The sequence below is a fragment of the Hyperoodon ampullatus genome (assembly GCF_949752795.1).
Source record: "Hyperoodon ampullatus genome assembly, chromosome: 1".
NCBI classification, from domain to species: Eukaryota; Metazoa; Chordata; class Mammalia; order Artiodactyla; family Ziphiidae; genus Hyperoodon; species Hyperoodon ampullatus.
In genome coordinates, this window is record NC_136914.1 from 200,792,112 (window position 1) to 200,897,603 (window position 105,492).

A 105,492-nucleotide genomic window follows, 5' to 3' on the forward strand; every position below is an offset into this window, starting at 1 on the left:
TTTCACATTCATCCTTTTGTTCTTTCACACAACATAACTGACCAACTCATATGGGCCAGGCACTGTGCAAGGCATGAGCAACAGATACCATCCCAGGGAAGAGCATGGTCACAGCCCCTGCCTCCCCAGGGAGCTAAACATTTGTGAGAACAGACATTAAGCAGGTAATGTGAGGCGTGTGGAGTGTTACAAACAGGGAAACGTGGGGTGCTGACCTGAGCAAGCAGTTCCGGAAGACCTCTCTGAAGAAGTGAAGACTCTTTAGGAGTTAGCAAAGTTGGAACTATAAGGGAGAAAAAGTACGCCAGGTGGATGGAATAATACATGCAAAGGGACAGAGAGAAGGTACGTTCAAGGACCTGGGCTGGAGAGGTCAGTGTGTACACACTTGGGACTTAATCCTAAAGCAATCAGAAGCCACAACGTCTAATTCACAGAAGTCCTTCCCCACAGCAAGAGGCAGAAATCACTTAATTCTAAATCACTTCATTTTAAGATGTACCAAAAGCCTACAGGATAATTAGTTTGAATTAAATTTCCCTGGTTTGTAGCCACAGATGCAGGATACTATGGGTTGGATCCCACAGGAACCCGAGTAAAAGGGCTGCTTTCCCCAGAACTCCCAATTATCAAGCCCTGATGCCCCAACAGCACTGTGAAATTGTCCCCAGGAGGGAATGTTGAGAGCTTGAGCAGAACAGGTCCAACCCTGGCTCCTGGGTTAACATCTGAATTAGTGAGGTTAATTATATTAGACCATTGCCAGTTATAATTTATACAGTTTGTCTTTTCTCCACCTCAGGATAATGTCCCCTCCCCTCCTCAGTGTAAGTACTTCAGCTCTCAGGCAGCCTCCGAGGGGCACGATGCTCCACCCTCCCTCTTCCCTCCTCTGCTGCTGGCTGCATCCCACAAGGAATCAAAACACCCTTTGTTAAATTCCATGAGTCAGGAAAGAATGGAAACCTTGCTTTCAAAATGCTTACACGAGGCTTCTGGGAAAAGTGTAAGGAGAGCGTCTATAGCTAAGTTAAAGTAGTAAATAAACTGGCTCCCAAGCTGAAATGGGCAGGACAGCCTGAGGAGCAGGTTAAGCAACAGAGAAAGGAGACATATGGGAAAAACACAAATCACTGATAGTAAAATAATTTTATTTCGTTTCTTTTTTAAAAAAGGTAGCATTTCACATATAAATTTAGACTTCAAGATTACCAAAAGGAACATCCCTGAAGGGGGGGCGGGGGGGCAGACTTTGAGCCCCAGTGAGCACAGGGAAGCACATTCCTTGGAGAGTTTAAGCAGAAGTCCTTTCTTGAGAACTTCACAGTGCTACTTCCCTGTTCCTCAACTCTGCCACCAGAGCCTGTGGTTTGTAAGAAAACCCATATTCATCACTTTGGGGCAACAGTTTTTAGCTCATGGGAATAGGAAACATCTCTAGGAATGAAAGCACAAAGGTCAATGATCCAGATTTCCCACAACAATCATTATTTATATGCAGCAACAATACATGACAGGTAAAGAGTTTATTATATAGTTCCAAAAATCTTTTAGAAAGGGCTAGAGAACACAAAATTCATTCATAAAGAGAATGTATATAATTAAATGAGCAAAAACAAAAAAATTATTCTTTCCATATTACAAATGCCTTTATAGGATAAGGCCCTGGGAAAAGACCTCAAATCTGGGACTCCTTTCCCGTATTAAGTGTCTGGCACAACCCAGAAGCTGTCATGAGACTGACAGTTAGCTTAACGGTTTCTGGAAGTGGTCCCATGACTTTTCTGTCTGGCTTGAACACAGTGTACACAAATGGTGTCTTAAACTGCGTAAACTCAGGCCTAACTACAGGGCACACTCATTCAAGAAAGTTAATCTTAAGATAAAAAAAAACGTCCAGATGAAACAGATCTCCCATAGCCACAGGCTAACTGTCATCCTCTCATGTAAGTTTACATCCACTGGCTGCCTAGGAAGTCAGTGGAATAATCCTGATCTCCTAGTTGAGGTGAAAGCTGCGGAACTTAGATTTCAGCATCTCAGGGCCAGGAGGGAAGGAGGCAAAGATGACCAGGGGTGCTTTCTAGGTTACTCCTTGATCCACCCGGTGGGCTCCTGATCAGTGTTGAGAAGGAGAACCCGTGGGCCAGTAACCATGGCAGCCCCAGGATCTGACCTTTAGGCAGAGGTACTGGGGCAAATGAATGTACCCCAAATCCAGTTTTAAAAATAAAAACTTCCTGCAGTTATGGTACAATACTGTGCAGTGAACAGCTAGGAACTGGATGCTGCTTCTATTTCTGGTTAAAGTCCTGTTCCACTCTTGGCCAGAGCTGAGAGGTGACATAGAAAGAGTTGTCTGAGCCTAAAAACCAGGCACCTTAGTCACACATGGCCTGGGCAGTGACATAGACAGCCATCACCCAGTGGAGGGGTATGTATGGCCCCCAGAGCTTTGGTTCAAAGCAAAGGTTTCATCTCACCCAAAACTTCAAACTAAGCTCTATCTCTGAGCCTACGAATGCAATAAACTAATGATTAGGAATCTCTATGAAGAATCTCTGATTGGGTGGCAAGGTGCATGTCCCAGCAGGCCACCATCTTGACTCTAGGAAAACAAAAAGGTGCAAATCGTATCAAGTAAATTGTTGCTCAAGTGGAAGATCATTTCCTGGGGAACTTCAGCAGACTAGATGCTAATCACATGGATGAATGCTGGGACTGGACCCCAAAGAGAAAGCCTGGGTCCTGGCATAATCAGTCTTCTTTACACTTACCACATCCTGGCCGCCTTCTCTCTGACCTCCTATCTCTTGAATGACTGAGCACACATTTCCCCGGGGACCAATGTAAACATTATCCAATAGATCTCAGCTTAGAAAAACACATCTTGTTAAATATTTAGTGTTTAACATTCCAGTGCAGGCAGTATGTTAGCATCAGACTTTCCCTCATTCATGAGTACCAGTTTAGAAAGGAACACACACGGGATATTTGATAAAACTGCACCTGAAAAGACCATCTGGGTGCCAGACAGCCAGCTCTATCCTGCAATCAGCTGATAAGCCAGGACTACCACAGGAAAGGCAGAACAGACGAGCATGAGTTCTCTGTAAATCTGAAGAGTCGTATAACCATCGTTCCCACTTAACCCCTTGGGCCATATCTTGATATGGGAGAACATTTCCACCTGTTGCATCAACCTGTGCTCTCCTTGTTTTGGATGGGGCTCTCTCCAGAGGGCTCAAGAGCCTCCTTAGAGGGGAGAGAGCTTTTTCTTCCAGTCCTAACCTCTGAATATTTCAAAGCACAAGAGGAGTCCACGAACATGCTAGGGATGTTGCTGCCAAAGTAGATCTTACTGTTAGAAGCAATGGCCTGGTACCTTTTGAGCTCCAGATATTCCGGGGTCAATTTGTGCTGTGAGAGGCAAACAAGAGCAAAGGCATCAGAACACTTTGGTGCAAGAGTCACTGCTCTCTTTCCTTACACAGATTTTCCCTATTGTTCTCCTGAATATCATTCCTCAACTGTGAATTGCTACCAATGACCCTCTCTCACTTTGAAGTGTGGCTATCACATTGACAGCATTTTTCAGAATGGCATAAAACTACTGCCCCTTTCAGCGTAAGGCTCACCTCAATGACAAAGTCTTGACACTTGTGCCTGGCCAGCTTTTCCCATGACAGATTTGGATCACTGGTTTGGAAACTGAAATTTCTCATCTTGCCTTCATCTTGACCAAATTCCGTTCTGCTTCTATAGAGTTGTGTCCTCCAATATGTTAAGTTTATTTCTAAATTTACACTGGATTTCAAAGTACTGACAACTCTCATTCTGACAACCTACCGTATGTTCAGACTTATGAATATAGATTATGTTGTTCCTTCCTAAGTGGAAAAAGTTTAAGCCCTGTCTATACCTTAAATCTTGACTCTAACCTTTCAGACTGCATCATAGAACTTAGCAACCTCCTTCTCAACTTTTCCTCTGTTCCACTCTACTGTATAATTAATAACCTTATAAACCTTGGTCATATCCTTCCCTATATCCTTCCCTTCTCAGACTACTAGGGGTTCTAGCTGACTTTTAATTAAATAATTCCTACTAACTAGGTCTGTACTCTCTAGACCTAAACTTACCCCAGTCCCTACACAAAAATTGTTCACCCACACATCACCCAACTTCCTTTCTCAAATTACCACATATGAAATTCCTCATGACTAGAGTATTTTTTAAATCCAACAAACAAGCAGTACTCAACTGGGGGCATTCGGAAACGTGTATGTGTGGTGGGGGGTGTGGACTGTTAAAATAATTGGTGAGCACTACTGACAGTTTAGCAGGCAAGGGCCAGAATGCATGAGAGTCTTCAACAATGAAAAAGTATCTCACCCCAAGATGCTAAGAATGTCTGATGAGAAACTCTGCTCTAAACAAGCTTAGCATCTACCCCAAAGGTCTACCTGATCTGGGAAGCAATTTTAAATGAACTTTACTCCTCTCCTGTCACTCTTGTCATTTCAGGAGAAGACCTTTAACTTTCCTGATTATTGAGCCCTTATACAGCAGTACAAATGTATGAATTTATGGCATTTGACCTGGGTTTATATATCTGCTTGCCTTTGTCCTAGCTCCCCACTTTTATGAAGAACTATACAAAGTTCTCTACCCATAGAATGTGCAACATATGTCTTTCCAAGTGACTGGCCGATTCTAGAGGGTGTGATGGTAACTACCCTTCCTTGACACTGGATAAAATCGCCTCCATTGTGTTAGAAGCCCCACAGGGGAAAGCAAAAACTTAACCTATATTACTAGGAGAGTGACACAGAGAGCCAGTCACCTTGTTTGAAGTGGCATATTTGTGTGCTGCATAATACTCAGCATCTGCTTTCGCCTTCTCTCGGGCCAGGAACGCAGCATCTAGTAAGCAAAACAGTCAGGGTGTTTAAAACAGAGCAAAGTTGCAATCCATTTCCTCAGCTGGGTAAGAGTTCAGACTCTACCTTAAGTAGAAGCCCCTTTATCCACTGCTTGATATTCCAATCATTCACTTTACTTTAAAGGCATAAAACAACATTAGCAGTTTTCAAATCCCAGTCCCCAGACAACTCCTTCTCAAAGGGGAATACTCTTGTCGATATCAAGTTAACTCTCAGCTCGTCTGAACCCACTTCATTTTCCACCTTAAGCTGCTCCCTCTTTCCTCCACCCCTCATCACCTAAAGCCTCACGCCCCACCCAGGCTCTAGGCTTTAAGTATTAATAATTAAGTCCAGACATGAGAGCTCTGCTCTATTTACCGCACTGTCTCCATCCCCTTCAAATCTGATTCAGAATCAGTTAATGTAGAATGATAGGAAGCATCATCATATAAGCAAAAGAGGTTGAATATTTGGTCTTCAAGACTATGAGCTAAGAACATCGACATCCTGCTATGTGTAATCAAGAGTTTGGGAGCCTCTATGAAAATTAGGGCTTCTTTTTCCCCCAGCTAATTGTTTGGTTATTTTTTTGGTTGACAGGTAGAAAAGAAGCTGGTGGTGGTGGGGTTTCTTATCTTGTACATTCTTTAAAACTGATTACTTTACCTGAGAACAAATAAGCCCCACCTTAAGGATGGAAAATGAAAGGCTGGGTTTCCCATAGTCACAAATCAAACAAAAGAGCTAGATATGCAATGGCAATTTAAAAAAAATTTGTCTAGAATATCAGGCCAGCTACTTCCTCCAGACCACCCACCATAACCCAGACCCAGTCCCTGAGACAGAGAAGCAGTTCAGGATGGTCAGAGCCTCTTTTCTCCCTGAGGTACCTTCAATTTCAGAAATGCGCTTTTCAGTTTCTTTCTCCATCACCTTCTGCTGAAACCGAATTTTTGCCACTTGTGCAATCTTCTCTGCTTCTAAAATTATATACAAAACAAGACCTTCAAAAACACTTCTCTAGTTCCAGAGGTACTTAGAAACATGAGCACATAGTCTAACAATTATATAAGGTTTTATGGGCTCATTGTTTCATTGTTTTATCTATTCAGACTGTAAACAACTCAACAGAAAAAAGGGAATTTATTTCCTACTTCACTGTTCTATTTTGACAGTGCTTGTTTTGTGGGAAGGAAGGGTACAAAAGGTGACAGTTCCAGTCCTTCATGGGATTAAATGGCAATGGTCCACAAGCTAATGGGGAAAAAAAAAGATACTTCATGAACGTTCTCAGAACAAAAACAGAGCAACACAAATGTATGGCAACATAGGACAATTATATAATGTGGCAGGAGAAAGAAAGAATAAGGAAAATAAAACAAGGAAGACCTTCTGGAAGAAATCTTAAAGAAAATAATAGACATGACCTAAGAGGACCTGGCAGAAAGTGTAAACAAAAACAAGATATACGAATTAGCATAGCAAGTCACAGTTGAAGAGGTGATAAAGAGCCAGCTTATAAAAGAAGACAACAAAAAAATTACAGAGAGGGCTGGAAGACCCCTGTTTTGAGTGACAGGCTAAAGAATTTAACTTTAATATATACTCAGGATCAACTGTTATGTAATCATCAGGGAAATGATGTGATGAAGGGTTACCAGAGGAGGCGTATTCTGACTACCGTAGAAGATAAAAAAAAGAGAAAGCAGGGTAATTCACCTGAGAATGTGAAAACAAGTGTTGGGAGTGAACAAGGTAGCTGCAGCAGGCAATTACAGGCAGGGAAAACAAAACATCCTTAGGAAATCTCTGGCCTAACCAAAGGATTCAGGACCAGGGAAGAAAGACTCTAACTATATTTTCAATACAATCACTGCAATTCTTGAAGAACATTCTCAATTCTCCTTTTCAGCCAAAGAAGTTGAATATTTTAACATATCTTCTCCTTGGCCTCTGGAGGAAGTGTATGATGGAAAGAACATTTCCAGGTGGTTTCTTCTTTCCATAAGGCAGGATCCTTTACCAGCTACTCCAGGGCATACTTCCCTATCTCCCCATCAGCATAAAATCAATCTATCACCATACCGTCCTAAAAATAGGCTGTGTTCAGCTGGGCTAAAAATTTAGCTATAAGCAGAAACTCAAGATAAAATTTGAATAGAAAGTCAGGAATCTGGAGCCTGCAGCTAGAACCCAGAGAATGGTGTCTCAACATGGGGAACTGATGCAGTAATCCTATTTCACACTGTTCTCTGATGTGTGGGCATCAACCAATAAAGAGCATGACCAAACCTCTAGTTCTAGAAAAATGGTGGAGTAGGCTAATGAGAAACCCTTCCAACACCTTAAAATGCTAGATAAAATATAACAAAATTGTTTTCTAATGTATAATTGAGATCATAAGAAAGAATGAGAGATCCTCAAGAGAGACAAGTAAAGAGAGAGCTGACAGGCTGTATGGTGGCAGCCCTGGGAGTGGTTATTAGACTAGTAAGAGAAAGGGCCTTGGGCTATTGCCCATGCAGGGCCAGGAGATGAGGCCTTGAGATGTTAAAACTGAAATTCCCCTATAAAACCCGAGGACCTGCTAAAGGGCTGCAACTCTACCCACCAGCCCAGTGGCATATTATAGTGAAACTAGAGAATACACAAAGATACAGAAAATTCTTTTATTTTTTTTTAACAGAGAAAATTCTTAAAAGTAAAAAGTGGAGCAGAAGCCAAACAAAAACAAAATAATACTGCCAAAGTGACAAAGAAAAGTTTAGTTGGGCTTAGAACTGTAGGCTAAACTACCATTCAAGAATGAAATAAAAGTATTTCAGACTAAGGAAGACTGAATAAATTTTCCAGTCCGTAGCCTTTACTGAAAAAAAGCTAGCAGAAAAAAAGAATGAATTGTCAGAAGAAATGGAGAGGAAAAAATTACACAACATATTTAAATCAAAATAAAATATTTACTGTAAGAATCAATGATGATAATAATCAATGGGGGAATAAAACCAACATGAAACTACAATACTAGGCAACAATAATATGTAAAACTGGAGGACAGTGATATGAGTTAAAGCATCCTAAGATATTGTTCAGGAAGAGGATGGAAAGAATGATTAACTTTAGATTCTGTCAAGTCAGGTATGCTTGTTAACATTTTACAGGCAACAACTAGTTACAAATTCTAGAAATAGAATGTAAAACTTCCAATCAAGTAAAAGGAAGAAAATAATAAAGAAAATACAATCAATTCAATACCAATCAGAAAAGAAGGGAAAAAGAAGCATGGTAAATGGCACAAAATTAAATGATACAAACAAGTCCAAATATAGCAGTAACCACAATAAATATAAAAAGACTAAACTCACCAGTTAAAAGACAGATTCTCACATTGGATAAGATAACAAAATCCAGCTATATGCTGTTTACAAGAGACACACCTAAAACATAATGACATAGAAAAGTTGAAAGTAAAAGGATGTGAAAACACACATCAAGAAAATAACTAACCAAGAGAAATCTGTCATAGCTATATTATCATCAGACAAAATAGACCTTAAGCCAACAAGCATGTCTGTCTATAAAAGAGGGTTATTACATAACTGGACCAATTCTCCACAGAGATGTAACAATCCAGTTCTGAAACTAAACATTCTTAATGATATAGCCCCAGAATACATAAAGAAAAAAAGTTATAAGTCAAAAAATTCATGGTCATAGTGGGGGATTTTAACACACCTCTCTCAGTAATTGATAGCTCAAGAAGGCAAAAATTAGAAGAATACAGAAGATGTGAACAATACAATTCATAATCCTGACATAACGAATATGCAGAGAAACCTGCATCCAACAAATAGAGAATATACATTCAATCTTTTCAAGCACACATAGAACATTTACCAAAAAAGGACCACGTACTGATAATCCACAAAACAAACTTCAACAAATATTTAAGAATCCATATAACAGATCATATTTTCTGACTACAATGCAATAACATTGGAAATCAACAATAAAAAGGTAGCCCCCTGAGAACCAATTAAATTAGAAATTGAAAAATATACTTTTAATAATTCATGAGTCAAAGAAGAAATAATGGACATTTTTTTTAAATGAAAACCAAACACCAATAAATAAACCTCATTCAAAACTTGTGGATGTACCTAAAAGCAGAACTTAGAAGAAAATGTATAATCTTACATGTTTCCGTTAGAAAAGACTAAAAACTAAAGAATTTAGTAACTCAAAAAGTTAGAAAAGAACCAGTGAGTAAAATAAATAAATAATAAAAAATAAGTGTAAATAATAATTGAAAAGAAAGTGACTAAAGAATCAACCAAATCAAAATTTAGTTCTCTGAAAAGATGCATAAAACAGACCTCTGATCCAGCAAAACAGAAGGCACAAATAAACAATATCAGGAATGAAAAGGGGCATACAGACTTGGTAGAGAGTTTAAAAATCATAAGAGAACTTTACAAATTTATGCCCCCAAATTTGAAATAACAGATAAAATGGAGAATTTTCTAGAAAGTATAACTACCAAAACTGACTTAAAAAAGAAACAAATACCTTACACAATATAGAAATTAAATCAGTAGGTTAAGTGTTGCCATAAAAATCAAATGAGCATACAAAAAAGCACAAACCCCACTAGACCAAGATGGTTTTTATAACTGAGTTCCACCATACCTACAAAGAGGAAGTAAAACATATTTTATACAAAATGCTCCAGAACACAGAAAAAGAAGAAATGTTCTCCAACTCACTTTGAGGCTAGTATAACCATGATATAAAAAACAAACAAGGGGGACTCCCTGGTGGCGCAGTGGTTGAGAGTCCGCCTGCCGATGCAGGGGATACGGGTTCGTGCCCCGGTCTTGGAGGATCCCATATGCCGCGGAGCGGCTGGGCCCGTGAGCCATGGCTGCTGAGCCTGCGCATCCGGAGCCTGTGCTCCGCAACGGGAGAGGCCACAACAGTGAGAGGCCCGCGTACCACAAAAAAAAAAAACAAAAAACAAAAAACAAACAAACAAAAAAAAAACAAGGGCTTCTCTGGTGGCGCAGTGGTTGAGAGTCCGCCTGCCGTTGCAGGGGACACGGGTTCGTGCCCCGGTTTGGGGGGATCCCACATGCCACGGAGCGGCTGGGTCCGTGCGCCATGGCCGCTGAGCCTGCGCGTCCGGAGCCTGTGCTCCGCAACGGGAGAGGCCACAGCAGTGAGAAGCCCGCGTACCACAAAAAAACAAAACAAAACAAAACAAAAAACAAAAAAAAACAACCCCCCCCCCAAAACCTTAGAGTAAGAATGTAAGAAAAAAAAAAGCTGACCATTTATGAAAATAAAAGTAAAAAATTAAAAGAAATTATTAGGGTAAAACTCCTACTTCATGGTCAAGTGAATTTATCCCAGGAAGACAAAATAATTCAGTAAGAGAAAATCTATTAATATAATTCACCATATTAATTGCTTTAAAAAGAAAAATTATATGGTCATCTCGACAGATTTTGAAAAAAACTCTAAAAGTTTTAGCAGTCATTCATGATAAAAACACTTGGCAAGCAAGAAACAGAAGGAAATGTCATTAACCCGATAAAAGTTAAGTATAGCAAACATCACTGGAACTGTGTATTTAAAGTTAGGAACAAGACAAGAATGCCTGTCACCATCTTTCTTTTCAACACTTCACTGGAAGTCATAGCCTAAAGCAGTAAGGTAAGAACTAAAAGGTGTGGGAGTACAGAAAAAAAAACAGAACTGTCCTGATCTGAAGACAGATTATTTGGGAAATCCAAGAGACTATTAGAAACAACAGCATTTTCGGCAAGACTGCTAAATGAAAAAATTAATAGCATACCTATACAAAAGTAAAAACCAGTTTGAAAATGTGCCTTGAAAAAAGAGCCTATTTATAATAGCAAAAAATTTGAGGAATATATAGGAATAAATCTCTAACAAAGAGTGTGTAAGAACTTTGAGAACTTTGAGGAGAAAATTATGATACTTTTTTGAAAGACCATTCTTTCATTTTTCATTCTCATAAATGGAGAAATATAACAGATTTATAAAACTCAATATCATAAATATTGTAATTCTCTCCAAACTGATGTACTATATACAAGTAATGTGATTACAATCAAAACCCTAACAGTATTTTATAGAATTGAGGAGCTGGTTCTAAAATTTATTTGGAGGAATAAAGGGCCTGGAATAGTCCAATACAATTTTAGAAATAGGAACAGTTTCGAGGAATAGTTAAGAAGGAACTTGCTCTCCCAGATAGCAAGACTTAAAATGAAAGCTACAGTAATTAAAGCAAGGTATTACTGTAAAAGGATAGACCAAGAAATTGAAAGAAAACAGAAACCCTAACAACAGAACAAATTATATATAGGATCTTATTATATGACATATGTGGCATTAGAAATAAGTACAGGAAATAAGGAACTACTCAATAAATAGTCTAAGACAATTGGCTTGTCATTTGGAAAAAATTAAACTGAATTTCTATGTCACACTAAACATGAAAATAAATTCCAGATGGACTCAAGACCTACATATGAGAAGAAAAACTTTAAAACTTTTAGAATAAAATTATTACTTTGGGGTTGGGGAAGAATTCTTAAAACAAGATAGGAAAAGCACAAACGGGAAAGGAAAAGACTGATAAATTTGATTACATGAAAATGAAATATATATGTATGTCAAAGACATCATAAAGTTCAAAGACAAGCCACAAATTGAGAGATGATATTTGCAATGCATAAACCTGGGAAGGGATTAATATCCAGAAGATACAAGAACTTCTACAAATCAGTTTAAAAAAGGAATCAAATAATGGGCTAAAGATATTAACAGGCAATTCACATACCAAAAAAAGGGAAACCCGAATGACCCATAAACGATACTCAACTTTACTAGTAACTGTGAAAACTCGTATCAAAATTATGTGATACCATGCCCATCATCAAACTGGTATAAATTTTTAGAAATCTGGTAACTCCAAGGGTAGAGGACGATGTGTGGAAATGGGAATTGAATACGGCAGCACAGAAATTGAAACTCAAACACTGCTGAGGAGAGGGTAAAATGGAGAAAGCACTTTGGAGAGCAATTTGGCAGCGTGTTGTAACTTGAAGATGCGTGTACCCTATGACCCAGCAATTCTACTTCAAGATATGCATTCTAGAGCAGTGCTTCTCAAACTACCTGTGGGAAAGCATTTTTTTTTGTATTTCAATATTTTATAAATTATAATGAGTTACTAGAAAAATATTAAAAAAGAAAAACATAAGCTCCAGTTTTTTATTAGATTCAACAGACAATAAAATTACTGTGTTAAAATGTTTTAAGAACTTCTAAACACTCATTCTCAATTTCCATACTCATCTCATTGTGGATCCAAAACAAAAAGCCGGTGACAGGGCACCGACCCACATCACATGTGGAGTAACACTTCTCTAGGAAAACTCTTGCATATGCGCACAGAGAGACATGGATAAGGGTATTACTGCAGAACTGTCTGTAATAAGGAAAAACCAGAAACTAACTCATTAGTAATCCATCAGAATCAAATGAGGCTCACTCATAAAATGAGATACATACAGAGCAGTTAAAAATAAACTAGATCTACATGTATCAATATGAATAAAACTCAAACAATGTTAGTAAAAAAAAGGAAGTTGTGAAATAAAAGGTGGAGTTTGATACCACTTTTGTAGTAAAACAATTCTATGAATTGTTTATTGTTACATATTTAGAGTAGAAGTATAAAAATATGGACAGAAAATATACATCAACTTCAGAATAGAATGTACTCTGAGAAGACAGGTCAAGAAATAAGACCAGGGATGGGTACAAAGGAGGCTTCAAATAGATATATAAACTTTTTCCTAAAAGAAAATATGATCTGAAGGAATATGGCAAAATGTTAAGCCTTCATATATTGTTCTCTGTATGTTCCTGTATATTTGAAATATTTAATATAAAACTCAAACTTTCAGCAAACCAAGGAACAAACAATTGAGAACCTAAGATGGCAGTTGAATACACAATATGCTGGAGTGTTAGGGAAGTCACTGGGACTCAAAATGAGCCGTGAGCAATCCTGCTGTACTTCTAAAGGCGGTAACATCTATCTATCCAGATAAAACTAGGTGCACGTCAACAGCAAGGATGCATACTATAATCCTGAGCTTTGGCCAAAAAACCTCCCTGTTCTGAATCTGTATAAACAAAACCCCTACTCCACCAGAGGCTAGAGCTGCCTCCAAACCCTATCCACATTTCGGGTCCTCAAAAGACAACAGTGGGGGCCAACACCATGGTGAAGAGCCAAAGCACTTCATCAACTACTGGCCTCATCTACTTTTAAAGGTTTTAGGACATCTGAATACACAAAGGAATTTCCAGAATTCTCCACTATGTATGATGCAATCTTATTTGAGTCCCATCAATATCCAACATGAGATGGACAAAGAACAGGACAAACTCATAGCACATGTACTTAGAGGCATCCATTTCAGAAAGAAATCCAAGTACCTATAACAGCCTTTTTCCTCTCTGTCTCAGCTTCTTTCTCCACAACCTTTTGCTTTTGTGCAGCTATAAGAAGTTTTGTCTTCTCAGCTTCCCTGTGGAGTAAAATATTACAAAAAATTAGAAATGGTGTACAGTCACAGGTAGTAATTCTGACTCTACAGTGGGTCAGAGAACCATTTTCAACAAGAACTTTCTGACTCGGTAAGGTAGGCAAGAGAGGTGTTATCCTATTTTACTAATAATGAATTTGAGGTTGAAAGGTTAAATGATTTGCCCAAAGTCACCCAGAAATAGGAGTCAAATTTAGTATATTTGAATTTTAGTCAGACCCTTTCCTCTAATCGTGTCATGGAAAGGCCTGTGATCTGGAAGTGTCTGGAGTATATGAATGCTTCCTCTGTTGTTAGGCCTCCAGCTAACCTGCACCAATTAGCAAAAGGCACTAACTTCTGGGCAGATGTAGCCAGCCCCTTGGATGCATGGTTTGGCAAGCAGAAGGGGGCTGGATTTCAGCCCCTCTTCAGGCAGACACCCCTGTGTAGCAGCCTGATTTGTTATACAGAAGATATAACTAGGTGGCAGTTACTAATTATGTGGTGAACTGGGGCTCAATGCAAAGAAGAACTTTCTAAGAATCTGAGCTTTCTAACAATGGAAATAGGTGGCCAATCACTAAGCATGTACAAGTGGCAACTGGGTGACAACATAGAAGAAAGGGTATAAAAAAAGATCACTACTAGGTGGGAAGTTAGACTGGATTATCCCAAGGTAGCCTTTAATTCTAGAATTCCAAAAGTGTTTAAAATTAGGAAAGATCCAGAATTACCTGAAAAGTAACTCCAATAGTTTCCCCAAACATCACCCCCCCCCCACCTCTCTCCTTTCCTCCTGCCAACATTGATAAAATGACATTCTGGATACTGTGAGTTATTTGAGGGCAGATAACACATAGTATTCATCTTTCCATCACCAGAAGCTATTATATTTAAAGCCTAAGACATGCTGAGCCTTCAAGAAATTTATTTTTCTTCTATAAATGGATCAGACCCATGATCTACTCAGCCTAGCACTCTGTGCTTTATAGTTTTAAAAGAAGAAATCCTTTTCTACAATGAAAAAGGGAAGATTAAACTCTGCATAATAAAAGATATAGACTTGGGAACAATAACAACTCAGAAGTATAACACTCTACGAAGAAGTAGTATTATTACTTTTTGGACCCCCTGCATTTATACGTCTTTTGTATTCTTGACTTTTGCAAAGTTAGTTTTCTAATATTTCATATTTTGCCTCTTAACATATCTGTCAAGTTTCCTAAAGACTTCTGTTTCTTCTTTTCAGTACCTGTCATATGAGAATAATACTGACATTTCAACTGCAATAGGTAGTCCCGAAAGGAATCTTCTAAAACACTTCAAAACTAATTTCATGTCAAGCAAGTAACTTCTCATTCCCAGTCAGCCCTGGACACACAGAAGAGAAGACTACCAGGAGTCAACCCAGGCAAAGCTTCCCCAAAGGCAAATTATAAAGATCAGGTCTAATTTTAGACACATAATCACATACAATGGAAAAGCAAACTTGATACCAATGTGTTTATTCTTACCATTTATAACACAGTAACAAAATATAGGCACTCTCTTCAACCTTAGCAGCTAGGACTCTTTCTCTCCTCTATTAATATTTAATTCAAGGTATTATTCACATCCAAATTATAGCTCCTTAGGCTTCCAACAACAGTTCTACAGCAAACTGCATCCTTAGCCACTGAAGCTGCTCCTGAAATGTCCATATATAAAGAGAAAGCTAATAAGAGTCTAGTGGGAATTAAGACACCAGAATAGGTAATATTACTAGAATTAAAGAATGGAAGATAGACATATAGCCCTCCCCAGTGTAATATCTGAAACATAATTTTCCTCTAGACTGGTAAATTAATGTAAACAGCCCTAAATAAATATATTGGGATCCCATGCATATTACTCACATTAACTCAAAATTTCTTCTTATGGCTTCTGGGATTTTGGGTTTTGTAACACGCACAGCCTAAAAAATAAAAGTGAAAAAGCCAAAGTGTATTTGAAAAATAAATCGTCAAACTAAATCTTCTACAAAACAGCTCCTCAAATGAAACTAATAAAACAGCTATGACATAGCTGCCTACTGACACACATAGGGATCCCATCAGAAAATCTACTGTTCCTGCCATCACCCCAAAAAATCAAAATAAGCTGCTTCTTGTTTCCTTTAAAAAATGCCTGGCTGTTGAGGAAATAAATTTTTAGGGAAAAGGTTCTCTCTTAAAAGACCTTTCACAAAGCTCTTAAGTTGGATACCTGTGTTTCCTTTTCAGACCTGCAAACCAAAGAAACAGAAGGAAGGCAAAACTTCAAGATTTAAATTATAAAGTAGGAAACAGTCAAAAACAAAAGTATAAACAAGCAAAAACCCAGGTCAGTATATGCAACTTAATACAGTGGACAAGTAAATGAATTTACCACTTCCTCAACCTGCAATCACTCAGTACTGGCTACAAATAAACAGCCCAACACTGAGGGAAAACAAACACCAATTAACAAATACCAATTAGCAGCTTGTATTCTTTCTTCCTAGAACCTCACTTAGAACAAAGTCTACTTATCTCTGTAAACATTGTTTACTAGACCCTGTTTCCCTAACCATAGTGTACTTTGGCATAATTATCTATGAAACAGGATAATTTTGGTGTGCAAGAGCCACGTACAAAAGCTCCTCTGTGTTCCCTGTTTCTTGTTTGTAGAAAAAGGCTTTAGTCTCCTAGGCCTTCCCTGGAAAAAGGCTTTAGTCTCCTAGGCCTTTCCTGAGTTCCAAAGAACAAACTCAAGCAGTTACTGATTCAGGAGGGAGGAAATGCAGAAACAAAGGAAAAGCAGTCAAGAAACAGTAATTTATAAAACAGAGCCCTGGTTCCTCCTCAAGGGATATACATAACAACCTAATGCATATCTGTGAGTTGTTCTGAAGTAACCAAGGCCCTCACCCAGGTGGAGGATGCTGACTACATGAGCACAAGCACAGAGACCCCAGACTGGCTGGAACCAGAAGACTGATGATTAAGATTTCTGGAACATCACCATGAAGAAAGTCATGCCCCCTGCAAACCTCACCCCAAATGCTGCCTTTAAAAACTCTTCCCTGAAAGCCACTGGGGAGTTTGAGCCCTTTGAGCATGAGCTGCCCATTCTCCTTGCTGGACCCCGCGAAAAAACCCTTACTTTGCTGTAAACACCCACTATCAGAGTTTGGCTTTCTGTGCTGTGGGCACATAGCACTTACAGGGTTACATCTGCTTGGGAAATACAGATTCCGAAGGCTGACTTTTCTGTATCACGGACTTGATCTCTCAGAAATGTTTGATTTTACCAGTTAAACATCCTACACCACCCCTCCACCCTACTACACACACACACAAAGCACTTTACTGATCTGTAGATACTTTTAATTTCCCTCTGAAAACTGGCTGAACTTTTTAAGCAACAAGGCCTTTAAGCACATAGCCTTTTTTTAGGGCTTATGAAAGAAGGCTTTTAAAACTTTTAAGCAACATAGCCTCCCCTACATAAAAGAGACAAGTCAGATCTGTACACAATTTTGAGGATTATAATAACTAAATACAAGAATTAGAGTGAAATGGAATAAGAAGCTGGGGACCATGATGAAAAAAAGTCATTTCATGCTAATGGTAAGGCATGTGAGGCCATAAAGAACAACTCATGGACATACCCAGAAGACAAAGAAAAATTCAGAACCAGAATTTATAAGAGATGCCAGATTTCCCAAGTGACTACCAGAAATACAGATGACTTCCAATATGATTCAGGGGGAAGCACTGTCATATTGCATTTAATTATGAAACTGGCCATGTATCTTTATAGTCTTATAAAAAGAGCATGAAATAGGACTTCTTCTGAAGACTTCTGTCTTGCTGTGTGAGGCTGAAGAACACACTACATGCTTGCCAATCTTGGGAAATCTCATAATTTTCAAATATGTGAAATATAAGCACCTACTGTAACAGATATCATGAGTAATTTGCTTCATAAGAGATTTAAGAAATAAAATGGCAACGTATTCAAAAACAATGGTCAAAATACACACACACACAGACACACACACAGTGAGTGAAGAAAGGGAAAAAAAAGCTGATGGAATGAATATGTCTGTTGAAACTGACCCGTGGATTATAAGCATATATTTTAAACCAAAAGCCAGCATTTAATATATACAGTCACTGCCTTAAATAACACAGGAAAAAATATCAAGAATGCCTATTTTCACCACTTTAATTTGCCATAGTAGTTATTCAAGAAGGAAAAATGGGGTACAAATACAGAGAAGGGAAAAATGAAAATACTGATTGTTACAGAGAAGGTTCACTCAACAACAAATACTAATTGGGTGCCTAGTCTGTACCAAGTACTGTTTATTCCAACCACTGTGGACACAGCAATGAATAAAGCAAGACTGCTCTCATGGACTTTAACATTTTAAAGGCAGAAAAGAACAATAAAAAGCAAATAAATGAACAAGAGAATTTCAGATAGTTATTAGTGTTATGTGAAGAATTAAAATACTAGGTTGGGGGGAATCAAGATTTTTATTTTGGCATAATTATATAACTAAAAAAAATCTAGGGAAATTCATAAAGTTTTAGTCAAGCAAGATAAATAGCTCTAGAGATCTGCTGTACAACATTGTACCTACAGTCAATAAAAATGTATTGTACACTTGAAATTTTAAGAGGGTAAATCTCATGTTAAGTATTTTTTACCACACACACTCACAAATCTAAGGAAATTAATCAAAAGAATTACTAGAGACAGTTAATTCAGCAAACTTGCAGATATTCCATAAAGTCACCAAGAATCATTTACAATCCTCAATGCTTAAAAAAAAGACTACATATTTAATAGCATTAAAGCTCATTAAATTCATGGATATTAATTTAACTTGGGATATGGGTTTCTCACCTAGGTCAGAAATTCTAAAAGAGGGGCTTCCCTGGTGGCGCGGTGACTGAAAATCCACCTGCCGGTGCAGGGGACACGGGTTTGAGCCCTGGTCCAGGAAGATCCCACATGCCGTGGAGCAACTAAGCCCATGCACCACAACTACTGAGCCTGCGCTCTACAGCCCGCAAGCCACAACTACTGAGCCTGAGCACCACAATTACGGAAGCCTGCATGCCCTAGAGCCCACGCGCCACAACTACTGAGCCCGCGTGCTGCAACTACTGAAGCCCATGCGCCTAGAGCCCACGCTCTGCAATGAGAGAAGCCACTGCAATGAGAAGCCCGCGCACCATGATGAAGAGTAGTCCCGCAAATGCTACAACTAGAGAAAGCCTGCGTGCAGCAACGAAGACCCAACACAGCCAAAAAATAAATTTAAAAATTTTAAAAATAGGGTTTCCCTGGTGGCGCAGTGGTTGAGAGTCCGCCTGCCGATGCAGGGGACACGGGTTCGTGCCCCGGTCTGGGAAGATCCCACATGCCGCAGAGCGGCTAGGCCCGTGAGCCATGGCCGCTGAGCCTGTGCATCCGAAGCCTGTGCTCTGCAATGGGAGAGGCCACAACAGTGAGAGGCCCGTGTACCGCAAAAAAAAAAAAAAAAAATTTAAAAATAGTAAAAAAAAAAAAAAAAAAAAAAAAAAGAAATTCTAAAAGAAACAAAAATAATAATACAATTATAAGTAAAGTCATAGACTATGTTCCTAATTTTTAAATGTATAAGCTAATTTAGGTACCTGATATGACTTGAAAATACTAATAATGAAAACTCATCTTGTAGAATAAACTGGCAGAAATATCAAAGGCCATTATTATTATTATTATTATTATTATTATTTTTGGCCACACCATGCAGCAAGTAGTATCTTACCAATAGTTCCCCGACCAGGGATCAAACCTGTGCCCCGCGCAGTGGAAGCGCAGAGTCTTAACCACTGTACTGCCAAAGGCCATTATTTTTTTAAAAGATAATATATCTTATCAAATTTTAAAAGTGAATGAAAAGTTGAATTATCATGACCATACGGTAGTATGTTAAAAATAGGAATGCTGGAAAATAGCCTTTAAGTTCTAAAAATGCATTCCAACTATCATAAGAAACTATTTTATAACAAGAATAAAGCAACCAAAAAAATGGAGATCTTGATCTATCAGTTTAAAAACAATAAAGTGACATTTTTTCATTCAATAACATTTATAAAAACAAATAAATATAGATAAGTTTAAAAGATCCTTCTTTCTGCCATGCAGAAAATGATGTGGACAAGTGAAAGTGAGAAAACAGGATAGAAGACTACTGCAGAAGTCTAGGCAAGAAACAGTACTTGGTCTAAGGAGGTGGCAGTGAAGATGTTTTAGATGGTTTTGGTAGAATCAGCAAGATATGGGGACTGATTAGATGTTAAGGGCCAGAGAGTTCTCAAAGACGCCTCCCATACCTCTAGACTGGCCTGAGGGTAAGAAGGAGCCATTTACTAACAAGAGGGAAAAAACAGGAGAGAAGTAGATTGGATGGGAAAAGACCAAGGGCTCAATAACTAATTAAAGAATAGGAAATAGAAAAATCAATGCAACAGAACAAAGTTCAGAAAGGACTTTACTATATAACGGAAGTTAGCAAATAATATGATGGCATTTCAAACAAAGAGGAGAGAGGGGCATAAATTATTCAGTAATTGCTGTTGCTAGTAAATTGGGGGAGGGGCAGATTGGAGCCCAACCTCACAAATGAAATCAAAATGGATTCCAGATGAATTAAAAATTTAAATCTAAAAATAAAACTGTGAAAGTAAAGAAAATGTTGTAATTTCTGATTTAAATTTCTATATTTTAAAGTTGGTGAAAGGCTCTTAAAAGCATAGTAGCACAGCAAAATGCCATAAAGAAATAAATACTAAAATTACTGCTAAAAATACTAAAATTAAACTTCAGAATTGTCAAGGGGAAAAGAAATGTTAAATGACAAAGAAAAAAACTAGGAGAAAATGTTTACTATGCATTTAAAGAAGGGTTGCAATAATTAACATATCAAAAACAGTTTATTTAAGTTAATGAGAAAAACAAATAAAAACAACCGAAAAATGAGCAAACACAATTCACAAATCAAATATAGAGGGCCAATAAACATCCTAGGGCATTCAACCTCACTAATTAATACACAATGGCAGATTCATTTTTTCCAAACGGATGTAGAGAGCAGGTATGCATCTGTTAATTATTTGAGTATGATCACACAATCAAATGTATAGAAAACAACAGCTCATCAACACTGCTGATGAGAGAGTATAAGCTACTAAAATTTTTCTGAAAGGCAATTTGGCAATATATATCAAAAAGCCCCCAAACAAGGCATCAATCCTACGTTTAAGAACTTATCTTAAGGGAAGGATTTTAAAAGATGTATGTATAAGCTTGGTCATTATAACATGCACATAACAGCAAAAACTGGAAGCCAACAGGGATTAAATAAAAACATTAAAAGTGATGATGCAGCAAATCTTACTTTTGACTTGAAAAGATGCTTACATATATTGCTGGTGAAAAAAGCTATGGTATGATTCCATTTTAGTTCAACATTATTTATAACTATAAACATATGCTCTTCTGTATTAAGAAGAGTCTGGAAAGATACAACGAACTATGTTATCTCTGCATAGTAAGATTACTGTTGAATTTCACTTTGTTATTCATCTTTTTCCTAATATCTGATTATTTTTACAACACATATAATATGCGTGTGTATAAAAATATCGATAATATACAAGGTACTACTATAAATCAGTAAGAAAAAAAACATTTCAATAGAAAAATGGGCAAAGAATATGAATAGGCAATTGACAGATGAGTACAAATGGACAAAAAAATAAACAAAAAGATGCTCAACCTCATTAACAACTAAGGAAATGCAAATCAAGGAGAGAGATAACTTCACATCTATCCATACAGCAAAAATCAGCATGTCTGATTGCTTCAAATGCTGATGAGGTCGTGGAGAAACAAGTATTCACATATACTGCTGGTAAGAATGTAGATTTAGGGACCTCCCTGGTGGCGCAGTGGATAAGACTCCACGCTCCCAGTGCAGGGGGCCTGGGTTCGTACCTGGTCAGGGAACTAGATCCCACATGCATGCCGCAACTAAGGAGCCCACGTGCCGCAACTAAGGAGCCCACGTGCTGCAACTAAGAACTGGTGCAACCAAATAAATAAATATTAAAAAAAAGAATGTAGATTTACACAGCCACTTTGAAAGATAAAGTGTACATACAAGGAGATGTGTCAGGAATATTCAATACACTATTGTTTATTAATAGCAAAAAATTGGAAACAGTAGGGAAATGGTTATGTAATATAAGGCAAGGAACTCTAGGGGGCTGTTTAGAAGAATGAGCTAGATCTCCAAGTAATGACCTGAGCAGAATCTAGGAATCCGTGGCATTCACATTATCTTTAAAATTGAAAAGCTACTCCAGGACAACCAAGAGAGTTTTACAAAGTTAGCTCTGGGACATTTCAAAAGAACCCTTAACTTTGGCAGTTCCCCCTCAGGCACCTGGCAGAGATAATGGCAAGATGGAGGACAGGGAAAACCTTCAGAAGTTTTCCAGACTCATGAGATCGCATACGATCACCCACAGTGAATGCACATTTCTCAGAAGCAGTGCAATCTAGAAACTAAGAAAGTACGTTAGAGAAGCCACATTACCACTTCCCAGGTAATCCAGATCCAAAGCCACTGCGTTCTAATGTTACTGACCATGACCACAGTAGAAAAGGCATATTACAGTGACACCCAATATTAACACCTACCCCACACACTTATGTAAAACAAACAAAAGCCTCACAGACTGATACTTTAACTTACTACATGCCATGTGCTCGGGTTTCCTTTCCTATTCAATTCCATCTTTTTTAAAATGCTGGTCATGACCCACTAAAATTGATTTTAGAACCTACTAGTGGATTTCAACCCAATCTGAAAAAATACCCAAAAAAAGCAGTTATTCTCACCATTCTATCTCCCAATGCCACTGCCACCACCACACCACCACTAAATTCTCCTGCTACCTTGCTTTTACTCAGGTCTTTCCACCCACCTGAAATACCTTCCTTACTCTTTTCCACCTTATAAATCCTATTAATTCTTCCAGACCTACCTATCAATAAAAACTCAGTCATTTCCAGGCAGACTCTCTTGAAATGTTCTTTAAACTCTTAGAGCAATAATCATCCAATCAATTCATCTGTCAATTAATACTTTGTCTAGAATTATTATTCAAATTTTATACGTGAAATTCTTTTTCATAATCTTACTGAGGGCAAGGATTAGTCTTAAACTGATTTATAACTATTACTGTATCTTAATAATGCCACACACATACACAGCTGTATACGGATTTTATTTCCTTGCAAGAGCCTCAGCTTATCTGTTCCCTCTAAGAGTTCAGAAAAAAATGCCACCCATAACGGAGAAAGATATTCTGTAAATCACCCTAGCACTACAATTAAATAACTGCTGAATAAACAGTCTGATGAAAGGACAATTAAATACAAAGCTCTCAAAATTCCCAAAGAATTTCCCTAGGAGAAGGGCTTACCTGTATGGTGAGGCCTGGGGCCATGACATTTAAATCTTTCTGCAGAGCTTGCTTGAGGTTTTCGTCTATTTGATCTGTTTTTGAAGCCAAGAACAACAGCTCTCATTATACTCAAAAAAATTTCGTTACATTGTATTAACATTTAAACAAAACCAATCATAATTAGACCTGAAGTTTCCATGGTACTATTCTTTTATAGAGCTTAAGCCATTTCACACACATATGAAAAAATATATATATTTTATATATAGTTCTCTTTTTGTGTGAGGAAAAATTGTGAGGAATTACCGAACAAAGAAATTAAGAAGGAAAGATGACAAGCAGCTACTTGAAGTTTATCAAATAAATGGAGAATCTAGGTTTCTAATATCTTAATTCAGTGTCACTACTTAATATGTGTCCTGATTCTCTAAAAAAAACCAAATTTTCATCTTCAATCTTTATCCAAATTCCCAAATAACTAAATTTCATTTCCATGGACCTCTGCCAATTATTTTGGATTTAAAAACAGAGAGGGTGGGGGAAAGGCTCATAGGAAGGTCCTTGAAGCACACAAGAATGGACAATGAAGATGTCACTTCACCTGGCTTTGTAACTCATGAATTTTCTATCCACCTCAACAGTACTTTCCCCATTATTAAATAACCAGTGATGTGACAATTAAGGACAGACCAGTTTTCTCAAACACCACCCCAATAGTTCTCAATTGTCAATGAGGAATCAACTGGTAGATTTCTAAATTGATTAACCATCCCTATGCCTGCCTCTAAGAAATTCACTAAGAATTCCAGAAGGGAGAAGTGAGCAGCCAATAGCAGCAGCCCAATCCCTGGCCAGAGCTTTCCCTACCACAAATGAAAAGTAACTTGTACAGAAGAGAGTCAACATCGCAAGCCTGAAACTACTATCCTTAGAAAGGCCTGTTTGCAATTTGGCCTCTGGCTGTCACCTGGGGTCATGGATTTGGAGAGCATTCCCTCTATCCCCAGAACTGATAACAATGACTCACCGTGCCTAAATTGTTTATTCAAACAATGTGTTTTATGCTGAACATCTACTTTCCTTCTGGGAATCTGGAATATTGGTATATGCTAGGCAGAAGGTACCTACACGACCAGCCCACAGTAAAAATCCTGCATGGAGAGGCTCTAATGAGCTTCTTCAGCAGGCAACATCTCACATGTGTTGTTACAATTCAATGCTGGAGTAATTAAGCGTATCCTGCATTTCCTTCAGACTTCACCCAAGTGCCTTTTCCTTCTGCTTTGTATCCTTTTGCTGTAGTACATCTTAGCTGTATGATTATATTGAGTTCTATCAGTCCTCCTAGCAAATCATCAAACGTGGGGGTGGGCTTGGGAAACTCCAAGACACAGGTTCTTAACTTCTCCAAATTATCTATTAAACTAGCAACAAAGCTAATTTTCAGTAAATTATCATAGTAAAAACAGAATATAGTCTGAGACTTCCCTGGTGGCACGGTGGTTAAGAATCCACCTGCCAATGCAGGGGACACGGGTTTGATCCCTGGTCCGGGAAGATTCCACATGCCATGGAGCAACTAAGCCCGTGCGCCACAACTACTGAGCTCACATGCCACAACTACTGAAGCCCACGTGCTCCAGGGCCCGCGGGCTACAACTACTGAACCTGGGTGCTGCAACTACTGAAGCCTGCATGCCTAGAGCCTGTGCTCCATAACAAGAGAAGCCACCGCAATGAGAAGTCCGCGCACCGCAATGAAGAGTAGCTCCTGCTCGCTGCAACTAGAGAAAGCCCACGTGCAGCAACGAAGACCCAGTGCAACCAAAAATAAAATTAATTAATTAATTAATTTTTAAAAAAGAACATAGTTTGTAACAAATGATCTTTTTCCAATCTCTACCAAGTTACATACTTTGTATTTCAGAAGATGGTTATCATTCTTAAAATATCTTGTTTGAGAAACTATTTGCTTAATTTAAGCAATTTTAAGCAAATTTAAGTAATTTTAAACTTAAGATAAAGAATATTTTAAAGACAATTGCTCTATTATAAATTCAGAGGAAATGCTCAAATAGCATAATGTTTACTAATATTATTATAGCATTCACAGACAAGTTGAACAAGATTTCTAATTGGTTATTTATATATTTAAAACAAATGAGACACTTACCAAACAATTCAATGTAAACTTCTTGAAGCGTGTGGGCACTGCAAAACTGGTTCAGTTCATGGTGGATTTTATTGAAGATTAAGGTCTTGTCATAATCTGCAGTGTAGTTCCTCACTATATCAAACACTGAAAGAGAGGTACTATCCATGTTCACCCGTGTATCCTCTAATTCAGCCAAGGTAAAAGTTACAGTGATAAACTATACATGAGGAAAAGTGCCAATGAAATAGTGAAAACATGAAACACAACTCCAAGCCTTGATGTGTTCCTTGTGCCTTATTCTCCAGATATTACTGCATTTGCAATTCTAATGGGCAAACTTCAAATTCCATACTAAGGAGAGTATATGTTATCTTGGAGGTAATAAGGAACCGTCAAAGATTGAGCAAGGGCATGACACAATCAGATCTGTGCTTCGGCAGCAGAGTGAAAATGAATTGTGAGGCATATAAATCAAGAGGCAGGGGAAGTGTAAAGCAATTACTGCAAGGTAAAAGTTTAGCTAAGAGGTAAAGAGGGCCTGAACTAATTGAGGAACAGTGGGAATGAAAGAAGGAGACAGCTCCAAAAGACCATTTTCAAAAAGGCAGTTTTTAAAGGCTGTTAAAAAAAAAAAAAAAAAAAAGAAATGACAGGCTAGAAAGGAAAGAAGCTAACATTTCTGGGCCAGACTTTATATCAGGCAATTTATATACATTAACACTTAATTCTCACAAAAAATCTCCTTATTTTGCATAATATGAAACTGAGAAACAGAGAATTTCAGAAATGTGCCTAAGGGTACATACTAGAACATGCCAGAACCTGTGCCCTACTTATTAAAACATGCTTTCTCCCTTCAAATCCAAGACTTGCTCTACTCGCCTTCCCATGGAGGATACTAGATGTAACCAGATTCCAGATCACAACAGATGAACAGGCCATCAATAAATACTTGCTGACTAACTCATCCTCTTGGTCATTTCCAAATGAGTTGGTGATACAATAGTTTCCTCTTTATCTCTGGCCAGAAAACAAGCACTATCTCCCCTTCTTCTATTTTTTCAATCATAGTCCATTCCATTGATTTGTGACCAGGGAAAGTAGATGATAAAAGACAGGAAAATACTTAATTGCTGAAAAATATAATCCAAATCCACTTGATAGTAATACAGGTTACTCTCTCTTCTGAAATTCTTTTGCTATTTGTGCCTGTACCAGTGACATGAAACTTAGCATGACCTTACATTCCTATATATATACATATATATGTGTATATATATACATATATATACACATATATATATACACATATATATGTATATATATATATATTTTTTTTTTAGGTCAGTATCATGTCTTCTCAAGTAAAATAAAAAGCCCTTAAGGCAAACGCTCTAACTTCACCTTTTAAAATTGCTTTTGCCAACACAGTATCCTGACATAGTAAGCATGCAAATTTTAGTAGTAAGGATAAAAATAAAATGGCAGATCTTTTTAAAAACTTTATTATAGTTGATTTACAATGTTGTGTGAATTTCTACTGTATAGCAAAGCGATTCAGTTATACATATGTACACATTCTTTTTCATGTTCTTTTCCATTATGGTTTATCACAGGATACTGAATGGAGTTCCCTGTGCTATACAGTAGGACCTTGTTGTTTATCCATTCTCTATATAATAGTTTGCATCTGCTAATCCCAAACTCCCAATCCACCCCTCCCCCACAGCAACCATAAGTCTGTCCTGTTTCTGTTTCATAGATAAGTTCATTTGTGTCACATTTTAGACTCCACATATAAATGGTATCATATGGTATTTGTCTTTCTGACTTACTTTACTTAGTATGACAATCTCTAGGTCCATCCATGTCGCTGCAAAATGACATTATTTCATTCTTTTTTATGGCTGAGTAGTATTCCACTGCATGTATGTACCACATCTTCTTTATCCATTCATCTGTCAATGGACACTTAGGTTGTTTCCATCTCTTGGGTATTGTGAATAGTGCTGCAATGAACACTGGGGTGCATGTAACTTTTCAAATTATAGTTTTATCTGGGTACATGCCCAGGAGTAGGATTGCTGGATCATATTACAGCTCTATTTTTAGTCTTTTGAGGAACCTCCATACTGTTTTCTGTAGTGGCTGCACCAATTTACGTTCCCACCAACAGTGTAGGAGGGTTCCCTTTTCTCCACACCCTCTCCAGCATTTGTTATTTGTAGACTTTTAAATGACGGCCATTCTGACTGGTGTGAGGTGATATCTCATTGTAGTGCTGATTTGCATTTCTCTAATAATTAGTGATGTTGAGCAGCTTTTCATGTGCCTATTGGCCATCTTTATGTCTTCTTTGGAGAAATGTCCATTTAGGTCTTCTGAAAACGGCAGATCTTTTGATTGAAGGCAGGGTCTCGAAGAAACCCAAGTACACCCTTGTTCATAGTAGTATTATTCACAATAGCTAAAACGTGGAAGTAATCCAAGTGTCCATCAATGGATGAGTAGATAAACAAAATGTGGTATATACATACAATGGAATATTATTCAGCCTTAAAAAGGAAGGACATTCTGACACATGCTACTACAACATGGATGAACCCTGAGGACATTATGCTTAGTGAAATAAGATAGTCACAAAAAGACAAATACTATATGATTCCATTTAGGAGGTTCCTGCAGTAGTCAAATTCATAGAGAAAGAAAGTACAGACAGAAATGTCAGAAAGACAGAAATGGTGGTTGCCAGGGCTGGGAGAGGGGGTGCATGAGGAGTTCTTGTTTCATGGGTAGGGAGTTTCAGTTTTGCAAGATGAAAAGAGTTATGGAGATGGATGCTGGTGATGGCTGCATAACAATGTGAATGTATGTAATGTCCAATGAATACTTAAAAGTGGTTAAGAAGGTAAATTTTATGTGACATGTATTTTATCACAATAAAAAAATTACCAAAAAAATCAAACACTAAAAAGGTTGATCTTACTTCAGAACTCCTAATTAAGTTTTTGATTTGAACAGTACTCCATCTCTGTGAGTTTTCATCTTTTACCAACACAATGTTCTCCCCACACTGAGGACTTTCAGATTGCTTTGCAAGTTGTAGCAAATCTCAACTAGAGGGCTTCCCTGGTGGCGCAGTGGTTGAGAGTCTGCCTGCCGATGCAGGGGACATGGGTTCATGCCCCAGTCCGGGAAGATCCCACATGCTGCAGAGCCGCTGGGCCCGTGAGCCATGGCCGCTGAGCCTGCGCATCTGGAGCCTGTGCTTCGTAACGGGAGAGGCCACAACAGTGAGAGGCCCGTGAACCACAAAAAAAAAAAAAAAAAAATCTCAACTAGAAAAGATTTTTCTATGGTCACAAATCAATGTAGCCAAGGAGCTGATCAGTTATAGACTTTTAACATGTAAGGATATTATTTCTCATCCTGACTGGATAAAATGCTACTTTCTAGAAATTCTAGAAATAATCAATGACTGTCTTGTTCTTAGATACACTCAGCTCAGCTCAGAGTAACCCATACAGTTGCAGAAAGTCAACTCTGTCCAGGATTTGTGACCTATTTCTGTCTCCATTCCCTAGGAATGGAAAATATTCCAGTGATTATTTTTTTTAATATATATATCAGAAATGAATGAGGTCATAAAACTTTCCTTAGGGAATCTATTCCTATTCCTTAGAGAAGCTCTCAGTTACAGATACTCTGATTATAACTATAACAGAATAGATGGGTACCATACCTGCACAAGGGGCCAACATATTAACCACTTCTATTCGGTCAATATAGATCATGACCCCACCACTAAAAACAGAGAAATGGAAAAATGTGAGCCAAATACAAACCTATTATGTTCCTAGATTAATTCTACATCATCAAACAAATCCCACATGATAGAAATTTAGGAGGAAAATCTAAAGACATATACTACTGATTGATTAAACTGACCTCACTGATCACTACTCAAATGACCCTGCACACACTCACCTGGCTCTCTCATAACCAAAAGCTCACCTCTGTAAATGCTGTGATCAAAATCAGCTCACAGGAAGACTAGACCTATAACCTAGAGCTGCTTAGCACTTTGCCCTTATTAAATGAAGCCAACAGCTAAGGCAGTGCACTTCTCAAACTTCTCCATCAAGGAATCAGGTAAAGTGGTTCCCCAGAGGTATGGAGGCCAGCCACAGGCTGAAATTCTTTTGATTCCCTGCTTTATCTTGATCTACTTTTCATCTGTATTTATTCTAATATGAAAAGAAGAATTTTCCCCCAAACCTTGAAGTAAAACTGACACTCCAGAAAGATAGGTCTTGTTAATTGATGGCCTCCTATACTTCCTGGCCTACCAGCACAGACCCTGAGGAACATGTGAACCTCAATTTAAGATACATGAAGTTAAGAGATTTTGAAACTATACAACTAAGCCTTCCTACCAACTTACAACGACATTTTTTTTCTGATAAAAAAGCATAATACCTACTCACTGAAAAAAATCTGACAAATACAGGAGAGCATGAAGATAAAAATAAAATTTACCCAACATCTCATCAGCTGCCAATTTTGAGTCATCTCTAAAGGGAATCCATAAAAAAGTTACAGATAGACCTAGGGACAACTTGTATCAAATAAGTTAACTTAAAACAGAGAGAATTTGCTCCCTCTTTAAGAACATTTCTGTGATATTCTGGTCATTTAAAATACAGAATTTAAAACATACACTGAACTTTATACTCTTCTTCTGATACAATTCAATGTACTGATTATACTCTAAAAATAATTTGGGCCTTGCTTGTCTTTCTTGCCCCAAAACTTTACAGCAGTGATTTTTCAAAGTAAGGTCCTCAGACCAGCTCAGGATCACGTGGGACTTCTGCTAGAAATGCAAGTTCTCGGGTCTCATCCCAGACCTACTGAATCAGAAACTCTAAATTAGATGGCATTTAATACTACAGATGACAAGGTGAGCTGATTTCATTTTAAACTATCTACTGTTAGTTTCAAATGGCTCCTAAGATGGAAAGGTCCTATTTGGAGACAGGGCTTTTCTCAAATAATGCTCTGAAGAGAAATCCCCCTGGGTTACTATGATACCTATTTGAAAGGTGTTTAAGTGATCACAGCTTATGAACAGAAAATACATCTGAACCAAAGGGAGGGTGGTAAGCAAGGGGAACGTTTACCTTGTTCCACAAGGCACATTTTTAACTTCATCAGTTTGCAGTGTTGTCTGGGGAGGAAAAAATATCTCATCAATACTCAGCACACATAACATCAAAGAACCACTGGTCCCAAAGGCAAATCTCTAGAGAACTGCTGAAAGGTAAGTACAGGAGAGCTCCATTACAATTTTAGTCCCCAAAGATTAGCTATCAGAGCAATCTCTTTTCATATCCTGGCAAACATGAAAGACTAGAGACAGAATATTTTACAGTTGATGTCTAAGTCAAGATGCACCAGGAAAGCTTCAATGCTCTATCTGAAAGTTTCAATGTTCAATCTCTCAGTCAGTCCCTGATTTGCGTGGAGCTGGCCTGGGACTGCAAACTACATGGATTACCCACAAGGATACTACTGCTAGGATTTGTACTCTGAACTCTGATTCCACTGCTAATATTAATGGTTACAATGAAGGCAAGAGATAACTATTATATGCATACAAGCAGTCTTCAACTCAGAGGGGCCCTTGAGCTCAACACCAACCTTTTCCTCTAAAGCTATAGTCAATATTTTAGTTCAGGTCCTACAGATTTCTCAGACAGCCTCTCAATTTCCTTTTTAACAGAAATGCCACCATCAGCACTGCTTCCTCCTTGTGAACCAACCATCTGGTACTTAATTACTCTGCCCCTGTCACAACTTGGTTCGGATCCAGAATGACTCCCTATTGCACTTGAAGGCTTCCAACAGGCGAGCACATAATGAGTGTATTCTGGACACACTGCACCATATTAAGCCCACAGCAACATAGTACTTTATGGAATACAATGGAAAAAAGAAGCATGGTCCTTGTTTCCAAAGAGCTCACAATCCAACACAGGAGATAAAATCCTTACAAAGCAATCCATAACAGGTACAAATAACAGAGTATAAACTGAATTGTTAGGTATTAAGTGATAGAGTAAAATAATCATTTGAAAAGCTCTCTGAGGTGAAATATTTATAAGCCCAGTCTAGAGAAGGAGAAATAAGAACAGATAAGGCAGAGAAGCATCTTAAATTCAAATACACAAAGTTGAGGACAAACTGTGTGTATAGGTGTCAGGAAGCAGTTGGCTTGCCTGGAGCAGAAGGGACAATATAGATGAGAGGTGAAACTCTGGGAAGAGAACATAACATGATGATGTTAGGTAGAGGGCCCTGAATGTTTGCTGGGGGGCTTGTGCTCTCCCTAGTCCATCTTATACAGAGCCACAAACAAACCTTTCAAAAACAGGACTTTTCCTTCATTCCTTTGCTTATGTGTGTTGTGGTTCTCATTATCTATCATATCTGGAGGCAAGAAAACCAGCTGGGAAGCTAAAGTAGTAATTTATTTAGGTTAATGAAGAAAAGGCCATGGAAATTTAAAGCTTTCAACCCAGGAAATACAATAGAGAAGGGATTTGATAACTAGTTTCATATAAAATTCCAGGAGGAAAAAGAATAGAATATTAAGTCTGGGGTTAAAAGGGTGATAGTAAACATTAGTGACAGGATCTAGGTAGAGTAAGGGAAGTTGATAGAGGTGAGCTCAATTTATTTTATTTCCTTCAAAACATTCACCAAATTCAACTTCCAAATCAACTTTAAATATACATTCTTACTTAAACCTAAAGGATATTCTCTAGTCAATTTTCAAACCAAGTAGAACTAGGAAAGAGTTCAAATGTTAAATCTTCAATTTAACATCCTATCTTCATGTACTTTTATACTTCTTTTATATTACCTCAAAAATTATTTCCCCAGTATGAATGTTTATTTTTAAAGTCTTTGGTTTTGTTATATAAATATATATTTTAAAGGCTGAAGGTTTTTATATTTTTCTAAACATAGTTTTTTTTTCTTACATCATATATGGGATCTCACATTTCCCCAAGATGCTTCTTAAATATTCCTTTCAAATGCTAAGTCTGTTAAGCCATTTGTTTATATAAGCTATGTCTTCTAATGTGATCCAAAAATTCCTAAAGTTTCTTTATCTCATTCTTATGAAAACAACTTAAAAGGGTTTTATTAATATAATTCTTTCCTAGAACATTACAGTTTCGCATATAAAGACAGACCATTTCTATTTAGTCACACTGACTCCAGCAGTAAATCTTTTTACTAATTTCATTTTCATTTCTTTTTTTTAATAAGATTATTTATTTATCTATCTATCTATCTATCTATCTACTTATTTATTTATTTATGGCTGAGTTGGGTCTTCGCTGTGCACGGGCTTTCTCTAGTTGTGGCAAGCGGGGGCTACTCTTCATTGCGGTGCGTGGGCTTCTCATTGCAGTGGCTTCTCTTGTTGCGGAGCATGGGCTCTAGATGCGTGGGCTTCAGTAGTTGTGGCACGCGGGCTCAGTAGTTGTGGCTCGTGGGCTCTAGAGCGCAGGCTCTGTAGTTGCGGTGCATGGGCTTAGCTGCTCCGCGGCACGTGGGATCTTCCCAGACCAGGGCTTGAACCCGTGTCCCCTGCATTGGCAGGCGGACTCTTAACCGCTGCGCCACCAGGGAAGTCCCTCATTTTCATTTCTTATGACAGTTCATCACTCTATGTGTGTGTGTGTGTATATGTATGAATACACACACACATAAATATATAAACACACACACTGTGTATTTGTTATATATGTAATTAAACTCTAAAATCTATTTGTTTATTGTCTGTATCTCTTTTATATATCTCTGCATCAGTATGACTCAACATACTAAGCTCCAAGAAGGCAGAGACAAATCTGCCTGGCTTTGAACAAGATGTAAAAAAGCCCCGGGGGCTTCCCTGGTGGTGCAGTGGTTAAGAGTCCGCCTGCCGATGCAGGGGACACGGGTTCGTGCCCCGGTCCGGGAAGATCTCACATGCCATGTAGCGGTTAGGCCCGTGAGCCATGGCCGCTGAGCCTGCGCATCCGGAGCCTGTGCTCCGCAACGGGAGAGGCCACAACAGTGAGAGGCCCGTGTACCGCAAAAAAAAAAAAAAAAAAAAAAGCCCCTGATCTCTAAGGTCTGATGATGCCATTGATAACATTAATATAGACTACTTAAGCTGTTGATGGGTTCATGCAAATAAAACCCCTTGTTTCACAGAGGAGTAACTGAAGTCTAGAATGGTTAAGTGATTTCTGCAAAGTCATATAAACAATTAGTGGCAGAGCCAGAGCCAGAACCTAGTTTACGGGTTTCTGGCCCCATGTTCACTACACCATACCACTTCCAGAGAAATCAGCTCAATTTAACAACTTTCACCACAAGTAGAAAGGTCAGAAATATAAATGTGTTATGACCCCTGCCTTCAAGAAGCTTGGAGACTTTCTGGAAAAAAAAATTCACACAAAAACTTAAGAGAACAATACAACATTATTAAAGGAAATAAGATCAAGGGCCAAAATTTACAATACAGACTTTAAGGGCTATGGAAGAGGAGGAGAAGGATTTGTGATGAGCCTTAAAAAGGCTGGCAAGATTTAGACAGGAAATAAGGAATAAAGAGAGAGATGGTGAGAGAAGAGGTGACAGCATCAGCCTAGGCAAGAGTGAATAAAATAAATATGGAAAAACAATATGGAAATCAGTCTGACTAGGGGAAGAACACTATACTTCACTTTAACAGACACAATTCTTGCCCCAAGCCATCTAAAAGGGAATTGGAGGGAAATCTGGAGAATTTAAGTATTCATAATGAAAATCTCACTTAGCAGGAAGCCTAGACTTTAAATTACAAGATTAAATACATTGAATTTTCCCGAGCCCTGAAAAATTAGCAGCGGATAGTAGACAAACTTCTGAATCCAAAGATTTATAATCACACTGTGCCTGCAAAAGTAGTAACAATCTAATCCTGTTTTGTCATCTTGTTACCTCAAAAGGTATTTACTAAGTGTCTGTTCTCAAGAACCAGCCGCTTATTTAAGATATTCTGGGATGCTGTCAAAACAGAACACTCACTAATGTTCCGCATAAAATTATGCTTAATGTACCAGGCAAAAATGTGAAGCAGAGAAGCTGTGTATAAAAATTCAGATCCTCCATGTTAACAGTAGCCCAGGAGCTTGCCTCTATGGAAACCAAACACCATTCTAAACCAAGTTATCACTGGTTTATATCTCTAGTTGTGTTTCAAAGTCCTGCTTTTATTTTGACAGCAGCAACAGAAAACCTGCTGCATACCACTATATAGATGGGAGAAGTGAGTCCTTCCAAGCTGCCTAGCTCATACTTCTCATATACCTCAAGAGAGTGACGTGGTTCAAAACCATAACTTATGCTGTGACAACTGTACTCTGAATTTCTAACTCCTATATTTAAGTAAATACTACCATTAGCTTAAGAAATAAGGAACTCTGTCTCCACCCGTGAATGTGGTCACTGTTCCGCTCGCACCTGTCTATCCAGTGCGGGGGCTTCCCTAGGAATCACTCACCTGCACAGATCTGAACGTAGTAATGAAAGGCAACATGATATGATAGCCTGGTCCACTGGGGCTAGTTAGTAAAGCTCCTCCCCTGCAAAAAGATGTTTCAATTTGACAGGATTATAAAAAGAGAAATTCTCTTTCCAAATCTAAAATGCTATAATAAATATTCACTCTTACTCATGCTATTGATCTACTAAAGCCTCACTAATATAAGTTACTAATGATGAACAACTGCTGGTCCCTAAAATATCTGCCACACCTACAGAAGTGAAAAGATCAAATTAACGTCACACCTTGTTTCACAAGTTCTACCAACCATACCTCTGGGTCTCTAGCACCACTCTCAGGTATAAAGATTCTCTTTGGTCTTTAACCTTTTGAGAACTACTTGTGAAAAAAACTCGAATGGCTCTCAGTTGATGTACTTTAATTGTACATAGCGTGAGCCAGATCAAAACACAATACATTTAATCACCAGGTTGAATAAAAAATAGATAACACAAGCTTTCAAGGAAGGAGAATTTCTGATGCTCAAGATTCTTTTAATCTACGTACAAAGCAATTAAAATGTGGGGCGATTAACATACACACTACTATACATAAAATAGGTAAACAACAAGGACCTTCTGTATAGCACAGGGAACTATACTCAATATTTTGTAATAACCTATAAGAAAATAATCTGAAAAATAATATATATAAATAAACATATATATGTATAACTGAATCACTTTGCTATACACTTGAAACACAACACTGTAAATTAACAATTTAAACAATTTTTTAAATATAAAAAGAAACTTATTTGGAACAAAGAAAAAAATACTGGGGGCATAAAGCCTCTATAAAATCAACAACAACAAATTAGCACGAAAGATGAAGGGTGAGGGGATAAGACTACAGATAGATATAAGTGTGGACTTGTTCACCAAATTCTGGAATGTGAGAAACATGAAAGCACATCTTGCAAGTTATAAAAAGGAGGTAATTTGGAGGCAAATATAAAAAAGAAGTCCTATTTTACATAATGAATAGTAAATTAATATAACTTACTTTCCTATCTTGAAAATATAAATAGGTTTGCAAAGAATTCATAACAAATAGCTAATAAAAGATTAACTGTTTGAGGTCCATCCCTAATATTTTGAGAGCCATACCTTGAAATGTTCTTTCCTTGGCTTTACTGTCAGGAAGACAATGCTGAACTAGATGGAAATACAGACTAGTCTGTCATTTTTTAAATGCCAGACCACCCACCTGCTAAGACATACCACTAAAATTGTATTTGAAATTAGTGCTTCACAGGGAAGACTGTTTCTAAGACTCTGGATGGATCTAAAAGTAGAAATATTGGTTTTATGGGATGACAGAAGCCAGCAAAAAGTTGAAGCTCTTTCAAATACATCGTTATCGCAATTTCTCCAAACTGTCCTCTGTCTATATCAAAAGAACTGGTGGTAACTACGTTGAAGGAAAAGCTATTCATCTCAGCTAGAGGTCAACACATTCCACACCACTGCTTTCCACAACTCGAAAAGACAGGGAAAGGTGGGAGGAGGATGTGTCTGTCACAATCCTGTGTTTGTCTCCCAAGGTCCAGGAATTTAACAACTGTCATGGTCTTAATGGCCTTACAAGCCCAAACCAGACACCAGAACTTTTTAAAGGAAAAAAAAAAAAAAATCTAAGAAACAACCACAAACAGGACCAGAGTTTCTAAACAGCACCTACAGCTGCAAACTAAAAGCCAGTACAGCTGTGTGGAATTTAACAATGATTTAACCATTTCTTCAGCCACAGGTGGAGTCACCACTGCCTTCCACCCTTCATTTTTTTCTGCAAATGACTGAATTTACTGACTACTAGGAACAACTGCAGGGAGTCCTAACCTCTGCACACAATGTACATAGCACTGAAACTGTCCAACACCTGGAGGATGCTCTGCAAAAGCCTGCCACAGCTCCCATACTCTCCCTACAGCTGCGACGAAAGTCACTTCCTAGGACTGGAAAGAGCTCCCTGACACCGCAGAGGGAACAACTTCCTAGACTCTAATGGGAGTCTCCCTTCTACCTGCTCTAGAAACTGAGCTGACTGCACGTGCCGCTCACCTGTAGTACACGGCCAGGTGTCCTTCCTCGATCTTGTGGATGGAGGCGTAGAGGAGGACAACCACCAGACCCACCACTGCAGCCACCAGAACGCGTGCTTGAGTCATATTCATCCTAGTTCCTCCTGGATGAGGAAGGAACGGAGCCCCAGCCCCGTGAGTGACAGGCCCACCTTCCGTTTTCCACCTCGCCCTCCCGCGACCTGGCCCCCTCCCGCAGGCCGAGCTGAGGAGTCCTGTGCCTCTTTTCCCTCCTCGCAGAGCCCGCTTCCCCGTCGCCAAGCCCTCCGCGCGAGCCGGCCCGTGGGTCGCCCCTGCTCGGTGAGCGTCTTGACACCACCCCCCTCCCAACAGCCGCTCCTCCCCGCCCAGGGGAAAGCACTAACTGAGAAGGGGGCCAGCCGGAGACTCCGGACAGACGCCGACCCCTCGGCCGCGCCTCACCGATCCGTGACGCACCGCCCCCCGCCTGCACGCGAAGTCTCCACCCGGGCCGCACCAACCGCGGCCAACAGCCGGCCCCGCCCACCCGCGGGGCACTGCGGCTGCGCGGACACGCACACCGACGCCGCGCTCGCCCCGCGACTAGAGACGGGGAGCGGACGGGACAAAATTCTCGCCGCCGCCCGCCGAGCTATCTCGCGCGAAGGTACGTGGGCTCTCCACTGTGTACTGCTGGTTTCCTGCTCCGGAAGAGACGGGAAATCGGCAATGTGGAGTAAGGAAGGAGGCAGAGGAACGGAGAGGACCTCTGAGACAAGGGACTAGTCAGCGTGTTCTTGTGCAGTCACCTATTAATGTGCCAGAATGCTGATCCAGTGAGGGCTTTATGAAAGCCATCCAAGCAATAAGAACAGAATAAACTAATAAGCCCATAAACGTGGGCGTGTGTTGGAGGGTCCTCCGGGAAGACTGAAGACAATGAGCATTTGAGCTTCCTTGAAGCCTGTGTGACGGAAAGGAGTGAGATGCTAGGCTAGGCCCAGATTTTGAAAGGCTCGAATGCACTTTTTCTGTGGGGAGGGACAACTGGATGGCTAGAGAATAGAGACAGACTTCCTTTTCACTACATATTTTTCTGTTCTTTTAAATTATGCATTATCTGCATGTATTACCGGAAACAAAGGACAAAGTGAAAGAGTAAGAGATGGGAGTAAGAAAGATGGATACAAAGGAAATAAGGGCAGCATGTTAGAAGAGGTTGGGCAGTAATGGTGTAAGCCTTGAAAGGCTAGCAGTGGGACCACAACAGGACAAGGTGGACTAAGGTTGGAGGGCTCTGTAACCTCTTGGGCAGGGAAGTATGGGAAAGCAGTACCTTAGGGCCAGTGAGTCTACAAAATGGCTTACAGTGGAGACAGGAGACGGAAGCCAAGTTGTTAGGAAACTGCAACAATGGTAGTAACAGTGGAAGTGGGAAGAGGTAAATAGAATCAATTAAAATCTTCTTTAAAGGAAGCCCTCCCAGACCACTGTACCTTCTCCCTTCAATAAATGCACTTACCTGTATCATTCATTTGACTTCTACTACCTAGGAATGTATGGGACCTTGTCTGTACCAGATAAATGTTATTTGCAGAGCTTAGCTATTTTAACTGATAAAAAGCAAAGAGAATAAAAAATAACTTGTCCAGCCTCTGTTTTCTGGATGGATTCTCTTAGTTTTTCATAATATTGCTTGAATTAGGGAATGAAATGGATATAATGCACAACTGACACTTAACTCTGAAACGCTGTCAGCCAATAAATAGTGTTCAACTCATGTATCATAAGCAAATTTGAGGTGATCGCACTATAAGACTGTTCTGACTCACACCACTTGCCCTTACGTATCACGCAGATCAGGCTAGCCTGAGATCATATCAGCCACAAACCATAAAAATGGCCCCACCCTCTACCAGATCTTTTATCAGTTATTACAATATTTAGAAAATGCATGATCATTTAAAAAATCCTTTAACAATAATTTCATTCCAGATAAACATTCTTATTGTACTGCCTGTGTTAACTTTTCTGATCTTCCCATTCTGCTCAATATCTTCCAAGCAATAGGTACCCAATAAATGTTTATTGATTAAAACCTTCTAGAACTGGAGAAGCAAGAGAGAGACTGCCTATTTTAACAGCTGGTAGTCAGAATGTCCATATTCAGAGAAACAGTAGTACCAGATGACTAGAGTTAGGAGAAGACATCCCCAAGGTCTCAAACTTAGATGACTGGGAAAATGACACTACTAGCAAAAATGGGGATGGTGTAACTAAGACAGCAGTTTATAGGGCAAGGTATGAGCACAGTTTTTAGACATGGATAGTGTTGATAGGACATCTCAGGAGAAAAGAGTATATTAAAGAAGCTACCCAGTACTGTCTTTACCATAAGTCCTGTTTCATTCCTAAGCAAAGTACACTGAGAGCCCATTATGTTATTCTGTGCTCCAACTCTGCTTCATAGAATCTTCACATTTTCCCAAAGCATATTCAATTATTATAATCTGATTTTAGTGAACAGAGGTTCAAAAAGTAATTTAAAAATTATTTAATATACAAAGTGAAAAACTGTCTAGAATACAAAAGAATTTCACATTTTTTTTTAAACAAGTAACACCTTCTAAATTATTTAACAGATGATAGATCCACAATCCTTTATCTGAAACCCTTGGGGCCAGGTGTTTCAGAATCATGAAATTTTCAGATTTTAGAAAGGTGATTCAGTGCATATACCATACTACATAAACCCCAGGCAGGGTCTGTGGCAGCACCCTACCCCCAAACAAGCAAACACGTTAATATTTCTACAGCAAAAAAAAAAAAAAAAAAAAAAAAAAGATATTCACACTAAATGGGATAGATTCAATGTCAGTTCACGTTGGATGTGCAAGCAGGTGAATTCTGTCACTAAGCTTATGAAAAACCTTGTTATCAGAGGTTTTTGGGTTTTGGAATTACAGATCAGGAGTACAGACCTTTATAAATTTATATGACAAGACATGAAAGATTCCTTAAACAAAAGACCCATTTATACAAATGAAAACACAGATAAGCTTTCAAATACATTATAAATTAACAGGCATCTTTTCTTTGATATTATTAAATGTACATCTTAAATACATATACACATAGCACACTTAACAAGATTTGAAAGAATCAACTGGTATTAAAGGCACAGATGCACAATCCCTTCTGTAGGAAAGGGGTACAGTCAAATGTGCATTTGGGATTGAAATTGAAAATGGGATTAAACTAACTCCTTATGATGCCAGGAAAAGCACTGTTGAGTGCAACACAAGGAGGTAGGGTTTATTCTTCAAGAAGTACAATTCTACTTGCAAGCAGTCTCTTCCACAGAAACACAGGCAAACAATTTTTACTTAGAATACATGTTAGTTGAGATTTTCTTCTCTGTATACATTACTTTGGCCTTATGCCCAAAAGTTAAATGTTGAAAGATAGTCAAGTTAAATAAGTTATGTTTTATCAAGTTTGAAGACAAATGGATTCCAAAGATGCTCCTAAGTAGCTGTAGTATTTAAACAAGTCCACTGACTCATTAAATTCTATCTGTTCAGAGGTTAAAATTGCCGAGAGTCAAAATATTGCACTGTGAAATCATGTGTAGTTTCTGATCATAGTCATTTCTTCCATTGATTGGTGTCTGAAGAATGGTGTCATAAGAGAAAAACAAATTTCCAACATTTGCAGCAACAACTTCATAGGTTTGGGACAGTCAGTAAGTGGCAAGTCATTCTGTTAACCAACTCCAATCAAGATTCTAAAACCAGGCATGAAAAAGTTACAATTAGATATTGACTAAAAGTGGTAGGTATATGGGTGTTCATTTCTGCAAGTTTTCTGTATATTTGGACATTTTATAATCAAAAGTTGAAAAACCAAAAGTACAAATAAGTTACAATTAAATAGTTTACCTTTTCTGCTAACTAAAAAAAAATATTTCAGAGTTTTTATAAATATTTGAAGCAAATAATTAATGAAAGAGGAAATAACAAAGAATTAACATCAAGACTAAATGTAGTGAAAGTTAATTCAGTAAACATTTTATTGTAGTTTCTCCAAGTTTTAACAAATCAATAATTCACAGTAGCCAAATCTTCATATAAACACTTCTATAAATTATAACCATATTAACATTGTTCATTTTGCATACAGCAGTTACTATATTTGAATTACAGTACAAATCATGTACAATCTTACTGGAGAAAATTGATTGCTGAAGCAAAAAAGTACAAACCATTCGATTTCAGTGGTCACACTGCAAAGAAAGCTCACTACTCACTACTCATTTAACTTGACCAAAAATGCTATTGTTGAAGATAACTGATGACATAACCCTAGTATATCCGTGAGTAAGAGAAGATGGGAAGTTGAGGTCAAGCATTCCTCAAATGCTCTTTCCTCTGAGTTCTATTCCCCATCTGCATCCCAAATGCCAGATAAATCTAGCATGGAAAGTTAAATCCTTTGCACCCAACATACGTAAAACAGACATCCGTATCCATATAAAACTTACCATCATACTGTTGCCCTGTTTCTCATTTGCTTCATGCATAATAGTGCTTAAATGGCCAAGACAGTTCAAATTTTCTTCTATTATTTGTGCTAAAGTCTCCCTGTGGAATGAAAGCAAAGAGGCATACGAATTTCCTCTATTTTCTGGTCTTCAGGGTCAGGATGATTCTGCCCTTCCGACAACACTGCAACCCTGCAACCCAATGCAGCTGATTCCTGTAGTCTTCAGTTTCCTCATCCCTCCCACCCAGAGGCAAGAGTCCTATTTGTTACTCCAAGCTGCTGCCTCTGCTGGAGTCCACTATAACTGCAATCTGATTTTCCTCTGAAATATAAGTGGCACTTATATACAACTTTTTCCCCCTGAAAATGCTCACTGGGGGGAAAAAAAGATCCTGTGGCACAGCTAGATGAAAGATCTCTTTGTTTCTGAAACATTTCCCTTTCCTTATAAGTAGTAAAAACATCAGCATGCTTACTTCAGAGATACACATGTAGGGGAGGAGATACAAAAGTACAATCTTTTCTGCAAATATCAGGGAAGGTGAAAAAAACTGTTTGGAAAATACAGATAACAACAATGAGAAAGAAAACAAGCAAGCTGATTCCTGAGGGCAGCAGAAGAAACCTGTGACAGGGGAGCTGCCCAGAACCAAGAAGTATCCCTGAAGTTTGTATTTGAAGAAAATCCTGAATTTGGTTTCCACCTTCTACACTTCCCTCTTCCATATGGCCTCCATCCTTACCTTTTACTAACCCTCAGTCCCTACCCGACTAGAATCAGTTCTAAGCCATGGAAGATAGTCATTATTAGCTCAGAACTAAATTCTCATTCAGCTTATTCAACAGATAGAAAAACTGAGGCCAACAGTTCCCAATCCTTGGTGGTTAAGTACCACGGGTACATTATAATTGAAGTTTTCCTTTATAATGTATTCCTACTGGAAAATGTATTTAAAAATTCCTGTTGAATATACTTTTGCAAACAACCACAACCTCACATTGAAAATCACTTGTATAGAGGTAACATTTGCAACCATTTGCATCCCCTAATAAACCTACGTGCCTTTAATGAAAGCAAAAAGGTATTATATTTTATTTGTGTCAATTCTGATTAATGGAATATTTCCTCAAGTGCATATAATTAATTATAGCCTATGCTGTAGCTGTGGATGTATTACATTGAGCCAAATGTATAATGACCCCAAGATATACCCTGGAGCTTGCTTTCTTTAAGAAGATAAAATACCTGGTATCAGCTTGCCTTCCTGCCATGTGCTTTTCTCTCATAAAAGGAGAGTACAGAATGTGCAACTGCATGACCTCCTGAGCAGTGATGTTACATGGCTGCACCTCTGCAAAACTAATTATGGGCAGAGCTTCCAGGAAATGCTGGTACTGTAGAGGTCTCCATGAGTTGTGAGAAAAGCAACAATACACAAGCTAGCAAAGAGCCAATGGCTCTGGATATGGCACATCTTATGCGGAGAAAAATAACAGAAATGGATAGTCATTCAGCTTTTAGCAGAAGAGCAGGAATTAAAAGAAAATATAGCACTTCAAACTTGAGTTATTTGCAAAAATGATTTAAGGCACTGAAAAAAGTCATTTTAGAAATACTAAGTTATAAAACGAGTAAATTAAACTCAATTCCATTAGAGGGTTGATCAAGGGCCCTAAAATGATAACTGCAAAAAGATAGCATAATTTCTCAGAGATAAATGGTTAAGTGAGGAATAAAGTTTGGCTAAAAGATTTGATAAGCCAATAACAGATAAAGAACTTAGAACCTGGACTGAGCTAACAAGAAGTAACATTTGCTGAAGATTCACTTCCCAAGCATTTTATATACACTGTCTAGCTGAATTTTCACAACACTTCCCATTTTACAGGTAAGGAAATGTGAACATTAAAAGAGTCAAGTTAACTGTATAAGGTTATTACAAAGAGACAATCAGGATTCAATCCTGGTCCATAACGCAGTGAAGAATATGTCTTAACTACTGCACTGTACTGCCTCATTCCTACCACTGCTCTTGAAAATACAACTATCTATTGTAACAAAGTGAACCCACCCATCTTGAGGAGTTACCACGCATGACAGAGGATGTTCACGTTCTGCTGAAGTTGTGGGCAGCCATGCTGATGCCTGAGGGGTTACACCTTCTAGACTGGATCCTACAAGGGACCGAGCAGAGCTCTGTGTCTGAAGGAAAAAAAAAAAAAAAAAAAGATTACAGGCAAGCACCTCCACACATTCATATTCCTAAGACTTAACATTTCTATCACTACTTTTATGCATAACCAGACTATTTCTGTATAAATCTATCTCTACTCTTACACACCCCTACTAACTATCCTGTCCTTGACCCCTTTCTTCATTGACTAAAACCAAATGTATCTATCCTTCTATTCTACTTTAGTTGGAAAAAAAAAACCTCCAGTTGAACAAAGGACTGGTTTTTTAAACTAGTCAGGCACATCTACCCCCAAATTGGGTTGGGATACCACAGTGGTCTAGGGCTGAGAGGAGTATAAAAACAGGAAACTGGAAAGGAGAGAGATAATGAAAGATGATCATGAAGTCCTGTATCAGAATTGCTAGTGAGACACCAAGCAAAGAACATGAGCGTCAACCCAACATAAAATACACGTGTCTTCAAGAGGACACAGATCATGCTGATAAAAATCCCTTTTGCAGGGAGTAACAGCAAATCAATGTCATATTACATAATTCATTAAAAATTACTTACACAGGCAATTTTAAGGAGATGCCATATTTCTTTCTGCCTCTTTCCCTGCATAAACATGACAGTATTGTCAGCTTCTTTGATGTTACTGAGGGCCATTTCCACCTTGGGCAGTAGATCAATAATCTTCTGCTTACAGCCCAACAACTTGCTGGAGAGGTAAAATCTGTGTCAGACACTTATACATCCCCCAAGACTGTACCCCATACTCCCAAACCCAGCTGGGGGAATGAATCACAATCAGCATAGATTTAATGACTGATCTGCAAAGCAATGCACACAAACAGGACACATAAATGCATGCAGCTGTGGTCAGGGTTCCCAGCGTACTGCCAGTACTCTTCCTGGTTCTAGTATATTTACCAGAAAAGGGTATTACACTTTGAAAGGAACATGATAAAAGTATCCTGGCTTTTCTTTTTTTTTTTTTTTTTTTTTTTTTTTTTTGCGGTACGCGGGCCTCTCACTGCTGTGGCCTCTCCCGTTGCGGAGCACAGGCTCCGGACGCACAGGCCCAGCAGCCATGGCTCACGGGCCCAGCCGCTCCGCGGCACGTGGGATCCTCCCAGACTGGGGCACGAACCCGTGTTCCCTGCATCAGCAGGCAGACTCTCAACCACTGCACCACCAGGGAAGCCCTCTGTATCCTGGCTTTTCAACAGTAAGGAAAACAATATTTCTACCTCAAATGACCGAACAGCTCCTTGAGAACCCGGTCCTGACTCTGCACAGTATGCACAATGATTTTCACCATCTCCGTGCTGTCGCTGTACGAGTGATCTATAAAAGATCTCAGTCAGTAGGTATAACCTCTCTTCTGCATGAACATATCAGCCTCCAAACAAAAAAATTCCTAAAAATCTGAAACTAGTTTTAATTAACATCTCCATTTAATTTCAAAACTAAATTAAAAGACTTTAAGATTATATATCTATAAATAATCATATAACTAAAAATGAAGTCTGTGTGTGTGTATATAATGTATATATAGATTTATCACTGTATCTTCAGTTTTAAGAAGAATCATCTTGGCTATCCTTAACCCATACTAACCCAAGCCCCAGACACATATGCAGCTTTCTGGACAAGAGATCATTTTTTCTTGGATGATTAACATAATTTGTTTAGAAGCAGTAGGACAATTCATCAAACTTTCACTGACTCAAAGGAAGGAATCCCAGCTAGGCTTGCTTGGAATTTCATGTTTATCCACCTGTTTATACCCACGAAAACGTTGAAAAAAGCTGACCAACTTAAGCCAAATCTGATGCGCTAATAAAAGGACCTGTAGACACCTTGAAAATTCAGTTTGAGGGTAGTATGAAATCTTAAAGCAAACTGGTAGCTGACAAATGTCCTCAAATGGGATGGTTGTGTGGTCACAGTGAGTGGGTTCTACCATTATAGATGCCATCTCATTTAAAAAACAAACAAACAACCACAATTAATTGTAATATTTCAGAAAATGGCTATTTAAGTTTTAAAACATTGGAAGGTTGCTCATGGATCATGCTGGTATTTCCCCGGACAATAATTAGTCTCTAATGCAAAAATATTATTATTATTATTTGCTATTCTCTACTTAAAATTTTCTCATTTAACCCTCACAGGAGTCCTGTGACATGGCTACTGTTGTTACCCACATTTTACTATGAAAGGAGTATTGAAAGAGGTTTAAAAAAAGTTGTGCCCTTTGTAAGCACTGCAACGACCTCGCCTAGCACTCAACTTGATTCCCCACACATCTTTTTCTTTGTCTCTCCCTCAACAACAACCAGATACAGAGACTCCAAAAAGGCTCCTCTCCAAACAGCACTTCTTCATAAATCCCACGGGCTAGGCCCAACAGCTTTCCCATATAACTAACTCTTTTAGATGGTCAAAGACCTCAGAACTTTAACCTACTCCAACATAAAGAATGAAGAAAGTTGGTTTTCACCATTTTCAGCTGAACAAAAGTCTCAAGGCAACTCTAAACTGGAAAAGACACCAAAAACCATACCTCAAGTGTGATTACATAAGCCCCAACAATAGACAAAACTTCTTGTCACAACTAGTTTGTCACTCAAGGTGACTATCAGTTCAAAGAAGCTACCTGGATAGCAAGTTTATTTCTAGGCCCTGTGATATGCTGATATGCATGGCTACAGCAAAGTTTTTATAAAAATAATCCAAACAAAATGTTATCAATGACTGTGGAAAGTTAATCCACTGAGTCAATGGATGGAATTTTATATACCTTCATCTGCAATATCTGATTCAATGGCCAGAAGGCAGAGTAATGAATATCGATTAAAGGAAAAAAAATTAGCCTTGCTCTATTTGAAATCTTAACTTTCAATATTTTACTCTAACCACAACTTATATCACTTTTTGGGCAATATCTTCAACTTTTCTGTCCTCTTATTGCCAGCAAGATCCTAACCCTACATCAGTCTAACCACCTGCTCTATCAGTTTCTGTATCCAAGCTACTAACCACTACCAACAAAAAAAATTATACTATCATTCTCTCTGTTGTAATTACTAATTCACAGGGTTTCACTTCCGCTCTGGATTCTTAATAAATGTCTTGGATCAGCAACATCTGCCATTGCACACACAAGCTTTCAAAAATCTTTAGCATACTCCTTAAATCTATGATGTCACACCTCTTCAATTACAGAAAACCCCACTTCTTACTTCGGGATAGGAGGACATAAAGCAGTAAGATCCTCACCTTCCAACCCCTATACCCACATAAGTGTCTGTATCCACACACATCCCCCCCCCCTTAATATCAGTGGCAACAAGCCCAACCCCTCCTACTGTTCTCTGGAGTCAGCCTCTCAAACTTGTTCAGAGACTTCCCTCTCCACAGGCTTTTGGCCCCAAGCACAAAAATAAGCTCAAGTCTTTCTTCTGAAAACTGACCTCCCTTGATTCTTCATCTCCTCCTAGCTGCTCACCTCTCTTCTTTCCCTAACAGCCAAGCTTCTGGAAAGAATAGCCTAGATAACCAGTTCTCAAACTTACTGGTCTCAGGACACCTACACTCAAAAATTCTTAACAACTCCAAAGTGTTCTTCAGCAATTAAACTGAGAAATATAGAAATATTAATTTATTCATTTAAAAATAACAATAAACTCATCTATTAATACATTTTTATTCAACATAACTGTATTTCCCCCTCAAAATTTAGTGAGAGCACTGGCATTGTTTTACATTTTTGCAAATCTTTTTAATATCACCACCAATCTTAGCAGAAAAGCATTTAAGTATTGGGAAGCTGACAAATTTCAGCTGATGGATAGACGTTTTCCTACATTTTAATTTTTTGCTGGAAACATGGAATTTTATCATTGACAATACTGCTGGCTTTTTTCCTTCAAGTGACTGGCATGCTCCATTAATTTTTAGAAAATATCTGCCCCATAACCAAATCTGAATAACCGTAGTTTTTCTGACAGTCATTGTTCCAAGTAAAAATGGTGTTCCATTAAAGAAGAGGCCGGTCAACAGCAATGTAAACAACCGCTGAAGTGGTTTTCCTTAAGACAACCATCATACCTCAGTATGTAGCAGAAGCACTTTATGAGTACTTCCCATTTTGTCACATAGAATATTAAAAAGACATATACTCAAGGGTTGAGATTTAAATAGAAATTTTACTGCTTTATCAAGGACACTCTTAAATAAAACTGGTATTTTTTTAAAACTATGAATGCATGTTAGTGAAAATCAATGACTACTAGCATACTTTGGTGCTCATGCCTTCATTCATGCTAAGCAAGGTGCAAGCTGTTTACCCACCAATGCTTTTGCAGCATCAGTGAAAATGTCAACATAGTAAAAAAGGCAAATAACATCCTAGTATTATGAAAACAGTTTTGACCTCACTGACTCCTCTGAAAAGGTTTCAGGAATCCTCAGGGGTTCATGAGCCACACTTTGAGAACTGCTGATCTAGACTGACTTCTCCATTCCCTCCTGTCCCGCTCCCTCCTCAGCCAACTACAATCTGGCTTCTGTTCCCAAAAGGCTGTTCTTTGACCAAGATCACCAATGATATCCAAACTACTAAGCCCAGTGAATATTTTCATTATCATTTTTATTACCCACATCTCTGTAGCATTTCACCCTACTGATCACTTTCTTCTTGAAACTCTCTCTGTCCTATTCCAATAATATCATTCCTGCTACATATTTGAGCCATTTCTCAATATTTGTAGGCTCTTCTGCTTCTAGCCATTTCTTGAATGTTGGTATTCCCTAGGATTCCATCCTTGGTTTTCTTATTCAACATACTTTTTCAAGATGACCACTTTATTCCTATGGCTGATTACTCTCAAAATAGCTAAATATCTAGCCTGGGCTTCTCTACTAAATCCATATATATGTACACGTCTGTGTGTGTGTGTGTGTGTGTGTGTGTGTGCATGTATATGTATATGTATGTGTGTTTATATATACATGCATATATACATACATACATAATACTACTAGACATCTCTATTTGAATGTCCCACTGACACCTTAAGATCAACATGTACAAAAATGAACTCATGTTCTTTTCCCATTAAGTCTGTCATCTTTCCTATACTTCCTATTATGGTGAGTGGTCCTACCATGCACCCAGCTGCTCTAGCCAGAAACTTGGCAGGCATCCATGATTCTCTACCCCATCTCCTGCCACCCATATTAAATCCATCACCCAATACTAACAGTTCTACCTCCTAAATCTCTCTCTTGCCCTTACCCTCCTCTTCTTCACCCCACTGCCACAGTTCAGGGCTCTTTGCCTTAGCTAATGACCCACCTTATCCTGAGTCATGATTACTTCAACAACCTTATAACTAATGCACATCTCTAGCCCAGCCTCCCTTTAATCCATTATCCACAATGCTACCAGAGCAGTATTTCTAAAATGCTAATCTGATCATGCCATTCCCCTGCTTAAAACTTTTTAGGGTTTCTCTTTGCCATCATGATGAAATCCAAAATCGTCACTATGACATACCAAATCCTTTATTTCCAGCCACATCTCTCCTTCTGAAGCTACAATCCAGTCACGCTGCATCTCCTCAAACATGCTAATTGTTACATGTATATGTCTTTACCTATTATACTTAGATATGCAAGAGCCTACCTCCTTTCACTGAGCTACTGCTACTTATCCTTTAAGGCTCATCTCAGATATCATCTCCTGCAGGAAACCTCCTCTAACCAACCCTGACCTCCAGTCAGGGTTGGATGCCTATTGTATATGTACCTCATAAATGTTTGTAGAAATTAACTGAACAAATTCCACTACAATAAAAACCAACATAGAGGAGATTTTGATATTTGTTAAATACAATTTAAGATGTATATTAATTTGCATGTGTTTGTAAATTTTAAGGTGTAAAACATGGGTTTTGTTCGTTTTTTTACAATTTCAGTATATAGCAAATTAGGGCACAGACTTCACCTTTTATTTCTTCTATAACCCTTCAAAACAAATCAGTTTTTAACTGAAGGAAAATATCTTGCACATACATAATACTTTATAGTTTTCAAAGCACTTTCACAAACATCCTCTCAAATACATTGCCACATACAGTCACTGAGTTAGGAAAGCTAGGTTTCAACCCCATTTTGCAGAAGAGGGAAATGAGATACAGGGAGAAAAGGTTATTTGCCTGAGGTCACTTGGTCAGTAAAGTGCCCTATCTAGAATTCAAGGCTTCTGATTCTCAATCCAGTGCTCTTTCCAGCAGAACATGCTCTGTATTCAGCAGATGTTCAACAGAACTGTTTTGCCCATGAAATAAGCAATCAGCGACCACGTGCAGATGAAGGCATCATTTTCACAGTAAATGCTTTGGCCTAGCACATGGGCATCCCTCTGCCCATTCCACGCCTGAACCCACAGTATCAAATTCTTTCCAATCTCTTTAATTTTAAGCAGCACTTATTTTTTCCCATCTTTCCACACATTTTCTTGCTTCCTCTTTCCCTTCTTTGAGTTCCTTTTTTCTCTTTCATTCCTTTCTTTCACTTCCCTTTAAAGTTTTTTCTCTGTTTTCTTACTTTGCCTTCCTAATTTCTTAAATTCTCACAAACTTAAAAGCTGTTGTACCATAAACATCTCAATGGCAATACCCAAACTGGAATTTATTCTGCAGCTTATTTAAAATCCAGTCTCCTGGATTTGCTAGTGATGGTTTCCTAAAATGCCTTTTGTGTACTGTGAAAAAGTGTCTTACCTGAAGATCTGTGCTTTAACTGCTTATAGAGATCAATGGCACGCTGTTCCCTATGAAAGAAAAAAAAGGTTCTATATGTGAAGATAGTCTAATGATTTTAATAATCCCCAACTTGAAATGAACAACATTATTTGAATAGAGTAATGATCCCATTTTAAAGCAAGTACATATTGCCAATGAATATTTTACAGAGCATTTCACTGGGTAATAAGCAAGATCTTAAGATGCAAAGTTTAATATATTAATACTTCATATCTGCTCTGATCTACTATCACATATATAATATCCTTGCACCAGAAACACTTAAATGGGAAAAATTATGACCTGTGATTAGAGGAAAAAATCTCAAGTTTCTAATCAAAACACTTAGGAAGTTAACCTTATTTAGGGAATCTAATAGACAATATCTTCCTTGAACCAGAAGTATGGTAAGTAGGGAAATAGTTTGTAACTTAGAACACTTGAAAATTTCTTAACACTCACATGAAAAGATGCTTTGATTTAAAAAGCAAAGGTCAACCCAAAGAGTTATTTCCAAAATCTCCTGTGACTAAGAAAGAACTTCCTTTTTAAATATCATGCCAATATATTTGGGGAAAGGAATCACATATAGACTTAATCTGCCAGAAATACAAAGAACGAATAATCTGCTACCAAAAATTACAGACATCAACACCAACAACACGAGTTCACCCTTACAGAGATTCCATCAAGTCTCCCTGACGTCGTCCATAGGGGCTCTTCTGTAGCTCCATGATTTCAGTGTGCAGGGACATGATCTGATCCTCCAGGTATCCAATGACACCCACCTAAAATATGATGAAACACAAAAGAAATGACAGGCTCACCACCACATAACACAAAGAACTCAGAGAATGACTTGCTACAGTAAGAGAACTAAGTGATTTAATGCAGAACACTGATTTTGTTGAAGCCTTTTTATCTTTCAGATTATGGCATGTAATTTTCACATGAGCACCAACTTATTCCTAGGCTTCTCTCTTTTCTCTCCTGACAACAGTAGACTACTAGCATTTTCTTTTTCCTCCTGAGAAGCAAAAAGATAAAAGTGTCACTAACAAGAAAAAGTGGCCATCAAAACCACTGCATCTCAGTTCTATGATTTTCATTGCCTCTTGGTCCCAACTGCCTTGAATAAGGATGCAGAAGGATAAAGACATGGGATTTCCCAACCCAGGATACCAACTGCCCCACCCATGTCCTCAGGGAAGTGCTGGCATCAAGAAGAGCAACAGGGCTTCCCTGGTGGCTCAGTGGTTGAGAGTCTGCCTGCCGATGCAGAGGACACGGGTTCGTGTCCTGGTCCAGGAGAATCCCACATGCCGCGGAGCGGCTGGGCCCATGAACCATGGCCGCTGAGCCTGCGCGTCAGAGCCTGTGCCACAACAGTGGGAGGCCCGCGTACCGCAAAAAAAAAAAAAAAAGAAGAGCAACAACTTAGTGGGACCACAGACAGATGTACCGGGTAAGGAAGGAATCTGCCACCTAGAGAATGATTTATACCTAGTGTGACCATATAATTTATTGTCCGAACTAGCATAATTTTGAGAGTATTATTGATAATTATGGCAAGACAGGTATAAACTGAAACTGTCCCAGGTAAACCAGGATGTCCAGCCATCCTATCTAAACCAGTCATAAAAATAACAGTGATAACTACCATCTGTTATTCACTCCCATTTAATCTGTATAACCCTATTAAAAAAAGGTACAGTCCCTATAATATCATATGGAAACTGAAGCTCAGTGCGACTTCAATTTAGTCTCTTTTGCCCAAAGCCTTGGTTTTCATCCACTACGGTACTTCCCTCTATATATGCAAAGTATTTACTAGATATTTGGCTGATATTCAGGAATGACATGAAAAATACTCTACAAACCAAAACCAAAGACAATTTCTAAGGGAGACCTCAGGAATTAATAAGCACACAAAGTGAGCTCAATGATTTTACCTCAGCATAGTGGATAGCCTTTTCTTCCATTTCTTTCCATGCTTTTAACATTTTTTCTGAGGCTAAAAAAAAAGTCTTAATTGGTTATCTCAGAAATAGCCATAGCTTTATTACTGACCTACCCATCTCCTTGCCATATCAACATCAAAAACAGAGTTATGAGTTGAATTGTCCCCCTAAAAGATATGCTGAAGTCCTAACTCAGTACCTCAGAATTTGACCTGATTTGGAAACAGAGTCACTGCAGATGCAATTAGCTAAATTAAGATGGACTCAATCCAGTATGACTAGTGTCCTTATAAGAAGAGGAGAAGAGACACAGACACAGACACGTGAAGGGAAAGCTCCATTTGACAACAGAGGCTGAGATTTAAGTGCTACAGCTGCAAGACAAGGAATGCCAAGGATTGCTGGCAAACCATCAGAAACTAGGAAGAATCAAGGAAGGATTCTTCTCCACAGGTTTCAGAGAGAGCACGGCCCTGCCAACACATTGATTCTGGACTTCAAGCCTCTGAAACTGTGAGATAATAAATTTCTGTTGTTTTAAGCCACGCAGTTTATAGCAATTTGTTATGGCAACCCTAGGAAGCCAACACAGATGATTTTCTCTTTAAAAAAAAAAAAGAAAGAACATTTTAAAAGTAATACATGAACATGATCTTCTTAAAAAATCAAATACTATATTGGGGTATAAAAAGAAAAGTCTCTCTCTTCCCCTCCATCCTCCACCCTCAAGGATCCCTTTGTTAGTCATTTCTAACATAGACACATATCCTTTTCTCTCACAAATGGGACCATCTATATATACTTTTCCTTCTTTGCTTTTTTCCCCAACTTAAAACATTGCTGCCGTTAAAGACCTAAGTGATCTTTTAACATCAGCACACATAGGGCTACATCACTCTTTTTAAACAGCAGTATAAGATATACAACTGACAAGTCAAAGATAATTTGATAAAATAATTATAATGTTTTGCCATTCATCAGAGTGCCTATAATATACAAATAGAAATAAAACAGGAATCATAGAACCTGCTTTAGTGGGTAAACTTATTTACCCAACTAGACACTGCTGATCATTTATTCTGAAATACACATGCCTTGCTCAGGATAAGTATACAAACCAGATTTATTTCCCAAAAAAAGATTTGTTTCATGAAAGAAAATAGAAATGCTGAAGGCGACCCTTTTGGTTTATTATTTGAATTTTAACTCTGCTTTTCACATGTCCTTAGTACATCTGAAGGGAGATAAACTTGGAGTGAAATACTGAAAAATTGGAGGCTGCATACAATAAAAAACAGTGGGACTCCACGGTAGGTGGTTTGGGGGAAACAAAAACCCTGGAATTATTTGTGTTATTATTTATAGAAAGATAAGTAGTTTAAGACTTCCCAGGCTAAGAAGTCACCCCAATACAGACTTTGTATCTATTTTCTAAATGAGGTTTGAAAATTGCAAATTCTTAAATCATTTTTGTATTTTCCTGAAGCTGAACAATTTTAGTCCAACTGTGGTGGTGGTGGTGGTGGGGATGGGAGGTGGCGGGGGAAGGGCAGGGGGGAAATAAAGTTGCTCAACTAAAGGTTAAGAATAAAAAACTAACATTCAAACCAAACACGGTTTATGATGATCTGAGATGTCCTCTCTTTTGTTCTAGTTTGAATGTAAGTGAAACAACTGGCTAAGAAGAAAGCAACATAGCAAATGGCTTTAAGAGACTAGACACTTCTTTCAAATACATTACCCAACACTTACATATCCCATAAGTCATCTGCTCACTATATCTTTCCAAGTCAAGCTGAATGCTTTTGTGAAAAAACTCCAATTTAGCTTTCAGTTGCTGAGATGCTGAGATTAAAGTGTTCTTCATTTTTGTTAAGTTAGCATTATATCTAAGAAGACTTAACCTAAACCAGAGCAAGAAAAAAAAAAGATATAAGCATTTCAGAAACACTGGACAAAAGTTTAAAGACTCAAATTGCCATAAGCCTAAAGCCTATGTTTCTATGAGAAACAGCTGATCTCTAGAATCTGGTCTCTAAAGACTTCCTGCCCATGATACTCTATGATAAAACAATCTTCTTATACTAGGACTGTTCAGGAACTACTGTCAAGCTTTTGTAACTGGATGGTTTCAGACCATTAGTAAGAATTCTACAAGTCTGATCAGAATATTACATTTCAAATTGGCCCAGTATATAGTATTGCATGGGATATTGACTAGCGAAAACTGGCAAAATTAATTCTTGAGCATTAATGCACATGACATTGTGCGTGTAAACAACAGAATCCACTTACATTGCTGCTCTCTGTCCCTGAAAGAGCCTGCTGTAGTCTTCTTTTAGCCCAGACACATAGTGCACTGCTTCGGCCCATACTTTACGCAGCTGTATAATTGGAAGCTGTATTTTGCTGTCCTGTACTATGTGTAAGAAGTTGGGGAAAAGGAGAGGGGAGTTACTTTTTAAGATTCTAGAGTTCATTTACTATTCTTTGTGATTTCCTGTCCATACAAATAGCATTCCCATAGATACTAGAAACGGATGCTAGAAAGAACCATTTGTTACTGTTTCATTCAGTCAATGTACATTTACCAAGCACCTGTACACCTAACGTGAGCCCTCCAGATACAAGGGGAAATAAAAATGAAGATGTAATTACTACATAATCGCAAAGCTTACAATTATTCCTGTCTTTTTTCCCTTGCTTCTCTCCAACCTGGAATACTCTTTTTTTCTCTCCACTAATTCAAATTCTTTATTTCTCTGAAGATCTAAATCAAGTCCCACGTCCTCCACGATCTGCCACAGTCTTTTCTGCTTCTGAATAACAAATTTCATCTCCTGGACTACCAACTCAGCTTCAGGAAAACTTTATTTTTTACAGTATATGATTACAGGGTAAATAGCAGCTTAATAAGAAATGCATTCCTCAATGTAAGACTTATGAAATTATCTATTTATGATTATCTCTTGTCTTTTCTTTGGTAAAGGGAATGCTTCTTTCTAAAACCATGGCAGGTATATATTAAGTTCAATGAAATTCCATTTTAACATTATAAAATTCTCCAAGATTGAAGAGAGATTCATCTCATATTTAAGGTGGCAATTATATTCTCTGTTATTCTTTTCCAATGAAAATCTTCAGAGAAAGGTCACTACACTGGATTTCATATTGAGAAAACACATTATCTGAAACAGACTTCAAAAAACTAAAGCTGTGTAACTGGAAAAATCTTTGCCTCCCCTAATAATGATTAATAGCCTCAAATAACTTTTCTTCTGTTTTTATATACCCACACTTACTCGAGGCTTCCTATAAGAGACCAAACAAAACAAAACAAAACCCACACCTTTTCAAAAAGAGTCTGGGTGAAGAGAGCCTGAAAAAAAATCATATACTGTCAAAAATAAAGTCTGGGGCTTCCCTGGTGGCTCAGTGGTTGAGAGTCCGCCTGCTGATGCAGGGGACGCGGGTTCGTGCCCCGGTCCAGGAAGACATGCCACGGAGCGGCTGGGCCCATGAGCCATGGCCGCTGAGCCTGCGCGTCTGGAGCCTGTGCCCCGCAATGGGAGAGGCCACAACAGTGAGAGGCCTGCGTACCGAAAAAAAAAAAAAAAGTCTGAAAGGGCCTAGAAATGATACCCCAAGTATCCAGATTTTGGTTTCTAATATTATTCTCAATTAAAATGAAAGGAACCAGGGCTCCTTGGAGAAATGGCCGATTCTAGGACTAGGGCAGGAATTTTAAAAGATGGTCCTAGAATACCATGTGGTGCCAGAAAGTAAGGAAGTGCTTGAAAAAACAAAAACAGAAACACCCTTATTGATGGGACAAGTAAAAGGGGCACAGGAAGCCAACTTAAAGAGCTCCTAATGTAAGCTCCAACAATTTGAACAACAAAATAAATAAACTAGTATTGGATTATAATCCATAATATAAAGTAAATATCCATGAATTCAAATTGATATAATAAATAATTGAATAAATTAATAAATGGGAAAGAAGAGATAAATCTTGTGTGCAAAAGAATTCCAAACAAATTATGTAGATACTCTACCCTAAAGGAGGGGGAGCATAACTTCCACTCCTTAAGTGTGGGTTCTTGCATAGTGATTTCCTTCCACAGAGTACAGTATGGAATGGGGGGGAAAGACTAAACTTTACAGTGGAGAAAGCTGACAAACACTACTTCAGCCATGTAAGCAAGGGCAATACTAACAGTCATTAATCATGTTGACAATATGTACCCTTTACATAATGTGATGAAAACAACACTTGAATTCTGTGATCTTTCTCTCAAAAATCCATTTTCCTAGTCTAATCATGAGAAAAAATATCAGATAAATTGCAACAGTGGGGCATCCTACAAAATATTTGACCAGTACTTTCAAGGTCATCAAAAACAAGGAAAATCTGAGAAATTATCACAACCAAGAAGAGCCTAAGGAGACATGACAACTAAATGTAATGTGGTATCCTGGATGGGATTCTGGAACAGAAAAGGGACATCAGATTAAAAACTAAAAGAAATCTGAATAAAGTATGAACTTCAGTTAATAATAATATATTGGTTCATTAATTGTAACAAAAGTATCATACTAATGTTTAAGTTGTTAACAATAGGGGAAGCTATATGTGTGGGGGAGAGGAGTAACATAAGAACTCTATACTATCTGCTCAATTTTTCTATAAATCTAGAACTGCTTTCAAAAAAAAATGAATGAAAAGGAAAGATTATATAATTTCAGCCCTTATGCCCAATTTTGTTCTTGATTTTATAATTTTGTGCTTGTTTTTAGTTTTGGGTAGACAGAAATTGACCACTTAACTTCTTCAAAAGAAAATAATAATTCTCTCAGGATAAATGAAATCATTTGAATGTTAAGCAGTATTCATAGGATAAAATGAAGTATTTGAACATGCTTAAATAATGAAGGAGAAACTAAAAAGTGGGCTTAATTAATAGTGAAGATTTATTGTTTTGTATGTGAGAACACTATCCACAGGAAAGTAAGTCTTCTCCCAAATGAGGGATCTGGTGGTGATTTAAAATTTACCTCTTCACCTTTCAAACCATACAAACCCATCTTTCACCACCTATAGAAACCTGAAGTATGAGACACAGAACAGAAACACCAAAGGACCATTTCTACTAGTCATTTTGAGTCAAAATTGTATTATTTCAGATTTAAAGCTCAGTCAGTAAATGAACTATACTTACCAATATAATTTACACAGTCAGATAAACTTCTGGAAGCAAATGGTCCTTCATATACAGTCTTACTTTTATCAAACAAATAAACCATATAGCTATCACAGCCCCTCTGAAAGAGAAACAAACAATTAAGAAAAAGGATCCTTGAAAATCCTAGGTTCTCTGAGTACCTAAGCACCAGATTTCCTACTTTGAAATGCCAATGGTGAAGTCAATTTCATTAGCATACATCTCACAGATTTAAGGTCTAAACTTTTGTTTAGGAAAAATAAATAAATAACTGTAGTATGGACTAAAGTGAAAAACAATCACTAAATAAAACTAAGGATAGGGCTTCCCTGGTGGCGCAGTGATTGGGAGTCCGCCTGCCGATGCAGGGGACACGGGTTCGTGCCCCGGTCCGGGAGGATCCCACGTGCTGCGGAGCGGCTGGGCCCGTGAGCCATGGCCGCTGAGCCTGCGCGTCCGGAGCCTGTGCTCTGCCACGGGAGCGGCCACAACAGTGAGAGGCCCGCGTACCGCAAAAAAAAAAAAAAAAAAAAAAAAAAAAAAAAAAAAAAAAAAAAAAAAAAAAAAAACTAAGGATAAAAGAAGACCTAAAAGAAGAACTCTAAGATGCAGACCATCCCCCAAAGGATTCCAAGTATACATCAAAAATGCAGGGCATGTAATCTCTCTGTGCAAACAGATTTCTTATATTAGAATTGTCTTACAACTCCATCCAAAACACACTGAGAGGCTGGTTTCCGAGGATCCAAAGAAATTCCCGTCTCTGAAAGAAGCTCTTGAGAACCAGTATTTATTCCAGTTTCACGCTCAATACGAGACTGTAGTGAATGAAGACTTTCATCAGGTGGTAACAGAAAAGAAATGATCTTTGCAGAAGTCATATTTAGGATGTGTACTATCTGTTTAAATAAGAAAAAAGAGAAATAACTATTGATCGTTTGCTACATAAAAGATTCAGTGCTAGATACTAAAGAGAATTTAAGCAAAAGGCATTATTTCTGCATTAAACAAGGTTCATTCATTTTCCAAAGTGAGATCTCCTTCTATAATTATAGAATGACATTCTGAAAACTGAAGAGTAGAGTTTACTTTTCTACTGCAACTGATGTTAGTTCCAAGGAATAAAGTTTCAGAGTTCTAGGGATGTACAAAATCAAGAAATAAAACCCCCAATTTAAAAAGGTAACACTTATAGAGAAATGGTACAGATGAACTGGTTTGCAGGGCAGAAATAGAGACACAGATGTAGAGGACTAAGGTATGGACACCAAGGGGGGAAAGTGGCGGGGAGGGGTAGTGGTGGTGGGATGAATTGGGAGATTGGGATTGACATACATACATTAATATGTATAAAATAGATAACTAGTAAGAACCTGTTGTATAAAAAAATAAATAAAATACAAAAATTCAAAAAAATAAATAAATTAATTAAAAGGTAACACTTATTTTGAGAAATATATCACTGACCTGGAAGGAAATGTTTATGAATTGCCTAATAGATGCCAACAAGTTAAGTGCTTTCACATAACATCCTGTTAATTAGATCTTCTAATCTCCATTTTGGCAAAGACAGAAACCAGAGCTCTGAGAACTTCTTGCCTAAAGCCCCAATGAAAGTAGCCTGATACAGGCCAAGTAAGTGTGAGACTGAGTTAGGTGGGGCTCTACCTCGGTAACCAAGGACAGCCACAGAGTTAGAGGTCAGTCTTTTGAACACAACGTAATTTTAAATCCTTTTCCTTCTACTGTCCTTAGATAAGCCGTACAAAGTTAATACCTATGTTTCCCCAACGCCTTATATTGACTAGTGTATACAAATGATTAAAATTATCTCTGCTAGAAATGTTTATTACAGAAGTAAAGCACTAACTTTCTTTTAATATATAATAACCTTCTAAGTTTAAAAAAGGTGGGGGGAAGAGAAGGGAATCTTCCAAGTTGACATGGATTACAGTACAAGCATACCAGCTGAGACCTTCCATTCCATCCTGGCCTAGGCAGATTTCACACTGTGACAGTGGCCACTAAGAACAATAGCAGAAATTTAGTATGAAAATCCTAAGGTGGACATTTACTTTTACACAGGGTATATTTCAAACTAGGGTGGGGTGATCATAGCATCCCACTACTAAAGCCAAGCTAGAAGGGAGCAAAAGAAAGGGTGAGGAAATACAACCTAAATTAATCTTTTTGTTCACTCAAATATTTGATAAGTACCTACTATGGTACATACTATTTAGTGTGTTGTGCTAGTAATGGGTATGCAAATTGAGTAACTTACTGATCCTTGCTCTCCATAGGATAATAGTCAAATAAAAGATATTAAGAAACATTAAAAGAACTAAAATACAATGCAAGATGCAATAGGTACTGTAATGATGTAAAATATTGTGCCAATTCCGAAGGAGATTACTTGGTGGGAGGAGAGGGATGCTTTATAAAGGAGGCACTATCTGAGCTAAACTTTGAAAAGGAAGAATGATTAGAACAAGAAAAGACTGAAAGAAGAAAGGTTCTTCTAGGCAGAAAACAACAAGGTAGGCAGAGAGGTAGAAAGGGATGAGCATAATCAGAGAATATAAATTATTCAGTTCAAATGTACCTAAAATGATGCCCCCTTAGGGCATAACAAGAGCTAAGCCTGGAAGTGCAGGATGAAATGAGACAAAGATAGATTCTGAATACCAATGTTAAGAGTTTGGACTTTGAAAGGGAACTATGGAAGGCTTTCTAAATTGAGAACCTGGCAAGTTCAGAATTGTTAAAACATTCAAAAGATAAATCTCACAAAATAATTGGATATGTAAATTGAAGGACATGGAATAGTCAGACAGCCAAAGTTTCCAACCTAGGTAACTGGAAGGGTTACAGTGCAAGACAGTGCAGGTAAGGGTTATAGGAAAAGCTGCAGAAGTAATTAACGGAGCAAATGTGCTCAGTTTTTAATGAATTATGTCTTGGATAAGTGGGACCACCAAGTGTAGTTATAAATGCTCTGCAGAGAGTTGTATAGTCACAACTAAGGAGATAAATTTCGAAGTTATCCATACTCAGTTTATAGTTAAAGTTATACAACTGGAGAGACTGCCAAAGAAAAGGAAGAAAAGTAATATGGAAGAAGAGAAAGCTAAGGAGAGACTCTTAGTGGCAAAGAATGTTCAGTACACTTTTTTCAACTTTGCTACATACTTAAAGTTTTTCATAATAAACAGTTGGAAAAATATGCAGACTCACTAAACTTTTTTTTTAAGGGAAAGAAATATTTCAGTAACTGTTTTGTTGACTTCTTCTTTAAATGAAAATAAAACAGATACCATTCCCTCCTTGAACAATGTAATAAACACCTTAGAAAAATGCCCTGCAATAATACCAACCTGTTTTGCAGTTCATGCTTCTGTGTTACACATGACATTCCCCTGTCTGTAAATCTTTCCTCCTAACCATTCCCAGGATTAACACTTACTTATCCTTCAAAGTTCAGTCCTATTATTACGTCTAGGAAGCATCCCTGAACTACTATGAATAGTACCCTACACATACCTTATTCTGTACAACCTCAAAATAATATTGATCTTTTAAAGAAGACATTACTGTACCTGAGCTATAAATAAGAGTGTGTGTGTGTGTGTGTGTGTGTGTGTGTGTGTATATATTTTTTTTTTTTTTTGCCCAGATTCACAGATATGCAAACCGTGGTGTTGCAAACTGAACTAAAGTCTATAGACCACAAAACACATAGGAGGACTCTTTCCCCATGCTCTACGACAAGCACACGCTCACAGACCCCTTCCAAGTAAAAGTGATGCTATGATTACCATGAAAAGGCTAAAAAAAATCTGAGATAAAAACCGAAATTTTTTGAAGGCAACAAAGAACTAAAGAGTGTCACCAAGTCCTGCTTATCTAATACATTAGGGGATGATTTATTCCTTGGCAGAGGAGAAGAAAACCAAATCATGACACCAGATATCTTTTCAATGCTAGCCAAGAATGACACCAACATGGCCTCAAGTTCCTATTTAAAAAAGTATATCAACATGAGAGTAAAACGTTATATGACTACTTCTTTCTCATTTCAATTTTAGAAATGCTACCTGCTACAAGCAATCAACAAATATGAAAAGACCATAGATGAGAGTTGTTTTGGGGTATACAGCATAATAGAACCTCTCATTCATATCACTGGATATTTACTGAGAACCTGGTACATGCCCTGCTTTGTACACAATGCCGGCATAGGGACGGTGTGGTGGTAGGGTAGACAACTGTTAATAAAAGTAGTAAAAGCAATCCCAGCATTGAAAAGACAATCTGTATAGAGAGGCATGAGTGGAAGATGAGAAACAATTAGAGAATATATACTAGTAAAAATGATTAAATGACAAACTGTGAAGTAGAGACCATTCAGAGAAAAGGAAAGTTGAATATGTGCCAATGTAGGTGAGGAGTTACACAGAGATAGATATCAGTCTGGGCAGAAGCATCTGTCAAAGCACAAAAATGCATAATGGACTTGATGGCATAAGGAGCAGTGACAAGCTGGTCCTAAGTGAAGTGAAGGGTAAGAGAAATGAAACAAGCACTTGGATGGGGTGGACCTGAATTAAGAAAGCCCCCAAAAGCCAAGCAGATCAGTTTAGACTTGACTTGGTAGGCAAGAAAAAACTGTTAAGTTTCTTGGACAGGAGAATAAAAAAGCATTTTCAGAAGATGAGACAGGCAGTTCATGTTGCATGGACTGTAGGATGGAAAGGAAATATAGAGGCATGAAAGCCAGGTAGGAACCTTCCTCACCAAACCAAATCTAGTATGATTAGACGTAAATGAATGAGGTGAAATGGTACCAATATGAGAAAGGGGAAAACCCAAAAGATGCTACAAAGGAATAATCAACAAGACCATTTTGAAGTAAAACTGAGAATGCTTACTAAAGAAATAAAAATGCATCCACTCTAAGAATATCATCTTCTTTTTCATATAAGCATCAGGAAAGGATTATTAAAATATATTTATGCCCATTTTCCAAATAAGTTTGTTAACTTCAATGCAAGTCTTATGAAGTAGACCCCATTCAAACTAACCTTCAAATTCAGAATGTGATCCATTAATACAAAACATCTTGGCTGCTTCAAAGTAAGATCAATAGGTCCTCCTCTCTGCTGAGGATCCCAGTTCAGCATCAACTGTAGCCAGTTTTCCATAGGTTCTACTATTAAACTAGAAAACACACAAAAACAGGATAAAACTCATTACGTTCCAATTTTCCTTTAGTTTTGTAAAAAAAGAAAAGGTAGTTTTTACAAATAGAACTACCATATGACCCAGCAATCTCACTACTGGGCATATACCCTGAGAAAACCATAATTCAAAAAGAGACATGTACCAAAATGTTCAGAGCAGCCCTATTTACAATAGCCCGGAGATGGAAACAACCTAAGTGTCCATCATCAGATGAATGGGTAAAGAAGATGTGGCACATATATACAATGGAATATTACTCAGCCATAAAAAGAAACGAAATTGAGCTATTTGTAATGAGGTGGATGGACCTAGAGCCTGTCATACAGAGTGAAGTAAGTCAGAAAGAGAAAGACAAATACTGTATGCTGACACATATATATGGAATTTAAGAAAAAAAATGTCATGAAGAACATAGGGGTAAGACAGGAATAAAGACACAGACCTACTAGAGAATGGACTTGAGGATATGGGGAGGGGGAAGGGTAAGCTGTGACAAAGTGAAAGAGCGGCATGGACATATATACACTACCAAACGTAAGGTAGATAGCTAGCGGGAAGCAGCCGCATAGCACAGGGAGATCAGCTCGGTGCTTCGTGACCGCATGGAGGGGTGGGATAGGGAGGGTGGGAGGGAGACGCAAAAGGGAGGGGATATGGGAACATATGTATATGTATAACTGATTAAATTTGTTATAAAGCAAAAAAAGAAAAAAAAGAAAAAAAAAGAAAAAAAAAAGAAAAGGTAGTTTTACAGGTTGTCCATTTCCTTTGTCATTATTTGTATCATTTTATATCTTACTTTCAAATAATTCATGAAATGACACATGACAAGCCTTTTTTCCATAAAAAACAACCCCAAACCCACATATGCAAGTTACCAGCAACTCCAACAGGTGAATCCAGTTCCATTCCCTAAGGAATCCATTCACCATAGTATCCCAAGAGTGTTCTTAGCACCTAAGCCAATCAGTTGAATGGCAGTTCTTGTTTCCACTAGACCTGTGCTGTCCATATGGTTGCCACTAGTCACAAGTGACTATTTGCATTTACACTTAAGTTAATTAAAATTAAATAAATTTCAAATTCATTTCTTCAGTCATACCACCCACCTTTCAAGTATTCAGATACTCATGTGGCCAGCACAGATATAAAACATTTCCATCATCACAGAAAGTTCCACTGGATAATGCTGCTTGAAACAGACAACAACTCTACTACTGTTCTTTTAAAACCCTGAAGAAACTGAGGCAAACTTCCTCAACTAAAATATACATACCTACAAAGGCTATTAGGTTGAGGTAAATGGCTACTAAACCGAACTTCTCCTGTCATCTCTTCGCATGCAAATATACACTTTGGATCCTTCTTCTTAATCTTCTCATGCCTATAAAAACAAAAGCTACCTCAGTTGACAACCTGATTCTCACAAACACTAAGAATTTCTGCCTTTTAATTTTATTCAATTATGTGTTAAAAAGCAATTATACCATTTAAAGAAAGGTTGGGGGGGGAAGCAGGCAACTGAAAATTCCCATTCCCATTAATCATACCAAAGTTCTCTTCCATTTCTTACCAGGTAAATGGCTGCAGATGATGCAAAAAAGGCCTATACCCAGCAATACACTCAAACACCATGGTCCCAAAGCTCCAATAATCAACAGTGGCTGTGTAAGGCTTATTCTCAAAGAGCTCTGGGGCCTTAAAAAGAAAAAATGCTTTAAACATCAACACTGTAAGAGAAAAGCTACATGAGTTTTGAACTATTATATTCATGACCGTCAGAAATAAGAATGAGAATACTGTACACTTAAATTCAAAGAAACAATACATGTCTTACCAGATACTGCAATGTTCCCACAAAAGATGTACACAGACTTCCTTGATCAACATCTTTGGCATATCCTAAATCAATTATTTTATGCAGAATCTGCAAAATAGTAAGTATTAAATGGTTCAGAAATTTGAAAAGGAAAGGCAATGATGTCCTTATAAGGCTCTGGAGAGGGTGGTGGTGAAGAGCATGGGCTCTGAAATAACACAAACATGTTTCAGGCCTGAGCTCCATCACTTAAATAGCAATGTGATCTTGATCAAGTTACTTAACTTCTCTCAGTTTCCTATGTAATGGTATTACTAACAATCCCTACTTCACAGAATTGCTATTAGGAGTCAATGAAATAGTGAAAATAATTTAACAGTGTCTGACATATGGTAAAAACTAAATATAGACTGGCTATTAATTTTTATTTTGGTATATTCAGAATAAGCTTGATCCATTAAAACTGGAAGGCAAAGGCAACTTCCAAACTTGTAAGAAGCATCATACCATTTTAGAGTGGATCAATGTGAGTAAACACCTATCTAACTTCAAGAATATCCTGAAGTCTCAGGATACAAAAAAACCCCAAATAGTTGGTGCAAAGCATACACAAAGGGCTTCTAAGAGAAGATGCATCATCAAGGTTTCATCATCTCCAACTGATCATTATCTTCACTACCTAAGGCCACACAATCCAATTCAAGGTTTAGATTCTTGGCTTTATGTCTTTATTGGAATGGGATTTGGGCACCAGAAGCAAGAAAACTGCTCAAATTACTTTGACAAAAATATATGTTCCAGGAATCAATTCACAATTTCTGGTTCTTCTCAAGATGACTCTTTCAGGAATCTGAGAAATCAAGGTTTTGAATTTTAATTAAATATAGAACTTAGGACTTTTGGGGAGGAGAAAGAGTTTTGTTTTGTTTTGTTTTTCTTAAATAAGAAACATACTTTAAACATATTTTTTTCTTAAAGCAGACCGAGGATGTGTGTGTTTTTTGGATGTGCTTTGTAAGGATTAACAAAATTACTTACTCACTGCCTACTACCTCTGCTAGATACTGTGCTGGAAAAAAGAAATGAACAAGACAGGTGTAGTTCCTTCTCTAATGGAGCTAACTGTATTAGCAGAGGAGACAAACAACTAAACACAAAACCACACTTCAGTGTAGTGAGGGCTGGGATGAAGTATAGAATGCTATGGAGGGCACCAAACCTCAAAGACTAAACTACATCATGGAGACTCTATTCGATTGGCATGAACATTTCTTCAGGTTTTACCTACCTTTCCACCAACATCCTGAAGAACTATGTTTTCAGGTTTTAGATCACGATGTATAATTTTGTTTTCATGCAAATATCGTATCCCAGATCCTAAATAAAGTTTAAAATGTATTTTGAGGTAATGAACAACACTGAGTTTAAAAAAATTCATCTCACATTTTGTACAGATCTGCTCTGAGGCTCGAATTTATATGGACCATCATAACTACATGATTAATGATTTAATAGAAGCTCAGATTTTCTCCACAGAAAACCCAGTAACAAATACTGCAGAACTGTAACATGTACTCATTTAACTTATGAAAATTAATATTAAAAAGAAATGGAACAAGCAATTGAGAAAATCCCTGTATTTATCATTGGAGCCTTTCCTTCTGACCTAGATCACCCTCTTCAACTAGACTTTTGCCTCCATGACCTAAGAAAAGAAGCAAAATCAAAATATACAGAGAAACGTAGTCTGGGCTTTTGAACTTCCTCCAAGGGCCTATGTCCTGGTTATTTTAGGAATTTTGCAGGAGTAATTATGATTAAAAAGAGACTTCACCCTAAAAGAACCTGGGCCCATGAGATGCAATGCCACTGGTAAATAAAGTTACTATGTTAATCAGGGAGGGAGCAGGAGTACAACTCAATAAGGTCATTTCACACCATTTTTTTCCCTGGCAATTGGAACATCTATTAGTCAAATGGACACCTAGCCAAACACAGAAAATAAAAAACAAAATATCCTAATTTTAACTTAGCATCAACGGTAATAGTTAAATTTTTCTAATAATTTCTTACAGATAAAAAATTTCTTATAAAGTTTCTTATAGTTAAAAACCTATGCTTTGTATAGTACATCAACAATTCTCCTAATTCCCAAGTACTATATAGAATCTTTTATAGACCAAAGGGGCATTAAATTATGATGGCATTTTCATATTGATTACATACCTATATCACTCAGTAAAGAAAGTATCTGGCTTTCTTTAAGTCCACAGCAATTTTCTGGTTTGTTGAGTAGCTAAAGAAAAAAAAAAGTCTAAAAATGTATATTGCCAATATTGCTGGGCAGTAATACCGATACATTAATCATTAATCATTATACTCTGAGAGAATATTCAAATAAGAAAATAAGTCATGATTAAGAAAATATAAGGAGGAAAATTACCAAATCCATACTGAGGACATGTAAATTTCATGACAAGGTTTATACAAGTAAAAATAAAGGGAGAAAGTTTTTGACATCGAAAAAGTTGAAAAATCTCACAGATAAATATGTAAAGGTAGCCATATGGTAGGTTTAAAATGAGATCAGAAAGAAAGATTTGCAACAGAGAAAACAACTTATTAATAAACACTTTAAACACTGATACTGTGGACTAAAACCATCAATACAGTCCCATCCTGAAAACCCCACCACCAATAACAAAAAATGCATGTTCTCAATCAGGGGTCAGCAAACATTCCCTGCAAAGGGCCAGAAAGTAAGTACTTTAGGCTTTGCAGGCCATATAATCTGTCACAATTACTCAACTCTGCTACTATAGTAAGAAAGCAGCCACAAAAGCAGATAACAGGCCATACACTCCTGACTCTTACTCTACTGTATTGAGTGGGATTCGAACACTGCTAAAGTTCATGATTTACTATCTCATCATCTCAAAACATCCACACTACCTTCCGGAGATCTCCTCCAGAACAATATTCCATTGCTAGAAGAGGCACATCATTAATCAAAAAATTCAATTCCTCAGGAACATCACAGGCTTTTACAACATTGGCGTGGTTCAACCTAACAAGGGGAAAACATTATAATAAAAAATTTGTTTCCAATGAAAAGGAACTGAGTTTGAAATGGTAGTTAATTGGGGAGCAGTGAGGGGAAGAAGGGCTGACATTATTTATAATATTCTAATCTCTCATTTGTATAATTAAAAATTAATACTTGTTAAAAAGAAAATCTAGATAAAAATACTATCACAATTACTACTATTACATTTTTATATGCCAAGTAGTAAGCACCTTACATACATTAACTCATTTACTTATCACAATAATCCTACTATAGGTAGATTTATTAAGAGTTTCATCACACAGGAGAAAACTGAAGCACAAATTGGTTAAGTAACATAAGATCACACAGCGAGTAAGTGGTCAAGTAAGGATTCAAGTCTGGCAGTCTGGCTCCAAAGCCTATATCATACTACCTCTCCCATAATCACTTACAGTGTCACCCAGCTGTGATCACTATTAAAATTTTGGCATAGTTCCTCCCAGTTTTTAATTTGTGCACAAATACATTTTTTTCAATAAATATCAAATCACATTATATATTATTTCCTAACATCTTTTTTTAACCTTAGCAATATATCATCCCATCATCATCATCATCATCATCATCATGCAGTGGATCTCAAAACTGGAATAGATTCCCAGGGCCTACGGACCTAAAGAAACAGTATTTCCATGTGTAGGGCCTGAGGATTTATATTGTTAACAAGCTTTCCTAGTGATTCTGCCACACAGCCAAGTTTGAGAACCATTATAGTGCATCAAGAACACTTTAGTCAGAAAGTACTTATTTCAAATCCAGACTCTTATTACCTACCAGTTGTATGACTCTATAAGCTTCAACTTCCTGCTTTATAACATAGAGATAATGCCTAAACTCAGGGTTGTTGTGACAACTAGAAGAATTATTTGCAAGCACATATTAGCACACTACCAGTGGAGGTTTTAAAATATGTCCACTTCTCCCTTCAAAAGCTTAATTCTCTTTCCCTTGAGTAGAGGCTGTATTTAGTGACTAATTTCTAACAAATAGAAATTATTTGTAGGACTTCCCTGGTGGCGCAGTGGTTAAGAATCCGCCTGCCAATGCAAGGGACACAGGTTTGATCCCTGGTCTGGGAAGATTCTACATTCCGCAGAGCAACTAAGAACGTGCGCCACAACTACTGAGCCTCCACTCTAGAGCCTGCGAGCCACAACTGCTGAGCCCACGTGCCACAACTGCTGAAGCCTGCGCGCCTAGAGCCCGCGCTCCGCAACAAGAGAAGCCACTTCAATGAGAAGCCTGTGCACCGCAACGAAGGGTAGCCCCTGCTCGCCGCAACTAGAGAGAGCCCGCGCGCAGCAAGAAAGACCCAATGCGGCCAAAAATAAATAATAAAATAAAATAAGTACATTTATAAAAAAAATTATTTGTAAAGGATGGAGTGTTACTTCTGAGGAAAGATCATAAAGATATGTCAGCTTTCAACTTGCTCTCTCTCTCAGATCACTAACTTTGGGGAAAGCTAGCTGACATGTCATGAAGACATTCAAACTTCCCTATGGACAGGCCCATATGGTGAGGAACTGATGCCTCTAACGAACAGCCACTAAATAAGCCTGGAAGTGGATATTCCAGCCCCACTCAAGCCTCTGGAAGACTGCAGCTCCAGTCAACATTTTGAGATGTTTCAGAAGGGATCTCCTGAGTCAAAACCACCCACCTAAGTGATTCCCAAATTCCTAAACCACAGAAACTGTGAGATACCAAGTTTGTTGTTTTAAGCCACTAACTTTGAAGATAATTTTTTACAAAGCAATAGATACGCTGTTTAACAAAGTAGGTGAGAGTAAAGAAATGAGAGTAGTGATTGTTATTTAACTATAACGTGTAATAGATGAGCACCGCCCAAGATCTAGAAGAAACAGATTCTGCTCTCAGAAAGCTGAGTCTGATAATACCTAGCTGACTTTTTAAACTAAACCGACTTAAGCATGATGTGATGTTATTACTTGAAATAGAACACAGATATTTAATGAGAAAGAGAAAAACATGTTCGCCAAAAGATCCTAAGAAGAATGGGTTCCTAGCCTCCTTCCCTATGATGACATCTGGATGGGCTGCAAAACTGGGGAAACTTAAGTCATCAAGTACACTTACTTCTTCATGATCTGGATTTCATGGCACCACCGTTCTCTGTTTTTGGTGCTTAGCTCCAGGCGACAAGACTTAATTGCTATTTTGAGATCAAGTTCCTGCCAAAATAGAAAATCAACAGAAAATTATAAATTAGGTTCTTGTGCAGATTTACTTGCTAAGAAAGAAATGCCAACCTGGGGAAACAAAACTCTTTAGCTTTACTAATTAAACATATTTATCCACAGTTCTCTCGAGCCAATGCTTTTGCCAGGTAAACCATGAGACTATTAAACTAATGCTTTAAAACTGACCTTCAAACACACCAAAGCACACAAGCAAAAAGTCACTGAGGCTGATCCTATAACAGATCTCTTCAGAACACTGTCTCATATATACTGCTAGAATAATACAAAGGCCCTGTCTCCCCAGTAAACTCCTTTTTGAATTTAGTCAAGACAGCTAACAAGGGCCCCAGGCTCCAGCATAACTAGAATGAGGAGAATAACTCAGGGCTCTCAGGCTCAACAGCAAGAAATAGTTTTAATATGACCAAACCTAGGGCTTCCCTGGTGGCGCAGTGGTTAAGAGTCCGCCTGCCAAGGCAGGGGACACGGGTTCGAGCCCTGGTCGAGGAAGATCCCACATGCCGCGGAGCAACTAAGCCCGTGCTCCACAACTACTGAAGCCTGCGCGCCTAGAGCCGGTGCTCTGCAACAAGAGAATGAGAAGCCCACGCACCGCAAGGAAGAGGAGCCCCCGCTTGCCGCAACTAGAGAAAGCCGGCACGCAGCAACAAAGACCCAACACAGCCAAAGATAAAAATAAATAAATTTATTAAAAGCAAAAAATATGACCAAACCTAATAAAAAAACTCCAAAATTAGTTCCTAATCTTTGCATTTCAAATGACATTAAAAAAATCTTAACAATGATTGTATATTTCCATATCTATAAAATGAACCTAACAGCTCTTGCCTCTATGACTAGTAATTTAGCCAATTCTAACTGAAATCAAAGCCAACCTGATGCACATTACAGGAAGTAGCCAGACCTCATCACATTCTGGCAACAGTAATAATGCAGCCCAGGAACAGGAAGCAAGACAGCTTGTATGGGATGGTCTGAAATGGGGGATAGCTAGAGATAAGACAGTTGATGTATAGAGAGAGAGTAAGGAACTAGGACAGAGTACAATCCAACCTAACCAGTGTCCTCCCTCCCTTCAACCTTTCTTTTGTTTTGCGTAGGTACCCGGTTGTTGCTAGGTCCCATGTAAGCTTTTACTACCAGGGAGTCAATCTAACCATGAACAACATTAAGTCCTGAATTATCATATATGAATAAGGCAGGAAGCTATCTATTTTGAAAAGATCCCATCCTATAGGATCCTTCAACTTCTCAGTTTATATTTCACCTACTCTGTGAAGGCCTTCTTCACTCTACCCTTTCACAAAGAATGTTCTGTGGAAAGTTTATGGATGTCCAGCAAAACAAAAAAAAGAAGAGTTCTGTGTTAAAAAAAAAAAAAAAAAAAAGGAAGGTAATATTCGGGAGATGGATGGTGGTGATGGCTGCACAAAATGTGAATGTATTTAATGCCACAGAACTGTACACCTAAAAATGGTTAAAATGGCAAATGTTATGTATATTTAACCACAATAAAAAAATTGGAAAATACTAAGTTAAATTAGTTTCATTACTATAGGACTTCACAGAGCTTTTAATTCGCTAATGTGGGTTACGACTCTCCAAATGAAGAAATATTATATGCATTTATACAATGTATTGATCACTGTGTCCTTTTTTCAAAGCATTTCACAAGGTTAGTTTTTCCAAACACGTTTTGAGATGTGCCACCCTATTCCCTAGGAAGAGTTCTTTGGTTATTTTGCCATGCTTCCACATCACTTTACAAATACCTTCATTATATAGGGTACTAAATTGTACTTAAAGTGTCTACTTCTCCCACTAGGCTTGAAATTTCCTTGAGGGCAGAAAATATTGTTTTTGTTGATTCTGGTACCATCAGCATCCAGCACAGTAATCAGCTAAATAAACCATCTCACATCTTTTTCCCTTTCTCGTTGTGATTTAAGAAGATAGGTGAAATAATGAGATGTGGCTTCCACCAAAACACAAGGATCTTGAAAGCTGTAAACTCAAAGCTGTAAGTGAAAAAGTAATGATGCTGTTTCGAAGTCTTATGACAGAGTATTTCTTCTCTTCTCACTACAGGCTCAGTTGTCAAACGTCCCAGTTCTGGGGAAGGGCCACTGTGGACATCTGGAAAGTTCCTGAGAGATTTCTAAGATTCTAGAGGAACCCAAATCTCTTCCATTTAAAAAGTGATGAATTCCACAGAGATAGAAAGTAGAATGGTGGTTGCCAGAGGTTGGGGGGAGGAGGAAATGGGGGCGGAGGAGGGTGTTATTATTGTTTAAAGGGTACAAAGTTTCAACTTGGGAAGATGAAAAAGTTCTGGAAATGGATGGTGATGACTGTTGCACAACAATGTAAACGTACAATGCTACAGAACTGTACACTTAAAAATGGTTAAAATGGTAAATTTTATGTTATATATACTTTACCACAATTTTTTAAAAAAACTGATGTATTCATCCATCCCCAGCCAGGGACCAAGCAAAGCAGTCACATTAGCATGCTAGCACGCATATGTTTTTTTCTTATGACCAGACTGAGGGGCAGGTTTAGATAACAAGACCACAGTCAATATTCTTCTAGAAGTATTTGGCTCCCTCTCTTTACTCTTTGAGTGCCTTATGTCTGATGGTGAAAATTATTAAATTTACTACTTGTCTGGCTCTCAAAGTACTTAATGCCTTAGTCCTTCACCTTCCTTTCTCCCTGTCTCCGAGATTCCCTCCTATGCTCTATCTAGAAACCTGCTTCACAAAATGTCCTCAGTTATATCAGTGACATTTGCCATTGCAACTGCCACACAAACAAGCTTATTCCTCCCAGGTAGATTCCCATCTACCTTACCTCCCACCCTATATGGTGGGCTCTCTACTCACACCCATATTTCTTAGGACAGCAAATCATGCTTTCTCCTCTTCAATCCACTTCTTAATTCATAGGCCCATGCAAGCATTTTAGTAATACCTTAACTGTTCATCTTGTCCCATCTGTTTTTCCACACAGATTTATGTTTTACAAAATATCTTTGAGAACACCACTTTTATCTTGACATTTCCTTTTTTTAATGTCAATTAATGATGATGAAGATGATGACAATAGCAACAACACAGCAGCAGCAGGAGCTAACATCTGAGGGCTTACCATGGGCCAGGTACTCTATTTAGCTTCAGACACATCATTACCTTATTTAACTCTCAAACAGACCCATGATGTATATACATTATTATAAACATTTCATACATGACAAAACAAAAGCTATACTGCAGGGATTATTATTCCAGGGTCTATAAACCTAACAGGTCTGTGAATATCCTTCAAAAGAGAATGGACCCCCTCAAACGGCAATGCATAACGTTGTGTGGGTGTACATCTGTGCATCTGTCTGGGGAAAGGGCTCATAACTTTTATTGGTGTATCAAAAGACTGGCTCAAACATGATTGTTAGCTGCTGCTACAATGGTTAAACATTTTCAGTTAAATCAAAGCACAATTCCCAAGTCTGATGTTGGCTGTCTTCCACCTGCTAGAGCACCTCACCCTCAATCTATCTCCTTCCCTTGTGAAGCCATGATCATTTTTACCAGCTGATCCTCGTATTGTTCCTTACCTAGAACGCGTCCCCAATTCCGAAGCCTACCCAATGCGTCCAAAAGCTTAACTGTGGACCCACCATGACACCGTCCTTACCTACTCCAGGCACTACAGACATCACAGACCTCCAAGTACACACATGAACACACATTCCAACAGGCAGGCCCATCTTCTCCCCCACTTATGCTCATAACACACACTCTGATGTGCGTCTGCCTTACACACCCTGACTCTGCATTCAGAGGGACACATACGAACCGTCACGCTCAGTAAACACTTTGTCACATCTTGACAATCATAACAAAAGTTCCCCATAATAGCTCTACCTCACACACACTGACCAGGACCTCAGGTACAACCTCGGACTCAGACACCAGGTTCACAAACACAACTTGTGCGCTCTCTCTCTCTTATACACACACATACACACACACACACACGCTCACTGGCCCACAATACTGCCCAAGGTCTCACCATCAATCTCTCACATACTGACAGTCACTGTGTTCCACAGGCGCCCTGACAAACACCCACCGCCGCTCCCTCGCGCGCCCCGCCTCACCCGATGTTGGTACAGGCAAACATTCCCGAAGCCGCCGGTGCCCAGCCGCTCCCGCATCTCCCAGGGCCCGCCCGCGCCCGGCCGCAGCCCCGGGGGCCGCTCCATGGGGCGGGAGGGCTAGCGGCCTCAGGTCCCGCCACTGTTCCGAGGCCGGTTCCGGGCTGCTGAGGATCGCGGGTCTCTCTTCTCGCGAGAGGATGCGTCACTTCCGGTAACTGCGCCAGGAAAAACCCCGCCCCAACTTCTCTTGGGGCCGCAGGAGCCCAGCCGGGGGAATGGTGGGTGGAGCAGGCGAACGTTTTCAATCCATTCTAAGTGCCCCGGGAATTTTCGTGGCTGAGAGAACCCATATGTGTTTTTCCAGTCTTCAAAAATATAAGATCCCTCCAAACCCTTTATTCCCTTTAAATCAGTTTCCAAACCAGTCTTTCCCGTATTCGTCTTTTCTAAACGTCACGTCGTCTCCACCCCTGTCTACACTTCACCTTTCTTCAGACCTCTGCCATCTATCCTCCAGCTTCACCACCCGCTGAGCTGGCACTGGCAAAGGCCACCAAGGATTTGAATATTGCGAAATCCGTAGAACTAGAAAGAATTCTGCACTAACAGGCCTACTGATGCATTAGGCTTCATAGTTTTGTGTTTTTCTTCTCTTAAATGATTAATCATCTTCCATTGACAGTCGGGTCAGCTCTTCTTTTGCTTTACTTCCTCTACACCTGTTCCAGGATCTCCCCTATAACCCCAAACAACTCAAGGATGTGACGCTGTTCCGGAGTAAAGAATTCTCCTTCTGACTTCAGGAGCTTTTCCCTAAACGCCCTCACTGAGCTTGCTGTCAGGCATACCCCCAGTTGTGGGTTTGCCAGCTCGGTAGTTCCTCATTGTGGGGATTGTTTCCCATGAGCAATGCAGGGCTGCAGGGGCAAGCTTCCGAATGCTATTGGTGCAACAAGAAGTGCTTCTGTGTGGCAGATTGCCTTAGAATAGGGGAACCAGCTCCCCGTTTTCACTTTGAGTTGGTTGTATGCTTCACGGAACTCGGGGATCTCATCAATCACTCCAAGGTATAACATCAGCATGGAATTAAATTCTCTAAAGAAATGTGTCAGCTGTGTTAAGGGTGGTCATTTGAACCTCGTTTGAGATTATATGCACTTGAACCATCATTTGTGCAGCCCAGCCTATGAGCTACATAGAATTCCAGCTAACACTTTGTGACACATGACTGTGCCACAACAGATGTAGCATGTTGAGACTTCTCAAGGTGGATACAGCATGTGCACCACAGCAGTGCTACTGGCTGCTTTGAAAGCACTGAATGGGCTTTGGCAGAGCAAATGTCTGTCGTCACCAGAATCCCTGAATATTGCAACGAGAATGTTGAACACTGTATGACACAAAACGAGTCGTGTTGTAGTTGTTCATCAGTAACCTGTGTGTGGTATCAGAGATTCTGGTTTCCCATACGTGCTTGCTAGCCATGGAGTTGGAGCATCAGACTTGGAGGTGGCAAATGGTACCTCGAAAAACATGTCCCTTAGAGCTGGGCAGACTGCACAGATGATTGTGGCAGCTTGTTCTAATAGTATGAAGCCCTCACTTGCTAGGTGTACAGCATCTAGCTCTGGAGTGTATCTGATTTCCACAGGTGGGGCCGAAATCCCATAAATTCTCACTTGGAAGAGCTGCGAAGGGATGCTGAGGACCTGAAGACCCTGAAGCGGTCGTCTTCGCAGGAACTGGGTTGTTTCCCATAGTTCACTTTTTGAGGTTTTTCTGAATTAAAAAAAAATCCTGGCAGGTTAACTTCAGGTTCCATAATCTTCAAGTTTGCCAGTTTGTTTTCTTCATGTAAAAAATGGAGGTAATAATACCTACCTCATAGATACTTTGTGAGGATTAAGTAAAACAGTGTCTGGGCCATAAATGCCCAGTATATAGGAGCAATTATTTTTCTTTTGGCTTCCAAGATCTGGCATTCTCCTGTGATCACTCTCTCTCTCTCTCTCTCTGCTCTTTCTCCATGTACTTATTGGATCACTCTATTTCCGAGCACTCCTTAAATATTGATATTCTCAGGGAGTCATCTTCAGCTTAGGGCTGTATTCACCCTATTTCCATCCATTCTCATAATTTCACCTATGGCCTATACCCTGATGAGCCCCAAAGCCCTATCACCAAACCAGATCTCCATGAATTTGTAACTATCAAACAGCAACTAAAACTCAGTATCTAAAGGAGAACTCGTCTTCTTTTTAAAAATCTGCCCCTCCTCTTCCCAATTAGACTGTAAATTCTGGACAACAGGGATCATGCTGGGACATGGCTATACTCCTGGAGCCTGAAAAATGCCTGGCACATAGGAGTTAAGTATTTGCTGAAGGACCGAATGAGCTCTTCTGTATCAGTGAGATGACTGCTCTAAGAGAAAAATGGCAAAGGCCTTCTCCATCCTGGGTTGCTCAGTGAGAAGCCACCTGTGAGATCCTGGGATAACACCTGGGCCTAAAGCCCTGGCCCCTCCTACTATACACACACACTACTTCATTTCCATGGTTAAAGGTAACATGAATACAAGACACTTCCCAACCATGAAAAAGCATTTGGATTTTATATGACAGTTTAAATATTTTTGAAAATGTTGATAAACACAAGTTGTACTTGGAGTTTGACGACAGACATGCTTTTAACATAAGATCTTCATCCTAGAATGTGACTTTTTCTATAAAATATTCAATCTTAGGCCTCTTGCTGCAGGCAGGTTCCATGGGAATACACAAAAAAGAGGCAGGGAAACAGTCCCCATGGGAGACTGTTGTTTCTCAAAAAACAGGCTGCCATTACATCCTGTGAAGTTCACAAAGTGCTCTTCCCTTTGCTCAGTCATCCAGAGTGAAGTCAAAGGGCTCGAAGTCTTTCCGGAAGCGACGAGCCAGGGTCTCCTCCTCTTCCTTGCTGATCTGACACTGCCTCCAGTCAGACTTGTCAGGAATATTAAGGATAGCTTCACTAGCCAGGACCTCCCTGCAGAAAAAGCACAAAGAAGTCAAAACGGACACTATCAGTGCAAAACCCACTCTTCCTTTGATTCCTCTCCAGCCAGAGAGCTCCACTCAGCATCACCCAAAGAAGGTATGCAAATTTCTCTGACTTTGCTCATACCATTTTCTCTGCCCTGAGAGCCATCTCTGCCATTCTATCTATCAAAGTCATGCCTGTTATAAGTGACCAGCTCAGGTCTTAGCTCTTCTAGCCCCTCAAATTCCATTTACTTCTCTGAACAACTTGGAACTACATTACTGGTACCTAGAGAAGCAACATGGCACAGTAGAAAGAGGGCAGCCCCGATATCAGAAATATCAGGGACTGGATTCCATTCCTAGCTCTGCCACTTGCTATCTGTGACTTGAACAGATTACTTCATCACTGTGCCTTGATTTCCTTGCCTATGAAATGCAAAATAAGGGTTTTCTGATGTATGGAGACAACATAATCAAAGCACCAAACTAGCTGTAATTACATCCTGCCTTAAACTCTAGTTTTGTCATCTCGGGGCATTAGTGTGCTGAGGTGAAAAGTCAGGCACCTAGTCTCATACCCTACTCTGACTTTCTGCCTCTCTTTCTAGTGCACTCAGGCCTACATAGGCACAACAGCACAGGCTCAATGTCAACAAAACCACCACATACACAAGCTACCTTCTAAATGCCACTGCTTTATACTTTTACTTATTTTGATATATTAGAAATAACTCCTTTGCAGCCAATTAAGCTGACTGTGCTCTTTTCCCCATGGGGCCCCGGTGTGCAATGACTGCAAACAGCAGCCTTCTTAGTAGTGTATGCAGTCTGTTGCCTCTACGGGTTGCCCTAAGGGACCCTGGAGACAGCCCTTTCCAGTGGACATTCATGACTGGCATGCTGTCCCCGATCTAGGCTCCAGACAGGTACGCACGGTGCCTTGGGAAAGCCCCAGGGCACAGTGGCCAGGGTCCACATTGGCCAAGGCATAATGTCCATCCGCAACTGTTCCTGCAGAACAAGGAACATGTGATTCAGGCCCTCCGCAGGGCGAAGTTCAAGTTCCCTGGCTGCCAGAAGATCCACGTCTCCAAGAAGTGGGGCTTTAACTAAGTTTAAATGAATCTGAAAACATGGTGGCAGAAAAGCGGCTCATCCCGGATGGCTGTGGGGTCAAATACATCCCTAACTGTGGCCCCTGGACACATGGCGGGCCCTGCACTCGTGAGAGCCTTGGCGCCGTCCCCTCCTTACTCGTGCCCACCAATAAATCCTTTCTTGTCAAAAAAAGAGAAAAGAACTCTATTTGTACATTTGTATGGTTCATTTTCCACTTTGAAGCTACAGTAAATAGAAAGGCTGAAAACAAATCACATGAGTCTTCTAAAAGTCAAAGGACCTAAGTTCAAGTTCTAGTTCTCTGGGCAGTCCATCAGTCTACCTCTTCATCTGTAAAATGAAGACAGAACCACCCTTCTTGTGCAGCAGGGAAAAAAAATATGTCTTTTCAAGTATTTCGTTAACTGTAAAATGCTATGTAACTGTAAGTTACTACTGTGAAAAATACTCAATGTTGAAAACACAACCAACTACCAAGAGCACAAAATCATTCAGACTCTATCCTTTGTGAGCTTATGTGCCTGTGTCATCAGTGTCCACAACTGTGTCTGTTGCTGAATCAATAACACAAAGCTAATGTCAGATGTTTGAAGCTCCTAACGCATTTCTTCTCATTTATTATCTTTTTGAAAATGTAGACAACTACATTTACTGGACTTATCCAATGGAGGCAATCTCTTGGAGGCTTTCCAAATTAGTCCAAAAAGGGTTCAAGGCTGACTCAAAGCTCAGTTCTAACGAGGGAAAAAACCACTGCAAATCACAGACACCAGCATCAGATAACCTGTTCCACACATTTTCAATTCCCCTCCATACTCTCTCTTCTTGCCAGCAAATTCCTGCCTTCATTCTCTGCCTAATTTATACCACTTCCTGTACAGTTCTGCAGTCACGTTCTCCATGATATGAGGAGCAAAAATGAAGCCTCATCCAGACCTTTAGGACACTACAGAGTAATGAGTTAAGATCTCACATCTTTGGGGTCCAGCAGGCCAGGTCACTGTGTGACCATGGACAAGCTACCTAACCACTCTAGAGCCATGCTGTCCACTATAGAAGCCACTAGCCTGACATATTTAAATTTAATCCTAATTAAATTAAATTAAAAATTGAGTTCCTCAGTCATATTAGCCACATTTCAAGTGCTCAGTAGTCACTAGTAATGTGGCTGGTGATTACTATATAGGACAGTGTACTTTTATAAAACATGTCCATCATCGTGAAAGTTCTAGTGGCACTCCTCCAGAGGCTCATTCTTCATACTGGTAAATTGGGATGACAGTACTTACCTTACAGAGTTTGGAAGATTAAATGAGGCAATGCATGGAAAGCTCTTGGCACAGTGTCTGGCACAGAGCACATGTTCAATTAATAGTAGCATTTTCCTCCCTTGGGCTAGAATGCCCACATGTCAAAGTTTACCCTCCAAATCTCTCTCTCAGGCTCAACTTCAGCCCTTTCATGACGCCTTCCACCAAGTAGAAATGGGCTCTCCTTTCTCTGAATTTCTAAAGTACACTGTTCCTCAAAACTTTGTTATGGTACTTTGCACATCCTGCATTGCATTACTGTCATATATGTAAACATCTGACTTGCCCTAAGACTATTGGTTCCTTGGGGCAAGGACTGTTCCTTGTTTGGCTTTTTACTCAACTGGCCATGCAGCCCACTACTTCGTTCAGAGTAGGTCTAGTGAAAATACATTTAAAATAAGAAAAATGTACAAACCTTCCAAACTGCAAAGGAAAATTCTTTTTAATTCTGTGGAAAAGTTTCTCTCCTGTGTCAAGTTCAACATAGAAATATGCTGCTCCTGGCTGTGCAATCTAAAGTAAAGAGAGTCATATGAGGACGTGCAATAGTGCTTTAAAAGTCAAAAATCCCAGCCCATCTTTTTAAAGCTTTAATTTGGCAAAGAATTCAGCTTAGAAGCACAAGAAAAAGGATGTGAGCAGATATAAATCCCAAGCCACTTAGTGGAACTAGAGTTTAAAAAGCCAAACTGGCAGACATTACAAAGATCCTCCCAGTAGCACCTACCTTCCTAAGTTCCTGCCTTAGGAAATTTCTAATTTCTTGCTCTTCCCAGGAAAGCATTAAGGCATTGATGTAATACCATCTTCGTCTCTAGTCTAATCAATACCCCATGCTCTAGTACCAAATTGTCACCTGCTTATTTAACCTTTTTTTTTTTTTTTCTTGCGGTACACGGGCCTCTCACTGCTGTGGCCTCTCCCGCTGTGGAGCACAGGCTCCTGACGCGCAGGCTCAGCGGCCATGGCTCACGGGCCCAGCCACTCCGCGGCATGTGGGATCGTCCCGGACCAGGGCATGAACCCGCGTCCCCTGCATCGGCAGGCGGACTCTCAACCACTGCGCCACCAGGGAAGCCCCATTTTTAAAACACCTTTGAGTACCTTAGGCTCAACATGTCAGAAACCAGGTCTTTACTTCTCCTGGAATATGACCTTCCCCTCCTGTTTTACCTGCTTGATGTCTGAGTGCTCTGGGATTTCCAACATCTCTATCTCTTGCTCCTGTGCCTGAGTAATGAAGGCATCTTTAATGTCATCAGTAGCGCAGCGGCTGAGGGGCACAGGAATGACCTGGGGCGGGGGGGAGGAGCAGGAGAAATTCTTCATGCAGGTCTCAGAGAGGTCATGCCTCCTGCACAGTCCCTGAGACGTAGCAAATCCATCACAGGGGTGGAGAAACACCCCTCAGCAGAGATTCTCCTCAGGCCAGACAGGTCTATGTCAGCCTGTCTGTAAGGACTTAAACTTATGAGCTTGCCTGCCACATGTGGGAGCCCATCTCTGACGTGGGAAAGGCTAGAAAGAGATCTCTTTGTCATTAAGCCTTTGCCAGCTCCTATATAATATATGTGGCAGAGTCAGGCCCATTTGAAAACTTAACAAATGTGCCAGAAAGAAAACCACCACAACGACAATCAAATTATCCATAACAGTCTCTGAATTTCTGAGCTGCTAGCCCCAGGCAGGATCTGAGACTATTTCCTACCTCTGAGCTGCCACTCATGCTGAGCTTCACACGAAATACCCACTCTCTTCCAAACTCTATCTATCAAGGCCCACACCTTTCTTGGAACCTTCCTTGACTACCCATTCCTTTTCTCAACAAGGCACTTACTATCTGTGCTATTCACTTGTACTGCCATGCACTTCCCCGTGAATCCCTGTAAAATCTTTGGACTTATCACCAGAAACTCTTTAACCTTTTAAATGAATATTATTTAAATATTAATATGAAAATTCACATTAAATATTTTAAATATGACATCAACTATTTAAATACTTAACCTTATATTAGAATCAAATACTTAAATATTAATTAAAATTAAGTATTAAAATTAACATTATTTGTTGATGGGCACTTGGGTTGTATCCATGTCTTGGTTATTGTAAATAGTGCTGCTATGAACACTGGCATGCATGTATGTTTTCCAATTAGAGTTTTCATCTTTACTGGTTATATGTCCAGCAGAGGGAGTACTGGATCATAGATAGCTCTATTTTTAGTTTTTTGAGGAAACTCCAAACTGTTTTCCATAGCAGCTGCACCAATTTACACTACAACCCAAGTGCCCATCAACAGACGATTGGCTTAAGAAGATATGGTATATATATATACATACAATGGAATATTACTCAGCTATAAAAAATAATGAACTATTGCCATTTACAACAACACAGATAGATGAACCTAGAGAATATCATACTTAGTGAAGTCAGACAAAGAAAGACAAATATTATATGACATCACTGATATGTGGAATCTGAAAAAAAAAATGACTCTATATACTAAACAGAAACAGACTCACAGACATAGAAAACAAACTTATGGTTACCAAAGGGGAAAGGGAGGGGAGGAAGGATAAATTAGGAGTATGAAATTAACAGATACAAACTACTATATATAAAATAGATCACCAACAAGGATTTACTGTATAGCACAGGGAATTATATTCAATATCTTGTAGTAACCTATAATGGAAAATAATCTTAAATATATATATATATATATATATATATATATATATATATATATATATGTAAAACTGAATCACTTTGCCGTATGCCTGAAACTAACACAATATTGTAAATCAACTATACTTCAAAAAAATTAACATTATTTAAATATTTATCAATATCCAGGTCCCCATACAGCCCTTCCAAGTTCTTGGGCAGAGACCACCTACCTGTAGCTGGAGGTGATGGCTCTTATAATTTCTCTCAAATAGAATACATCGTTTGCCTTGACTCTTAAAGAAGCGCCTCAGTGTAGCCTTATACTGCTCCACCTCTTCTACCACCTCTGCTGAAAGCTCCACCACTGACTGGTAGTGTCCAATGGGCAGGATGAGGACATGGTCATCAGATAAGCCTCCTTTGGCCAGGGCAAGGTAGCACTGAAGAGGAAGCACACAGAAGTGAGACGTCAATACTGCATGCGTGATTCTTCAGGGAGAAAAGCCTCTACAGAGCGTGAGCCCAAGGGTGTGGGAAAAGTGCTCAAGAGGCTCTCAGTAGAAATTCTCCTCTTAAAAAAATCTAATTTTAGAGGTTATAACAACAGTGTTGTCAAGCACCTGCTGAAGAATGAGATTAGATGCAACAAATTTCTTTTTTTCTGGCTGCACGGCTTGTGGGATCTTAGTTCCCTGACCAGGGATTGAACCCGCACCCTCGCCAGTGAAAGTGTGGAGTCCTAACCACTGGACCGCCAGGGAGTTCCCAGATGCAACAAATTTCTATGCAACTATCAAATGAACTGGGAGCCAATGAGCAGCATGCAGACCGGCTTTTGGCTACAAACACACCAGAGCTGAAGGAGACTGGAACAAACGGTTGGTTTTTCCTCCCAGGCTCCGAACTTGAAAGCAATTTTTCAGTTCATTATCACCCCCAGCCACAGAAAGATACCACTTCTGACTTCAAATGAACCACTTTCCTTACAGTGACAGCCAATCTCATCCCTAAATACACCTCTTAGGCTCACGAAAAAGGCGAAGATGACGTGATTAGCATCCAGTGTCCCTACAGCCTTAAGCTGCTGACTAACCTCTACAAAATGAAAGCAAACATAACCTAACAGGGAAGGAAGAAGAAGAAACCTCAAACTCAGGTACATCCAAAAAAACTGTAGTTCCCAACAATGGCTGCCGGCAGCTAAACAGCAATTAAAAATACTTCTGTCAAAACCCAAACACGTAAGACTGCTCTACCACTCAGACATTCTTTGAAGGGAAGACACTGAGCGAGTAGAGAAAGGGCCACTGAATATCAATGCAGGCAAATGAAGGTACTGGAGCTTTAGAAAAACAATCCAAAGTATACTTTTAGTGTGGTGGGTTCAAAGTTAAGGCTGAAAGAAGGAGTCATTTATTTTTCATCTACACTGAGAAAGCCCAATAGAATGACAGGATAAGTATCAGAAACAAACTAAAGCATGATCATCCTTGATCTCCTTGGCACGGAGGACTGAACACATCTATAGAGTTAATATCCCAGATGACTAAAGTTCATCAAAACCTCCTATGTGCTAAAACATTAAAAAAAATTTTTAAATAACCATTTTGATTGTGTTTGTTTTAAAAGGTTACTCTAGAAGCCTGAGTTTTCTAGCCTTTCCTTTGTGTCAGTGGGTCACCGCCATAAACAGCAGTTTTTATACTGTGATATGCACTGAAGCTACTGAAGTTTCTAGTCTAGACTAAATAGCACCCCCCAGGGCAGTACCTTCTAGTTCTTGTGAACAGTTTCACACTTGGCCGATCTCTTCCCTTCTTTTCAAACTCTCAACTTGTAATCTGTTCTATACTTGAATTATCTCTAACTTTATCTCAGATGTATAAGTAGGACCTGAATGAGTATTTCTCTCATAGACAAATGCATGGATTTTGCAATAGTTATTCTGGACTCTTAGCAGCCCGCACCTGCTTTTACCAATTTATAGCCATGGGCCATTAGCATACTTCTTTGTATATTCCTTGAGGAAGGCATGGCAAAGACAGAGAAAAAGCCAGGGGAAAAAAGTAATGAAAGGAGATCAAGAGGAGTGGCTACAGAGGGGACTCCAAGCCCTGTGCCAGACACCCACAGGTCACCAGAGGTTCCCAAGAGGTCCCTAACAACAAAGGACAGCACAGGTAAGTGTAAACTTGATTACTAGGTAGGCTCTAGGCTAAAATCATCATGTGACCTCCTACTTGGGGTGCTGGGCTGGGCCACAATCATAATCTGAGATACTTTTTGCCCCTCTAGCTTTAGGTCAAGATGAGAAGCAAACAGGTTTCCTGATTATCCCCTAGGCTCATACCCTAAGCCAGATACCCTAGGCAATAGAAAGGTAAAATAAATGGAAAGGAAAGGCCATCTCTCCTGGAGGCCCAGAGCAGCACAGAGCTAAGTCACCCATTCCAAATCTCTTGTGCCCTGCATGGCATTCTGAACCTACTAACGTTTCCTAAACAGAAGGCACTCTGAAGCCTTCTCCCATACCATACCATATGGGAGAGAAGGATAGCATACACTAATCCAAGGAGGAAACCAAAATCCAAGAGAGTTAATCCAAAAAGGGTATTCCTATAAAAAGAAGAGTTTTTCAAGTTTGCTTCTCTTCCCACTGAAGAGTTCATCCACAGGCTCTATGGCCCAGCTGTGTCACAGGCCTTGACCCCATTCATGCTCCCCCTAGAGACAGGAGTGTGCCAATAAGCAAGACATTAAAATTAAATGTAAATGACTGGGACTCTTCAGTCAAACAATAATGGAAGGAGAGGGATGTGACTTAGAGTGTAAGATGACACAGATTCTAGTCAGTCTACAGGAGGCCACAGAAAAGGGCCCTCACTGTCAGGATAAGCTGAGGAAAAGGTCATCCCCAGGAAACAAAATTAGAATAAATCAATGAAAAATGGATGAAAGTATCTGTCCGCAGAAGCATCACACACTAAGAAATGATTTGTAAATATTTTCCTCAGGAGCCTTGGGAAATAGCCAATTCCAGTCATGGGTGACTAGGGTGCAAATGTAACCCTGAAAATTAAGCTTCTTTCATTCTAAATGAATGAAAAAGAAGGATAATGGTCTATATGAATCCCAGAGGAATGAGGATCAAAAACTAATATCATTTAATACCTAATCAAGCCCTGCCCAAGGAAAAGTATCTGGGGAAATCTGAAATAGGATGACTTTACTGTGAGACACACATAGTTCATCAGAACTTTCCACAGCCTGAATAAAATCCTTCTCAAAATCATCCAGTTCTCATAGTCTGATTCAGTGCTTACCAAGCAATCTTGTAATTATTATCTTGGGTTCCCAGATACCCATACCAGGAATGTGGATGTGGGTATTCCTGTCATTAGGAAACTATATCCTCTACTACTAAGCAAAACTGAGCATTTATCACGTTAGTCTTTTATATAATCAATGTAAATCAGTTCCCAACATTGCATAATTATCACAAATAAAAATAAACTCAAGTTTTCAAATCTGAAGATATAAAAAAGAATATCAACATTTGCAGCCAAATATGAGTGTAAAGGCAACAGAAGACTCCCTTTTTGGGACAAAGAAAATCCTTGTGTTTGTACTTCCCTGGTGGCACAGTGGTTAAGAATCCGCCTGCCAATGCAAGGGACACGGATTCGAGCCCTGGTCCGGGAAGATCCCACGTGTCATGGAACAACTAAGCCCGTGTGCCACAACTACTGAGCCTGTGCTCTAGAGCCCGTGAGCCACAACTACTGAGCCCGTGCGCCTAGAGCCTGTGCTCCGCAACAAGAGAAGCCACCGCAATGAGAAGCCCGCGTACCACAACGAAGAGTAGCCCCTGCTCACCTCAACTAGAGAAAGCCTGTGCACAGCAACGAAGACCCAACACAGCCAAAAATAAATAAATTAATTTAAAAAAAGAAAGAAAATCCTTGTTTTAAATAGTAATTCAAAAAAGCAACTCATCACCCCAAGTAGTATGAAATAAAAACATATAAAGTTCAAGAATTACATAAAAACATCACCCTAGGAGAGCCATACCTATTTGTCAGAGAGGAGGGAGAGAGGAGCCATCTTGTGAAACTGGCTCTACTAAACCACAGGAGAATTGCTATAGTTGCTCTAGTCAAAAAGATAGAAAATAACAAATGTTGGCAAAGGATGTGGAAAAACGGGAACCCTCATACATTGCTGGTGGGAAAACAAGATGGTGTAGTCATTTTGAAAAATAGTTTGGCAGTATCTTAAAAAGTTAAACATAAAATTACAAGCAATTCCACTCCTTAGGTGTCTATCCAAGAGAAATGAAAACATATGTTCACACAAAGACATGTATGCAAATGTTCATTAATAGCCATAAAGTGGAAACAACTCAAATGTCCATCAACTGACGAATAAATAGACAAAATGTAGTCTATCCATACAACGGAATACTATTTGACCAGAAGGAATAGAAAACTGACACATGCTACAACATGAATGAGCATCAAGAACATTATGTTAAGTAAAAGAAGCCAGACACAAAGACACTGTACGATTCCATTTATATGAAATGCCCAGACAGAAATGAAGACAAAAAAGACTAGTCGGGCTTCCCTGGTGGCGCAGTGGTTGAGAATCTGCCTGCTAATGCAGGGGACACAGGTTCGAGCCCTGGTCTGGGAGGATCCCACATGCCGTGGAGCAACTAGGCCCGTGAGCCATGGCCGCTGAGCCTGCGCGTCCGGAGCCTGTGCTCCCCAACAAGAGAGGCCGCGATAGTGAGAGGCCCGCACACCGCGATGAAGAGTAGCCCCCGTTTGCCACAACTAGAGAAAGCCCTCACACAGAAACGAAGACCCAACACAGCAAAAATAAATAAATAAATTAAAAAAAAAAAAAAAAGACTAGTGGTTGGGCTTCCCTGGTGGCACAGTGGTTGAGAGTCCGCGTGCCGATGCAGGGGACACGGGTTCGTGCCCTGGTCCGGGAGGATCCCACATGCTGCAGAGCGGCTGGGCCCGTGAGCCATGGCCGCTGAGCTTGCGCATCCTGAGCCTGTGCTCCGCAACGGGAGAGGCCACAACAGTGAGAGGCCCGCATACGGCAAAAAAAAAAAAAAGACTAGTGGTTGCCTGGGGCTGTGGGTGGGTATGGAGACTAACTGTAAATGGGCATGAGGAATCTTATTGGAGTGATGAACATGTTCTAAAACTGTACTATGTGATGGCTGTACAATCAGTGAGTTAACTAAAAATCACTGAATTGCACACTTAAAGTAGGTAAATTTTATGATATGTAAATTATGACTCAATAAAGTTAACAGAAAACAAACAGGTGTCTCCTCTGTTAAAGGTTCATGGAAGTAACTCACATGTGTGCCAACGTTGACCACCAAATGCTTTTCCACTTCAGGGCTGGCAAGGCAAAACCAGCAGGGTCCTGGAGGCTGAGCTTCATGTGGAAGAAAGACAAATGTTACCATGGTCCAAGCACTCCAGCACATAACCACCCTACAGAATTCAGCCTTGTCTGATCTTTGTATCCTGCAAACACTGATATGTACACGGTACTGCCACAACGGACTGGGTCTGCTGTGCTCCCACTATGACCCCTGCCCCCATCACCATTATCAATTAAACTAAAACTCTATTAAAAGTTCTGAATTTGTAACCAATCCACAGGTAGGTGATCCATGTGATAACCATATATTGACTAAAGTAGCATGTAACTGGCAACTAACTGCAATGAGAGAACACTCAACTGGGTGTCTGGAGCCCCAATTCTAGTTCTAGTCATGCCACCAGCTATCCACATGACCCTGGGAGTACGTGTACCCTCCCGAAGTCAGCCTCTTCATCTTTGAAACAAGGGGGTGGAGAAAGAGGATCTCAATGTAATAGCTGTAAGTCTTTTCTACCAGTTTGATTATTCCATTATTTTATAAACCCATGCTGGTTTTGTAGGCTCTTAACCTTACATTTACAGACATGACGGAAAGGAGCTTTTTCCATAGTTCTGACAAGAATAGCCTCAGATAGCCTCAAAGTTAGGCCACCTTTGCATTCTTTTATTTTTCTTATTGGTCCTAATGACTCAATATACAATCTTCTTCTGCCAGAAGAGGCTCTCTTAGCAATGCTGCTTCCCAAACAAGACCCAAAATAACAGTTATTGCTCACATAAGAGACCTCTGGAACCAAGGTACTTACGAAGTTTGCGAGGCTGCTTTGGGTGAGGAGAAGACTTGCTATCTCTGCCTGTAGATGAACGCTTCCTTCCCTGCTTTTCATTTAAATCAAAGAAAAACTGACAGGCTGAATCTTCCTGGAACAGCCAAAGGTAGAAGAGTAAATGTTATTAAACTAACCTTTAGACAAGTAGCCAACCATCCACATACAAGGGAATGTTCCTGCCATGTCATGTCTTTACTCCCTGCCCTTTCTGCCTATTCTAGAGAAGAAAAATATTTTCCCAATCCTGATGCCTGGACTCTCAGTCATACCTCTCAACACTTATCCAAGCTACCACCAAATTTATCCCTTTGGAAAAGTGAATTAAAATGCAAGTTATACAGCAATTCTTGCCTAAAACAGAACAGCATGAATCCACCCACATTCCTTTCCCTTTCTCTCTCAGTAGGGCCATGGTGCAGTCTTACAATTTCACAGGTGAAACAATTCTGAGTTTTAATTAAAAAGATAAGAAAAAAAGTCTGAGAAAGTAGACCAAGCATACTAGTAAGGAAACTTGACATTCCTTGCTTTAGTGAAGGGAAAACGAATTTCAGAAAAGTCTGCTATTAAGAAATTTCTTCAGAGTAAATCTTATTCACCTATACCACTCATTATAAAATCACAAATTACATTGCTACCAAGCAGTTGTATCCTTGCCTGAAAAGTTAAGAACAGAGAATTAACTTTAGACAAGGAAAGACTTTACATGTGTAACCCCAACATATGAACCAAGTTTAGACAATGAAAGACTAAAAATATGAAACTGTTAACCCCAAACTATAATTAAAAAAACAAACAAAAACAAAACAAAAAACACATTGAGCTTACTGGAAATCTACTAAGGCTTTCTAATCACCAGCATGATTTCCCAAAGGAAAAAAAAAAGATTTAGATTCGAGGGATTAAACTTGCCTTATGAATTAAACTATAACCAGGAAAAGGACATCTGTAATGGGCAATCCTGCCCAGAAAATGCCACCTCTCAGTCAGAACATACCTCAGGGGCAGGAATTTGCTTTCCTATGGATGCTTCCTTCACAGACTTTCTGTAAGGGTTTTCAGTGACATCTAGAGGCTGTTTTACCAGTTCTGCTACATCCATTAGTTTCATAGGAACAATACTGAATGCATAAAGATACTTTGGGAGAAGAACAACATAATATTAAGGGAAATACTGTTTATGCAAATGTAATCAACCTATTTTATTATAAAATTTCACATAAAGCTTCAGAAACTGAGTAAGATTAAAGAGCAGCAACCAGCCCATCTGTGGTTCAGAGAATCCATAGCAATGCCATTTCAGTGATCTCTGCAGGGGCAAACCAAGGGCTGATGAAGTAACAAGCAACTAATCAAAGCCCAGCCCTTACACAAAACAACTCACTGCAAGGCCCAGAGGGACTTGCTCCATAACGCTTGAAGACAAATTGCTTCTGTCTCTGGGTCCTTTATCTTTGTGCACTTTGTCCACAGTCACTGTACTGCCCTTCTCTTTTTCTAATGAAAACTAAATTGGACAACTTAGTGTTTCCCCCTGATTTTATACAATTTCTGCTGTATATGCTGATAGATTTTCTTAGGGATTAGTAGCAAAGAAATAAATACTCACATAAATATCTAAAACCATGGACTAATGGCACAGATACTGAAAACTTTACGTGAGATATGAATAGATGCTTAACCTCACTACTGATCAGGGAAATACAACTAATTTACAATGATACACAACCTTCTTCTATCAGAATGGCAAAAAAATGTTAATAAAAATTTGACACTACCCACTGAGAAAACAGACTCATACACTGCTGGTAGGGGTGTAAACTGGAACAAAATTTTGAAATGAATTTACTAATACTTGCCAAATTTTAAAATGTGCATATTCTTTGAGTGAAGTATGCATTGCTTAGGGTTAAGGCTAACATGTCCCTGAAAGTAAAGCAATAGACTAAAAATACTGTGAGTGATGCTCAGTCTTGAAAGGGCAGTTTAAAAAAAGGAAGAAAGGAAGGAAGGGAGGGAGGGAAGGAAGTTAAAAAAATTACAAATCTGAACTTGCTAAGAATGCACTGGGCCTAAAAGTTTAAGATATTATGGAAAAAACAAAATAGGTATTGTTTATCTTTTGCATGTACATTGTTCATGGCATATTATAGTAGGATAATCTTCAGATAATTTATGTATTTTCCCACATGACTGACTGTTCTGATCTTTAGCTATTCCAATCCACAATATCCTGCTTTTGGCCCTACAGAATCAGAAATGCTCTCAGGGAAGTGAGAAGAACAATATACTTTTCTGGTATACCCTCTTTCATTCACCTGTACTGTTTTCCAGTATAAAGACAGATTCCAGGTATCACTAAGATTGCCAAAGCCAACGAGGGCTTAGGTAAATCCTTGGGAAGATTTTATTATTTCTGCTAAATGAAGTTGCTAAAAGAAGCAAAGCAAGAGTACCATCTGAGGTCAAACTCATGAAAAATACCCACAGAGACGACCACAGGGATGTGGGAAGAAAGACATCATTCATTTGAAATTTTGCCTTTGTTCCCCTGGGCCGATTTTCCCAAACCCTTCTCTAAAATCTCCTACAAAGGACCCAAGGAAACCTGACCTTTCATTACCATATTATTATAAAGAGTAAAGTCACTGAAGTACTGGGACATCACAGTTGGGGAGAAGAGAAGATCTGAATGTTAAACTGGGCAAGAGGAACATTTATCAGGCAGACAATGAATATTAACCAAACACCAAATACTCAAAATTTACCTTTTTCTTTTCTGGATTTCCAACATTTGCCAGAGCTATGAACCTGGTGGCGTGCTGTGCATTTTCCTGCAGAATGATGTGGTTTCTATAATATATTGGGAAGATAATAGGTTACCAACAAACTTTACCTTTTTTTTGGCTGCACCTCGAGGCTTGCAGGATCTTAGTTCCCTGACCATGGATTGAACCCAGCAGTGAAAGCGCCGACTCCTAACCACTGGACTGCCAGGGACTTCCCACCAACAAACTTTACTTTTGATCTGCAATTATGAAATATGTAGACTCCATGGGGCCATGAAAAAAGCACAGGTCCTAAGTCTATCACTACATCACCACCAGTAACATCTCAGATGTTACCTGTCCATCTAGTAGAATAATCACCCCTACTTCCTAGGGCTGCTGTTAGGAAAAAAAGGAGATCACGTATTTGAAAAGCACAAAAAACTCTAAATTTGGCTTTAAAAGAGTCGGAAAATTGGCAAAATGTTGATAATTGCTGAAGTAGGTTATGGGTTCAGGAGGGATCATTATACTATTCTCTCTTCTTTTGTGTAATAAAAAACTACAATAATGAAAAACAAAGAGAAATGAGTTTTAAGTGGAAAAAAATGCTTCAAATGGTAATACATAGCATGATTTCATTCTCTTAGGAAAAATATAAAAATACATGAGTGTCTATGTTTCCTGGAAAAAAAATGCCAGTATTTTTATTATGATAGTTATGGGTTTTTGTTACAGTTCTGGTTAAAAAGTTGTACAGGGTTTTTTGTTGGTTTTTTTTTTTAACAGCTTTATTAAGATCTAATTCAAATACCATACAATTCACCAGTTTTTAGCATATGCACATTTACTAAGCCACTACCACTATCTAATTTTAGAACATTTTCATCAACTAAAAAAGGAAACCTTGAATCTATTAACAGTCACTCCCCATTTTCCTCCAACTAGCCCCTGGCAATCGCTAATCTACTTTTTATCTCTATGGATTTGCCTATTCTGGACACTACAGATAAATGGAATCATGTAATATGTGGTATTTTGTGTCTGGCTTCTTTTATTTAGAATCTTTTCAAGGTTCACACATGTAGCTTATATCAGTACTCCATTCCTTTTTCTTACTGAATAACATTCCATCATATGGATATACCACTGTTTATTTACCCATTCATCAGGTGATGGATATTTAGGTCATTTCCTCATTTTGGCGATTATGAATAACGCTGTTATGATCATTTGTGTACAAGTTTTTTGTGAACCTATGTTTACATTTCACTTGGAATAGGAGTGGAATTGCTGGGTCATATGGTAGGGAAATGCCAAATATTTTTGCAAAGCAGCTGTACCATTTTACATTCCCACCAGCAATGTATGAGGGCTTCAATTGCTCCACATCCTCATCAGCACTTATTATTTGTCTTTTTGATTATAGCCATTCCAGTGGGGTGAGAAGTGGTATCTCATTGGTTTTGATTTGGATTACCCTAATGGCTAATGATGCGTGAGCATATTTTCATGTGCCTATTGGCCACTGGTTTATGTTCTTCAGAGAAATGTCTATTTGGATCCTTAAAAGTTTTCAGTGGCTTATTCCTATAACCTTTCTGTTTTTGGTGAATGGCTTCAGAGAACAAGAGGTTTCTCTGGAATGCATACATGGAGATATAAAAGAAAAATCTGTAGTACCTATGGTTATATCTTAGGCTGTGGGATTATAGGGAAAGGGCGGGTTATATTCTTCTTTTTGCTCACCTATAGTTTTTGAACTTTCAACAACACATATATTGCTTTTGTATATTAAAAAAAAAAGGTTTTTATAAATCATTTTAGGGATTACCCATGCCTTTAAAGTGAAGATCTTTCAGAGTTAACTATACTTAGCTCTATTACTTATAAAACAGTGGTTTTATTTTCTCCATAATACATCCTTTAAAAACTCCATCTCCAAGCTATACTGAAAAGAGAGAGAGAAAAAATTGATACAAGTTCTTGATTCCTAGATTGAAATACTTCTTAGGTGATTACCCTGAGTCTAAGACTATACAAGGAGTAACCGTTTAACCTGATCAAAACGGGACTTACTGTACATCAAGCTATGATAATTAAACAGCATTGTTATGTCAGACCCTCAAACCTTTAAGGGGCTTTAAATGATAAATTGGATGATACAGTATCATCCAATCCCTTGTATTAGAATTAGGAAACCAAACTCAGAGAAGTGGAATGATTTGAGAGTCACTCATTTCATGCCTGAGTAACTAAAAGAAACCAAGATATTATATGGCTGAAATGAACATGAGAAGTTTACACAGAAAATCCAGGCAAATTCTTCAAAAAAACCAAAGAGAAGGAAATGCTACTCACCGATATGGAAGCCTCTCATAATAAGTCTTTTCCAATGCAGCAAAATGGTATCTTGGTTTCAAGCCTGTGGCAAGACTGGAGATCAAAGCAGAGCCACATTTTCTGGTATCCACTTCTCCCTAGTAAATAGAAACTTACTCATCATAACAGACCTAAGAGTTATCATGAAATGCAGAGATATAACAAGACACTTTGAAATGTCTTTGGAATATTTATGTGGCTACAATGTGGGCAGTAGGATTTGCATCATGAATTCCATACTTATGGCAATCAGAGAAATCTCAACACATTAAGGGGAACTGGGCTATTACAAATGCAGAAATAGGAACAGTTGTTGGAAGCCAGAGGTTAAGGGAGAAAGTAACTCCTCCATACTAATACCCAAAGCAAGGTTTATTAATCTTTTTTTGGAAAGTAAGAACTCTCTCTGGAGCCCACAGACAGTACGTCTATAATTTGCTTCATTGGGCTCCTGTAGTTCTGACAATGCAGACAGTCATAGTCATTGCAGAAGATCAAAATTAAAAGCTAGCTTTCAGGGCCCCTAGGATCCATAGAATATTTGCCATAGAACATTCAAGGACTTCATCACATAAGCATACAATCCTTTATTTTGCTTCAGTCAAGGAAGGTGTGGCTTGTGGAAGGGCACAACCATGCCCTTGTCACAGTTTGTAATACAAAGTCTGTCAAAAGTTAGGCTTGTTCCCAGAGCTTCCATTAACAATAAATTATGTGCTCTCTCATCCATAACATTATTCATGAACTTCATTCTAAGAGAAGGTATTAACTGGAAATAAAGAAATTACCAGAGTTAATTTTCCACTAAGTAAAGCAAAACCTTCCTTTTGTCTTATGCTTGCCTCCTTCAGGTGTCTGCTGAAGGGCAGGGAACTGGCCTTGAGGTTAGTTGCAGTACCTTAGGGGCTAGTGAGATATACTGTTTCCTCCCCTATAAATACCTTGTATGATTACTTATAAATTTCATCAAAATCTACTTTAATCAAAAATTGTAAACTTTTGTAGCACTGCTCTTTATTCTTCCTTATAGAGTATCACGTGTCTTTCTCCCATCATCACTTTAGTAGTCTTTCTCTGGATCTTTCCTAGTTCTGCTGTATCTTCTCTATGCTGCAACCAGCACTGCCTCTTGTATACTAGTGGAAGAATAACCATAGGTTTGTGGAAGGGGAAGAAAGTGTTGTCCCTTCTCCCTTCAAAATCCTGACAATGGCTGGTATTTTTTTGGCCTTTTTAGTCATGGACACATTATGTTAAAGTTGGCAGAGTGGTCTACAAGGCCCTTTTCTGGATCATCTCTGATAACTCTACATCTAGGAACTGATATTTGTCCCTAAATGCATTCTTACATTTTCCTTCACTGAAGCTCAGCTGATGCTTTCTGCTCTCACATACAGCCTTTCAAGGTCTTCCTTAGGCTGATTTCCACCCAGGTAGCTTCCTATGGTAGCTGTCACTCACCAACCTGGCATACAACCTCTTCCTACAAAAATATTTAGATCGAATGCCATGGCATGCTCCAATACATTCCAACATTAAAGCTTTCCCATTAGAAAAGTACTAAGTTTTCAATATATTGTTTCCCAACTTTAGATCACTATCCTCAATCCCATGATGATTCCACCTTTTAAAATATGTTGATAGCCAAAAAGATATAATCTGGAATGGAAAGGGGGAAAAAAAACTGCAGAGCTGCCACTAGCTATAAATCTTTTCACTGAAAATTAGTGACCCCTCAAAACTTCTTAAGAAGAAGCTTGAGAAAGGGTACTTGAAGCAGAGAATATAATTTTTTTAAAAAATTCATTTATAAGTAAGACTTCAGCATTCTCTCTTCAGTGAATCGTGCTTTCGTTAAGATCAACTTTTGCTTTGGTCAGCCAATAAGGCTTTAAGTAACCCGAAAAATTCACAAAAGATTTCTACTGAAAGGAACTAAGAGCTGAAATAGTCACATAAAGAGCAAAAAGCTCAAATTAAGCCACTGCAATTTGCTTTTAGAAATTCCAACTGAACAAACACTACTCACAGAAGAATTCCCAAAGTTCCCCACATACTTGGGCCACGGGGATGTGAGCAAGATATCAACACCCTTAAACTGGGATGTTGACCACAGCATTGTTCTCAGGGAAAACACATCCTTGGGACTAAAACTGTAACCTGGGACAGGTTCATTTAAGGACTCTGTCCCACTGAGGTACACAATCTGCAGCCCCGAGCTTCCAGTGAAGACACCTTTACGACCTGGGTTCAAAGAAAAATGGACAAGTTTTAGTCAAACTGCTGAATGAAATGTCACTCTGGTGATGAATCTCTTTCCCCATGCCCCACTTCCAGCTCCTAGGTCTCAATGTTGGATGGCTACAACAGTATTCCTGTTCAGTAAGTAAGAGCAGTCCTTATGTGAAGGCTGCTGGAGCCCACAGTCTGATTGCCCCAGGTGCCTTGCAAATGAAAAAACCTAGGAAGCACTGATTAAGAAAAAGGCTTTCTGCCTTCTAGAGACTCCAAAGGGACTAAAAGAAATCTAGACACCTGGATACAGGGAGAGGCACTGAGAAGAAAAAAAAATAATTGCAGCTGTGAGTAAGCTATAGTCTAGAATAAATGTACTTCTTCATGAAGGCAGAAGCTTCCAAATGAAGGAAAAGATTTGGAAAAAGCAATTACTTTGGAAAAATTAAGAGACTCTGCCGTCTTCTAAATTTATTCATAGCTTGTGCCCTTGATTCCGTTTCCTTCTTGTTGCCGCCAGAATCTTGTTCCATCAATTTTCACTTCCCTTTCATCTACTGAGTCTCTTCTCAAATGGCTCTTTCCACATACTAACTCATAAAGGAACACACATACTAACTAATAAAGGAACACACATATTGACTAACAAAGAATAATAAAGTAAAAAGGAACACACATACTAATAAAAAAACTATAGGGGCTTCCCTGGTGGCGCAGTGGTTGAGAGTCTGCCTGCCAATGCAGGGGACACGGGTTCGAGCCCTGGTCTGGGAAGATCCCACATGCCGTGGAGCGGCTGGGCTCGTGAGCCACAACTACTGAGCCTGCGCGTCTGGAGCCTGTGCTCTGCAACAAGAGAGGGCACGATAGTGAGAGGCCCGCGCACCGCGATGAAGAGTGGCCCCCGCTCGCCACAGCTAGAGAAAGCCCTCACGCAGAAACGAAGACCCAACACAGCCAAAAATAAATAAATAAAAATAAAAAAAACTATAAAAAGAGCATTTATAGCAAAGGAAATCTAGAAGCTTTCTAAAGAAATGAGAGACCGAGAGAGAGGAAATGTGAAGACTAGTTAAGCCATTTTAGAAAAAAATGAGTTGAATGATCCAAGAAGCAGTAGTGGTGGGGGGAGGGGAGCAGGTGGAGGAGAAAAGCAAAATTTGACAGTCTGGCTTTTTACAATAGCCAGACACTGAAAGGACCACTAAGAGTTTCAGGGGGTTGTGGAGGAACAATTTTAACCTGGAATTGAAGAGTGGACCTGGAATCAGAAAAAGGACAAAAGCAGTGAAAAACCCAAGGATCAGCACTAAAAACTTGAGTTTTTCAAAACTTCAGTGAAACCTAGAGCTATAGCAAATTAGGAGTCCAATTAACAAATAAGCTGTATACATCTAGCAATGTTATATGGTGAGACCACATACATAGAATTTTTTTTAACACAGTTTATACCTGAAGTACTCCAAACACTGTAGTCAAATATTTTATTCCTCTAGTTGGCTGAAAGAGTATATATTGGGTTGTGAAAGTACAAGGAGATTGGGGAGAGGTGGGAGACAACATAGGAAAAATGACATAGTCTTAAAGGTATAGACACTGACTTTAGGAAAAAAAAACCCTGATCCCCATTCTCTCAGGCAGTAATGGCAGATGAATCCAGCTACAAATTTCCTGGGAGGCTAATTCCTGGGACACATTATGTTCATTACAAACACACAAGATATCAACTTACCCAGATAAGTAATGTTTTCAGCTAATTCACACCCATCAACATCTTCGAAATATTTTACTGCTTCCTGGTTATTGGCACCCAGCACGTATGTCTGAATAGGAGCTAGTGAGAGAAACAGACATGACACCAGCTAGTTACCAGATCTGCTTTGGAACCTGAGAACTGTATCCCCATAGGAAAAACACTCGTAGCAAAAGTAAAGAGTCTGAAATCCTACGAAATTCCCTGGCATGGGTTTGATCCCTGGTCCGGGAACTAAGATCCCACAAGCCACATGGCACGACCAAAAAGAGTCTGCAATCCTATACATGGAACATGGTCACCACATAGGATATCCTACAACCAACCTTGTGGCTTGACTACTAAATGGTATCACTAGGCTGATGAAGTAACATCTTAGAGAGGATGGTCAATGTATAGTTAGGAAAACACAGACCCCAAAGAGCTTAATAAAAAACACTGAAACTGGGGGAAAAAAAGAACACATATGGTTGCATTATTCAATTCCTTCCTACTGAGAAGAGAATTCTTTTTCTGGAACTAAATCCAACCAAATTCAAAATGTGAACATTTAGATACATAGGCATTCTTCCCAGGTCAATGCAGAACTCAAAGGCAAACGCTTCAATCACTAACGTGTGAAAAACAACTAGGCAAGAACCATGTAGCCTTGAAACTTTATTAGAAATCATATGTTAAAAATAAGTTCTGGGGCTTCCCTGGTGGTGCAGTGGTTGAGAGTCTGCCTGCCAGTGCGGGGGACACGGGTTCAGGCCCTGGTCTGGGAGGATCCCACATGCCGCGGAGCGGCTGGGCCCGTGAGCCACAACTACTGAGCCTGCGCGTCTGGAGCCTGTGCTCCGCAACAAGAGAGGCCGCGATAGTGAGAGGCCAGCGCACTGCGATGAAGAGTGGCCCCTGCTCACCGCAACTACAGAAAGCCCTCACACAGAAACGAAGACCCAACACATCAAAGATAAATAAATAAAATAAAATAAAATAAAATATTAAAAAAAAAAAATAAGTTCTGTACCTTTCTTGATGCCAGTTTTATATTCCTCCCATTCAGCATCTGGAGTGGAGCCAAAGAAATTTCCTACACACAACAGCAGCTAAAATGAGTTTTTTAAACAGATATATGAGATTTTTTAATAATATCAAATAGTACATAATTAATTGATAATAATGTTATTGAGCTGATTATCCTATTTAATGATCTCAGTTTTTTCCTTAATCGATTTACAAAATTTCCTTAATCAATTTACAGAATTTCTAAATAATTATTTTACAATAATTGTAGTAGTTACTGATTTTATAAATTACTAAATTTTGGCTCCTTGGATGTCAAATACAAGCTGGGGAAAGAGACAAGAGGGTCAGGGAAAAATGGAGAAATCAACCTTAAAAAAATCTCTCTGCAAAATACAAAACAATATTAGATACCCTGAGAGATACAGGGCATAAAGGACACATTTACTGCTTGTTGCCTTACTCAACCTTTAACCCAATGAACAAATTATCCCCATATCTAGAATACTCTTCTGTACTCTAAAAATTTACAGTGTAGCTGGCAACAACACATAACAATTACATAGGGCTCTTCAGTCTGTGAAGCATTTGCACATATGCTATCTGACTTCACTCATACCATATACCCATGAAATAGATCTGTGCTTCCCAAACCCAGGTTCAGAATCACTTAGGGAGGTTCTGCTAGTCTGTTTTCAGTTTTGCGTACAGTAATAAAGTAACAAAATTCAAATTCAAAAAAGTATAGAAGGGTCTACAGTAAACACATCTCCCTTCCCACACCACTTTTCAGCTACTAAATTCCCATGCTCAGAAAAGGAATTCGGACTTCCCTAGTGGAGCAGTGGTTAAGAATCTGCCTGCCAATGCAGGGAACACGGGTTCGAGCCCTGGTCCAGGAAGATCTCACATGCTGCGGAGCAACTAAGCCCATGCACCACAACTACTGAGCCCGCGCTCTAGAGGCCGCAAGCCACAACTACTGAGCCCACGTGCCACAACTACTGAAGCCCGCGCACCTAGAGCCCACGCTCCGCAACAACACAGGCCACGGCAATGAGAAGCCTGCGCACCGCAGAAAAGAGTAGCCCCCACTCACTGCAACTAGAGAAAGCCTGTGTGCAGCAAGGAAGAGAAGACCCAATGTAGCCAAAAATAAATAAGTAAATTTGTATACATTTAAAAAAAAAAAGGAACTCAGTCTAACAAAAAAGGAGAGTATGTGTTCGACTGAGGAATGTATAAAGGAGCCCAAACTTTATTTTACTGTGTTTGATTACAACAGTCAAATGAAATGCAGTAAAAAGAAACATCTTACATCAAAGTTTCCACTTTTCTTCTGAATTGCTCGAACTCTATTGAATAAAACATCAAACTTTCCTTCAACATCTCCACATGCCAAGCTGCAAACAAGACATAAATGTTAAGGCAATGCAGGACACACAAATAGGCCTGCCAGGTTTGGTATACACTAGTCTTCCTGGATTAGGGAGATATGTGATCCAGTCTCTGAGGTTACCTGAGAGGTTCACAGCATGTGAACTATTAATGACCACTGGGCAGCTCCACCTAAAGGTCTCACCAATAACTTCACCATATCTAAAATTTAGCTTATCATTTCCTCCAAAATTGAACCAGCTTATTCTCACTTGCCAAGTTTTGTGGCTGAGTCTACTGCCAATTTGGTTACCAAGACTCAAAAATCCCCCATCCAGTCATCGTCTCCTCAATTCCTTTTGACAAATATCTTTCAAAGTCATCCTGTCCTTTTCATTTCCACTACCAATATCTTAGCACAAGGCTTCATTCATCCATTCAACAAACACACTCAGGACATCTACAACATGCTTGCTAAGTGCAGTATGCCAAGTACTATGCTAAGGACACGTTAGGAGTATAAAGAAGAGGGAGACTCAGTTCAAGCCTCAAAGAGTACAGAATCAGGGAAGGGGAGGTATGCTGATAGTTATAAATTTATATGAAAAAGGGCAATAGGGCTTCCCTGGTGGCGCAGTGGTTGGGAGTCCACCTGCCGATGCAGGGGACACAGGTTCGTGCCCCGGTCCGGGAAGATCCCACATGCCGCGGAGCGGCTGGGCCCGTGAGCCATGGCCGCTGAGCCTGTGCGTCCGGAGCCTGTGCTCCGCAACGGGAGAGGCCACAACAGTGAGAGGCCCGCGTACCGCAAAAATAAATAAATAAATAAATAAATAAATATTTTATATATATATATATATAAAGAGAAAAAGGGCAATAATAGGAGGTATGTGTAAAGTGTTATTGGGTAGGGAGATAGAAATTGGCAAGACCTGAGGTTTGTAAGGCAGACTGACCCTAAGTTGTGAGGTAACTTGTTCTATAATCTCGTTTCTGAGTTTTTATACTTTTGATTTACATGGTTTTTCCACTTCTCATATCATTTTCTTAATGTCTTTTAACTCATCTTGAAATATTATAGTTCTTGTTTTGTCAGTGTGTCTTTCTGGTGTGCTTTACTGTCCATACCACTGATCATTTTCAAGGTAGTGAAAATGCGGGTAGTGAAACGATCATAACTGTTTTAGAAAGATCATTTTAGTAACAGAGTGAAAGATGGTCTGGAGGAACAAGTGACTATAAGCAAAAATACCAGCAAAGAGGGCAACGTCAAATGAAGACGGGGAGGAGAGAAACAGACGAGAAATTGAGAATTCTGAAGACTTGAACACAAATTGGAGTGGAGAAGTAGGAATGGAGGATAATTACAAGGTTGGGCAACTGAGAGTCCTGTAGTTTATGCAGAGGCAGAATCAGAGAGAAATACAGTGAATCTGGTATTGGATACAACGCAGAGAATATACTTACATTTCCTCTAATTCTCTCCCTTCTTCCTGTCCACCCTACGTAAAGCCAGCAGTTTAATGTTCTTTCCTCAAAAACATTAAGACAACTCCACTGCCTGAGGAACCACAGCTTTCCACAAGTCCCTGATCTCTCTTCCCAATGCTTTCTCCAAGTTTCCATAACAGAAACCTTCCCTACTGTCGATCTGATCACTCTCTGTCTCTGCCATTGCCTTGGGGTAGTTATTTCTCCTAACAGTCCCACACTACCCATCTTGAGTCTAAAATTTTCCCATCCTTCAAGGCCTATCACATCTCTAAAGCCTTCCTGACCGCTCAGCAAGTCCTCTTCTCAAAACTTCAGAAACCCATATAGCTTTTCAGAGCAATCTCTGTAATAAATTATTACCACTTTCACTTATCTTCTGAGCACCACCTCTTCTAGGAAGCCCTCCAGCCCCTATCAGTCACCAAATCCTGGTGCTCCCACAGGATCCTGCACTTCCTCTCTCATAGCAGTTGTCACATGGAATTATCTCTGTTTTGGGGAGAGCCATTGTCCAGTTTGTACATCATAAGACACCTCAAAGTTCACCATCTCCTCCTCTGGGCCCTCTTCCAGTGTTTCCTTTCCCACTGAAGAAAGAAATCTAGGACCGGGACAATGCTGACACCTTCTCAGTCATAACCAAACCACCTCCAATCCCTGTTGATGCCCTCTCCTTAATAAACCTTGAATCCCCGCACTTCTCCTTTGCCTTTACGCTATCTAATCCTAGCTGTTTTCTACTTTGGCTATAATTTTTTCTTCACATTGCAACCAGAATCGCTTTCCAAAATGAAAATTTGATCATGCCAAGGCGTTCTTAAACATTCCAGTGATCCAGTGACTTTTTTAGGATAAAGACAAAACTATTAATCAAGGCTCAATCCTCACTACCTTGATTCCTCACATTAATCCAAATACCCTATACGCCCTCCCAGAACCGTGAACCTTTTCCTCCTGACATTTATCAGGACCGTAATTCAACATTTATCTGGATTCTTTGATTAATATACGTTTCCCTAAACTGTAAGATCCATTAGGGCAGGAACTCCAATTGTGCAACGCCTAACACAGTGCCCGGCGCACTGCAATTGTTCAATCAATACCGTTGAATAAATGGATGAATGGAAGTCCTCTCTTCACCATCCCCTCAAAAAGCGCGCCAGGGCAAAGGCCCTGTCTTTCTCTCCTGTCGACCACTGCCCAGAGCCCATCAATGGGCCCCATGCCTACAATTTTTGGCTAGTAAATATACTGCAAGAAACAAAGGGGAAATGATGTCAGAGACCAAGACGGCCTAACATGGAGGAGGCCTGACGCTACGAGCTTCCTCCTCTCTCAGCGAGTGTCGCCAAGAGTCCCCCTCTTCAGAAGCGAAAACGGCCAGGAAAAGAGGCCGGCAGTGGCCAGGCAAAGACGCGATCGAAGCTCACCTGCAGCCGCCGGGCTTCAGCCCCCGCCTTTCTGTCTTTAGAAAACCCCCTCCAGCTCCCGCGCGCGCGCACACACACACGCTTCAGGCTCAGGGTCACTCTCTCACACACACACAAACACACGCGCGCCCGCGCGCTCTTCAGACTCAGGGTCACTCACAGGCGCAGCGGTTTCTCAGCCATCTGCCCTTATAGCCTGGATTGGGACGGCCACCGAAAACAGGCACAACGAACCCACGCTCCTCCGGAAAAGGCGGCCGCACTACGATAAGACGTCAGCGCTCCCAGCCAATGAAAGCTCATTTACCTACGGAGAGCGCCGAGGGACAGATGCCTCTCTCAGATGGTTTTGCCTCGAGCAGGAATCAAGAAACCAGGAGCATGGAGAAGAAGGGACAAAGGACGAAAAAGATTCCGATTGTAATTTTTTAGTTGGGGGCAGCTGAAATTATTGAATTGCTAGAAAGCTCTCTGCACGATGTTGGCCCCAACCTAATGATGTAACTCTCGTGGGCAAGACAGACCAAATAAATAAATATTTTTAAAAAATGAGAGTACATGGGAAATTTGTAATACACGATTTTATTTTATTTCATTTTTTTGGCCACACCAAGGGCACCTGGGATCTTATTTCCCCTACCAGGTATGGAACCCGCGCCCCCTGCAAGTGGAAGCACGGAGTCTTAATCACTGCACAACCAGGGAAGTCCCTCTAGTCTCTTTTAATCTACAATAGCCCACCTACCTTTTAGTTTTTTCATGACATTGAGTTTTTTGGAGAATTCAGGCCTTCTTGGTTGGAGACAACAGTGTTTAAGGAAATGGAAGAGTTCCTGACAACTGAGGGGTATGGGAAACTCACCAAATGCAGCCAAGCAATTCAAAATTAACTAAAACTTAAAATAAGTTTAAGGAAGAACAACAAAGTTCTGATTTTCCTCACAACTTCTACAATGTTTTTTTGGGAAAAAATCAAGTTAACTGCCTCAAAATATTGATGCCTCTGTACTGCTGTCACATTGATATTTTTTCTGCTCTGGGGGTAATACAGCACAGCCCAGCAGTGGAGGTCAAGATGGAATCTTGAAAAAGAGTAGAAGTTTATCAAGCATGGGCAGGTGATAATTTCAGGAAGAGGAAACCTCAGTTAAGATATGAAAACTCATCCATAGAATTGTGTTATCTTTTTTCTAAATTGAGGTATATGGAATTCAGTGTTATCTTTGCAACTTTCCAGCAAATCGAAGTCTGTTGTAAAGTAGAAAGTTTATGGGAAAAAAACTCATCCATTCGAATTTAAGGTAGCTCAAGATAGCTCAATACAGTGTTAAGTGTCAGAGTAACAGGGAATGAAATTGAAAAAAGGAATAAAATAGGGGCCTTGTATGCACGCTAGGAAATCTGGCTTTAGAAAACACATTCTTCCCAAGCGCACATGGAACATTCTCCAAGATAGATCATGTATTAGGCTACAAGTCTGAATAAATTCAAGAAGATAGAAATTATATCAAGTATCTTTTCTAAGCACAATGGCATGAAACTAGAATCCAGTAATAGGAGAAAAATTGGAAATTCACAAAAACATAGAAATTAAATAACACACTCTTGAACAACAAATGGACAAAAACAGATCAAAAGGAAAATCAAATGAAACAAATGAAAATGGAAACACAACATACCAAAACTTATGGATATAGCAAAAGCAGTTCTAAGAGGGAAGTTTACAGCTGTAAATGCCTATATCAAGAAAAAATACCTCAAGTAAACCTCAAGGAACTAACATTACACCTCAAGGAACTAGAAAAAGAACAAACTAAGCCCAAGGTTAGCAGAAGGCAGGAAATAATGAAAATTAGAGCAGAAATAAATGCAATAGAGAAATGGAGAATAATGAAACTAAGAGTTGGTTTGGAAAAGATAAACAAAATTGACAAAACTCTAGCTGGACTAACCAAGACAAAAAGAAATTAGGACTCAAATAAATAAAGTTATGAATGAAAGAGAAGACTACAGAAATACAAAGACTATGTAAGCAATTATCTGCCAACAAATTGGACAACCTAGAAGAAATGGATACATTCCTAGAAACATATAACCTACCAAGATTGAGTCATGAAGAAAAAAATCTGAACAAGTCAATAATATGTAACAATTTTGAATCAGTAATCAAAACCTCCCAACAAAGAAAAGCCCAGGATCAAATGGTTTCACTGGTGAATTCTAACAAACACGTAAAGAATTAATGCCAAAAAAAAAAAGAATTAATGCTGATCTTTCTCAAACTCTTCCAAAAAAATTGAAGAGGGAACACTCCCAAACTCATCTTATGAGGTGAGCATTACCCTGATACCAAAGCCAAATAAGGATACTACATGAAAAGAAAACTACAGGCCAATATCCCTGATGAATATAGATGTAAAAATTCTCAACAAGATACTA

General features: G+C 39.1%; 3 protein-coding genes across 4 annotated transcripts; all 3 read right to left on the bottom strand.

Annotated features, from left to right (window-relative positions):
• Window positions 1–3,198: 3,198 nt before the first annotated feature.
• Window positions 3,199–37,092, bottom strand: ERLIN1 (ER lipid raft associated 1; the record flags this gene model as incomplete). The annotated part of the gene is made up of 11 exons (XM_079698525.1): window positions 36,965–37,092; window positions 34,860–34,941; window positions 30,433–30,479; window positions 28,992–29,053; window positions 25,268–25,393; window positions 23,113–23,186; window positions 15,454–15,512; window positions 13,467–13,558; window positions 5,819–5,908; window positions 4,847–4,926; window positions 3,199–3,420 (listed from the first exon to the last, which is right to left on the bottom strand). The coding sequence occupies exons 1-11, from the start codon at window positions 37,075–37,077 to the stop codon at window positions 3,199–3,201; spliced, it is 1,047 nt and encodes a 348-aa protein (XP_079554651.1). The 5' UTR covers window positions 37,078–37,092.
• A 3,492-nt stretch (window positions 37,093–40,584) lies between these two features.
• Window positions 40,585–74,335, bottom strand: CHUK (component of inhibitor of nuclear factor kappa B kinase complex; the record flags this gene model as incomplete). Its single annotated transcript, XM_079715353.1, has 21 exons — window positions 40,585–40,732; window positions 41,489–41,588; window positions 43,563–43,693; window positions 44,241–44,388; window positions 44,921–45,017; window positions 50,465–50,514; window positions 51,164–51,273; window positions 52,438–52,499; window positions 54,199–54,350; window positions 54,742–54,865; window positions 57,669–57,771; window positions 58,376–58,570; window positions 62,753–62,888; window positions 64,189–64,296; window positions 64,486–64,610; window positions 64,750–64,839; window positions 66,020–66,108; window positions 66,958–67,027; window positions 67,684–67,798; window positions 69,941–70,035; window positions 74,231–74,335. The coding sequence occupies 21 exons, from the start codon at window positions 74,333–74,335 to the stop codon at window positions 40,703–40,705; spliced, it is 2,235 nt and encodes a 744-aa protein (XP_079571479.1). The 3' UTR covers window positions 40,585–40,702.
• Window positions 74,336–76,820: 2,485 nt separating this feature from the next.
• On the bottom strand, window positions 76,821–103,236 carry CWF19L1 (CWF19 like cell cycle control factor 1; the record flags this gene model as incomplete). Of its 2 annotated transcripts, XM_079696764.1 has the most annotated exons (14): window positions 76,821–77,257; window positions 80,101–80,198; window positions 80,859–80,978; window positions 82,592–82,801; window positions 87,745–87,824; window positions 88,583–88,697; window positions 89,604–89,744; window positions 91,375–91,459; window positions 93,736–93,854; window positions 95,786–96,000; window positions 97,724–97,825; window positions 98,757–98,835; window positions 100,071–100,155; window positions 103,214–103,236. In XM_079696764.1, the coding sequence occupies 14 exons, from the start codon at window positions 103,234–103,236 to the stop codon at window positions 77,113–77,115; spliced, it is 1,617 nt and encodes a 538-aa protein (XP_079552890.1). In that variant the 3' UTR covers window positions 76,821–77,112. The 2 variants fall into 2 exon arrangements, with proteins under 2 accessions (XP_079552890.1, XP_079552891.1); XM_079696765.1 differs by lacking the exon at window positions 80,859–80,978.
• Window positions 103,237–105,492: the final 2,256 nt, after the last annotated feature.